The sequence below is a fragment of the Pleuronectes platessa genome, chromosome 1 (genome assembly GCF_947347685.1).
Source record: "Pleuronectes platessa chromosome 1, fPlePla1.1, whole genome shotgun sequence".
Taxonomy (NCBI): Eukaryota; Metazoa; Chordata; class Actinopteri; order Pleuronectiformes; family Pleuronectidae; genus Pleuronectes; species Pleuronectes platessa.
The window spans coordinates 2,054,403-2,198,581 of record NC_070626.1 but is presented as its reverse complement, the minus strand read 5'-3'; the positions used below and the strand labels follow the sequence as shown (position 1 = coordinate 2,198,581).

General features: G+C 39.7%; 8 protein-coding genes across 11 annotated transcripts in view; 4 read left to right on the top strand and 4 right to left on the bottom strand.

Annotated features, from left to right (window-relative positions):
* Nucleotides 1–3,793, top strand: part of pop4 (POP4 homolog, ribonuclease P/MRP subunit) — a 5,764-nt gene extending 1,971 nt beyond the window's left edge. The window contains exons 2-7 of the mRNA XM_053411304.1: nucleotides 1–54; nucleotides 338–567; nucleotides 1,494–1,571; nucleotides 1,661–1,722; nucleotides 2,273–2,374; nucleotides 3,163–3,793. The exon at nucleotides 1–54 is cut by the window's left edge and continues 2 nt beyond it. Of these exons, the coding sequence (XP_053267279.1) occupies nucleotides 1–54; nucleotides 338–567; nucleotides 1,494–1,571; nucleotides 1,661–1,722; nucleotides 2,273–2,374; nucleotides 3,163–3,299 (663 nt within the window). The 3' untranslated portion in view covers nucleotides 3,300–3,793. The remainder of the gene's footprint in view (nucleotides 55–337; nucleotides 568–1,493; nucleotides 1,572–1,660; nucleotides 1,723–2,272; nucleotides 2,375–3,162) is intronic.
* Nucleotides 3,794–11,341: 7,548 nt separating this feature from the next.
* LOC128438773 (pleckstrin homology domain-containing family F member 1-like) lies at nucleotides 11,342–12,589 on the top strand. The gene is given in 4 exon segments (XM_053421472.1): nucleotides 11,342–11,499; nucleotides 11,501–11,586; nucleotides 12,082–12,105; nucleotides 12,108–12,589. Coding segments are annotated over 4 exon segments (750 nt in total).
* A 13,533-nt stretch (nucleotides 12,590–26,122) lies between these two features.
* On the bottom strand, nucleotides 26,123–31,686 carry rwdd3 (RWD domain containing 3). Its single transcript, XM_053411187.1, has 5 exons — nucleotides 31,504–31,686; nucleotides 30,841–31,070; nucleotides 29,129–29,338; nucleotides 27,733–27,851; nucleotides 26,123–27,602 (listed from the first exon to the last, which is right to left on the bottom strand). Exons 1-5 carry the CDS (start codon nucleotides 31,586–31,588, stop codon nucleotides 27,464–27,466), a joined length of 783 nt encoding a protein of 260 aa, XP_053267162.1. The 5' UTR covers nucleotides 31,589–31,686; the 3' UTR covers nucleotides 26,123–27,463.
* Nucleotides 31,687–34,827: 3,141 nt separating this feature from the next.
* zgc:153993 (uncharacterized protein LOC767645 homolog) lies at nucleotides 34,828–42,217 on the bottom strand. Its single transcript, XM_053411419.1, has 6 exons — nucleotides 41,981–42,217; nucleotides 41,210–41,258; nucleotides 39,361–39,522; nucleotides 38,755–38,887; nucleotides 37,728–37,832; nucleotides 34,828–37,598 (listed from the first exon to the last, which is right to left on the bottom strand). Exons 1-6 carry the CDS (start codon nucleotides 42,048–42,050, stop codon nucleotides 37,500–37,502), a joined length of 618 nt encoding a protein of 205 aa, XP_053267394.1. The 5' UTR covers nucleotides 42,051–42,217; the 3' UTR covers nucleotides 34,828–37,499.
* A 14,748-nt stretch (nucleotides 42,218–56,965) lies between these two features.
* ano1a (anoctamin 1, calcium activated chloride channel a) lies at nucleotides 56,966–119,422 on the top strand. 3 transcript variants are annotated; one of them, XM_053420398.1, is made up of 26 exons: nucleotides 56,966–57,102; nucleotides 62,199–62,353; nucleotides 69,916–70,263; nucleotides 72,452–72,550; nucleotides 73,218–73,369; nucleotides 76,830–76,884; nucleotides 77,772–77,823; nucleotides 78,952–79,007; nucleotides 79,664–79,705; nucleotides 83,607–83,671; nucleotides 84,180–84,314; nucleotides 87,282–87,442; nucleotides 88,278–88,363; nucleotides 89,423–89,434; nucleotides 90,922–90,993; nucleotides 92,784–92,858; nucleotides 93,737–93,938; nucleotides 94,809–94,920; nucleotides 95,091–95,148; nucleotides 95,761–95,861; nucleotides 96,726–96,862; nucleotides 107,020–107,172; nucleotides 107,980–108,032; nucleotides 109,033–109,217; nucleotides 109,516–109,621; nucleotides 115,942–119,422. In XM_053420398.1, exons 2-26 carry the CDS (start codon nucleotides 62,255–62,257, stop codon nucleotides 116,182–116,184), a joined length of 2,859 nt encoding a protein of 952 aa, XP_053276373.1. In that variant the 5' UTR covers nucleotides 56,966–57,102; nucleotides 62,199–62,254; the 3' UTR covers nucleotides 116,185–119,422. The 3 variants fall into 3 exon arrangements, with proteins under 3 accessions (XP_053276373.1, XP_053276355.1, XP_053276364.1); XM_053420380.1 differs by lacking the exon at nucleotides 56,966–57,102 and adding an exon at nucleotides 58,519–58,981; XM_053420389.1 differs by lacking the exons at nucleotides 56,966–57,102; nucleotides 89,423–89,434 and adding an exon at nucleotides 58,519–58,981.
* A 1,853-nt stretch (nucleotides 119,423–121,275) lies between these two features.
* On the top strand, nucleotides 121,276–124,992 carry fadd (Fas (tnfrsf6)-associated via death domain). The gene is made up of 2 exons (XM_053438826.1): nucleotides 121,276–121,643; nucleotides 123,580–124,992. Exons 1-2 carry the CDS (start codon nucleotides 121,322–121,324, stop codon nucleotides 123,855–123,857), a joined length of 600 nt encoding a protein of 199 aa, XP_053294801.1. The 5' UTR covers nucleotides 121,276–121,321; the 3' UTR covers nucleotides 123,858–124,992.
* Nucleotides 124,568–129,905, bottom strand: LOC128455039 (hatching enzyme 1.2). Its single transcript, XM_053438703.1, has 7 exons — nucleotides 129,745–129,905; nucleotides 129,245–129,400; nucleotides 128,308–128,428; nucleotides 127,598–127,776; nucleotides 125,716–125,797; nucleotides 125,357–125,481; nucleotides 124,568–124,692 (listed from the first exon to the last, which is right to left on the bottom strand). Coding segments are annotated over exons 1-7 (789 nt in total). The 5' UTR covers nucleotides 129,869–129,905; the 3' UTR covers nucleotides 124,568–124,690.
* A 14,155-nt stretch (nucleotides 129,906–144,060) lies between these two features.
* LOC128454843 (low choriolytic enzyme-like) overlaps nucleotides 144,061–144,179 on the bottom strand; it is a 4,478-nt gene continuing 4,359 nt past the window's right edge. For both annotated transcript variants that reach the window (XM_053438448.1, XM_053438521.1), the window contains one exon: nucleotides 144,061–144,179. This exon is cut by the window's right edge and continues 220 nt beyond it. The gene's annotated coding sequence lies outside the window, so the exon portion shown is untranslated.

The following is a 144,179-nucleotide window of genomic DNA, read 5'->3' as shown; positions in this document are numbered from 1 at the left end:
GCACTTGTTCGAATCAGGATTCCTCAAGACCTGGTGAAGCTACTTGGTGTTGAGGTGAGCATATTCATCTCATTCGATACTGTGTGACATCCTGTGGAATCCAGACTTCTTGTGCAGATGAACCTAGGATAGAAGAGTGACAGCAGATTTACAGCAAAAAAAAATTATAATTGCCAATTATGATAATTGATCTATCAAGCAGGATATACTGACTGAATTTTCTATCAAAGTTTAAAACAAACTGTACAGCCTGGACATTACTCTGAGTGTTTTCCAGAAAAAATTTCAATTTATGTAAGCTCTGTAAATGTACTTGGTGCTGTTGTCTCATTTCCAGTCTCAGACCAGCTCTAAAGCGGAGGCCTTCACCCAATCGTTCCTAAAACACAGCATTCAGCAAAATGAACGACATGATTTGAAGAACATGTTGAGCCACAAAGCTGTGGTCCTGGGCTACTCCAGGCCCAAGAAAGACCAGTCAAAGAGGAGTAGTAAAAAAGCCAAAGGATTGAATGCTCGTCAGAAGAGGGCGATGAAGATCTTCCAGATCAAGCCTCAGAACCAGAGGTTGGTGAAGTAGCTGAAGCATTTGACACCTGTTGTGTCTCATGTGGAAAAGTGTTGGATGATGTCCACTGTGGCCATCTACCCAGTTCTCTCCCTCCTCCTTTACCCCCACCTTCACCATTTATATAGAGTAGGACCCTGAGTAGGTTGCGGACTATCTTGGACAATTAGCACCACCCACTACACAAAGCTGTCATCGGACATAGGAGCTTATTCAGTGGCAGACTCCTGTCACTGTCATGCTCATCCGACAGGCTGAGGAGGTCCTTTGTCCCCAGGGCCGTTCAGCTAGATAATGCCTCGCAGAAGAGGAGGGGGGGGGGGGAAAGGAGTGATCTTCCCCGCATGAGTCTACCTCAGTCTGCCCTCCCCTTCTCTACTCATCTCTTCTCATCTCATCGCATTATTATATACCAACCCACTGTCCATCCCTTTACTGGCTATACTAGCCCCATGCACAGACTTTACCACTATATATTCTTATATATTTAGATATTTTTATATATATATGTTTTTCTGCTGTTTTTATATAAATACATTTTATATTTTATTGTACTATCCAATCCCTTTACTGGCTATACTAGCCCCATGCACAGACTTTACCACTACATATTCTTATATATTTATATATTTATATATATATTTTTTTTTTTTCTGCTGTTTTTTTTATATGTATACATTTTTATTTTATTGTACTATCCACTCCAGCAGCACAAGAACACTTTCCTACTGGACACTGACACAATCACATCATTGCATTCCATTCCTGTATCTGTAAATTTGTTCTCCGTATGTGATTTATGTATGTATGTCAGTGATGTGTTAAGTGTACAAGCTACTGGATGATCTGAATTTCACACGGGATTAATAAAGTATCCATCTATCTATCTATCTATCTATCTATCTATCTATATCACCATCATCAGATACGAGCTCTTCCTGCCCCTGCATGAGCTCTGGAGACAGTACATTATTGACCTGTGCTGTGGATTGAAACCAACAAGGTAAATCAGTTATGCACACTAACATTACTTTGTAACATCTCATCTGAAGCTGTTTTTCTTGAGTCTCTGAAACCTCTGTAATTTTACAGCAGTCCTCAGTTGGTGCAGCAGAAGCTTCTGAAGGCTGACTTCCATGGTGCCATCTTCACAGGTGGATTTTTTCTTTTCTCTAAAGTTCACATCAAAGTGAATTAGATTCAATCACTTTTTTTGTATATCACCAAATCCCAGGAAAGTGTTCACTTAAATGGTGGAGTAAATATACTGTACTGGTAAAAACATCTTGCTAGAAATGGCTCAGGTCTAGTTCTGTTTAGTTCTGTACCATAGTGTACAGCTGTTATACCTGCAGCAGCAGTTGTCAGATAGACAGTCAAACTTGTCAAGAACAACTGATCAAACACAGTTTTGACCAATCACGTTCAAAAGTGAGACACAAGACCACTTTTTTAAAAACAATATTATTTTCACTGCCCTTTGTCCTGAAGACATTTTGATCATTTCCATTGCTAGAAAACATCCTGAATTAATGGGAAATGTGTACATTTTACTGATATATCATTTTAGCTCACCTAGAGGGGAGAAAATGTAAAAAATGTCTCACATTACTCACTCTCCCCTAACATCTGTTACATCTGTTATGGTATAGACCCTGATCTGGATGCACCATATAACCGTGTCTTTTCTTTTCAATTTCACAGTGGTCCGGTCTAAATGTCCATCATATGTGGGGACAACAGGGATTTTAGTCCAGGAATTCAAACATGTCTTCAAAATGATCACTAAGGAGAACAGACTGAAAGGTTTGACAGCTCTGTCTCACTCACTGACTGACACCCCCCCCCCCCCCCCCCCCCCCTCCCTTTAGCTGACTTCCAACAAGTGGTTGTTTTCATTTCACATTCTGCTGAATGATTTGAATGATTCTGACCATGTTGTTATTTTGGTTGATGTAGTTGTTTGCATTTGTCAGGAGATTGTTGTATGAAATGCAAGTAGGGGAAAAGTCCCATTTATATCTGTTTTCCATTTATTAAAAAGCAGTTCCTCGGGTCATGGTTTATAGACTTAACTTGACAGAGCTGGGTCATCATTAAGATAATCTAAATGTTTGTTATGACAAAGATCTTTTTGAAGAGATTCATTATTTTATCATTTTATATTATTTTAAATTCCCTCACCTTGCCTTGTATTATATAAAGTACAACATTATACAATACTGCACAAAACGGCAGTATTTAATTATGAAAGAGACATCTGTTGAATAGATTAGATTTCCACACACAGAAACTAGCCTTTCAGTTATGTGGGAAGAAAATATTTATAATGGTCTACAGGTTAGAAGAGGGCTATCTGGATTCCTTTAAACAAATCTTCCACTTCCTGTTAGACTGCATATCATGGTAAAAAGTGAAACCATTTTGGTAAAATTCAGCTCATTCATTTAGACATGTGTTCGAACCACCATGTAACACTTCTCATTACACAATATGATGATCAAATCTGTCTGTGATGGCACATTCATACATTTATCTCAGTAGGGTAACACATGTGTTCCTTTGTTTGTCTCTCTCCACTTGTCATGTGCCAGTGATCCCTAAGAGGAACAGTGTTTTTGCTGTGGAGATCAACGGCTTCATCTCTCACATCTATGGAAGTAGGTTTGAGCAGCGAGCCAGCGAGCGCTCCGCCAAGAAGTTTAAAGTGAGAGGAACTCTTGACTTGTGATGGCACTGAGAGCCAGACGTGCTGTGCTGCAGAGACGACTCTCACTTGGACTGCATTCTATTGGCCATCAAAAGACCCTGAAGAAACAATAACTATCCCCCTGTTTAAAGAGAAATTCTGAAAATGGTGCACTCTCAAGATCACTTTAGAAAAGGACCTTACAAACTGGATGTATTGAGGTAAAATACCTGGGCTTTTACTTGCCAGGTAGTTTGCTCCAAAAAAATGTCAATTTGCATTATCAAAAAAGTGGGATACATTTTTTTTTTTAAGACTAAACGTCAGGATAGCTCTGCCTCTACTGCTTTGATCGTTATTGTTTGAAAAGTAGTGTTTTGCAAGCCTTTATATCAGACAACAGGAAGTTATGTAGGTAATGGAAAAACACAGAGAGGTTTGGGCTGCCGGTTTGTTGTTCGTCAGGTTCTTATTTAAAAGCAAGGGACTTGTCTGACGGCTGCTTTATTAAAATGAAACCTGATCTAGTTCTATAACTTCTGCAAGAATTATTTTCTTCTGTTTTCCGTTCAGTCTCTTAGAAGCGCATAACACCAGAGTGTGATGAAGCGACAAACTGACTGTGTTCTTGTGACTACAGACATTACAATTTTTGTGTTTATAATAATGTTTTTGTTTTACAATGTTAATTGTGCAGCAGAAGAGAAGGCAGAACGTTCTGTTACCTGACAGCCTGACTGCACCCTGTCCTCTTCTCTGATGGGAAACATGCAAAACTTCCTTCTTCCTTTTTAACCCTTGTGTTGTCCCTGCTTCCCCATGCTGTTGGCTGTGAGCGTTTGGGTAGTGATTTTCCTAATGCTTGTTTGCGATACCCTGCTTCAAACACACAGACGCACGCGTCACGGGGATCGGGGTCCCCGTGACCCTGAGACTCGCGACGCTGGACTGACACGCTCCATCCGTTTGTGTAATCGAAACCTGCTCCTGCTCGGTGATGAGAAGGAGAAGAAGAAGAAGAAGAAGAAGAAGAAGAAGACTCTTGCTGAGTAATAATAAAAAAGAAATTACTTTTTATTTGTTTATTTCTTATAGTGTGCATGTTGGGAGTGAGTGTGGTGAGTGAGCTGGAGAAAGTTTGCTGCAGGTGGAGGCTCCGGCCTCCACCTGCTTACACGCCGACACGGCATCAAACTGTGTCCAGCTGTGGACTGCTCGGTGGAGGAGGTCAGTCTGGCTGTGGGTGAAGTTGTTGGGTATGACAGTGTGAAGTCTGCCTCACGTATGAACAGTGCTGTGGTGGTGTTTGTAGATAGCATAGAAAAAGTTAACCAGCTACTTGAGAGGGGAGTGGTGATTCAGGGCTCCTTCACACCTGTGTTGTCCCTGGCTGATCCGGTCAAGAAGGTGCTCATATGAAAAATGAGGGAACATCCCCCGCCTGCCTTGGGGGATGCTGGGGCCTCTGTCCCGATGGAGCCGCGGAGCGACACACCAGGTGCCTCTGGTAACAATGTATTATTTATGAGTTCTGTAAAAAAAGATATCAGCTGTTATTCGGTAATTTTTTGGTTTGAATATTGTATTATTGTTTTTTTCTTTTTGTTCAATTTTTTACTGCGGTCAAGTGAGCCGTCGTTCATCTTTTCGTGGTCAAGTGAGCAGACGTTCGTCTTTTCCTGATTTCAAGTGCGCCCGTATTACAGAATGTATGGTAAATGCAGGTAGTCCATGATACGGAGCGAGCCAATCTTTTATGCTACTGTAAAATCTCTTTGATCCATAATTTCTGACAAAGGCTGATACAGTTGTCCTCAGGACCATCCTGACTGTTCACTCACTCAGTATCAAGCATATTTACTGTATCATTTGGAGAAATTCAGCCTCAAAGTTCCTTTTTTGTTGTTGAAAAAGGCAATATGTGAAATAGTTACTCTACTTAAAATCTCTTTGATCCATAATTTCAGACAAAGGCTGATACAGTTGTCCTCAGGACCATCCTAACTGTTCACTCACTCAGTATCATGCATATTTACTGTATCATTTTGGAGCAATTCAGCCTCAAAGTTCCTTTTTTGTTGTTGAAAAAGGCATTATGCGCAATAGTTACTCTACTTAAAATCTCTTTGATCCATAATTTCTGACAAAGGTTGATACAATTTAACTCAGGACCATCCTGACTGTTCACTCACTCAGTATCAACGATATTTACTGGATCATTTTGGAGCAATTCAGCCTCAAAGTTCCTTTTTTGTTGTTGAAAAAGGCATTATGCGCAATAGTTACTCTACTTAAAATCTCTTTGATCCATAATTTCAGACAAAGGCTGATAGAGTTGTCCTCAGGACCATCCTAACTGTTCACTCACTCAGTATCAAGCATATTTACTGTATCATTTTGGAGAAATTCAGCCTCAAAGTTACTTTTTTTTTGTTGAAAAAGGCATGCGCAATAGCTACTCTACTTAAAATCTCTTTGATCCATAATTTCTGACAAAGGTTGATACAATTTAACTCAGGACCATCCTGACTGTTCACTCACTCAGTATCAAGCATATTTACTGTATCATTTTGGAGCAATTCAGCCTCAAAGTTCCTTTTTTTTGTTGAAAAAGGCATTATAGGCAATATTTACTCTACTTAAAATCTCTTTGATCCATAATTTCTGACAAAGGCTGATACAGTTGTCCTCAGGACCATCCTGACTGTTCACTCACTCAGTATCAAGCATATTTACTGTATCATTTTGGAGAAATTCAGCCTCAAAGTTCCTTTTTTTTTGTTGAAAAAGGCATGCGCAATAGCTACTCTACTTAAAATCTCTTTGATCCATAATTTCTGACAAAGGTTGATACAATTTAACTCAGGACCATCCTGACTGTTCACTCACTCAGTATCAAGCATATTTACTGTATCATTTTGGAGCAATTCAGCCTCAAAGTTCCTTTTTTTTGTTGAAAAAGGCATTATAGGCAATATTTACTCTACTTAAAATCTCTTTGATCCATAATTTCTGACAAAGGCTGATACAGTTGTCCTCAGGACCATCCTGACTGTTCACTCACTCAGTATCAAGCATATTTACTGTATCATTTTGGAGAAATTCAGCCTCAAAGTTCCTTTTTTTTTGTTGAAAAAGGCAATATGTGAAATAGTTACTCTACTGTAAAATCTCTTTGATCCATAATTTCTGACAAAGGTTGATACACTTTGGCTAATCCTCACTCCATTCACCCATATGTAACTTACATGCAATATTGTGTGTATTTCTTTCGTTCATTTTTGAGTAAATAAAAATTCCCATTTCCCTTGCTAATTTCCGTGTGCTCTCTCTCTCCTTGAACATCAGCAAGGTTTGCAAAGGGGTGGAGGTGGGAGATTTTTTTTTTTATATACTTCTGTATGTATGATGTTTCATTTTCAATTGTGAAAACCAAGAAATAAAGTGAAAAAAAATTAGTAGTATACCCTTTATTTATTTATTTATTCATTTAATATTTATGTATTTATTCATTTATATATTGTAGCGTCCTCGCTTACAGAGGACAGGGAACTTCTCCTTCGTTTAACAACATGTGCACTTCTCCTTTCACTCCATCACTCGAACGGATCATCTTATCATCTTACGGATATCATATTATATCATACTCTTTGTATATTCTTTCTATATATAAGTCTATGTACACATATTTATACATGTGTACATGTTATTATTATTATATTCACTATTATATATACTGTTGCTGCCATTATTACTATATACTGCTATTATATTGGTATAATTACTATCATATATAAATATATATTATGTTATATTATATATACTGTACTATTTTTATATACTGTCTAACAATAACATTACCATCATATCATCAGTACTATTACCATCATCTTGCCACTGCACCTTATCTACCTATTTATCTTGTGTTTCTGTTTTTATTCTTTCTACCTCAATTTTTTTTTTTTTTTTTTTCTATTGTATTGTATTTTATTGTATTCAAATATACCGACTGCTTTTACGACTTAATCTCCCTTCGGGGATGAATAAAGTAATCTATCTATCTATCTAACAACAACTTCATTTCGTCATTGACTACTGATCCCCCCCCCAAAACCAGCCAATAAGAGACTGTCTTCCCCAAACAGCCCCATCCTATTTGTCTAAACAATCACATGTCCCACCCCCGACCCCTTCAGTGACACTGAGGATCTCAGAACACTCCTTAAAACACAGTGTTTTACTGAATAACGTCAAACCCACATATAAACATAAAACCCAGTCCGTTACAATATATTTAATTATGCATTGTTATTATTTTCTGAGTTGGTAACTTTACACTGAATAAGCGCATGCGCGGTATTATAACACCAGATCTGCTCTTCCAACAACTTCTTATCGTCAAATGTGGAGGAATGGCGCCAACACGAGGGTAAGTTGCCCTTGCAAATATTTCTTATGGCTCCTTGGGCTCAAGTGACATGGGATGTTGACAGTATTAGTAGCTAAATAGCGCCATCCTATCCTTTTCTATGAATAAATATAACATTTGTTATAAATATTTGTGGCATCTACACCGCACATGGTTAGTCTAATTGTTCAGCCAATAAGCACATGCTCATGTTAACATGTAACATATGCAAAGTAGGCACAATAGGCTATGTTGTATACATTTTTATCAGTGCAAATGATATTGTACTATTTTCCAGTTGTTACATAACTCATCCGCAGCTTGTTGCGGAGCCTATAGCACGCAGAAACGCAGAAACTCAGACGCTACCTGCAGGCCAGTGATTGACAGAGACATATGGGGGTGACAGGCAGACCCCGCTAGTTTATAACTATTACACTGTGGTTATTATTAGGGAATTTATTTATTTTCTGAATTTCTAAGTTTATAGGCTACAGCACGCGCAGCCAACTATGCGCAGCCGGGCCTACAGAAACACTTCAAGAAATGCAGCAGCATAACACACTATCTTTTTCTTTTGTTCACTTTAGAGTCTTTGTGTTCTCTACGTTTGGAAAGGTAAGCAACCCCACTCCAGCCAAATGTAGGCCTACTTTTAAATAATAAATCTAATTGTTTTCCCCTGGATTATATTTTGTTCATTTCATCCAAAGCCCAACAAACGGGTGTTTGGAGCAGGCACGACGGCAGGATCTAAATTTCGGGTGAACCAGAGTAATTTTGGATGAGCCTATTAATTACAGATGTTAAGTCAATGGCGCAGTATTTCACTGGGCGCATTATCAAGATAGTAATCTGTGTCTCTTTGGGCGGGTGCACAACGCACACACACTGCTTAATCTATAATATAATAATATAATAAATCTCACAACCGGTAAAAAGGTAAATGATCCTCGAGCAGCAGCTGGCGACCAGTTGACAGCATCTCAACAGAAAAAAACCTGATGAGGAACTAGCTGGAGGACCCCCGTGTAACAGCGCTGCTTCGGCCTGAGGATCTGATTGAAGGAATTCCAGGCCTTGAGTGTCTGGCCCAGATGGAGTGAGCTCTGGTGCGGGGGTAGTACGAGCCTGTACTTCCATCTGCAGGAGTTGGAACTGATGCTGTAGTACCTTAAAATGCTGCTCCTGGCGTGCATTCTCCTCCATTAGACGAGCATCACGGACCTCTTGCCGGTCCATGTGGGCACGAAAAATGTCTGTCAGGTCTGCCAGCGTTGGTCCTCTGACATCTCCATTTTGAGTGTCTGGGACCCCTCCAGAATCTCTGTCGTCTATTCCATAGACCTCCTCATCTTGACTAGGCTGTGGTTCATCAAGCTCCACACCATTTCCTCTTGCTCTTCCTCGTCCTATCCGTCCTCCACGTTGCATGGTTCAAAAGGTGAAGCTGGGGGTAACCAGATATGAAGGGGAAAAAAATAATAAAAAAAATCTTTCTGTGCTCTCTACCGGCTAATCCCACCACTGCCACCATATATGCGGGACCGAGCAGGAAGACCAGAGAGCCACAGAGTTTCTTTGAACGAAAAGTTGTTTTTAATTCCGTTTCCATTAACAAAAAGTAAAAAGAAAATCTCACAACCGGTAAAAAGGTAAATGATCCTCGAGCAGCAGCTGGCGACCAGTTGACAGCATCTCAACAGAAAACCCCCTCACTTCATGACCATACAAAAGCTCAAATGGGGAAAACCCCGTGGAAGCCTGGGGTACTTCCCTGTATGCAAAAAGGAGGTAGGGTAGCCATTGATCCCAGTCCGAGCCTGTGTCGTTGACAAACTTACGGAGCATTTGCTTAAGGGTCTGGTTGAACCGCTCCGTCAATCCATCCGTCTGTGGATGGTAAGGGGTTGTTCTCACACTCTTGATACCCAGCAGTCGGTAGACCTGTTTCAACAGCGTGGACATGAAGTTTGTGCCCTGGTCAGTTAGAATCTCACGGGGGAAACCTCTGTATGCTTCTCCGAGTCCGTTGCGGACTGACGGACGGACGGCGCGGACGGACCCTTTTTGATTTATGCTTCTGCGGTGCCTGGGTACTGAAATAAATTCACCGCCAGACCACCAGGTGGCGCAACGGAAGACAAGCTTAGAGAAGCCTACCTCGTAACGTAGTTATAAGTAGAAGAAGTCCACGTTTGTTTATTTACCTGCTACCGGCTTCCCTGACACACATTGAACCATGGCAACTGGAACAAGGCTGTTGATGGAGCTGGACCTGGAGCTGATTAAAAGGACAGAGGACGCGATTGTTACACATTTTTTGAGACGCAAGCAACAGAAGAGGAGACGGAGGTGGTCTGTACGTCCACTAAATCAGTCGAGGCAGAGGACGGGAGAATACGCGTCTTTTGTTCGACCTCTGAGGGATGTTGACGAAGAAATGCACTTTGTGTATTTCCGCATGTCAGCTGGGAGATTCGACGACCTTCTTCGTCGTTAGGAGCCACACATACGGCACCAGAACACACACATGATGCCGGTTGATGCCGCCCAGAGACTAGCTGTGGCGCTACGACTGTTAGCCTCTGGTGGAAACCAACAGGCTGTAGCGGCGAGCTACAAACTGGCATCCTGCACGGTGTCCCGCATTGTGTCCGAGGTCTGCAAGGCGTTGTGGAAAGCTCTGCAGCCAGATTACCTGCCCTGTCCTTCAACCAGCCAGTGGACATCGGTAGCAGCGGACTTTTGGCGGCTCTGGAACTTCCCGAACTGCGTTGGCAGCCTCAACGGGAAGCATGTCACGATCAAGGCACTACCTCATGCCGGTGTTCCAGTTTAACTGGCGGGCATGGCTTCTGGCGACATTCCAGATGTTGAGGCTGTTTTTCAGAGCCGGTGGCAGATTCGTCATTTTCACAAAGCGCCTGTGTGTGAAGTGCGGTGATCTACTGAAGGTCTTGCTGAAATAAAAATCCTACAAAAACCCTTCACGAGTTCACGAGTTCATGTGTCACATCAACAAGGCGGAAGCTCGAGCGGTGTTTTCATGAGTTAAGTTGGTGAACGTGCTTCTAATGGACGTGTGGAGCTTCACGTGTCCTCCTGTGGCTGCTGGTTAAAGTCAGCGGACGGGATTTTAAAAGATGTTCTCGTTGTTGTCGATGATAAGGTTCTGCCATCGGAGAATGAAAACAACCCAACCGCTCATCACAGAACGGGTGTGTTGGTTTTTCGTAGTTTCTGTAATGCAAGTTGCCCTTATTTGTGTTGACATTAATATATGTAAGTAATGTCCCGGCTCCTTATAAAACCCTATACAACCCCAATAATTACTGAACAATAAATGAATAAACATTCATGACCTGGTAGTAGTGGGAGCAGCATGTACCTTTTAGTGCAGCCAGTCAGGATGTATTGAACTGACATTCCCGTCTACTGATTCGCTTGCATCACTTCTCTTAATTAAATGTAGCTCCCGCCCCCTCAATGTTGATGTTGACGCTGAACTTACTTTGGAAAGCCTGTTTGCGTCATCAAGAACGTTTAAGGCTTTTGCCAACCTGGTTGTTTCATTAGAGGGACAAGACGAGCACATGACAGCATCTCACACCCACAGAGGCGGGGAGCTAGAAAGACTCAGAGTACTGCACTTAAGACAAGATGCAAGGACAACATGATGTACCAGCTAACATTTGATAAGGAAAATCAGAAGCGGATCCATGCTATTGAGATTTCATTTGGGCCATCAGGGAAGCCCCTCTCCCAGCCTGGTTGGGTTCTGGTTGGACAGGGCCAGTTGATGAAGCAGAGCCGTCGGGGGCCCCAGCCTAAAGTTCTTCCTCTTCAATGATGTGCTTTTGTATGGCAACATCATCCTGAAGGGACGCTGGTGCAAAAACCAGCAGATCATCCTTCTAGGTGAGCACCTCATCCTCCTCTGCTCATCACAACTCTTCATTCAACAAGATGAAAACTAACAGAGTTAGATTATTTCATGATGGTTTTGGGCTTGAAATGCCTTCAAAGTTAAAAGTAAACCTCAATGCAGTAGAAAAAAGGCTAAACAAATATATTAAACAAGGACAAAGCTGTCTCACAAAACTCACATGCAGTTTACACTGTTGTTGTTTTGTTATTGTGGAGCTACAGACAGTAACAGTTACATTGTTTAGATGAATTGACAAAGTAATCTTGCACTACTCTAAACTCATACGAGAAAATACGTTTACAAGAACAAACTGTCACCTTCAGTGGTGGATGCATGTGCTTCTAATCAGACATGCTGAAATAAAAGATGTCGTCTTTACGTAACAAGCTGTTTATAAGAAGTCCCGCCTGTGTGCTTGTTGACGCCCTAATAATGGTCCACACCTTTGGTACCTTATATGAATGAATATGCTTTCATAATTTCAGAAGACATTCAGCTGGAAGACTTGGTGTGACAATGAAGAACCAGTGGTTGATTCGTACACCACGCAAGTTATTCTTCGTGGCAGCTGCCTCATATGAGGAGAAGCAAACTTGGATAGAGCATATGGAGGACTGTCGGTTCAGACTGCTGCAGGGTGGGAACCGCAGACCTGGTTCTACTTTCGCTGTCACCTGGATCCCCGACCAAGCTGCTACCATCTGCATGCGCTGTTACAACAAGTTCACTGTGACCCAACGTAGACACCACTGCAGAAAATGGTGCTTTGTGGTCTGCAGCTCATGCTCTAAGTATCGAGCAGTAGTTAGACATATTCACACAACTAAGCGGTTAAGGGTCTGCTGCATGTGTCACTTGAGTCTTCTGAGCATTGGGGAGACAGGCTTGGATGAAGATGGGGTAGAAGGGTCCATTGAAGAAGAAGAGGCAGAGGACCAAGTGGAAGACCATGACATAAGCGAGTGGATGGACTCCCAGATGGACTCCTTGTAAATCTATATCTACCTCAAACCAGAGCATGTGAGGCCCTCACGAATACAGCACTCAGACTTGGGCTAATATTTTTTTATTATTATTATTTTTATTATTATTATTATTGCTTTTGTTCATATACTGCATTTATTGATGTAAAAAGTTTGTAACCACTACTGTTTTCACATTTTGCTTTGAGTGGAACTATGACTGTTAATATTATCTCTGATTATGCTTCCTGTTCCCTGTCAGAGGCAGGCCTCAGTCTGTCTTGCTGTTTATTTATGCTTACTTTTAGTTAAATCTATAGTTTCATGGTTTATATTAGCAATAAAGCACTTACAAACCTGATAAAATATTTGTCTCTGATGAGTTGTGTGCTACTAATGCAGCTACACTACCGTTCAATAGTTTGGGGTCACCCAGACAATTTCGTGTGAGCATAAAACTTCGTGTGGTCTTAAACTTTTGATCAGCTGATGAACAGCCTACTTCAGTTAAATTGTTGTTTTCAATAAATTGCCTGCTCACAACTTTTGGGCTCTTGTTCCCATTTCTTCTTTTTGCATTTTGAAACTCTACTTAGAACCTTCCTAAGATTCAACAGTGCAAAATGCAAATTCATGCAATTTTTTAACTGGTCTTAAGATTTTGATCCGGAGTGTATGTTTTTTCACAAAAATGTGTTTTTTGCATGTAAAAGTACATTTTCTTGCTTTGAACTTAATCAACTGTTGTGTCAAAACAAATTGATTCAGGTAGAAAAAATTATATCATACATGTTGGTGAACTTCCAACATATAAAACCATGTGATTGATGCTAGCTGAAGATTAGCCTGATAAGAGAGAGATGTAGTTTTTCTAAAATTGTGGCTTCGGGGTAAAGTGGGACAAATGCTGTGGGGTAAAGTGGGACAGTGTCTCACTTTACCCCACCATGAAGCACAAGTTAAGTTTAGTCTTAAACATATTTTAGTGTTATATTACATTATATATGTTTTATTTTTAATGTCATAAACATTGTCGAAAAGCCATCATGCCAAGAAACTACACCAGGAAGACAACCTGGGGCCAAACACCCCTTGCAGAGATGGAGAGTGCAGCCGCTGAGGTCATGCAAGGAAAGTAGTCCTTAAGAAAAGCTGGAAGGGATAGAGATATTGACGAGACAACCCTCAAAAGATTCATAAAGAAGAAAGAGAAAGGGGAAGTAAAATCAGTAGCCTGGGGTGCAGTAGCTGAGGTAAAGAGAATATTCAGAGATGAGATGGAGGAGGAGCTTGCCAAACACTTGAAACAACTAGCTGACTAGTTCCATGGCCTTGCTCTAGTTAAGTGCTGTGAACTTGCATTTGAATACGCAGAGAAAAACAATATCCCTGTCCCTGCCAATTGGACAGAGAAACAATGTGCATGTAAGCTAAGGTGTGCAAGAGATCACATTAATCATAATAATCATAAATGTGCTTAATTAACCAATCTCCATGATTCTGTTACTAGTCCGATATTAGTGGTTGTCAATCTAGCTTTTCGGGATTTTAACTATGGTAGTATTAAAGTGGACCACTTTACCCCGTAGCTGGGGTAAAGTGGGACACAAGACCACTTTTTTAAAAACCATCATATTTTCACTGCCCTTTGTCCTGAAGACATTCTGATCATTTCCATTGCTAGAAAACATCCTGAATTAATGGGAAATGTGTAAATTTTACTGATATATCAGTGTAGCTCGCCTAGAGGGGAGCAAATGTAAAAAATCTCCCACATTACCCCGCTCTCCCCTACAAATCTCCCACTTTACCAGTACCGAAGCAGCCCCAGACCATCGCGTCTCACGAAAGTTCTGCTGTGTGATCCAAACACCTCAAACTTTGATTCGTCTGTCCATAACACTTTTTTCCAATCTTCCTCTGTCCAATGTCTGTGTTTTTTTGCCCATATCAATCTTTTATTTTTATTGGCCAGTCTCAGATATAGTTTTTTCTTTGCCACTCTTCCTAGAACTAGCTCAAAGGAAGGCCAGTTTCATAGCTCCTCTCACCAGCTAAACAGTTTTCAGCTGTGCTAACATAATTGCACAAGGGTTTTCAAGGGTTTTTCTAATCATCCATTAGTCTTCTAAGGCAATTAGCAAACACAATGTACCATTAGAACACTGGAGTGATAGTTGCTGGAAATGGGCCTCTATACACCTTTGTAGATATTTCATTAAAAAACAGACTTTTCCACCTAGAATAGTAATTTACCACATTAACAATGTATAGAGTGTATTTCTGATTCATTTAAGGTTATCTTCATTGAAAGAAACAGTGCTTTTCTTTGAAAAAAAAGGACATTTCGAAGTGACCCCAAACTTTTGAACGGTAGTGTATATGGTTATGTTAGAGATGAAGCTGCTGACAGGAAGTTTTAAGAACTACAAACTTCTATGTTCGGCATTGTTATACAGCACCTTGAGTGTTCACTGTCTGTCTGCTCGAGTTTGAATGTCTGCTGCGTCAGACTACTGGTGCTTCGGACCACTGGTGCTTCAGACCACTGGTGTCTCAGACTTCATCAGACAGAACTGACAAAAGTGACAGTTTCATGGGTTATTTCAGTGTTTCAGATCTCTCCAAATAAAAGAGAGATTTATACAGTTATACCAAATACCCAGTTATTTTAAGTGCACTGTGTGTTAAGCTTAGGGCAGTTCAGTACAACGCAGCTTGATTTGCTATGTGAAAAAGAATAAGATATTGGTATTGAATACCCAAACCTATGTCAACTGACAGAATTCTTAGTGCGGTAGCGCCTTCATTATTTCCTCTGTTCCTCATAAAAATCCCACCAATATTAGGAAATTATCTTTGTCTGTGAAGTTTTCAAACCACATTTGTGTTCGTTGGAGTGTGGAATGCAGAGCTGGCAGTGGTTGGTGATCACTGTGTACCTGCACTAACAAGAACAACAGGTGGTTTGGTATATAGAACAGAGATGTGAGGTTTTCATTAGAATAATTTTCAAATTATTTCAAACCGACTGGGGTTTTCCATGAGTGTTGTTACAACTGAAACGACTTTCATCCCAAAACTCCCTTATCTTTATTTAAACAGATACAGCTTTCAACCTACCTTTAGACTTTGCTCATGACTCCCGTCACTCCGCATGCAGCATTTTCTTTTTCCACATGGTTGAATGGGGTTTTACCACAGACACAAAAAGCAGTATCAATGAGCCAAGGCTTTGACACTGGTGTCAAACTTGTTTGGCCTACCTGCTTCCAGGAAGGTGGCTACATGGATTGAGGAATGTAGCCACCTACCTGACTCCACATAGGGGAAACTCTGGGTCAAACAGGTCAATTACAGTACAAATACAAGTAAAAAAAAAGAAAAGAAATGAACAAAGAAAGATTAGAAACAACAATTTGGTACTAAGTAGTGTGAATGCAATGTACTGTACAATCTATTATATAAAGTATATGGTACAAATTATAACATTGCAGAAAAACGTGGGAACAATGACAACTAGTGGAAGGCATAGTGTTTAAAGCACATGTGTCAAACTCAAGGCCCACGGGCCAGAGAAAAGATGAAGAAAGAAAACGTCACAAGTGAGTTGACAGCTTATCACTGCATCATACACCAGGAGTCGTTGTGTGGCAAAACCTTGAAAATGGAACATGTGATGAGCATCATAACATTAGCGGTTAACTTTATCAGAGCTTTGAGAGTAACTCCCCAGCTGCGGAGATCGAAGAGGCCCAGGAGGACGGCTGCCCCCCCGTCATATCCAGGTCAGACGTGTGGAAATCTCTCAACCGGATCAACACACGAAAGGCACCTGGACCTGATGGCATCCCTGGCCGAGCTCTCAAGGTGTGTGCAGATCAGCTGGCAGATGTGTTCACAGACATCTTCAACCTGTCACTGCTCCAGTCTGTTGTCCCCACATGCTTCAAGAAGACCATCATTGTCCCTGTTCCCAAAAAAAAAAAAAAATCCTCTGCCTGAACGACTACCGCCCAGTAGCACTCACTTCCATCATCATGAAGTGCTTTGAGCGGCTGGTCCAACAATTCATCAACTCCGCCCTCCCTGACTCTCTGGACCCTCCGTGAGTGGATCCTGAACTTTCTGACGGGCAGACCACAGGTGGTGCGGACTGCGTGGCCACCCACAGCTCCAACACCATCGTTAAGTTTGCTGATGACACCACCGTCATAGGCCTGATCACCGGCGACGATCAGAAGGCCTACAGAGAGGTCAGAGCCCTGACATCTTGGTGCCAGGACAACAACCTCCATCTCAACGTCAGCAAAACGAAGGAGCTGATCGAGGACTACAGGAAGAGACAAGGAGTGGAACACGCCCCCCTCTCCATCAATGGGACCACGGTGGAGCGTGTCAGCCGCTTCAAGTTCCTTGGGGTCCACATCACTGATGACCTGACCTGGACCCTTCACCCAGACTCCATCAGGAAGACGGCCAGACAGCGGCTCTTCTTCCTCCGCAGGCTGCGGAAGCTCCACATGGACTCCAGGATTCTCTGCAATTTCTACAGGTGCACAATAGAGAGCATCCTGACTGGCTGCATCACCGCGTGGTATGGCAGCTGCACCGCCCTGAACCGTAAGGCTTTACAGAGGGTGGTGAAAGTCCGCTGAGCACATCACCAGGACGGCGCTACCATCCATTGAGGACCTCTACACCCAGCGGTGTAGGAAGAAAAGCAGCCGGATTATTAAAGACCCCTTTCACCCCAGCCATAAACATTTTTGCCTGCTGCCGTCTGGCCGACGGTACCGCAGCATCAGGACCCGCACCACCAGGCTCAGAGACAGTTTCATCCCCCAGACCATAAGACTTTTAAACTCCTCTTTACTGCAATAATTCCACCAAACCAGCACTGTGACATATTTGCATATTGCACATAATTGCACTATAGTTGTTTTATTTTTTCTTCAGCTGTTTATATATATATATATATATATATATATACACACACTTTTTTTTCTATTTTAAATTTTGATATTCTATTTTATACTATTTATATTTTATATGTTGTAATTACTTGAGATTGAGATTAAGATTAAGATTAAGATTAGATCAAGATGCATTTATTAGTCCCAAACACAACCTCTGCTTTTAACCCATCTGGTGCAGGACACACAGAGCAGTGAGCGACCATGTACGGCACCCGGGGAGCAGATGTTGGGGGAGTAAGGTGCCTTGCTCAGGGGCACTAGTCAGGGTAGGGAGAATCCTCATGGATTTTTGGACAGATCAATCCAGGTTCCTCTTTTTGTTGTTTCTCCGTGGAGTCGAATCAGAGACGAACCAGAGACCTTTTCTGCCCATAGTCCAAGTTTCTGCCACTAGTCCACCGCTCATTGCTAGAAGAGAGCCTGTGACTCAAGCATTTCACTGCCAGCGACTGCTTAATGTTATTGTTGTGCATTTGATAATAAAAATCTTGAATCTTGAATCGAGCTGTACTATAGCCCTCAAAAAGTACACAAGAATATGCTTTAGAAAAGTAGATCTGGGAGCTTGTGTTCAACCGAAAATAATCAATTCAATTTTATTTGTATATTGCCAAATCCATACGTACATTATTTCTAGGTACTCTACATTAAAAATTAAAGAGAAACACAACAGTTCCCACATAAGCAGCACTGACAAATGTAAAGAGAAAAAACTAAATTTTACCTAGAAGAAACCTCTAGCACAACCAGACTTAGTGTGAGCAGCCCTCTGCCTCGACGGTTTGGGGTGAGCTTCTACAGACACTGAGGACCAAAGCAAACTACAAGATCAACAGCTAATGTCAGGTCCAGGACATCAAAGACTGATGATGTTTTCTAGAACAGTGGTTCTCAAAGTGGGGGGCACGAACACTCTCCTGGGGGGGCACGATGTCACAGACGGAGGGGGAAAAAACGACCGCCGACCTGTCACTGGTGAGTGAAAGTTCCCTCAGTGGCGAAATGCAAGGGGCTGGACTGACACAAACAAATCAAATACTGTTTCGTTCCTGATCAACCAATCAAAAGAGGAGTGTTATCATTTGAACGCGAGTTGCACGTACGCTTCCGAGTATAAAAGTAACCGCAGGCATGGTCAACGCTCACCCTCACTGAGTTTGCAGAGTTTGTATGATTGCTCTTGTTTCCTCTATTATACAGATATTCGTTGCTCTATAAACATTCTTTTTAAAGACTCACTTCTTCCTTAGTAATACCTTCCGATACTTGCAGTAGGCCTATTCGTAGCCTAATCTAAGGAGTCATTTGCTCCACAGTCTTTTTAGAAAGCTCGTAGCCCCAAGAGCTAGCCTTCTAGTTATCTAACTTCTTCCAACTGCAGCTAGCCCTTTTCTCCTTAACACCTAGCTTTACATCTTCAATCATCCACCGTGTTGAACCAAATAAAACACCAGCACTTGAATACTATTCTGTGCTGTCCCTGTCTACTTTGTGTACTGTTTGTTTTGTTAGGAACCATTGCCTAGAACAGCCTTAGTCATTATTCTTGTCCAAGTCGGTCACAGCCACACATACAACACAATCACAGCAACAAAAAACCACAATATCCAAGCATAGCACTGTCTCCAAGCAGTGTCTGGAGGCATCGTATGTAGTTGCTTATAGAATTACTAAGCTTGGCAAACCCCATACAAATGCCGAAAAACAGATTTTTCCGGCCGCGCAAGACATGTGTAGAATAATGGTAGGAGAGAGTGCAGCTGCTAAACTCAGCGCAATACCTATGTCAAATGACACTGTGTCACGCCGAATATCAGAAATGTCTAGTGATATCAAAGAGCAACTAATACACTACATTCAAATCAGTCCTTACTATGCACTGCAGCAGGACGAATCCACTGACATCGCTTGACAGGCCCAGCTTCTCACTTACATCAGGTACGTGCGGGAAAAGGAAATTGAGGAGGACATCCTGTTTTGCCGGCCTCTTCAGACCCGTACAAAAAGGGAGGCAATCTTTAATGTCCTTGACTCGTTCATCCAAGCCAGTGGATTGGCCTCTGCACAGATGGAGCACGGTCGATGACAGGGCGTGAGCGTGGCCTCGTAGCTCGCATCCAGCAAGTTGCTCCACTTGTGCAATGGTCACACTGCATGGTCCATCGCGAGGCACTTGCTGCCAGGATAATGCCACCGCTTTTCGAGTCAGTGCTTCACCAGGCCGTGAAAATAATTAACCATATTAAAGCTTGTCCACTTACCTCCTGTTTGTTTGGGGTCCCCTGCCAGGAGATGGGGTCAGGGCACGAACAGCTGTTGCTGCACACTGAAGTTCGCTGGCTCTCCAGGGGGCAGGTGTTACAACGGCTGTAGGAGCTGCGAGAGGAGGTAAAGTTTTTTTTTGACTGAAAGTCAAACAGATCTGGCAATGCACCTGGATGATGCCATGTGGCTTGCCTCTCTCTCCTATTTGGTGGATATTTTTGACCAGCTGAATGGCCTTAACCTGTCTTTGCAAGGCCGCGAATTTAACGTTCTGCTCCTCACTGATAGAGTGAATGCCTTCGCGCAAAAAATTGATCTCTGGAATGGTCGCATCAGTTCTGGAAACTGTGACATGTTTCCCCGCCTTGCAGACTTCATTGCCAATGCACGTGGCGCTGATTTCTCCTCTCTCCTCCAATCAGCTGCTGATCAACTTTTAGCGCTGAAGAATCATTTTGGGTCCTATTTCAAAGAGGACTACCGTTCATTCGCCTGGGTTCGGGATCCATTTCTCGGCTCAGCAGACGAGCTGTCAATAGACCTGCAAGAGCAGCTTATTGAGCTTAAGAGTGACAGTAGACTAAAGCATCTGTTTACCACCTCCCCTCTTTCGTCATTCTGGGTAGCATTGATGCCGGAATACCCTCAGCTTTGCGACATAGCCTTTAAAATGATCCTCCTTTTCGCATCGACTTATTTGTGCGAGGCAGGCTTTTCAAGACTGACTGCGCTCAAAACTAAATATCGCAACCGCGCACAGATCGAGGATGACCTGAGGATATGTTTGTCAAACATTGCCCCAAGATTTGAGGACCTTGCAAGGCAAAGCAGGCTCATGTCTCACATTGACAGACCTGCAAGCCCCCCCCCACCCTAACCAGCTTTTGGGGGGCCCAGCTTGCAAAAGTTTGAAAACCCCTGTTCTAGAATTCACATTTTCTTTGTACCTTTTTATATCATCACCTTTGGATTCGACCCAAATAGTTACGTTACCTCCCTGGACCTTATCAGATGTAAATATATTAAATGTAAAGTGCTTTGAGTGGTCATCAAGACTTAATTGCACTATAATATTTGTATTACACCACTGTCAGGTTACTTTGTCCTAGACATTTTCATAGTAATCTCCCCTTACACTTGGCATTGAATCAGATCTTGCTGTATCAATCAATCAAATTTTATTTGTATAGACCATTTTCACAAATTACAATTCGTCTCATAGGGCTTTAACAGGGTGTGACATCCTCTGTCCTTAACCCTCAGCAAGAGTAAGGAAAAACTACTAAAAACCCCTTTAACAGGGTAAAAATACGTAGAAACCTCAGAGAGAGCCACATGTGAGGGATCCCTCTCCCAGGACGGACAGAAGTGCAATAGATGCCACGTGTAGGAAAACATCATCAAGATTAAAGTCTTCAAGATTAAAGTCTCTAGCAGCATTTGATGAGGGTAAACATCCCGAAGGACAACCGCAACATGACATGCCAAGCAGTCCCGCTGCAATCACAGTACATGGTCAGCAACCAGCAGGACCACGATCCACCATCCAGACCAGACGCCACTCCAGTCCTCAGTCACTGTCCACCGCCACCCACCACGAGCCGCCGCCGCGGTCCTGGTCCAATGCCCGTACCCGATGCCAACGTGACACAGGGTCCGCCACCACCACCACGATCAGCCCACACGACACAGAATCCGCCACACTGGATCCACCACCGCGACCCCCGGTGCGCGATCCACAAACCGCAATCCATGGTGCGGTCACAGAGGCCCTGGATCTGCGGGTGATAAAGCAAAGGGATTCCGGGGAAGGGGGATAGGGATGGAGAAGAGGAAGGAGAAGCTGGAAAAAGAAGCTCTGTGTGTCATGTGTCATAAAATAGAACATGAAACGTTCTGCCGCACTAATTAGCTCTAACTATAAGCTTTATCAAAAAGGAAGGTTTTGAGCCTACTCTTAAACGAACAGATGGTGTCTGCCTCCCGAACTGAAAGTGGTAGTTTATTCCACAGCAGAGGAGCTTGATGGCTAAAAGCTCTGGCTCCTACTCTACTTTTAGAGACTTTAGGGACGACAAGTAGGCCTGAATTCTGGGAGCGGAGTGCTCTAGTGGGTTTATAAGTTAATAACAGCTCTTTAAGGTAAAAAGGCGCTATATTATTAAGGGCCTTGAAGGTGAGGAGGAGAATTTTAAATTCTATTCTAGATTTAACTGGAAGCCAGTGCAGCGATGCTAATACTGGAGAAATGTGCTCTCTTTTATAAATAAATTATAAAGTCATTGCAGTGAGAAAAACATGACAGATCAGTCAAAGTGCGCCCCCTTGTGGCTGGCTATAATGGCTACAGGTCATAAGTCCAACATACTTCATAAAAGTGACACTAAAAACTCAAAGTACTCTTCAAATAAAGTTTCTCCAAACGTGTTTGTTATTTTATGTAGTTAATATCACGATAATCAATGTCCAAGAGTCCATTTCCCCAGATAAGATTTATTTGTCATTTGCCGCTATAAACACACTCTGACCTCCTCGAGCTTTTATTTTGTTACTTCCTTTTACCGGCATTTGAATTTGCATATTAGTTAAATATTTAGTTTCACCCGAAACATTTAGATTTAACATTGAGATTTAGATTTAGATTTAACATTTAGATTTAGATTCAGATTTAACATTTAGATTTAGATTTAACATTTAGATTTAAATTTAAATTTAACATTTAGATTTAGATTTAACATTTAGATTTAGATTTAACGTTTAGATTTAACATTTAGATTTAGATTAAACATTTGGATTTCACATTTAGATTTAGATTTAAACTTAACATTTAGATTCAGATTTTGCATTTAGATTTAACATTTAACATTTCAGTGTAACATTTAACATTTGGATTTAAATATTTAAAATATCTCTAAGTTGACAAATATTGTAGTAAATGTGCAAAAAAGTGACTCTAAAAAATTCACACCAGTTTTTTAATCATGGTTTGAAGCTAAATGTGACAAAATGTTGCTGTTATTTTCAGCGTGAGATGCTTTACAAACGGCACCCCATAGAAGTGGAGTACAATGTTGCCTACGTCCTCTACAGACCTGTTGGCTCTGTAGTGGGTCGAGGAGGTGGTTTGTTATGACTTTGAGGTGGGTCAGCACGAGACGCCCAAAGGTCTTCTTTACTACAGAGGTCAGGTCTGTTGTCATTAAGGCCTGTGATCCTCTGCTTTTTGGGAACGGGGATGATGTGGTCTGAAGGAAAACACACAAAAGCTGCACACTGATGAGTTACCTGAGGTTTACATTATTGAGATTATGTATTTTATGACATAATTTGAGTATAAATTTAAACGTGCTCATCTAAAACCGAGCTTTCTGTCATCTCTGTGTTTTTTTCTAGTAATGAGAGTCTTTTTGTTGAACAGATAAGTTCGTTATGTTTTATATCAGACCCTCCTGTCAGTGTCAGCTGCTTAGCTGGTGGCAGGACACCAGTTGGTTTTAAAACATTCATTCAGGGCAATACATTCAATAAGTAAACATTAACTAAAGATTAAAGATGTACTTTGTCCTGTCAGTGTACTGTACTTTGGCACAATGTTAGATGCAGGTACTTCAGTTGCTCCAAAATATTTCCCAGTGTCTTTATATTAAATATTTGCTCCATATGTATACATAATACTTTCTCTATTTGCAAGAGACTGTGATTTCCGCTTGACAACAAGTTGGACTGCTTAAGGACTATCTGATCACAGAAGAAATAATGATATGAGTTTTTATGAAAATGTGTACGAGACAATAACTTTATAAGGATGTTCATTCTTAGGTTTAATTGTTTAATTAAGCCACAGTAACATCAATGATTGTAGTTGATTTGATCAATTATCTTCACTGTGATCATTGTTGCAGAAGATAAAGGAATGAAATTACATCAGAGTCATCCGACCAACAAGGAAATACCTTCATATAAACCATTATCAATGAATTCAATGCACACACACAAGAATAAAATATATTATATAAAAAACTAACGTAGTATAACATGTAAAAGATAGCTAACTTGCACTTTACATGTGAGCCATGGGTTACTTGTGGCTGCTGTCATATATTTTTTCAACAGTAACTTATTCCACTTTCTGGGACCAGATGTTGGAGATGATATACAGTTGCAATCAGAAATATTCAACCCCCTCACCTCAATAGACATTATAGGGATGTGGATGACAGATAATGACAATAAATGACAAAAAAACCTCATCAAACAACAAAGGATATTTATTGATGCGTATTTTAGTTATTTTGACAACAGAAGTTGAGTTAACTTTGAAGTTCAAATGAAAAATGTAACTCTTTCAACACATGTGCATGTGCAGTATTATTCAAACCCCCAGCTTCAGTACTTTGTGGCGCATCCTCTAGCTTTTATAACTTCTAAAAAACGTTTTCAGTAAGTGCGGACAAGCTTCTTACACCTCTCGATTGGAATCTTTGCCCATTTTTCAAGTGCAAAAGCCTCTAGATCAGTGATGTTTGATGGCTTCCATGCTGCAACTGCCTTCTTTAAATCCCACCAAAGATTTTCAATCAAATTTGAATCTGGTGACTGTGAATGCCACTCCAGGACGTTCCAGGATCTTTTTCTCAACCAAGCTTTGGTGGACTTGGAGGTTTTGCTCTGGATCATTGTCTTGCTGGAAAGTCCAATGATCACCAAGGTTTAATTTGTCAACAGAAGGCATCACATTCCTCTTTAAAATGGCCTTTGAGCAAGATTCTGTCAACTTGAATTGATAAATCCTTAAAATCTTTGGGGGGTTGAATATTTCTGATTGCAACTGTAGGTGTTTTTGGTCTCTGAGTCAAACCCTTCAAAGAACACTACTGCCCTCTGAAGGCACACTTTCTAAGTCTAATAGTCTAATTACACTATGTATGTACAGTAATTTTATATATATAGGTGTGTGTGTGTGTGTGTGTGTGTGTGTAGACCAAAATGGCGTAGGCTGATTATAATATATAATGTCGGGTTTATAGATATAATTAATTTGATTGGCAACTGATGGAGGAATATCTCCCGAACAGTTGTCTGATGATGATGGCTGAATCAAAACTATATGAGCCGCACATGCCGCCACCTTCTTGAAACAAACCTTTACTTAGGGGGCCCTTGTGACCTTAGGTCAGCCAGTTGTAAGACAGATTTATGATCACGCATGGAGAAAGTCATAGTATAGCATTCTATGGACCATTAAGATGTACAACAGCAACTGTATAAGTTCTGAAGAATATAACCACTTCTCAGTTTATGACAATTAAGAACTTGTAATGGGTTTACACTGCAGCACAAATCTATGGGGAGTAGTCTGGGCTGTATGCTGTAGCTTTGGGTTGTTTTACAGTTTAAACATTACGTGTAGTTGTGTATAGTTTATAACATTCCCTCACAATCAGAATCTTCGATTGTTGCCATATACAAGGAATTTGCTGAGGTGTTAGTGCAAGTATGAATATCAGAAATAAAATAAAAAATGTTTATTATTAGTCTCACAATGGGGAAATTTGTTGTATTACAGCAGCAAAAATACATCAGCAGTATAACTAGAAATATAAAAGAAATAAAGTAAATATGAATGGAATTAATTTAACTAATAGATATAGTGTAAAGAAATATATTATGTGAGAGAATATTTACAGTGAATAGATTGCACATGAACTGTTTATATTGGACAGACTGAATATGGCACAGTTGAGAAATGTTAAGTGCAGTCCATAATGGTTGTGCATGTAGTTTTACTGGTAGCAGAGCTGCTTCTACAGTCTTACTGCTGGAAGGAACGACCTGCGTTACCTCTCCTTTTAACTGTGGATGGATTAGTCTGTCGCTGAAGGAGCTGCCCAGTGCTGTGATGGTGTCCTACTGGGAGAGGGACTGGTTGACTATTAGAGAAGACGGCTTCGCCATCATCCACCGTCACTGGGTCAAGTGGGTATCGCAGGACCGAGCTGGCTCTCCTAACTGATTAGGAGTCCTAATCAGTCTATCCAGTCTCTTCAGTCAGCTGTTGAGATGCTGCAATTTCCTCCAAAGAAGACAGCAGTGGCCACCACGGAGTAATAAAAGGTCTGAAGGAGCCCATGTACTTTGAAAGAACTCAGTCTCCAGAGGCGATACAGTCTGCTCTGGCCCTTCTTATTAATGTTTTAATCATTAATGTTTAATGTTTCCCTGAGCCCCAAAAAATGTTAACTAACATTTAATATGCTTGTATTTTAAGCAAAAGCAGACATTTGTTCAGTTAACTTTAAGCAATGACATAAAAGCACATATATTTTTGTAACTTTATTTTTAATTTGATTTTCATAGATAGTTGCAATCCTCAACAAACTAGAAAACCTACATAGTCAGGGGAAATACAGGCACAGGGGCATTGTCCTTTACAGTCATTCGTATATTGTTGGCATCACTCTTCATGTAGATGGTCCATTTCCTCCATTTCTTGTCAAAGAAATGTATTTACATTTTCAGTTAATCTTTCGATTGCATAAATCTCCTGGATAACTTCAAACCAGTGTTCCTTCCGGGGTTTCAGTTTTGTGCCAGTTTCTAGTTACTGCTTTTTTGCTAGCCATAAGTAAACTTTTAATCAGATACTTCTCTTTTATTTGAACAGCATCTTCAATGTTCCTTTAGTACAGGACAAAAGAGTTATTCGGAATGTCAGAACCCATCATGTCATTTATAATTGTATTTACAGTATTCCAGAAAGGTGGTGGCTTCGAGTAGGTCTGTGGTTAGCCGCTTGGCTACCACAGAGCCTTCAGCATGGTTGTCTACTCTTGATTTGAGGGGTTATAAAGAATCTAATGAGATTCTTCCAGCCGAATTCTCTCCACGTCTGTGAGCAAGTGGTAGTGCATTGTGTCATACACATTCTATACCAATAATCTTCTTAGATTTCTATATTTAACTCCAATTCCCATTTGTTTTTGATATATAGTGTTGAACTTTCTCTATTCTCCCCCCGTGCTTTGTACATAAAGCACATATAATCCACTTCACTATGAATTCTTACAACATATGTCCATGTTAATTCATGTCTGAGCTTTCTGTTTCATTAGAAGACATGGTTACATGCAGCAGAAGGTCATTCTGCAGACAAAGTGTTTTACTTTCAATTTTTAAATAGAATATATTCAGATCATGGGAACCATTTTGACATCGTTGTGGTAAGTTGTTGATAGCAGAGTGATTGTTGGCTTTAGTTACTCCAGTTTTTGGAGTCCTGCTGATGTTCATGTTCAATCACTGCCACCGTCATCTGGCACAACTTCATAGAACAGAGCCATCGCTGATTTTGTTACCAACACCTGAGCTCTGACAAGTCATAATGTCTGCTCTAAAAACGATTTGTCATGGCATCAGTAACAATCGTCTAATTATTTACCCATGATTGATGTTTGGCACAGAAAATGAACTTGACGTCCATTTTGTGCACTGCAGCAATAGTGAAACCTTCCCTGTTTTTCACATCAAGTACCTTTGTGTCAGCTGTGATGATACAGCACAGCTAGTGTTGTGCTGTAATTGTATATTGGGAAAAAGGGGGTGAGGCCTTCCTGTCTTTGCCTGATCCCTCATTCAGGCTTTGCTTGTCGATTCTGGATTTGTCACTGTGGTGAACTGTGTGCTGTCAAGTCACCTAACGAAGGCAGTATCTGGTCGTAAAGCTCGGCCATGTGGAGTTCCTGAAAGGCTGCGCTCAGCTCTGGTAACATCTTGTAGTCCTTCACCTCAAATCTCTGGAGACTGGAAGAAACACATGGAGAGACAGAGATCTTAAGTGCTGTAATAATATCCCTATGTGATGATCCAACACGGATTATAATTTCTGCCCTTATTCCATCTCTCTGCTACATCAGTGTCATGTTAACCATACCTATGTTCATAGGAGCAAGACAAAGGGGTTTCAATGAGAACCTTCATCATCCTCTCCTTGCATTTTTTCCCTGAAGAATCCACATCCACCTTAACTGTCTTCAACAGGTGATAAAACTCCTAAGGAGACAAATGATTGGCCATAACAGTCAGTGAACAGAGGAGAGAGAGTCCCTCTGATCACAAAAACATCCAATCTAACAGTAGTTAGATATTATTTTTGGCATATTAAGTTAAGTAGGAACTATAGTCTAAAGTTACACATAACAACACACATTATCTCAAATCACTTGACATGGTAAGGTTGGGTGTAGCAGGAAGTTCTCAAAAGTAAAAATAGACAAATGTACCCATGTAAAGTGCCAAATTACCTTTTCTATTGAGTAAAAGTAAGTACTTGTTTTACATTATACTTCAAGTAGTTGTATTAAAAGTAAAATCACTTGCCCAAATTAAACGAATCACTAATGCTGCGGTCACATACATCATTAACTGCTCTGCTACATGTGAGATCTATTGCACTTCTGTCAGTCCTGGGAGAAGGATCCCTCTCTGAGGTTTCTTCATTCTTTTTTTTCACTGTTAAAGCTTTTCTTTTGTAGTATTTCCTTACTCTTGTTGAGCGTTAAGGGCAGAGGATGTCGTACCTTGTTAAGCCCTATGAGAAGTTGTGATCTGTGAATATGGACTAGACAAATAACCTTTGATTGATAGATGTAGTAATGTGTGAGAAAACGAGAAACCATTTGTTCAAAGACACAATTATGTCCATTCGAAGCCACAAAAATAAATGAAGAGCCAGTTTGAACGAATACAAGTATGATGTTGGACTCCTTTGCATTTTCTTGGCCCCTGACAAATCTGGTCAGTGACTACATATACAGCTGAATGTCATTATTCAGGAGTGCTGACAGGAACAAGGAGCTTCTCTGCGTTGGCTCTCTGTAAAATTCAGAATAGAATTCAAGATACTGCTCCTCACATACAAAGCCCTTAACAATCAAGTCCCTTCATATATCAAAGAGATCATAAAACCGTATTATCCAAATACATCACTTCCAAAATACAGGCTCTCTTGTGTTTCCAAGAGTCTATAAGAGCAGAATGGGAGATGATGTATATTATGATTTGGCACTATACAAATATAATTGAATCATTCAACCACTGGCTGTCGATACAGTGTCCAGAAATGTTTAATGATGCACAATTCGATTGCCCTTAGACATATGAAAGGTTACTTCACCAGTGAGGATATCCATTTGACTTTTATTCTCACTAATGCTTACTGTGTGTTTTGCAGTACATAAATTATCTCTATAAATTGTTAAGAAAGCTATAAGGTAATAGAAATACTATCTTAGACTTTGTGCGATGAAGTATTAAATGTGGGTTCTTGCCTTGATGCAGGGTTTGGTTCCCTGCAGAATAACCAGTATATGCCGTCCCACTAATACAATCACAGTCAGCTGTAGCTGCTGGCTCCAGCGCTCCAGGAGCCCCATGTAACGACTTCTAGACCGGATGTGGTCCAACGACAGCACTGCAGTCCATCTCTCTTTCACCCCATCTTCACCTGTACTCTGCTCCTCTTTCACCTCCTCACACTGCTATTGTTACAACGCACATATAGGGTACATCATTTATCATGAATGTAAGGTCTGCTTTATTTTTAAATGTATTATTTTGTGAATGCTGATGACTTTTTTATCATTTTCTCCAAGTCAATGTTATTATTTGGTACAATATTCCCTCAGTGTGAACATTTTCTTCAATACATTTTGCCAGCTTAAAGTTCAAAGCTCAGCCAAAGACTTTCAGACAGCACCCCCTCTCACCTTAATGCTCTGAATGGAAAATCTACTGTTGCATAGTTAATGTGTGAAAGGCAATTCAAGGAGAAGGTCCAGACCCAATTGTTCTGACGCTCTCTGAAGTCAATGTCTGAAAATGTAAGGAAGTTTACTGCGGTCAACCCAGTCTCTACTCCGAAACATATGGTGAAGTTGCCCCCACTAATTTCTTGGTGTGCATTTCTCCAAATATTATAATATGGGAGTATGAAAGGGATAGTTCACTCATTATCTACTCAGCACTATGCCAATGGAGTGGTGGGTGACGTGTTGGAGGCCACAAAACACTTTTAGAGATTCAGGTGTAAACGCGTTGCAGCCAAATCCAATACAATGAAATGAGATAAACTCTACAGATGTAAAAAACAACTGTAATGCCACCATAATGCTCCTGTGGTTTCATCCAAGCCCTGACATTCATATTCGACTCGAAAATAGGTTATTTACAGCACGTTTTTTTGCCTAATTGTCAAGTATTTTTTTGCCACCTACTATTTCAGCTTTTTATGCTATTGCTTATTACTTGTTGTTTATTAATAATTAGTATTTGTTTAGTTTATTTAACCTTTTAAGTATGCATTCAATGTTAAGAATTTTGTATCACATGTTTGAAAAGGCGTTATGGATAAAAGTTGATTTCTAGTGATAGGTCTTACTCAGGTCACTATTATATCACATTCATATATCCCCCTCCCATCTTTGTTTGTACAGTAACAGAGAGATTGTAAATATAAATATGTCCCTTGTGTAAAAACATTATGCAAATGCCAATGCCACTATGGAATTTAGATGTTTTACTTTGAAATTCTAAAATTAGAATCAGAATGTCCTGCTATTGTAAGGGAGAGGCTCTGAGGTGGTGACCCATCATTGTGAACAGGAATTGGTCTGTGGAAACAGGTAGCTTCTCAATGACAGTCTTTTTCTTCATATTAAAGTTTGATTAGTCTTTCACACAGTTGAAATGACAATTCATTAATTTTGTAAGTCTCAGTTTTCTCATGAGTTTCATGGGAAGTCGTAAATTCATTGATTGTAATTACTACTTATCATTACTTTGTGTAGTTCAATTCATATCTGTATTTCCATAAATTAGATATTAACTCTTTATTTCCTTCCTGCATCACAGACTGTAAAAATGTGATGTCCCATTTACAGGAAGGTCACTTTTATTTTGAAATTACTCTTAACGAAATGCTCGTAACTTAATTCGTAGAGAAAACACGCACCGCTAAATGAGTGGAGACTGGGCTGTTTACCTGTAACCACTCTACGAGCTTGTGAACCATTGGCTCTGCTGGTAAAGTTGCAGCTTGGTCCAGTAGCTTCTGTCTTATGTCATGACACTGGGTCCTGGAGAGAGCGGTGGAGGAGACAGAGATGTAGGGGGGACAGGAGGGGTAACGTGGGTGCAGATGGAACAACAGACTCGTGTCCCTGTCAGCTCCCAACACGGTGCTGTTAATTTTGACAAGGAGTCCATCCTGAGCTACGAGGAAACAGGATCGTTTTGTAGGAGTGAGACAGAGCGAACACACACAGTTGAGTTTAATGTCCCTTATTAGTGTTATTTTGCTTCTCAAGTTTCCGGTTGTATCTATAATATGCAAGTTAACACAGGGTCAACAGTACAATGAAATGTGTTGGACAAGGAGAAGCTCAGCAGTGCAATAGTTAAATTAAAGTGAAAGCAGTGCTTACTTTAAAAAAGTCAAATACAATACAAAACTAAAACTACATACATTCAGTGTAGTGTGATATTCGTTGCAAATGATGTAACAACCTGAACTGCATGGAATGTGTGTGAATATTTATTGCACGTCTGTAACTGTTTTGTCAAAATAAAGTGCTAACAGGCAGGAAAAGGGTGTGCAGAGGCAGTCAGTGTGACAAAGCCTGGTGTGTAACCTGTGCTCACGTACCAGACTGCCCCAAGAGCTGGAACTCTCCTTCTCCGCAGTAAATCGACGACAAGACTGAGACCTCCTCTAAGGCAACTTCACACATGATTCAGGAGTCAACACCATCAACACCGTCTCTGTAATTTCACTCCCGTCCACTTTGTAGATACGCCGGAAGTTATTGTGCTGGACTTGTGTGCTTCTCCGTCGTCCGGGTACTGCCGCATTTGACGATAATCTGTTCCGCAGCGCTGCAATATTGTTTCCTCCTCTGTCTGTGTTATAAAATATTATAATTGGTCAACATAAGTATTCAATTGTAATTTTAAATCAAATTTTAAGCGAATAAAATGCATAGCTTACCAAAAAAACACACTCAGGCAGTTTAGTTAATCAGACCTAATGTTGAATAGTTAATTTCAAAGTGTATTGTTTTGTTACTGGTTTTTAGATCTGGTAGTAGTAAGAAGATATACCTTATTGAATCTGTATTGGATATAACTTATTTAAAGCACCCGCTGTTCTTAACCTTCAACAAGAGTTCGGAAATGTACAACAGTTAGAAGGCCTTAATTTTAGGATGATTTCAGTTTAAGAAAGCACAATGAAATGGCTTTGATATTTGTTGCAGTCATCAGGGGAAAAAAGGCCAAAAGAAGACAGTAGGGGTCCCTCCTACACAGGAGTAAATGGTTTTGTATTTATATAGCGCTTTTCTAGTATTGACCACTCAAAGCGCTTTACAGTAGTTTTACATTCATCCATACATTCAGAGAGTGCATCTATTAGCAGCACTTTTGTTTTTCTATGAGGGCCAAATCAGGGTTCAGCATCTTGCCCGAGGACACTTCGGCATGCAGATGGGAAAGACTGGGGATCGAACTACCGACCTTCAGGTTGGAGGACGACCGCTCTACCCCTCAGCCACTTACAGTGCCTTGCATAAGTATTCACCCCCCTTGGACTTTTTCCCATTATGTACTGTTACTAACTGGAATTCAAATAGACTTAAATAAACTTTTTCCCGTTTGATCAACAAAACATGCATAGTACTTTGGAGGTGCAAAATAAATTTTATTGTGACACAAACAATAATGAGAACAAAAAAGTTGACATCTGTTGGGTGCATAAGTATTCACCCCCCTGTGTCAATACTTGGTAGAACCCCCTTTCGCTGCAATTACAGCTGCAAGTCTTTTGGGGTATGTCTCTACCAGCTTTGCACATCTAGAGATGGAAAGGTTTGTCCATTCTTCTTGGCAAAAAAGATGAAGCTCAGTCAGATTGGATGGAGACCGTCTGTGAACCGCAATCTTCAAGTCTTGCCATAGATTCTCTATTGGATTGAGGTCTGGGCTTTGACTGGGCCATTTTAAGACATTAACATTCTTTAATCCAAACCATTCCTTTGTAGCTCTGGCTGTATGTTTAGGGTCATTGTCCTGCTGGAAGATGAACCTCCGCCCCAGTCTCAAGTCTTTTGCAGACTGCATCAGATTTTCTTCAAGGATTTCCCTGTATTTGGCTCCATCCATCTTTCCCTCTATTCTGACCAGTTTCCCTGTACCTGCTGAAGAGAAGCATCCCCACAGCATGATGCTACCACCACCATGTTTCACTGTTGGGATGGTGCGCTCAGGGTGATGGGCAGTGTTGGGTTTTCGCCACACATAGCGTTTTGCATTGAGGCCAAAAAGTTCAATTTTGGTCTCATCTGACTAGAGCACCTTCTTCCACATGTTTGCTGTGTCTCCCACATGGCTTCTGGCAAACTCCAAACGGGATTTTTTATGGATCCCTTTCAACAATGGCTTTCTTCTTGCCACTCTTCCATAAAGGCCAGATTTGTGGAGTAGACGACTAATAGTTGTCCTGTGGACAGATTCTCCCACCTCAGCTGTGGATCTCTGCAACTCCTCCAGAGTAACCATGGGCCTCCTGGTTGCTTCTCTGATTAATTTTCTCCTTGTCCGACTCTTCAGTTTGGGTGGACGGCCTCCTCTTGGTAGGTTTGCGGTTGTGCCATATTCTTTCCATTTTCTTATGATGGATTTTATGGTGCTCAGAGAGATGTTCAAAGCTCTGGATATTTTTTTATAACCTAACCCTGCTTCATATTTCTCCACAACTTTATCCCTGACCTGTTTGGTGAGCTCCTTGGTCTTCATGATGCTGTTTGTTCACTAATGATCTCCAACAAACTCTGAGTCCGTCACAGAACAGGTGTATTTATACTGAGATTAAATTGCAGACAGGTGGAGCCTATTTACTAATTATGTGACTTGCAAATGTGACTTGTGAATGCAATTGGTCGCACCAGATCTTTGTTAGGGGTTTCACAGTAAAGGGGGTGAATACATATGCACTCAACACTTTTCAGATTTTTATTTGTAAATAATTGTGAAATCCATGTAATATTTCCCCCCACTTCCAAATGATGCACTATTTTGTGTTGGTCCATTACATAAACTCACGATGAAATAAATTTTAATCTGTGGTTATACCATGACAAAATGTAGAAAAGTCCAAAGGGGGTGAATACTTATGCAAGGCACTGTATATACTGTCCCATACAGAGGAAAAATAGAGAGCAATCCATCATGGTGGCTGATAATGGATGAGACCATTTACATGTCTCAGCCAGAGAGAGTTTTGGGTACATGTTGGTCACTGGTCTTGAATTGCTCTCTACATCTATGATTAGGTTGCTTCCACTGCTATGTCGTCAACTATTTGGTTAACTCACAGCAAACAGGAAACTAACACATGCAAACAAATATGGGGCATTATCATTTCTTAACAACTGACTCACTCACTGGCAGCACCAGGAAGCTCTGTGTGTTGTATATTCCCTTCACATTACCATGTTCTTGTAACAATCCCATCCCGATTTTTTTGGCAGTTTTCAGTTTTCAGCAATGTTTTTTTATTTCATCCTGTGAGTAATGATGTTTAATGTAGCCCATCGAAAAAAATAATTATTAGGAGGTGGGGATACATTTTTGACAGAAAACTTTATTTGCATTGTAGCCATACGTCTATTTCATTACAAATAGTGCCGTCAGTGCTTTTAACTTGAAGACAAATTGCCAAACAGGAAGTGATTCTATGAATGTTGTCACGACAGAGATTAGCATCTTAGTCCAATATGGTGAAATAGAAATAATCGAATTATCTAAATGATCTGGCTGCGATTAGGATCTGCGGTTTGACCTCGTTATCAACCCCTGCAGTAGTTTATCCAAGAAAATAGAAAAGGACATCTTCAACTCGGTTCACAGACTAAAGGCTCACTGTCGTGAACCCTGGGAACAGTCAGCAAAATCAACACACGTCAGGCCAGTATTTAATGACAAAAATTTCAGATTTTATTTAAACATACACCTACATCAAGATCGACAGCTCCATGACTTCCACATACAGCTTCTTATGACTTACCACATTCCCATACCCTGAGTGGCATAATTCATTTAAAATATATTTACAAAAATATCCATTCAAAAGGGTTTCTCATAAAGTTATCACCAGTTTAAAGTTTAATCAAAATTATCACCAGCTATATCGAAAAGCACCATAGGATAGCAGATAAATTATGTCATACCCTTGTGAGATTGCACAACTTGGTATCACAAATATTTGACATCAGCTTACATAACGGCAACTTGGTCTGCTCTCATATAAAGCTATTCTAACCCTCACACACTGCAGTACGTCTGAAGCAAAGCTTTCAATAATCAGCTTTACCAACAAATTAGTTCTTCCACTGATACTGTCTCTTACGTAAAAATTGGCTGTGATGCTGGAGGAGTACTGACCTGCAATATTGTAATACAACTTTTACAATGAGCCACAATTAACCATCCCAGCTCAGGGCTCAATAATGAGACATCTGAAAATACTGCTCACATGTGACAAAAGAAGAAACTGGATCCACATGAGCATTTTCAGATTGTTTGCCAGAGTTTAAACATTCACAGTGGGAGAGACTGGGGGAAAAAAACATTGACTCTTAATTTTGACAAATGAAGTAGAGAACTATTAGATGTCAATCAACAAAGGAGTGTTATTGCACATCAGACATTTTAACAGTTATTCAACAGTTATTGTGGTTTCTCTGTTTTCTATCAGTAGGTTAAAGTTTGTTCTTTATCATATGGCTCTTGTTTTTTTATATTTCAATTTGTGGCATCACTGACTTCTTTGTTTCGGTGGTAAGGCAACTGCATGACGGTGGGATACACATCCTCTAACCCCTGTACACAGCACTTTCTAGTTCATCAGTCAGATTACTATGTTATACTGATGCATGCGTCTCACAACTGACCTATTTGTGTGGAGTGATCAACATTAACATGCAAATTTGAAATGGCCCTAGAAAGACAAAAGTAACAGAGATTAGCGACTTAAGACTTCATACCTACTGACAGAATAACTTTTTTTGCAGAAAACATGACTCAACAGTCTTAGAGAGTCACCCTTGATAATTCAGATGTATTCACAATACAGTGACAGTCAGTCACCTGACCACAGACAATAGATAACCAAGGGACTCATAATCAACCACAGGAATAAAGTGAAAATGTCTGTCAGAAACAGGGCAAACTTCATCACATCCTGCATCCACAGTTTTGGACATAGATAAGATAAATTAGACTGTTAAATGAAGCACAGAAATTACTTGTTTAAAGCTCCCTTCTTTTTTTAAATAAAGATTCAGGACAGTGTACATAAAAGCTTGAGGTGGAAAATCAAGAGACATACTTCAGTGAAACATCCCACAACTGAGCTTAAATGAGATGATCTCACTCTGCAGAAACACCAAATGCATTTGAAATTGTGTCACTACAGATGCTTCCATGCCACTATGATTAGATTCTTCCAGCAACTATGACAGTGTGCTTTGTTGGAAATTGCCTTTTTTTTCTTCAGAAATTTGACTCATAATGAGAAGTCCAATGCCCAACTAACAAAATCAATAATGGCAATGTTCCATTGATGAGGCAAGGGGCCTTGATTTGGTCAATTTTTTTTTTAAAATCCATCATAGTTGTTTTTTATGCTACGACATTCCAATATGTCTGCTGTGAATAAGGTCTACTGCAACAATGAGGCGCTGAGAATCATTCATCAAGTTCAAGAAATACATGGAAGATCTCCAAACTCATGGCCATAATATGAATTTAAGGAATAATTGCATGAGCCCCTCTTTTTATATCAAGGAAATGCAAACAATGATTATTATCAAGGATATTATATTAAAAAAACTAAAAAACATTAGTGTGAACTATAATCTAAGTAATTTAGCAAATCCTTTCTATTTTGAGGGGTTGTCCCAAGCCGTTGCTGTACTGACTATCCACCTGAGCTTGACAAGGCCTATTTACTCAAGTGAAAAGAAGCCTGTAATACATCATTAAAATTGCAGTCATTAACATGAAGGGCCTACAGTACAATCAATTCAGTCTTGGTGGACTTTAGTTTGGCTTGATTACGAGGCAATATATTTAGCTTTTTCAGGTCTTCAGGACCAATCCAAATTTTCCTCAGAACCCAAGACTCGCAGAAACTCAAGGTGGATTCCACCCAAAACTAACCATAACGAATGTACCTGAGACCTTTTCTAGGTAGAGTCAGGTCAGATTAATGATATTTACTCTTATGTCCAATGTTAATAACACCATCATCCGCTGACAGCCACTGATGCAAAAGAGATGAGAACCTCCTACATAGCTGCTGCTGTTCTTGTAATTTCATGGAAGATACTGTGTAGTTGCTATTGAAGATGATGGAGATGTCCCATAGAAATCAGGTTGTAAATGCACTTGTTGTGCTTGGAAATTTGAGAAAAGTGAAGCTTTTCCCACCTCTAGTTACAGCACTTGACCTCCTCTGCTGAATGAATCGGAGGTTAAGGAGTGGTTGTTATTCATGTTTAGAAAGTGTTTTTGTTAACACCCTGCATCCATCCAAGAGATGGGACTGCAGCCCAGGGTGGAAGATTTTGAGGTCTGATAGTCTCAGCGTGTCTTCCTGTAGTAAACAATAGTTGCCACCAGAACAACCGAGGCTACTATTGCTACTGTTCTCCACCGAGAAAAGCCACTGATCACCCCCTCCTAGAAAAAATAAAGAAAGCTGTATTAAATGCCCTGCATGCTACTAAGCAATTTATACAGTGGATCATAAAGCCTTACACCAACATTTTTAACAAATTAAGCACTTTACTGAGATGATGCATCACTCACCCAGCCTCCTTGTTGTACTAGCCAGGAGTAAAGCTTCTCTCTGATGACCTCGAGAACCCAACTGATGACCATTCTGATGTTCTCTAAATGGTTGGTGGTCAGTGCCTTTGAAGCAAAAACCAAAAAAGGACAGGACAACCCTCAAGTAAAACAAATTAATTTGTCAAGTCAAAATTTTCTTTGCACAATAAATAAGATATTTACATCATGGTTAAATGTAAATTGTAAATAACACAGGTGATTGCTCTTTGCTGTTTCGAGTCACAACACTTTGTAAACTGTGATGACATTTTCCACTACATGTGCCCCTGCCACAGCCTCCAGCACTGAGTTGACTTCAAGTAGCAGCTGTTCTGGTTGTCTCAGAGACTCCATTTACACCTTGCATTAAAATCTGCTTCATATCTATATTGTATCCTGATACGCTTTAAACTCAATTACTTTTACACCCAGTATTATTTTATATTTCCTGCTCCTGTGACATCCTCCTCTTGTCCCATGTTTCTAAGTTTATGTCATTGCTTGAAAAATCTACTTTTGTTTTGTTCCAATGACAAGCTGTAGAGAATTTGGTACATAAGTCGAGGAACTGCAGGATTTGATTCCCAATGATCCTTTGAGGTGAGGGAAATACACAACTGCTTAACAAAAGTGGCGGTACTTAGCAGGGTCGGATACACCGATACATAACGTCCCACAGATGCTCAATTGGATTTAGGTCAGGGGAACGTGAGGGCTAGTCAATGGCATCGATGCCTTCATCATCCAGGAACCGCCGAGACACTCTGGGCGCATGAGGCCAGCGTAAGACGATTAATTGTTCCCTTAATTTTTTGAGCAGTTTACTTTCTGTCTTGAGGCATAAGGTATAAATGGCTGAAATATGCAAAGCAGATCCCCAATCCAACCCCACCGTGCATTCATCCGTAACTCTAACAAAGCAACTTAACGCGAAATGGAAACTGACATTAGTGCTTTAGAACCTTCTCATCCCTGCCAAGAAGGGTTTTCTGTTTCAGTACATTACCTTGTATATGAGTCTGTAGGCCAGATGGAAGAGAGCCACAACTCTTCCCCAGTTGATTCCATCAGCAAAGATACTCCTGGCCACCTTCATGAAGATGTCTCGAGCACAGTTACCTTGAACCTGGTTGATCAATCTGACAGGAGGAGATAGAATGATTGAAATTATTTCATTCGATTCCACATCACTGTAAGATTAACTACGTCTTGCATCAGTGTTCATAAGTCCTGGTAAACTATTTTTATAGTATGTCGTATGGCACATGGTTTGTGGTATCTGTAGTTCAGTTTAAACGGTAATATTAGTAGGGCTGGTATACTTTGTGTCATTGTGATATTATAGTTTACCATACAATTTATTGACACAATAACTGCAGCATGAAATGTTGACACTGGCCCATCCTTAGTAGTCCAAATGCAAATCAGCCTGCGATTCCATCGACTGAAGTTGTATGGGCTGATTGGTTGGTGGAAACTAGGACTGTGAGTTCCACACAACTACTTTTACACCTCACACAACAAACTCTCTTTCCCAATATTTTTACTGTTGTTTTCTTTTGGGAATTTCAAGTGTTTAACTGTAAATTGACAATGCACATATACAGCTTACAGTTGAAGTTCAGCATTCCTGTTCATATCATCTGCAATCTTGAGAAGCTGTTCCACCACTTCTTTGATTTGTGGATCCTGTTGTTCATTGGGCCGTCCTCCCAGATCCTCAGAGCGGACTTGTCGACCAGGATCCTGTGTGTTTATGCGCTCGATCACGTATCTGTGACAGAGAAAAACAGTTTGACCTAGTGAAAATTACAGATATTTATTTTGTGCACTGCTACAATATCGTAACCCTCAAAGATTAAGTTTACCTGCCGTTTAATGCTATTTTATAAAATGTGGTCAGTGAGAGCTGGGTGTAACGACCACCCTGCTTAGTATGAAAACTCCAGGGTTGTGTTTTAGTCTTGACACGCAAGGTAAGTTGCATAAAAGCAATGTGCAAAAGTCAGAGATCACCTGACCTGACCGTGACATGTACCTTCACTCCTGCACTATTAGAATTTTCTACATAATTAGCCTGTTTGAAATCTAGTAGGAGTCTGCAACAGGTCGACAAGCCCTTCCTATCGCCTCTTTGAACAGTTCACCCAAAGCAACTGCTGACCACGGATCAAATTGGCCTAAAAAGTGTGAACTAGGTCCCCAGCAATGAATGCAAAGTATTACTAAAAACTGCTTTCAGACATGCACTGAACTCCAGATAATCCTCCACAGAGATGTATATTTAACGCAAATGTACGAGTGAGAACCTCTGGACTTTCTGCGATGCGAAAACACAGCATGGGATTCACCGCAAGTGGGTGGGGAGGTTGATGCTGTATCTGTTTGTGTTATTAGATTCAGCACATCATATTATTCAATACCTGTAATGTAGATGAAGATCAAATTTCAATTGTATGGTGTAGAAATAATGGTAAATCCCAAACTATTCATATCCTCATATATACTTTTTCAAGTACTGGCATAGCACTTGTACTGGATAAATACATTCCTCTTAAAAATGAAGATCACAGCCACAGAAGGCGAACAGCAAATTTCTACAAAGCAGAGTGTATGCTACCTATATAACATGTGGTGTTGGGTGTTATGGAAAATGTTATTATTATAAAAAATGTTAAGCCTTAAACATCCCAAAAGTATTTTAAGACGTTATAAAATATTTCAAGAACTCGTGGGGACCCTAGATTAGGAGAAACAAGACTTTAAAGGGATAGTTCATCAGATAATGAAAATGTAATCCTTATCTACTCACCCCTATTCCGATGGAGGGGTGGTTGAGTCCACAAAACACAGCCTAAATTTCAGCTACCAGAAATAGGAATGCTAGTGGAAGTCAGAGGACATGTAGGCTAAATACAAGGTGTAAATGAAGCTGTTGCCATTGGAATATTAATTTCATTTATTTCGGTGAAACATCCCTTTAACTTTCAATACTAAAACTTGTAGTGTCAGCTATAGACCCATAATGTTACCAGATATAATTTATTTTCATGTTTTACGAGAAGTACATTTTAGTGTTGTTCTTCTTATTAAAACGTTTTACTTTTACATTTTCAAATCGCTTTAACATTCTGTGAAACTAAGCTTGATTAACAACTAATTAATTAACTTGGCCTCATACATTTCTGGTACTCCTTTTTGAGGTTTTTCCTTACTCTTGTTGAGGATTAAGGACAGAGGATGTAGCATCTTGTTAAGCCCTATGAGACTAATTGTGATCTGTGAACATGGGCTATACAAATACAATTTGATTGATTGATTAAGCTATACAAAAACACAAACCTGAAAAGTCTAAAAAAACATTGGGTATTTTAGAGGGTATGTAGCAGTTTGTAGTAAACTAATTAAACCATGACCAAAACTGGTATGGTCTTTTAAGAAGTTGTTATGGTGAGACTTACCCTCTGAGGACCACTGCCCCTTGCTCCAGGATGGCATCATCAATGACATCTGGATCAATTAGAAGACTGATTAAGTACACGTCAAATAAATGTTTCCCAAAGATTGTTTTGTAGATTGTTTTAGGCAGATCTTATTTGTTCTTGTTTGTTTACATGTGTACCAATAGTTGTTCGTTTGAGATTTGGCCGTTGAAGTCGTTGTTTCTCTGGGATGGAAGGACAAACATGTTTTGTACATTTGAAGGAGGCTTCCAAATAGGATAACATAGGCTCACAGCTCTGACGCAATTGAAAGATTGAAAGACGTTTTTCTAAATCATCGGAATAGCTTGTCATCAGTTGACATAGTGATATGTTGAATGCACTTATTATAAGTCGCTTTGGATAAAAGTGTCAGTAAAATGATATGTAATGTAATGACATTTACCCAGTATTAAAGACAATCATAGGACAAGGGACATGATCCATCTTACACACGGACGTCGTACCTGCTCCTTGTCTTGAGCGACACCGTCAGGGCTCAGGGTTAAAGGCAAGTCAAGATTATGTGTAGCACAGATAATATGTGGGTGACAGGGGAGAGATGAGGTCAGGTTGAGCTACGGAAAAACGGATGGCTGGTGTAAACCTCCAGATCAATGAGGGGAGAGAGACTTTAACCCACCATAGTGAAATAGAGAGAGGTGAACGCTGTCTGAGCCTAAAATTGGTGCAAGTTAGTTAGAAAAGAGCTTCTTCGCCTGAGCGTGAAACAGACATGGCTTCACATACCTTCCCCACCCCCGGCGCCCTTAAGCTCCTGGTCTCCTTCTTTTCTTTCCTTTTCCCGGCTGTCAGCCATAGCTGCAAACCGTCCGTCAGCTCTGAGCGTTGCTTGAGGAACTACTTGTCTGGCGCCGACATTTAACGTTGGCACGGCTCGTTGGCGGAGTAAAGTTGCTGTTCGGACTTGTTGCTTCCGTGAAAGTTTTTCACAGGAGAACAAGGAAGTGACATGATATGCGCAGTGCCAGCCACCGACACGCCCCCCCCCCCCCCCGACCGGAATGAGTACTGCCTCTCATTCGAGCTGTAGCTGACTGAGGTGAGTCGGGGCGGTGCTAATTGTGTCCTTCCTAACGAAGACTGGACCGTGTCGCCTGTCCTGCACAGACCACCTAGAATGGAAGTACAGTGCCTTGCATAAGTATTCACCCCCCTTGGACTTTTTCCCATTATGTACTGTTACTAACTGGAATTCAAATAGACTTAAATAAACTTTTTCCCGTTTGATCAACAAAACATGCATAGTACTTTGGAGGTGCAAAATAAATTTTATTGTGACACAAACAATAATGAGAACAAAAAAGTTGACATCTGTTGGGTGCATAAGTATTCACCCCCCTGTGTCAATACTTGGTAGAACCCCCTTTCGCTGCAATTACAGCTGCAAGTCTTTTGGGGTATGTCTCTACCAGCTTTGCACATCTAGAGATGGAAAGGTTTGTCCATTCTTCTGGGCAAAAAAGATGAAGCTCAGTCAGATTGGATGGAGACCGTCTGTGAACCGCAATCTTCAAGTCTTGCCATAGATTCTCTATTGGATTGAGGTCTGGGCTTTGACTGGGCCATTTTAAGACATTAACATTCTTTAATCCAAACCATTCCTTTGTAGCTCTGGCTGTATGTTTAGGGTCATTGTCCTGCTGGAAGATGAACCTCCGCCCCAGTCTCAAGTCTTTTGCAGACTGCATCAGATTTTCTTCAAGGATTTCCCTGTATTTGGCTCCATCCATCTTTCCCTCTATTCTGACCAGTTTCCCTGTACCTGCTGAAGAGAAGCATCCCCACAGCATGATGCTATCACCACCATGTTTCACTGTTGGGATGGTGTGCTCAGGGTGATGGGCAGTGTTGGGTTTTCGCCACACATAGCGTTTTGCATTGAGGCCAAAAAGTTAAATTTTGGTCTCATCTGACCAGAGCACCTTCTTCCACATGTTTGCTGTGTCTCCCACATGGCTTCTGGCAAACTCCAAACGGGATTTTTTATGGATCCCTTTCAATGGGATCCATATGGCTTTCTTCTTGCCACTCTTCCATAAAGGCCAGATTGGTGGAGTAGACGACTAATAGTTGTCCTGTGGACAGATTCTCCAACCTCAGCTGTGGATCTCTGCAACTCCTCCAGAGTAACCATGGGCCTCCTGGTTGCTTCTCTGATTAATTTTCTCCTTGTCCGACTCTTCAGTTTGGGTGGACGGCCTCCTCTTGGTAGGTTTGCGGTTGTACCATATTCTTTCCATTTTCTTATGATGGATTTTATGGTGCTCAGAGAGATGTTCAAAGCTCTGGATATTTTTTTATAACCTAACCCTGCTTCATATTTCTCCACAACTTTATCCCTGACCTGTTTGGTGAGCTCCTTGGTCTTCATGATGCTGTTTGTTCAGTAATGATCTCCAACAAACTCTGAGTCCGTCACAGAACAGGTGTATTTATACTGAGATTAAATTGCAGACAGGTGGACCCTATTTACTAATTATGTGATTTGCAAATGTGACTTGTGAATGCAATTGGTCGCACCAGATCTTTGTGAGGGGTTTCACAGTAAAGGGGGTGAATACATATGCACTCAACACTTTTCAGATTTTTATTTGTAAATAATTGTGAAATCCATGTAATATTTCCCCCAACTTCCAAATGATGCACTATTTTGTGTTGGTCCATTACATAAACCCACGATGAAATAAATTTTAATCTGTGGTTATACCATGACAAAATGTAGAAAAGTCCAAAAGGGGGTGAATACTTATGCAAGGCACTGTAGGTGGCACTGACATTAGGAATAATGTATGTAATAGTCACATTAGACCTATAGACCCAGTAATACGTTTAAATATGGAGGGGAAACTTGTTTAATCTATACGTATGCTTTTTATTGATTTAATGCATATTTGTTACCTTATTGGCATGTTTCTGTTACTTTATATTTACTTAACTATGTGTGTGTATTCTGCCAGATCCTAAACAGCTGTCTGAAAGTTGACACCTCCGGCGGTGTCTAATAAAGTTAGTGTTGGCAAAACCGGTTGTCATTTTTATGTTGAGCCGTGGGTGTTGTCGGCAGCTGCTGAATGTAACTAATAAAGTAACTTGTAATCTAACTTAGTTACTTTTAAAATCAAGTAACTTGTAATCTAACTTAGTTACCTTTAAAATCAAGTAACTTGTAAAGTAACTAAGTTACTTTTTCAAAGTAACTATGGCAACACTGCTTATTTTACAATAATTGATGGTCAAACTACAGCCATGTCACGGCTACTTGGTTTCCACCATCTTCATTAAATCCCATGCAATACCTGCCAGTATTTTTCTTTAAAGATTCATCCATCTGTTGTTGCTTGATCTATATATCTGGCAACGGTGGGAAGTTACGAAGTAAAAATACTTCGTTACTGTACTTTCACATATCTGTAATTTACTCGAGTATTTATTTTCCTGAAACTTTGTTAAGAGTTTTACTTCCTCTAGATCAGAGGTCTTCAACAGGGGGTCCGAGGAGGTACTGCAGGGGGGTCACGAAATGGTCGATTAGACAATTATTAATATTATCTTTTTTTCAACCAATTTTTTTCTGTCTTTAAATCCACATAAACATGAATCCAACAAATTGTCGTGAACGGATAAATGGAGGCAGGAAACATTATCTTCCAGTCAGCAATACACACACTGCAGCTCCTATACCTTGCACATGTTTAAAATAAAAACATGAATATATGATCCTGTGAATTAATCGAATAGCTTAGTATTGAATGCACAATAACAAAGTAGCTATGTTTATAAATGGCACTAGGCCCCGTTTATTATTTTTACAATATATAAAATGTGCTCCATCTTTCAATCAGTTTTGGGGTCCTTTGCCTGACAAAACGTTGAAGACCACTGCTCTAGATAGTCAAGTTTGATCGTCTTCTCAGCGTTCCGCCAGGGCATTGACCGACACTGGCGGGGCCGATCCGAGGACCTCAATAAACCATCCAATGTGTAGCAGCGATGTGTGTACAACAGGCAGGGACTTAATCAACGCGAGCACATTCCCCATCCATTTATTCCTTTTAGAATTATCCAGGTGCTCATGCAGGAGATTGGTTCAATTCAGTCTTTACTATTCTGTCTGAAATTTTCTTCTCTGCACTAGCACTGTCCGTGTTGTCAACAAAAGAGGAAACCTGTCCAAATTTGTGTGCCTAGAACTTGTTTCCTTTTCCTGAGTTATCATGAGGGGCATTGTGTATCATTCCTGCTACTGATTAGAAAGTGGAAGGTAAATGTTCAGTGATATTTACAGAATTTTTTAGTGGTTATACTGTGGTCTATTAGGCAGACACAAGAGACACTTGTTTAGTCTGTTGAGTTGGTTCTCTGTTGTCCCTAAAAGTTCCGATGAACTAGGCCATTACTATTTCAACCTGAGCATCTGGGGTTCAAAATTTGTAAAATTATACAGTATATCTATATTTTTGTCAGTTGAAATAAATCCTGAAGAGAAAAATGTTGGGTTATTTTGCGTCTGTATAGGCCTATTATAAAAAGCACTTTATATTTTTAAGTTTGGTACTTGTACTTTTACTTGTGATACTAAAGTACATTTCAACACCAGATACTTTTGATACTTAAGTACAAAAATACTTAAAAACTTTGACTCAATTAATTTTCTTACGGGTGAATTTTACCGAATTCACTTTCAGGTAAGATATCTGGACTTTTACTCAAGTATAGCTTTCAAGTATTTTATACACCACTGATTTCTGGACCAATAAAGTACTCAGGTCTTGTTGTCCTTTGTCAGGAAAATGCAACAAGTCTGCAGTGGATTCTCCGCTCTACCCCTCAGCCACAGTCGCCCGAACAAATACGGCTATACATCCGACGACTTTAAAGTCGGTTTGCCAGTTGTATGTCAAGATATGTCAGTTCATATTGTGACGGCCCTAGCCGTATGTGTTCCCCTGACGGCTTTCTCTATTGCAGGTGGTTTGCTGTTTTGACCTGACGTCCTAGTTACTTCGATGCTCCGCATACTCTTCATGAGGAAACACTGCACCTGCACAGCCGAGTATAAAGGAGAGATTGCATTCAACTGATCTCACTCTCTCCCTGGAAGCTCCTGCTCTTTGTTTGTATTTTTGCTCTCCGCCATACAACACCTGCTACATACACATGGCTTCCACTCCATTCAACACCGACCTGACATCATACATTTTGGTTATTCTGTTGATAATATTAAAACATGTTGCTTTGATTTAAACTCTGCATAGACCTCACTTAATTGTTTTGGCCTAAAATGAGCTGGCCATAACAATATTTGAACACACAACATTATCATCAATCAATCAATCAAATTTTATTTGTATAGCCCATATTCTCAAATCACAATTTGTCTTATAGGGCTTTAACATGGTGTGACATCCTCTGTCCTTAACCCTCAACCAGAGTAAGGAAAAACTACTAAAAAAATATTTTTACAGGGTAAAAAAGACTGAGAAACCTCAGAGAGAGCCACATGTGAGGGATCCCTCACCCAGTACAGACAGAAGTGCAATAGATGTCAAGTGTAAAGGAGAACATCAGCAAGATAAAGGGTTTAGCAGCAATGATAAGGGCAAACATTTTGAACCATAAATGAAGGTCAATGAATTGATGGTTTATTGTCAGTAATGGTCAAGTATCTGAGGAGAAATACACTGTATCAAGCAGTCCTTCTGCAATCATAGTCTATGGTCAGCAGCCAGCAAGATCATGATCCACCATCAAGATCAGATGCCACTATAGTCCACAGTCTTTGTCCACTGCCCCCATTAGGATCCACCATCAGCTGCACCTCGAACGTGGTACACCACCATTATCAGATGCCAGCATGATACAGAATCCGCCATACTGGATCCACTATTACGATCTCTGATACGCAATACACAGATTGTAATCCATGATGTGGCCACAGCTGCTGACCTGGAACTGCGGATGATAAGGCAAAGGACCTCGGGAAGAGGTCCAGTCAGGAACATGTATTGATGAGATATGAATTTCTTTGATGTAATAACGATTGATACACGATTGATCGAAGAGGAAGGAGAAGCTGGAAAGAGAAGTGTCATGTGTCCCCTGACATTCTAAACCTATAGCAGCATAACTAAGAGCAGGTCTAAGACAAGCCTGGACCGGCTCTAACTATAAGCTTTATCAAACAGGAAGGTTTTAAGCCTACTCTTAAACGTACAAATGGTGTCTGCCTCCTGAACTGATAGTGGGAGATGATTCCATAGGAGAGGGGCTTGATGGCTGAAAGCTTTGGCTCCTACTCTACTTTTAGAGATTTGAGGGACGACAAGTAAGCCTGAATTCTGGGAGCGCAGTGCTCTAGTGGGTTTATAAGGTACTAACAGCTCTTTAAGGTAAAAAGGGAATTGAAGTAAATTTGTATTATTGGGTCTCTTCAAACTTCTGTAATAGAGATTGAAATACCACATTCTGGGGTAATAGATGCTTCATTATTTTTACTGCAAATTATGGACAAGCTGATACCTAAAAGGTTGATTTTCAGTTCGGTCTGTCCCTCTATAAAGCAGCTGGTATTCTTTATAGGGCGCCTTACATTTTTTATTTGAATTTATTTGAATTCAGCTAACAGTACAACTTTTCTTTCAACCTTATTTCCTTAAACTCAGGCAATGATTATTTCCAAAAATACTGGTGTCACATGTCTATTTAGGAAGCAGTGTTCACCATATGTTCATGCAGTATGGATGTTATACTAACGTGCTGAATGACTTCCGCCACTAGGTGGTGACTTTGAGTAAATAGAATTCAGTTTAGTTGCACATGTATACCATTTCCATGTAGCACTTTGTAGTTTGGCTTTTTTTTCAAAGCAAATTGTACTTACATGATTCTGGTGGTCCTGGGTTTGTACCCTCATGGTTGAAGGCACTTATTATAAGTTGCTTTGGATAAAAGCGTTGGCTTTCTTTGTAGATTTTATTATAACTTTTATTTCATCGTAATATTATACTGTTGGACAGACAAATCAGAGAACTCTGTTTTCTCTTTCTGGATAAGAATTACAATATCATTTACATTTCAGTCACATTTAAATATTCCTCACCCTACACAATGTATTATTCATTGTTATTTTGTGTAATCATGTCGTGATCATGAAATATATTTTCTCAAACGTCACAATGGGCTCCAGAGATTTTTTTATAACCAACTGTTCTTCCTGTATTAAGCAGCTGTAACTGTATTTCCCTTAGCCCCGATAATGAGTTTGTTCTCCTAAAATGTTTTTAACATAACAGTTTGATCCTTGCTGCCAGTTCACTTGTCCATGTGTGTGATTGGTCATATACAGTAAACACCTACCCTTTTATGTGCAAAAGCTCAGATCTTGGTGAGGAAAACCTGGGTTGACTTATCAAGTTGTTAACCATCTTCGTGTGACCCCTTATAGCCTGACTGCTATTGTTAGGTTAAGTTCGGCTGTATCTGGGTATGTTAAAACTCGCTTCGTAGTACAGACCTCTGGTGCTATTAACGTCTGTCTGAAGAGTTCCAATCACAAGTGGCAGCTCTAAGTACATGTGTAAACACACCCAAGATGCATCGTGGACATATTTGAGATCAGATTCCCCCCTGTGCGACAACCCCGACACGCAGCCAGTATTTCCAGGGTGTGACAGTTCACCTTCTGTTCTGCTTGTAGACTGAACCATGCAGTGAACAGAGAGAGGGGTGAAATATAATCGGATATCTTGATCATTTTGCCCTGTCTGTGCTGGGCCCAAGGAATGGTGCTTACTTACCCCTGCCTTACGGCGCCCCTGTGCAGGGTAGAGGCAGGTATGAACCATAGACTGTTGAACACAACCTTTGTTATGATAGACTGAATACTATGGATTTGTGTTATTGGTGTAGCATTACCCACCACAACCACCACGCCTGTCCACATGCATCACAAAAAACCTGCCTGTCAGGCTTCTGTTAAGCCGTTTCTGTTGAATGAGTTGAGGAAAGAAGAATGTATGGCCCTGACTCATACCTAAGCAAGCTGTCAATGTCACAATAAAAAGCTACATATAACATCTTACTTTAGCATATAACACATTTTAATTCATGGTGAATTCTTAATGAGGTGAAAGTAATTTGTAAAGGCTTCTTTTCGCAATTATCCCTGCTAATAATAATCTAAGGTCCAGTGTTAACTAACCTCATTCTGTAAACCTGAATCACGTAGATTTAGTCATTATTTATTACTTGTATTAAACACTTCAGAACATAAAAATAGCGATCAGGTTGGATACACCAGATATGTGTTTACTGTTATCGATAGTCAGTATATAAGTTATATGTGTAATTGCAAAATTATGAACTATTCCTTTAACCACAGATAGGGCCAGAACCTGTCTTTGAGCAGGTCCCTGTTTCCTCACTCGACTTGATTTGGTCACTTTTGTCATGCAAACTCCTTCATTCACAGCACAGTGCATTTGATGAATGATCAATGCAAATGCACCTTGTTGTCAACCTACCCCTTGAGTAAATTTGGAACGGCTGTTGCTCAGGAGGTAAAAGGGTGGTATTCTGCATCAGAGGGTCAGTGGTTCGATCCCTCTAGTATACATTTAAAAAAGTGTCCTTGGGCAAGACACTGAACCACAGGTTGCCCATGATGGCTGTGCTGACAGTGTGTGATAGTAAAAGCTCTGCGTATAGAAGTGCTGTATTAATGTGTTAAGGTGACTCGTTCCTTAAAGCGCATAGAGTGGTGGGCTAGGCAGAACAGTAACATTTACCTATCATACTCTTACATTGAAGTCAGCTTTACTTAATCAAACCAAACTTGTTACCCACATACCTGTAAGAGAGCAGGTAGGAACACCAAGACAACAAAAACTTGTGTAATTTGAGGATTCACTCATTATCTAGTCACCACTGTGACGATGGAGGTGTGGGTGAAGTGTTTGAGTCCCCAAAACACTTCTGGACTCTCAGGGGTAGACAGCGTTGCAATTGAGGGAACTGGTGAACTATCACTTTAAGCCCGTTTGTTGCCATTTGGGTGTTCTATTTTATAACATTTGCATATTATGACCTTTTAATTATACATATATATATATATATATATATATATATTTTATACATCCAGCCAGCAGACACAGGACAATAGTTAGCTCTGTTTCTTCAATATACAGTAGGTCCCATGTTCACTCTCAATGGTTTAGTCTCCACTAAATCAACAGGGAAAATATTTGGCTCTTAGCTGCTAAAAGCTTTGGTATGTTGAGAAGCTGAGACCTATGCAACTAGTTGCTAATATACAAAAGGGTTTTCAGAGGTTTAAATCAAGGCTGATGAGAGCTGTTTTGGGCCAAGACAAAGCTAAAATTTGTGGGGACCTGGGGAAGGCGAGTGTTACAACAAGCACCTTTTCTCACAGTGTAAAGTCAAACAAATATTTGTACAGCTTTAAATCCTTAATTCAAAGATGAGATGAAAGTAAAATGGAATCAGTTGTTAACTAGTATACCATCATGCAGTCAGGTGAACTACTGACCGGAACTCATGTGAACCCCCCCATTGTTTATGTTTATCTGCTACAAGAGTTGACTTTAAAGTTATTATTTCTTGATCCGTGTAATTTTTTTTTTCAAGTAGCATTTTATCCTTTCTGACCACCATTCTCTGAAAATGCCCCTAATCTCACTGACGGCTGTGGAGGGGTCCAAACTAACAGCCTGTTTTAATTTCAGTCATGTCATGGCAGGAAGTCTGTGTGTATATGTGTGTGCGTGAGAGAGACAGAAAGATAGACAGAGTATGTGTTTGGAGGAGTGGGGGGGACAACAGGAAGCAGAGCAAATGGTGCATGGGAAACAGTTAATCGAGTTATTTTTGCAGGGGACACTGGTGTGAGGAGGGCTGCTTGACCTTGGTCCTGTTCACACTGATGCTAAATATGGCAAAGTGTACTAATATTAGTATTAACAGTCATCTGGCACTGGGTGCTTGTAGTTCAGCTGAAGCAATACATAAAGATAAATGCAAGATTAGGTCACAACGGACCTGGAAAAAAGCAAATTATGTAAGGGGAAGAGACAAATGTTATTTTGCTTTCAGAAGTCACATTAAAACATAAACTTAAGTGACTGACTTGTTTACAATATCAGATCATTTAATATATGTAATTAAATAAGATCACAAGAACTGAAATCAATTACAAATAACACTGCTGAACTAGTCATTAATAATAATAATTAATTATTATTAAATGGTTAATGGTCTGTATTTATATAGTGCTTTTCTAATCTTGATGACTTTACACTACCATTTTTTGCAACTCACCCATTCACAAACATATCCGCACAATGCATCTACAGGCAGCACAGGCCTCACAGTACTTCTGCTTAATTCTCCATGATTTACAAAAAGCCACAGAGGAAATTGTGCAGGTCTAATAATTGTTTTTGCAAAGTCATTGTGGTATCACTGTCAAAAATAAAGAAGAATGGAGTCATGTATTCATGTGTATTTAAATGGCCTGAACAGAACGTTTATTACCTTTTTTAAAAGAGTTTCTCTTCATCTTCTTGTTTATGGAAATATGCCCTATGACTTTTAATTATATAAAATAGACAAAGCATTCCTACCATTTTTTCCCCTTACAAAAACACCTAATTTAAATTTATTATATCTTGAGTTTGATCAATGAAAAATGGTTTGCCAGCAGATTTCTGTCTGAGAAGGCGTTGAATAATTCTCTATAATGTTTAGGTATGTTTACTTGAGTTGTGTTTTTTAATGTCAGTACACAGTACACTACTCTGCTCTAGTTAATGAACTTATAGGACTCCAGAGTTCCAAACAGACTGTTTATGTCGGAGAGGTTTCTATATTGCAGCTTTAAGAACATTTGTTCTTTGGAGTCCCAACAGGATGTGGTGAGATCATCAGAAGCCAAGATGAGACTCTCTTGTCTTTGCCGTCCCTGTCCTCTGCCTCTCTCCCTGTGTGTCATTTGGTACCTGCTTCTTCCAAGCTCTTGTAAAGACCTCATGAACACAGCTGCACATCATTTGCTTTCACATCTATTTCACATGTAATGATTAGAATATAACAAATTCTGTGTGTCCTCACAGATACTGTATAGTGTCTAAAGATGTTGAGAGCCGTTTTATTCAGGAACACAGACATTTCCTGAAGCAAGTGTCTTCCTCGAACTTTCCAATAAAATCTGAGAAGGATTGTGATAAATTAAACAAACAGAGCACTACCAATGCAGATAAAGGAAACAAATGAAAGAAGAATAGGGTGAGATGCTGCCAAACTAGAGCGTAGAGTGCTTTGTATGTATTCTTTTTTGTTTATTTTTTTCATTTGGTATCCTTTGTGTGTTAGAGATGACATATAATAATGTTTTCCTTTCTTGAAGAAAATTGTACTTTCTTGATTCTTGTTGTTCGGGGTTTGTACCCTCATGGTTGAATGCACTTATTGTAAGTCACTTTGGATAAGAGCGTCAGCTAAATTAAATGTAATAATTTTCATGAATTATTATAAAAAAAGAATTTTTTTTATTTTTTTTTATTCAGAGCCCCCCAGAAATTTCAGGGGGTCTCAAATGTCAATCAAGGGGTCTCATACCCCTCAAGACCCCTCTGCTTCATAACCAGGCCACCAAGCTTTTGGGGAGGGGTGCCATAAAACGCTATAATTAGCCAGGTATTCAGATACCAGACCAGTGCACTTACAACTTCCCTCAGGTCTGTATCATTCTCATATGGGATGGATTGTCATTGTGGAAGGTAACTTAAGTTTGACAGCAGGGATCAGTCACACTTTCAAAAACAAGATCCAGCCAGAGGGGTTTTTGGACACGGCACACCACAATGCATTCTCCAAGTCTGTATTGACTGGGACATGAACTAAGGTTCTCTACCTGGCACAATGTCTGAAGAAACAGATTAATTTGGGGAAAAAACATGATAATGAAGGAGTTCATCAGTCTCTCCTGGCAGAGAGAAGCTTAGGAGAAGCCACAAAAGCAAGGAAAAGTGATCACACATGGCAAGACTATGTGTATGGTATGACCTTGTGAGGAGGGCAAACCAGTCACAAAACTGTGCAACGGGTGACTAGGCACACCAAATATTGAGACTGAGAGGATGGACAAGATAGAAAAGGACAGGACAGATAAAAACTATCTAGGTGGATGCTACCAGATGTGATGAAATTACTCCCAAAAAAATTGCAGGGGTTGATATAGCTTCAGTGTCATAAAGAGCACCCAACATTGTGCAGCAACAGGTATTCAAGGAGAAGTGGCCAACCATGGAGAGGAGCAGGGGTATGGAAGGGAAGAAGCTGATGAGACTCTGTTACGTGCCGTGTTTTGTTTCTCTCTTTCTCTCTCTCTCTCTCTCTCTCTCTCTCTCTCTCTCTCTCTCTCTCTCTCTCTCTCTCTCTCTCTCTCTCCTCTAGGTGGGTACTCTTGAAGCACCTCCACTGGCACAGCTGAGGCCACTGTGGAACCAGGGTGTGGCCCATAAAAACCTAAGCAGAGCATCAGTTGTCCCCAGTTGGCCAAGTGCCAGTTTGGAGAAGCTTCATGCAGACGTACTGTATGCAGTATTGGTGTTCCGGTTGTTTCCAAACAGCTCCTTTCGAAGTCGTTGATATTGTGCATAGTTAGGGGTTCTTTTGTGTTTCGTTTTCCCCTTCCGTTTTGGGAAGCGCGATTTGTGTTCATCCGAGTTGGTTAATACGGCGGCTGTAGAGCGGTTGTCCTCCAACCTAAAGGTCGGCAGTTCGATCCCCATTCTGACCCATCTGCATGCCGAAGTGTCCTTTGGCCAGAGGCTGAACCCCGAATTGACCCTAATAGAACAACAAAGTACTGCTAATAGATGCACTGTATGAATGTGTGTGTGAATGGGTGAATGTAAAACTGTACTGTAAAGACCTTTGAGTCGTCATCAAGACTAGAAAAGTGCTATATAAATACAAAACCAACCATTTAATAAAATACTTGTTTCATTTAAAAGCATCCTACTGGTTTTTCTTGTTTTTGGCCCGGTTTATTTTCTAATTGTTTGTCCCTCTTGCCCTTGAGGTCTTAGGGACATAACAGTAACGATGACAGTGTCGAGGGACAGAGTGTGGAGGAGATGAAGGAGAGTGTAGTAGAATTGTTAAGGAGTCGAGGAATGGACTTGCAAGGAATGGGTAACTGCTATTGTATCTGCTATTTAACTTACTTGCATTTTAGTTTGTCACTTTTTTTCCACTCACTCTGCTCATGAACTCCAGCTCCCACTGTTGTTGGTGTGTGGGTGTGTATGACGTGGCAGCACTCGACAGTGGCTGTACGAGGCCAGTACAGCCACCGGTGAGTCCTGGTATTTGTCCATACTGACCATCAAGTAAATAAAAACCAGTGAATGCACTCAACAAAACTCATACAGTGTAATCTCTAAGCAGTTAACAACTAACCATACTAGTTTTGTCACTTGTCAAATGGAAACAATAATTCATTAGAATACTAATATAATACAGCTAAAACCCATTTCTGGTACAGTATCTGTTTTTTAAGTATTTGTGTGCTAAATACTTAACATAATCTATCTTTAAAAAGTTGGGCTACCTGGAAAGATGAAACCTGTGGAAATGTTGTTACCACACATGGTCTCTCTCCTGATTTACTTCCGTCTACTGCAAGGTTTGGGTGTGGCATGTAAACCAACACCCAGGGCTATAGTCTTTGCATTATTGAGAAACACAATGGGAGGACAAAGCTCATGCAAATCTATTGCATTCTCTGTAACATGCCCTACTCTGGCCCACACCTGAAGCATGAGGGCTTGAATTTTATTCAGCATGTCCACACTGACCCCTATTTGGGAATGCTGTTTAGCAAACAGCACTCCCTGTTTGATTTGCCACTGCATGTGAAAAGCCAAGGAGGAACTTTTTTTTTTAATTGACCTGTTGACTGTTGATTTTTAATCATGCTGAGAATGTCAATCAGGTTAAATAACTTTCATAATTTCTTTTTCTATAACTTACACTGACAGACAGTGTTTGGGTGACTCTGCATGTCTGCACAAGTTTGCCCAGAATGCAGTATGACACATTCACACCCCCACAGGTAAACCCTTGCAAATGTGAAATACTTACACACTCCTGATACCTGCACCGAAGATCCAGATAAGAGCTTCTTGATATCTTTCACACAGGGCTCTTCACTAGCTTTTCAACCACACACTTTACATCCTTGTTTCATGTCTGTTAAGTATATGCTGGCATTGATGGACTGTACTTGTACAGTGGTTCTCTGCTACTAACAGCAAGGGACAAAGAAGTTAAAAAAGTGCCTGTTATTCACCCACACACACGTTTGTAGGGGAAATCATTGCTGACGAGGTGAGGACCAATCACAATCGATCTCCAGCTTTTCCATTCAACATGTCAAACTTGGGCAAGACACTGAACCTTAAATCACTCTTGATGGTTGTTGCCTTAGTGTGTGAATGGAATATGATAGAAGAGGCTCGCTATTACATTAAATGGTAAATGGTTTTGTATTTATATAGCGCTTTTCTAGTCTTGATGACCACTCAAAGCGCTTTACAGTACAGTTTTACATTCACCCATTCACACACACATTCATACAGTGCATCTAATCGCAGCACTTTGTTATTCTATGGGGGGCCATTCAGGGTTCAGCATCTTGCCCAAGGACACTTCGGCATGCAGATGGGTCAGACTGGGGATCGTACCGCCGACCTTTAGGTTGGAGGACGACCACTCTACCCCTCAGCCACAGCCGCCCGCACAGTGTAAAGCGGTTTGAGTGGCCATTGACTAGAAAGACCCAACAAAAATGCAGTTACGTTACTATTAGTACATCTCCTGAACTGCTGGTGCTGTTAATTTGACACTAATAAAAGCAATAATATGATCTATATAGCTACACTTCTGCTGCCACTACCGCTTGTTCTAAATGACAAAATAATAATCATCATTGTCCTAAATCTGTCCCAAATTCTTTAGTTTGAAACACGCATTCAATAGCACTGTAGTAATTCCTCTGGCAGATCAGTGTTCCAAAAACCGCACGGCTCAGCATGTCTCACAAGGAGTTAATTTTTCATTGTGCAATACACTTAAGGAAAACACATGGGTACTCAAGACACAACAGGTAGATAGCCCAAACCTAGTTCTTAGATGAGACAAGCAGACAATATTTTAATATGTAAATGCAAACGTTGATAAAACATTTGAATGGATCAGACAGATTATACTGTCATGTGCTGTTTGTGTGATATAAATGAACATAAAATATAAATCTACACAAAAGTGGTATCTCACTCCTTTTCATTGAATAGTGTCACTCTGCAAGACCTAAGAGTAAAGTTCAGAGGTGGGGTCTTGTTTCAGATCTTGAGAGCCTACTGACAAGTCCACACATGCTGGTCTAGAAATGCCTTTCTCACCTGAGGAGACTCCCTTTCTACCATTTAATAAAGGTAAGAAATAAATGTAGATCTCAGATCACCTTCCATAAATAAAAGGTTGGTTTACAGTTCTTAATCATGCGCTTTCATTTAAACTGTGTTGTCTCAGAGCTCAATCCCCACTTCAAGTCTTTGTGGTCACGTTGCATAAACCCCCAATGACGACATGTAGTCCCAGTGCTGCTATGTGAGTGGGAGGAGAGACTTTACCTGAGGAGGCCAGAAGCACTTCCTCTTCTGCTCCGTCTCACTCAGGTGAGCGGGAATGCTACCTTGCCAGTACCAGCAATTGTTTCTCTTTACCTTCTACCCAAACGGCTTCTCTGTAATTCTGGAGGAAAGGTAAATATTCATTTCCTATTATATGGCTTTATATTAGTCAGAAACCTGCTCTCATTTATTCTCTTTTCATCCATTGAACTAACATTGAATAGCGGCTGTATCTGTAATGTAAATGCGATTTGTCACCTTTATTATTATTTGTGCTGCTATTTAAAGAACTGCCACAGTGACGGTTGAGCAGGTTGGGCTAGAACATAGTTGCAGCCATCGGGCGCACCGGGACAAATAGTGGCCCGCTTCTGGCAGCAGAAAGGCTGCCTAGAAATTGGTAGAGTAGGGTAAGGGACCCGCTTTCTCGTGTTGGTCATTTAGATCATGTGAAGGGTTAAGATTATGTTGTGTGGTTGCCCTTCTCTCTGCTGTTCGCTCAGAGGTGATCTCTCTTTGTGCGACAATACACCACCTACTCGTGCGCTTTGATCACCTCGCGCATACTGGAAGACCCGGGCGCGAGTGGGCGTCACCAGCTGGCTCACTGATGCTGGAGCCAGAGAACAATGCTGCATTCATGCTTTATAGGAAATAACAGAACTATGTTAGGTTCCCCTAATTCGTATTTGTCCCCGCTGCTGAATGGAATGTATGCATACATAATAAGGGGTAGATGTATTGTGTGCCAAAAAAATGTCTCTATAGCCGCAGTTATGCTCATGTGTCCCCATGACATTCAAGACACAGAGCTGAGTAAATACCAGGTAATCTTTGAAAAATCTTGGGGAATGTCTTGGGGAATCTTTAACAAGCTTCCTATCTTCCTGGATTATAAAGAATCCAACTTGAAAATGAAAACATTTTTTGAAATGTTCTAACAATTCATCCTGGTAGCCAGAAATGACATGCTTTTGAAACACAAGGAAAAATATGTGGGTATTGATAACAAATGTGTGTTAGATATGAATAGACAATATATATTCATATTTTATTGTTCAGCAGATGGATATTTTTCTCCACAAATATGGCGAGAACAGAAGGGAACCCTTCAGGAAATGTTTTAAAACAGATTCTTTTTTTTTTTTTAAATACTGCCAGATAGTTACAATTTGGAAAATGCTAATCTATGTTACAGCTATGTACAACCTGGACAGACAATGAATCTACCCATCAACAGGTTACTTTAGATGTTTAAGGATTTTTACAGGACAATGTTAACATTTATAAGAGGGTACCAAACCCAGCACTTTCCCTTTGTGTTGGGACAGTTTGTTTTATATTAGGTAATTTGCACTGCTGTAACATCTGAACAATAAAGCTAAGATGAAGCAGGCCATACACCCTATACATTGAACTGTGTAAGAACAAATACGTTAACGGTACCATCTTGTTTGCATAATCAGCCCTCGTTCACTCTTTTCCTGGGGCATTTGAATACAACATCAGTCTAGAGCGTTTTCGCACAATTTCTGCTGCGCGTCCCTGCGCGTTATCTCTGCTCTTAGAGAGTGGATCATCTCATTCAAACAGAGCACGTACCCGCACAGATGTGTTCTAAGATTGAAGAGTGTCACGCTGACACATAGTGTCACGGAGGCAGATTAATTCAGACCTGAAGTAGCTTGTGTATTCATTTACATAAATTCTATGCTGGGGGTCCATTCGCTTCATTTGGACCCACTAGCCAGGACAGACTTTGTCAGTGGTCTATCAGGTCTCTGCAAGAATGAACAAGTGGTAGCTTTCTGTCCAGCGTTTCCACGCAACAGCGGCTGTGAAGTGACGAAGCTCACGGAGGGATACATGCTGTTACAGAGTCCGACAGCACAGTAGATGTGGTGTGGGTTTCAGTAGGACCCTTTGCGCCTTTTAAACCCAATGGAGCGAAAGGATGATGGAGGTGAGGCGATGGGGCGCTTGATTCACCACGATGGTGCTCCGGAGCCCGGTAAGAGTCCGTTATTCCGGCAGACATTTCTTTCAACATTTGGTAAGAAATGCGGGAATATGATGATCTGTTAGCGCGCGCACTGAGACGTCGCGTAGCAGGAGAGAAAAAAAGCCTCGCATGTGTTTACTTCAGTTTACATCTGTCACAGCAGCCTCTTACATTCCCTCTGGTTGATTTCTGTGAACTGCAGCTGTTAATTTACGGCACATGGGTGCTGAAACATATCTGGTGTTCAAGATGCCTGCTCTCACACCAGTGCTACCTGGAGTTCATCAAATTATTTAACATTAGGATGCTGTTGAGTCGGGAAATAAAAAAAATTGTCATTTTAAAGCACTGTATAGGTAAATGGTTTTGTATTTATATTGCACTTTTCTAGTCTTGATGACCGATCAAAGCTCTTTATAGTACAGTTTTACATGCACCCATTCACACACACATTCATACCGTGCATCTATTACCACGGTACTATTCCAAAAAAGATTGTTCAGATTTCAAGCCTATCATAGGCCTCATGGGATATGTAAAGAATATAGGCACAATCCTCGACCAAAAACTTACCTTAAGTAAAAGGGTTTCCCCTTAACTTAAGAGGTTAACCTTTTTTTTTACTTAAGGAAGAATGGGTTAGTCACTGTCTACCAAGAGTTAAATAATGAAATAACAGTCTGGCTCTCTGCAGTCAGTGGACAGATTGATCTGATTCTTGAGGACCTGGAGATGAGACGAGCTGCTTCCAAATGAGAATGCAACTTTGGAAATTGTATTTATATAGCCCATATCAACTATCAAATTTAGGCTCAGCTTAACAAGGTTTCACATTCTCTGACCTTAATCCTCAAAAAGAGTAAGGAAAATCTACAAAAACAAACCTGTTTAACAGGGGGATAAGGTAACAGAAATTTATGATACCAAATAAAAAACACAAAAAGGGAGAAAACAAACCATAGAACCACAAAGAGAGAGTTACAAGCGCGGGATCCTTCACCTAGATGATGCGTGGAGCTGAGCATATCAACAACATATCAATACTCAAGTTCTTATTAAATAATGAGTGAACTTACATTTTTGGGTGAACTATCCCTTTAATGCTTTGATAATTAATCCATTAGTTGTGCTTATGGCTGTCCCTGTACTGTACTATCCTGACAGATCGCTAACATGTCAGACTTTTTTGTAAACAAGGTAATATAGTATTTCCAGAAACTCTAGCTGAATTGATGGCTGTCTAAATACACTATCAGTTCACACCACTCTCAGTGTTAACACATTATACACTTTATTTCTCTTTGATCAATACAATGTGAACCAGTACTCTGTAACAATGTGGCATATAAATTCAACTTATCATCTGAATATGTTGCAGGCGTTAGGATTTCTGGCTTTTTAATCATTATCGTGCCTACTAGTTCTCAAGGCAACAAACTAATTATTATTCCAGTTTTTTACATGGGGGTGTTATCTTCACTGGCTGTCTGTTTAATCTTTGCTCTTATTATCTAGCTCATTAGAAACCCATGATTATTCCATGGTCTGTGGGAAAACCTGTTACCATACTCAGAAACTCATTTTGGATTTTTAAGATGTTATAAATAGCAAAAGTGTACATTAGCCAGATTCAAATTTCAGACAGGTGAACTAACCTGTTTTTGATTTACACTGAAAACATCTCGTGTTCTGAAGGTAAATACAAGATACATGCTTGGGGCCGCCTGTCTATACTCTGTGCCAAGATATTTGGCAGATGATCTCCCCAGGTCTTTGGCAGGGTAAATATTTTTGTGAAAAGCAAGAGGATTTCCTGTGATAGTGCCAAATTGCCAACCAACTAATGTCAATGATCTAGTTGCGCCAAATAAACTAATGAAATAAACCGTTCATAAAATCTACTTAAATCTACAGAATACTGTATAACCACAAAATCGTACAAAAAGGTAAACAGTACAGAAGAAGGCTGATGTACTGTACAAAGTCAAACTTGCTATGTCATAATAGACATGTTACATCAAGTTTCTGACCTGCAGAATCTAAACAAAGCCTATCTGTTCCCTCAGGGCTCACTCTAGATCAGCAATGCAAAAACAGTATCCAAACTACAGCTCTGCCAAGGCTGTATCTCACAGCCAAAAAAAAGGCAGGCTGGCAGGGAGACAGGCAGGCAGATGGAAATTCAAGTATAAGCGCAATAGTAAGGCAATAAGGTTCCAAACAAGAAAGTGACACAAAGGTTATAATACATTTAAGATTGTTAAATGTTAGGGTTTTCACATCTTTCCTGCATGGACCACATTAACTAATTTCCTTCATCACTGTACCCAATATATTTACCAATCATTTCCACCAGGTCCTCAATGTTACGTCTGTTTATATGATATGTTCTAGACTTTTCCTCAGTGTTCCTGTCTGCCTCTTATTTACCTTGTGGATGTCATTGAACTATAGCTGTACAATCTAACAGAGACTCATCTCTGTCAGATATTTATTTGGAGTTGAAAGCTCGCATGGACATGTAACCTACTAGAGTAAGGTCACCACTCATGAACAATTAAGAGGTAAAGAATATTTTTGTACTTCTAAAATCTGCTAGAAACTATAATAAAAAAGACTTTAAATGGATAATAGGAGTTTAAGTCTACATGGCATGTTCGTCGGCTTAACTTCAACATGCAACTCCTGTCCCATGGTCCTGTTTGTTTGGGTCATACATCTTTACTGAGATAATACTCAGGTAGCCTCCACTTATTTATTGATGACACTGAATACATGGCAACTGCATCACTGCAAAAAACAGCACTCTTTTTGAGGACTTTTTGTATTGAATATCTTACAGTTTGGAGTCTGTTGATGTGCATCCAGGAGTTGAAATCTATCATGGTAATTGCTAGATCCCTTTTCCAGGTACAAGATTGAAAACTTCCTTATTAGGAATCCTGTGTGGTGGATTAATGTAAATATTGCTGTTTTTAGTCTGTTGCCTAATGCCTAAATTATTATTAAGACACAGTTTGAGACAACAGCAGCTCCTGAAAGTTTGGCTTCACCTGCCCAATAACACAAGACGATACAAGATGTTCTAGAATGGTGGAGGATCAGGGGCCTACTTTATCATAATGCATCCTTTCACATATGAAGATTTGGAGAAATGTTATTTCCCATATACAAAAACTTCAAAAATAACACACCCTAATGGCAGTTTTCGCCGTTCCTCTCCCAGGTTCTCCTCCCCTTGTTAGTAATCACTCAGGCAGCCCATCGCAGGAGGAGCCCACCATGATGAGGAGGAGCGACAACTACTCGCCGGTCCCTAGCGAGGAGAAGAACCCAGATGTGGACTTTGTTAACACAAATCCCAGGAGCAGCGAGTCTATAGTAAGATACTACTTCTACATAAATCCCCATTTCTCCCTTTTTGCTACCAATACAGAGTGTGCATCCAACCATTGATTTAGTGGTTGTGGGTAATGGTGTGTGGAGCATAGATCTGAAAACAGCATCTCCTTAGAATTTGCTTCAAAAGGTTTTCTTAAAGAGCAAGTAAGTAAGTATTTAAAAACACACACCCTGCTGTAAATCCAGTATATCTTAATATCTGAGGCAGTGCCTCTATCCAGGGGGTCATGGAAACAAGGGTGATCCTGAATAAGTGTAATTTTATTAATAAGTGCTTGAAAGTTGCTTTGACATTTTGTGGTACCTGTGTTATGTGTTCTAGTGTCTTGCATCAAGCAGCTGTTTAGTGGTGGTTAAATTATAGCAAATACAAAATAGGAGTGATTACTCCTATAAGCATATCCAGAGATGTAGTTCTTTTAAGATGAACTTTTATTTAAATTCAGGGTGGAAAAGAAAAGGATTCATTCAAATACCAATTGATTGTGCTGATACAACACAAACACAGCAATTTGTGAAGCTGCTTACAATGATGTGGTAAAGATAGCTTCTATTGTCTGTTATTGTTGATGTTAATGAGAAGTAATATAAGGTCAGAAGCACAACATAAGGTCAACATACAGCCTGATTTTGCGACATCTTATTGTGGTAAAGGTATTGATCTATTGTGCTCACTTCACATTCACATGTCAGGTGGCTGGTTTATGAAAATGAACTGTGGCCACTGGGCATTATCGAAGAAACTCACAGATAAGTCAACAGACCACTACACTTAGTTCAGTGTCAACAGTATTCTTCTGCTTTGTCAGTTGTTCAGCATTCATAAGATATACATTATTTATAATTAAAAAGTCGTGATCACTACATGTTTTGAATTTGTTGTCATAATCACCCAGTGTCAGGTGAATAGGAAGTTATCTGTTTCACATGTTAAGTGACAAAAATGCATCAGCGTGCTTCAAGTTGAGAAGTGGTCTTTTTCGGTTAATTTAGTTATTTTACTTAGTTTTAGTCACAAGTTACTTTGTTTTACCATTTGCTTTAAGAACCTTTAAACTGGTAAGGTGGTGGTCACAAGTAACGGGAATGATGCCCCTCAGCAGGCTTCTGAATGTCTGGCCAGTCAGAAGAAAGTGGGCTATTAAGGTGGTCTCTAAAGGAGGCCTGAGCTAATAATACCTGTTTCAGATGCTCAACTGAGCGGCTGAGAATCAGGTAGTCTGAGAGAATTAAGGACTTTTTTAACTCTGAATCATGCAGAGCTTCACTAGTGGAGTCCTTGAATATAAAGCTGGAAATGAGCATAACAGGGCCACTTAAAATACAACTTGAGCTGAAGGATATTCTCCAGTTCCCCATGATCATGACAACCAACAAAAGAAAAAAGCACTGAAGAACAGTGAGCTAAATGAAAAATTACTTTTGTAGTTGCAATGTTTATTACATCTCACAGTACAAAAGTTCTATGAGAGAGAATAAACCATACAATGGTAGATGATAGAGTTTTGCAGCATTTTCAGCATTCCAAAAATATAAGTTTATGAGGCACGTAATAGAGAAAAGTTAATTACACATCATTCAAATCAAAAGTATTTGTCTTCATGGACGAATAGATCTCGAATAGATCTCTTCTGGTGATGCCTGTTAAATTTGAGATATTTTAGCTGACATTTTGTCCTGAGTGTGGTGCTAGAGGAGAGATAATGACATGATCAAAATTGGGAGAGCTCATACTGCTGCACAGATTAATATGTTTTATAGAATCAATGGTTTTTGTGACTACTTCTCGTGTTAAATGGGTTGCTCATAGTAACAAATACACAAAGAATTAGTGGATTTGGCAGCGCAGCTAAAAGATTGACTGTTGCACTTCATCATTAGGTGAACCCAGAATGTAGAATGCAGAATGTGAACTCTTTACAAATATGTTCGCCATATCATACGCCTGGCATTGCTAGAACTCACATTTGCTAATGTTTCTTGGATCTTTTCGTTGATTTTGAATTTCCAGAGGGAGTTATCAACAAACACAGAGCAGAACAAGGGCAAAGAAACATGTGACACATTAGTTACAGGAACAGTGAAAACAGCTTATATTGTGCAGCTATTCTTTTGTCTTAGAAAAACGTTTGTCAAGTTTGTTTAATAAAGATTCGATAGAGGACTAAACCGACCTGTCAACATCAATCACAGCCATCTTGGTTTGAAAAAAGAATATTTCAGCAATGCTCCCATTGGGTGCTCTTAAGTCAGTCATTGTGACATTTTAGTTAAAAGTGTCGTGAGTGGCTGGCCAGTTTCAGGGCTGATGGGAATCTGTCTGAGTGGAAGAGGACCATACTTACCTGTTTTGAGAACAAATAAACATCAGCTGGTTTGGCCAGGCTACCATCTCATAAATTTATAAACTGATAATATATGATTAGCGTTTTTTTGTCAGGGTTGAATGTTATATATCTTGACATAATGAAGCGATGATTATTTTTAATATATTTTAGAATGTCAATATTAGCACAACAATGATCGTTTGCTGTCTTGAAAAATAAGGACAATGAAACAAATTACTTCCTTCTGAATATCTAAAATAAGAAATATAGACAAGATAAAAAAATAGCAACATCATGTCTTGGTATGTATAATCAATATTATTTTATAATACAGGACGAAATGTTTAATATTCCTTGAACGTTTGAAGGTCTTCTGCACAATTGATGTTACCAACTGAATTATAGTTTAGCTCAGGCTAAAGGTAACTCTGACTGGCTACTGGCTTGTACTGTATGGGAGTGCTATGAAAGCCATGTGGCCTGTTCAGTAGATCAGACATCATTACCAGAGTATCAGGTCAGGACTTAGTCTGGTAGTAACAATATGTACATAAATGTATACTTACAGTAGGCTATTTTCAGTAGTTTTCAGAGTTTATTTGCATAGCTGAATATTATTATTTATTTGTTCAGTTATGTGAGGTACTTACTAGGTTTGGAGATTAGGAACTGCTGATCCCTGTTGGATCAGAGTTATTTTTGGTCCCAATGTGTACTTCTGGTTTGGAGCGAAACGAAAGCTGCAGTCTTTTTTCTTTTGGTTTAAATGAATTATTTATCCAAATTAACAAGGATATTTAGCTGTATATGTTGAGCACCATAAATAGTGTAAAAGCCAGACATGTAGAAGCTTAATTGTCTGCATGTGTAAAACCCACCAGAGGTACGGAAGAAGCTCTGTTATTTTGAGTATTTTGTCTATTTGGACCAAAGTCAATATTGGCTTGGCTTTTGCTGGTTAAGGAAGTCAGATTTCTGCAGTTGCTTGTGTTGTGAGATAAACCGTCAGTATGCAAAAACTCACTGTTCCAGCTGTCACACGTAGCTCACTGCTTCTATGAAAAACATTATTGACTGGAAAACTGCAGGGTTGTATCAGCCTAGTGCTTATTATGGCTCAGAAATATGTTTGTCTGTGTGTGTGTGTGTGTGTGTGTGTGTTTGTGTGTATGTGTGTGTGTGTGTGTGTGTGTGTGTGTGTATGTGTGTGTTTGTGGGTGGGTGGGTGGGTGGATGGTTGTGTTGGGAAGCCCAGAAGAGAGAACCTCCTTTCCCAGTATCTTGGTGAGAAAAGAGTTCTTATTGGTGGATGATGCATACACCACCACATCCTCATGCGCCCTCTGAGAAGCGAACTCTGATCTTTCCAGCTATGACTACTTCCTGTTGAGAGAGGGCTAAATATCAAAGTCTGTGTGTGTGTGTGTGTGTTGTGTGTGTGTGTGTGTGTGTGTGTGTGTGTGTGTGTGTGTGTGTGTGTGTGTGTGTATGTGTGTGTGTGTGTGTGTGTGTGTGTGTGATGGGGTTGAGACTGTGGGCCATATACTGTACACACACAGAAACACAAATTGCTGCATAACAGTGTGGTGGTTGCTGTACTGAGGAAAAGCTTTTCATTTCATTGCAGTGTTACTTTTTCAATAATAGTTGCTGACCTATGTCCCAACGGCAATTCCCCTCCATTCTGCTTGAGATTATGATGGCCATCTTCTCAACATGCATTTCCATGTGATTGTGCCTTGATCACCATATAAACATCAGCCTTTGGATATCAGCTGTGTTTAAAGCTGTTTTGAACTCATGTACAGCTTGTGCCTTCTTCAGTCTTTTGAGTGATCATTTTACTAGGAACACCTTAGAGACTGTTTCTCACTGGATCCTGAACTATGTCTCGAGAGATCCTCTGTTCATATGTGGCCCTAAGCTTTCATGTAACATACTGAAGCTCCATCCTCTGTAGATCCAAAAGAAACTGACTTTCGCAGACATACAGCAACTCTTCTTCTGTTTCTATTGGTGCACATTTTCCTCAGCGGCACCACCAATTATCCTCAGTACGAGGCAGCTTTGCTATCCTCAAGGCCTGGTGCCGTAGTTACAGTGTATTGGGCCTTAAACAAGTAGCACTGCTAATCAAAGTATCACTATCCAGCTGTGTCCTTTTAGTGTGATAGTAGAATATAAACTTATGATAAGTTGGGAGCCTGTTAGTTGAAGGATCCACCTCCTTTTCTACTATTACAGCAAAGTGATCTAATGGTAAAATACCGTGCTATGAGTTCTTAAATGTATAATGGGGGTTGATCATTAAATGCTCTGTATGTGAGGAACAAGATCTTGAATTCTATTTGGAATTTTAAAGGGAGCCAATGCAGAGAGGCTAAAACAGGAGTAATATGATATCCTATTCTAGTTCCTACCAGCACTCCAGCTGCAGTATTTTGTACCAACTAGAGCAGGGGTGGGCAAACTTTTTGACTCGCGGGCCACAATGGGTTCTAAAATTTGACAGAGGGGCCGGGCCAGGACCAGATGGATGGAGTATTTTTGTGAACTAATATAAATGACATGGAAAAATCATAACATGAATGGATTTGGCCTTTAACAAGTAGCAAAGCATTTATTTGCAAGGCACTTTAACAAAAACTCGCCTTCGGAAAAAGGCTTGCTAGCCTTTGCTATTTCGAATGCCACCAAAAAACTTGCCTCGCTAGTTGACACTTGAAACGCAGTGTGTCGGTGAAAAAAATGTTGCTGAGTCTGTAAATTAGCCTCCAACCTCTGAGCCGTAGCCGCCCGTTCTTGCGTTGACTGCCTGCCTGCGTAGTTAGCATGCTTCATAGCAAAGTGATGGCTGATGTTGTACTCCTTGAAAACTGCTGCAGTTTCTCGGCATATCAGGCATACAGCCTTCGATTGGATTTCAGTGACAAAGTATTTTGTTGTCCATTCCGTGTCAGACAATCGGCACTCATTTTCCACTTTTCGTTTCCTTGATCCATACATTTTACAGAAGGGCTCACAGGGCAAAGAGAAAAAGTGAAGAGAGATCATGTACCCTTTCGAGCCCTATAAACCAAACTCCCGGTCAAATTTAATTTAGCTGACGCTTTTATCCTAGGGCGACTTGCAATAAGTGCATTCAACCCTGAGGGTACAAACCCAGAACAACAAGAACCAAGAAAGTACAATTTCTTGCTTCTGTGCAAGAAATTGTACTTTGTAGTGCGGCGGGCCGGATTAAAAAGGGACTTTTTTTAAAGAAAGAAAACAAGCGTTTAATTGATATACAGACATTTCATATCCAACCTTGCTATTATCATTGGAATGTTAACTTAAAGTGAAAAATACAAAACAGCAGGTTTATTTTCCTGTGTTGCAAGGTAACACTTCAGGTCCAGATACTGGTAGGAGTCCCGGTATGGTGATGATGATGAGAGTTCATTCAGTGATAGGATTTTTACAACTATTGCCTCCCTTGCATTTGCAGTACTTGCAACAACGGACATCAGCTACCTGACAGGGACATCCATCCAGCAGGGATCTAATAAACTGCCCTTTGTTACAAAACCATAAGCATCTGCATTTAAGATTGAGGTGGCGTCTGTAAATGGTGCTTGGACCCAAAACTGCTGTTGGTAATAGGCTCTTTGTATATGTATTCTTGCATTAATTGAGGTGCAAGCGGTCCTCTAAAAGTCCATCTTGAGGACTTTACTATCGAATGCAGCAATGCGCAGGTCGTCAAATGTCTCTATGTCTGTTGATGGTTTGAGATATTTGACCAAGAATGTTTCCGCCATTTGTATTGCACTCTCTGTAAGCTGTGGACAGTTGAAATTGAGAATCAGAGAAGACTTGTCTGGTTTGCGGACAGTGTTCAGAGCTGCAAGTTTTGCTGGTTGTATCACACCCAGTCAGCGCATGTAGTGCTGGGAGGGGGAGGCACTGTGTGAGCTCGTCTCCCAGCACTTTGCAGATATCATGAAGTGGTAATATTGATCTTTTCATTCCTGAGTTGCTGATAAGCCAGAGCTCTTGGAGGCCAAGACTTCTCCAATTGACTGTTATGTGGTATAATAGGCACACAAAGACATCTGTGTCACCCGACGACAGTGTTAGTGATGTAGATCCTGTACAGTGACTTAAAATGTCCTGCACATGGAACATCATCCTGTCATCAGCTTCCTCGTGTGTAACGTTAAGCCAAGAGAATGGAGTAGCACTCGCCGCTGACACAATCCATGCCAGTGGTGATATACCAAGGTATAGTGGTTTGGTGCCTTTGTAATTGGTGGTCAGCCACTCAACATAGAATGCCATAGATTCCCTTACTTTTCTTGATCTCACAAGTCATCTTGCTTCACAGCCATGTGCTCTGCTATGACCTCAGGTTACTCTGGCTGCCAAGTAAACTTTTGTTGAAAAAAAAGTTGGAGGTGATGACGTGATGACAGCAATATTTAGAACAGCTAGGAAATGTAAGCTTTTAAAGTTTAGGTTAATAAATAACTGGCAATTCCTGTATGTTGCTAGTTGTATGTAATAGGTAATAGTTGTAACTTTTTTTTTGCCATTTTATTTATATCAAATCAGAATGATTACACTCTTCTATGACCTTATAATCATGGTCATTGTGAACATTGTGATAACCTCAGAAAATCGGTAGCTTCAAGGGTTTATGTACGCATATGGTAATGGTAAATCCTTTTTATTTATATAGCGCTTTTCTAATCTTGATGACCACTCAAAGCGCTTTACAGTTTTTACATTCACCCATTCACACACACACGTCAAACTTTTCATAAACTTCAGATTTGCCAAAACATAATCATCATGTTTAATTTGCCATAAAAACTTTACTACAATCAGCAGGGGAAACTCATGAAGGACATGTAGAAGGTCAGTGCCATTAAAAACTACAAAAAATTACTGAAAATTATAGGTGTTTAGATGCTCCAAATAAATTTGCCATTTATAATGCTAATGCTAATAATAAGAATAAGAATAAGAATAATATTTTCCTTAGAAGGTGACTGCTCATTTAGTGATCACTCAAAATGAGTGAATTAAACTGACCCATCTCCCCTCATACAAGAAACTCTACTGAGACTCTTGAACTTAATAGTATTTTGTCAACCTATTCTTTATTGATAAGAAATAGGAAATGTTTATAAATTAATCTATGATACTTTGTTTCTGTCTTGCTTCTAGCCAATGAAAATTCTTTATGCGGACCCCTTCTCCCCACTATACCCTGGGCTAGGCCCATACTTTTCTGATGGGTGTCGCCGGGTGGACTATGTGTTGGCATACCACATCCTGAAGCCCAGCAGCGTCCCGCGCAGGTCATCCAAATTTGGCGACAACAACTTCATCCGAAGGCTTCGCCGCAGCCTGAGTATGAGAAGCAGCCGAGCCCCACTGCAGCCAAAGGAGGACCCGGAAATTGCCGCCCAGGAGCAACGGATGGACTATCATGAGGATGACAAGCGCTTCAGACGAGAGGAGTTTGAGGAGAACCTCTTGGAGACAGGACTGGAGTTAGAAAAGGATGAAGGGGTGAGAAAGGGGGGAAAGTTTACAGAGCTGAATGTGATTTGGTATGGTGAAAACACAAAGGAATTGGAAAGAGGTATAACATGTATGTCCTCTTGACTGAAAGGAATAGTTCACCCAAAAATGATAATTCACTCATTATCTACTCACCCGTATACTGGTGGAGGGGTGGGTGAAGTGTATTTAGTGTTATTAAAAAAAGAAAATTATACATTTTCAATTCAATTTTTGTGTAGCGCAAAAATCATAATATACATTATCTCCAGGCACTTTGCCTAGACATTTAGATTGTGAGTATGATTTAAGTGCACAGCAAATTAGTCTATTTTGGCATTTTTATAGTTTAATTAAACAAATGTTGCAAAATAGTATTGCCTAAGGAGCTGTTGAAATGCACAATTTAGACAAATTAGTTTGCTCAGCAACTTCCTGGATAGATGTTATGTTTATATTATCATAATATAATAAAATCTGTTTTTGTTTTGTTAACACAAGCTAACTGACTGAGCTAAGTTGGTCTGCTGCCTAACAGCCATTAAATTGATTTTAATTCATGTCTTTGAACAGACTCCGGAGAGTTACTTTACATTATTAGGTTTATTTTTATCTCATCAGTGAGTGAATGTTTGTTAGACCATATTCCTGGTAGTTTCGGTGTCACTACTGTGTAATTGCTCTGTGAGTGAACCCATGGATACATTTGTTTTCTTTAATGGAGAACCAATGCTTCCGCTGGTCATTTCTTTGCCACTTTTTAGTGGAAAAGACAAATGGAGATTTCATTGACTTCTCACACACTGCATCACCCATTAAGAGCTGTATGAGCCAACCTATATACTGAAAAAGGCTCTTAGAAAGACTAATAGGCTTGACAATGAGTTGGCAAATGTTTGAGAAAGGGTCCTACAGATGTGTAGGCCGGTGTGTTATTATAATATACTTTTTCAGTGGGTGATTATGTATGGGTTGAATGGGTTTTAGTAGCTTGATATACAGAAGAAATGGCTATAATTACATTTCCAGTATATTATTTTCTTTTTCAATACAGCCTGGTGTATTTGATCATAAATACCATGACTGCCAACCCAAGGAAACCAAGCTGGAACCTGTAACATTCTACATGTTTCTGGAATGGATGCAAACATTATTTATATACGCCATTGCTGTTTGTTTGTTTTATTTGTGTAGACTGCATATTGGCTACTAACAGGACATGCAGCTGTGGACTTGAAAGCTGACCACATATGCACACACACTATGCAAACTACGATCGGGAGTACCCAGACACATTCCCCACATGCACTCTAGACCTAGCACGATGGTGACCTCCATCCAAGAAGAACTTCTGTGTTTGTTAGGTCTAGATGAACAAAATGAACAAGTAGGAAAAATAAAAGAGTGTCTGTGACTGCCTAACATCAATCAGACCTATGTTGAGGAATACATATAGTGCATGAGTTTAATAATAATTCTGTACTATTTCATTAAATAAAATATGTATTTGTAAGAGACAGTTAAAAAGCACTTTATGAATCAGTCCCTAATCTGTTTGTGTCTATTAAATAACTAATCAATTACAAAATCCTTGGAAACACCATCCTCAAATGAAACTACGTAACTGGGTTTCATCCCCCCCTCCCCCCCTTTACAGTATATGTAATTTGGAATTTAATATAAACCCTTATTTGCCAAAATCCTTTCAACAATATTGTATTTTAGCTGTATCAAGTCATTTAGCAGAAACTGCATTTTACATTTTTGGGGCTTTGCTTATGATCAGCAGCAGAACACAAACCATTTGAGCATTTTACATTGAAATCCATGGTATATCTATCTATCTGTGTGATATATTCAGTACTCTCATTTAGCTACTCTGAATTGGTTATATTTCTGCATCAAGATGTGTCAGTGTGCTGACCTGAATGGTGTGAAGTGAGTCTGGCAGTGTAGGAGTGATTTATGTAAGTGTAGAGGCTGCAGACATAATCTCATATGCAGCAGTAGAGGCATCAGTTTGTGCTGAAGTGTATCTACCAGCTTAGCTTTAAATCGAACAGAAATGCAACATCTACCTTTTTCTAAATATGTACTGTTCATAGTAAACGTTCATATATTTTGCCAAACCATGATCTGTAATTCTGATGCATGTTCATAGATAATAGTTTCTGACTATTCAATGCTATTATTTCAGTGTAAGATACCTGGAATTGGGTTTTTGAAGATCCATGCTCCTTGGAATGTTCTGTGTCGAGAAGCTGAGTTCATGAAGCTCAAGATGCCAACAAAGAAGGTACTCTGCCCATCAGCATGTTGTCCATTTATCAAATGTTCATTCTCTGTAACTGAGGCAGAGGGGCCTGGCTCTCAGTGCTGCAGAGCTACATGGGAGGGAGTGTGAAGTTGAATGTTTTCTGTTGCTCCCTCCTTTCCATTCTTCAGTGTTATAAAACCCTTATGGGGTCATTTTGTGGTGACAGCTTTTATAAGCCAGATAATGATAATTTGATCGAAATCCAATGCAAATGCAGAATGCAGATTGTAATCAAACAGTTTAATAATCAAACATTTGTGCCGTAATTCACAGTCCATTGTTAATATACAAGGAAAGAGTGCAATACAAAAATCATTAGAATCTACTTTGCACTCATTGTCAGAGTCAGACATATTGGATATTAATTAAAAACACTATAACATCAGCAGGCTCAGTCCCAAACTACCAACTACATTATTTAAAGCCTAAACTTAAGTCCCAAGTAAGCTTTTTGCATTTCTGGAAGCAAGTATTTATGCAACCTCAGAATTTAGACCATACTATATCACACACTTTGTTAACGACCAGATGACAAATAAATTAAATAGTTTGAAGAAGTTTCGGTAGAAATTAAGCAGTTTACAGCGATTTCATGTAAAATGCAGTTCTCATTTCCAGGTAAACAATTATTTTGCCTAATCTACAGATGTACGATGTGAAACAAGGAAGTAATCTGGTGGAGAAGATCAGACTCTTCATTCACAAAGTCACAGCTCCACTGCATCCAAAAGTAGATGCCAACAGACCACAAACACGCAAATCCCTCTCTCACCCTTTCTCAAGGGAGAAGCAGCATCTGTGAGTAAAACCTCTGCAGACTATTTGCTTTTACTTTTTTTTTTTACTTGTAAAAAAGAGATTGTGTGTATTTCAGCAACTGTGTTCATCCATGTACAGAGCAGTAGACTTGGCATGAAAATGTTCAGCCAACCCTGCAGGGCTTTTAGTCTCTTTTAACTCGCTCTTTTGCTCTATGGGATCATACCTTTCTGGTTAACTACACTGCCTATGCACTAAACACCCAAAGTTAGAAAGTTGGTGGCGAATATGATGGAGTATTTATCAGTAAGACATTTCCGTATCAAGTTCAGCTTAAATACAGCGATGAGAAGGAATATTGGACTTTGGAATGATAGGTACATTTTTTGTTAAGAGGAGCCACCCAGTGGCTTCAATTATTGACAAAGCTCAGAGAAGTGAAAACAATTGAGCTGTAAATTAGTATCAAATAGTGTCAAGCTTTCTGATTAGAGTCTGACTGGAAAGTTAAAGCATGTCATTCAACTGCTGCCCTCCTTATCCCACAGCTTTCTCACATCCTACGGGAACAAATGTAGCTACTGGATTTAGAAAATAAATGTGTTGAAATATCTAAATAAAGCATTTACACTGACTATTGGATTAACTACATACAGCAGTCACAACTTCAGTGAGGCTTCCTTTCCTATCAAGTAAAATCCCTTTCAAAGGCAGCGATTAAAGAAGAAAAATATCTTGGTATAAAAGCCAGCCTCCCGGGATGTGTAGAGGAGAGAGTGGGCAGTGGGCAGCTATATTTACAGCTCTGACTAACAGCCAGCTGGAAATCTCCCTCCTAATATTTTCCATCACTTGATATTCATCTTTTCAAGAACACTCAAAGTCAGCTCTGAGATTAAAGTTGGTATAAAGGATTATAATCCAACACAAATTTTGTCCAATTCAGCAAATATATCAAGAAATAAATGGGGAGAAAAGCTGGACAGACCCACAAAACACTATTCATGACAGTCTGCAAAATGTGTAATTTGTGCTTAAGCACGGGAAAAAGGAAGGAGGCAGTAGGAGTAAGAGATGGTAAATCTAGCAAATGCTAACAGAAAATGTCAATTGAAGTATTACTAGAGGAAGGAAAAGAAGCAGACTATAGTTTGTCTCAACCAGATCGTGTGGTGTTTTGACTGGGATTTATTAGGACTGCAGATGACAGCAACAACATTAAAGTGAGTGCATGGAAGGAACACTGACTGACATTGGCCCTAAGAGTGATGTCTCCAACAAATTCACATTGTGGAAAACCTTTTAAAAGTGCTATGAACAGACAAGGTTTATGAGGTGTGTCAACAGTGGTTAGGCTTTCAAGTGGTGAAGAATGCACATTCAGACTGGGAAAGCAATTCAGACTTGGACGTTAACCACATATGACAGGCAAACAGAAAGCAGTAAAGAGACTGGTCAAAACTTTATTGATTTGTTAGCAATCACCAAACAGCTCCTGGGCTCAGTCTGAATCAAGTCTACAGGTGTAACATTGCTGTGACCATACCAAATTTGTTTAGCATTGATTGGCTAGTTGAGTTGATTGTTGCTAACTTGTCATGCCTCATACACTACGCTGATAGTGCGGGCTAAATGCTGTTAGCTATTTCCACATATTGGTAGGCTTATGTGTTGTAGAGTGTTATATGGTTGGTGATTTAAAATGATTACTTCCTTTACATTTGGCATGTAACTCTACTAAAGGACTGGAACCACAGATAAAATCTCACTGTGCCACAAATCATTTGGGTCATTAATTTAAGACAGGGGCCTTTATCAGATATACATAGTCTTTAGCATGAACACTAAACTCGCTTAGGCATCTCTGGCTGAATCTCAGTCATGTCCCCACTCCACTTCTATGCCGGAAAAGATCTTGGAAAGGAGAAGGAAGCAAAGACTTGTAGAGTCATGACCCCTGCCTGTTGGAAGACACCTCTAGGTGGAAATGACAAATACTGATTGCGAGACATGCCTCCATTCTTTGAGAAGCATCTCCAAGGCAAACCAGACAGTTAGGGAACAGAGTAGGCTATTTCCGAGTAGGGTCTGGAACTATGCTTGTCTACACAATGCAGGCTACACAGAGAATAGATACAAATATTAACTCAAGTAATGAAAGAGGCATTGATTTTATATTTGTATCCAGGAATGCTCTTAATGGATTTCCCTTTCCATATTGTGAATAATAATAATAATTTAAAAAGAATGTCTGTCAGTTTATTTAAAATGAATCCAAATATATTCTAATGATAATTTAACTCTTGTCTTGCATACCACACATTGCATGTTGGCTATATTAGCAATACATTCGAAAGTTAAGGTTTTGCTACCCCAGTTTGTGTCCTAAAAAATAAAACCATCATCATACAGTCCCCGCAATCGGATGATTGATGATCGAAGCAGCCTATCTATTTCAAAGGTAATTTTGATATTTTCAGGAACTGACAAAAATAAGTAATGATAAAGTCACATATTTTGGACCTCCTTTTGGTTGTGTCAGAATGACCCACCACTGATCTATCACAGCAAACTGACTGATAGAGCAACGTTTTTAGTCACAGTTTAAAAAGTTTTCAGTGGCACAAAGTGAAAGATTTAAGTCTTCAGATAACTTTGTTTATTTTGAGTTTTAGTCAGACATTGGATGGAATAATTTTTTCTTTTGAGGATGCATCACTTTGTGTAATGATCTTTCCTTTTATCCAGTTGCTCTACACTGAGATGATTTTCTATTGATTATTCTCTCATTATCTCATACATGGTAAATGTCAATTTTACTGTCATGGTTTTGCTCTGAGGTTTATAAGCAAGGAGACATAGGTCTGTTTCTACTTATATCCACTTCTTAGACCTCCACAGCTTGCGTGTCCCTACATACAGTACCTGCTGAATGTCAGTGAATGTTGCCACTGATGTAAATAGCCAATGCAGATGAAGTAATTATGAGAATAAATAGCAGGGTTGAGTGATTGAGCCAACAAGGATTTATAGAGGTTTCTTTCTTGCAGCCATTCTTCTTTTGTTAATCATCAGCTGGTTGTGAAATTGCGGCCTGCTCTTACTGTAGATTAACTTAACGCCTTAGACTCCATTCTGTTGTACTTGTTAACATACATTGTGTAACTTATTTGTTTTGCTTTTGGTCTTACTTGTGCATGTCATTTTGGGAACATAAAACAGATTTGGGCTTTAAGTCAGTGTAAGCATGATGTAAGCTAATAAGTATATTTTACATCCAATCTTGTCTGATATTTCTCTAATCTTGATTTGTTGTGTACATTGACAGCAAAAACCATGTTCGCATTATATAGACCTAAACTCAGTAGCAGTTGAATTTCATTCATCTTTCTCAAATTTTGTCTCTCCTAAATGGTCTGCAGGACAATGCTGCTATCAGCCTGCACTCTTTCTCTACATTTACCATTAAAACTAGATTCTGTTTGCTTTTTCTTGCCAGATTCGATCTGTCTGACAGGGACAAGTTCTTCGACAGCAAGACCAGGAGCTCAATTGTAAGTACTGGTTTGAATAGATACGGGACTGGAGGCTGGTGTCTCGATTCGCGAATCATGCTTGTCATCTCACAACAAAGACTTTTAATCGTGGGCTACCAGCGGGGACTTTTGGGGCTTCTATGTGACTATTTAATGGAAGGGCTGCCATGAAAACTGAAAAGAAGTTGCAAATTTCTGTCATACATATGCTGCTACAATGACATACACACAAGCACATTGTAGCCATGTTTATAAATTAACTTTTGATCCTATTACAGACGTAGCACAAAACTGGTGACTGTCTTGTCTGAGATATGTTTCCACCTACTGGATATGCTGTGCTTGGTTCGGGCGAGGGGTGGCACCCAGGAGAAATAATAGAACACAATTAACACACCCACTCACTCCCAGTGAATTTTCTGAAGAGTCTCTATTCACACATGGGCTCAATATTACACACTTTATTCTAGGGAGCCGGCAGGGAACTCTGCGTTTAATTTCCGGTTTCAGCGATTCGGACATAAGTGTTCACAGCTCCTTTGGGTAAAGGGTAGAAAAGATCTGCATGAAAACAGCTGCACACCCACTCAGCACGAGACTAATGACTTGGATATGTGATTGACTTCTCATTATGGATGGAGCTCCTCATCACAGCAGTTATTGGCTCCCAGGCTCATCTCTTAACTCTCTGTGTATAATACATATGTTTTACACTGAGCTGATCAGCAGCCTCTTTGAGGACAGACATACAAATGTTTTACCTGCTTAATATTCCTTTTAACAATCTCACCTGGGCTATGGTATAAGTATATAAATACAACTCATCCTCCTCTGTATATCTAAATCTTCATATTTTTAGGGTTGAAGCTTCTCAGTGAAACATGAGATTTTTTTTGTAACATTAGGTCTACGAGGTACTGAAGAGGATAAGATGCACCAGAGCCAAATACTCCATGGGTAAGTCCTCTGAATATATCTCTAACACCCAGCATAAATCTATATGCAGTTAATCCGGTCCCCCTTTTTCATTGGTGTATAGCAGAGGTCTTCAACAGGGGGTCCGCGGAGGTACTGCAGGGGGGTCACGAAATGTTTGGTTGATTAGAGAATTTGTTATATTTTTTGATTTATTTTCGAACCAATTTTTTTTCCACAAATTTAAATGTCTTTAAATAACACATTAACATGCATCCAACATATTGAGAGGCTGATTTGACCCTCTGCCTGACAACCTCCATCTGTCCAAGGTCAGATAAGTTGTTTGAAACCCATCAGGGTCCGACATTTCACTAATGTGAGAGTATGTGTGCCATCCACAAATGGCTTGAGGATTCACTGTCTCTTCTACATGTATGTTTAAAATAAAAACATGAATATATGAACCCGTGTTATATTTGAATAGCTTAGTATTTAATGCACAATAACAGGGTAGCTATGTTTATATATGGCACTAGGCCAAGTTTAATATAAAACACAATTTTATACAATATTTATAGTAGGGGGTCCCTGCTCCATCTCTCCACCAGTTTGGGGGTCCTTGGCCTGAAAAACGTTGAAGACCCCTGGTGTATAGTGTAATTACTACCACAGAGTAGAGGAGGGTTTGGAATACTCTCTGCCTGTGTATTTAATATGAAGTCTCATCTCTTTTGTGACCTTTTATTTATTTATTAGGTAAAAAATATAACACTTAGTTAAAAAGAAGATTCAATTCTGCTCTCTATTTGTTCTGCCTTTGGAAAGACATCCAACATCCAATGATTGTGCAGCATTTTCTGTCTTGTAGTTGCTAGCTCAGCAAAGGAATGACAGCTTTGTGTTGTGTTGTAAATAACAGTAAAGCAACAAAAAAATTGGATTGTGGGATTAAGTAGGCATGCTGAGGACTGTGCCTATGTAGCTGTGACATCCCAAAATGAAGGAAGAGTCCTTGTGGCTCTTTTTAAGATACTTTTTCGGAATAGAGGCAGTGTTCATTTTTCTGTGAATAGATACGTTCACAGTATATATAAGTAACATATACCTGCTTTATAATCGTATGTGTGTGCCTGTATTGTAATACACACTGAATATATCGTCCTACAGGGATCACCAGTCTGCTAGCCAATGGTGTCTACACGTCAGCTTACCCTCTGCATGATGTGAGTATGTCATTATCACACCTCCAAAGGCCTGAGATTAGTTGATAATCTGCACTTCATTTCCAGAGAGAAATATTCCTTAAACTCAGAGATTTCTAAAAAACATGTATGTGCGAATACATACAATTATAAGTCTTTTCTATTAATGTTTGTAGAATGTATTATATTTATAACATGTAATTTATATACCTATACATTATGAATAAAGATTAAAAATATTGTAATGAAAAATATGACCATATGTACACTTGTTAAATTTAAATTACAGGTTAAATTTGGTGCAGATCCGTATAAGGAACCAGATTTTGTCAATTAAAATATACAGTTCCTGGGTACATATCTTTTTACAGTTATTGTGGGATAACCAACATTCATTCCCTATATCAGAAAATGCCTGTGTTTAAGGTAAGCAGTTGGCAAAAAAGGTCTGTGTACATGGTAAATGTATCTGATGTCAATACATGCATATGCAATATGAGGATATTGGTGAAGGTATTTCCTCTCTAAATGCTCCTATAGTTTATGGAGAATAAATCTATTTGCGGTTCACGTTTAGGTTTCTAAATTAAATGCATTATTCATGCTTGTTGACCAAAGTATATTTACTGAAACTGAAACTGGGTGGGGGGTTGTGCTTGTACATTTATGTGTTATAGGGAGACATCGAGGAGGTGAATGCGGAACCTAATGACAGGAAGGTAAGTAAAGGCGATAAATTGGATCTAAGGTTACCACACCGACACTGTCAGCCCATTTAACAATACTGAATCATCAATCAGCCCAAAGAAACTACTTGCTGAAACTGGGGCGTTCTATTTTTATTTTCAATTAACAGTCCACATTCACAGACATTATTCAGATGTGGCTCGAAAGCAGAGCAATGGTGTCACTTGACTTGTGCATTTTAACAACCCGATTATATATATAGAGAGAGAAGCCCAGCGATTCTGATGTTTGTCTGATTTCTGAAAAATGACATGGGGCAGAATATGGAAAAGACAATAAAAATACTTTTTATTAAGAAACCTTTTATCTTTAACTTGTAGATTCATTAATACTGGCAGCCTTGGACTATTTTACAACAATACCTATCCCCCATACAGTCCAACAACAAAATGTACTTTGTTTTGTTTTGACACTGGTGTCATTAGGGTAAATTAAGTAATCACAGTCACCCCAAACAAACTCTGTCCAGTTAGTTGAGTTAATTTTAAGAAGTTCTGCAATGTAGTTGCAAATTTAGAATTATCTTAGATCAGAGCTGTGACAATAAGACCCACATTAAGAAGTAGACATTTCCTTTGAAGGGAGGGCTTTATATTAAAACCAAGACAGAGTATCATGGTAACTGTCCAGGTACAGGTCTATCAATATTAAAAGGAAAAGAATAGGCATTTTCTGTTTCTAAACTTTACTTGTTTAAGGATCACCTGTAACAAATTCATAATTACAAATCACAAATACATCCTTTCTGTTGCAGGAAATTTAATACATGCTGTATTGACATGTGATATGTCATAGACAAAAGTAAAATATTCTTGAATTGTATTACCACAAATGTATCTCATTAAATATTCATTTCTGAGTAGGATTTATTTGGAAAGTAACAGATGTGTCAGTGTCAGATTGGTTACATGATCAAGCCTATGTCTGCTACTATAGAAAAATAAAAGTAAGTCAGCAATATGAAGTGCTGAGTCTCCTCTCTCCTCCATAATTATACTTTAGGCCGTGTGTGTCACTAAGGCTACCGGCTTGTGTGTCTGTGTGTGTTTGTGTGTGCGTGTGTGTGGTTCTTTCACGAGCTCAATGTTCTGTGAAGCTGCCTGAACAATCCTCTGAACCTGCCTCTTGTGTTTAAGAGCCCTCATTTGACACCTTGCAGTGTGCTGCTCTGCCTGTGGATGGAGTGTAGATTGCATTTGAAAATGTTCCACCATTTCACAGTGATGTCTATATCATCAGCAGTAGTTGGAATAGAGCATTTTTGCAGTCAAATGTTTGGCGATAACTGTATCACATAGCATTGACTATGAATACGTTTGACCCCACCCCTATTAACCTAAACATTCTTGCAGTATGAATTATAGTACATTAAAAAACTATGTGTCTAGAATTAATACCAAAGTAAATCTAAATTCTTTCTACATTCCCTCTACTTTAAAATTCATCATTCACTAAAGAATGGCAACAGCAAGATGTACAACAATGATACATAATAATAATGATGATCTATGATAATATAAGTCATAGTTTATATTCTCCTTTAAAAAATGCTCGAGATGAATTTCAGTCTTAACTAAAGGTGCAAATTAAATTTATAAATATTTAAACTACAGTAATGAAGAAGTCATTCAAAATGTACATTCAATTGTCAAATTGTCACAGCTCTAATATTATAAATATTGAATATTAAGATAAATGCAGTGTATTATAACCTTTATTAAAATAATAGGACCACCACTGTTAGAACAAATTAAACATGACTCAAATACAAACAGCTTTTGAAAGTGCCAGCTATTTCCACTGATCATTAAAATAATAAAGTTTTAAATTGTATAAAAAGACTGAATATAATTTCTGGTCATGTAATAGCAGAGTTCTGCTAAATGACCAAAACTCTTTGCAATTATAGAACATTTTATCTCCAAAGGAACTGATCTGCCAACACAAATGAATGTGACTGCAACACTTGTTCATTTAAATGTTGCCTAGGGTGAATTGATCCACTGCAATCTCAATCTGAATAACCTGCTTGCAATATGTACAAATGTATTCTTAAATTTGTATCATTATTGTAACTTTAGGGATTGCAGTAGCATCATTGTAGTAAGATGTTCTTCTATATACTCAAGATGATATTTATAATTCAGACTCAGGGTCTCAGATTGCTTTCATTGTCACCATTGGTTAATCTGTTGCTCCGTCAATCTTGTGTGACCTGTGAAACACTTTATGCCTCCTGCAGCACAAACACAGGGACAAATTACACAATGTCTCAGGTAAATGCTGAATACTTACTTAATAATATATTCCATTTGATCTACCCTTCTGTTTCCATACTGGTTGACCTACTGTAAATGATTTAATGAAATGCTTCAATACGTTAAACTTAAATTAGCTATTGTCAAAAAGGCTTATACAGGATCAGTGGGAATAGGGCAGAATATATTTAATGCCTTCTAAATTATGATTGTTTTCGTATAACAATGGGTTCTCAGTGATGACCTGACAGAAATCCCTGCTGGACTAGAATCTGCTTTGAAGCTCTTTTAAGATAAATGTGGATATTCTGTTCAGCCTGTAGGTCAGTTTTTCATTACATTGATTTCCTGTCGACCAGTAACTCGTTTGGAAGCGTGACCATTGAACGATTGTGGTCTTACTGTACACCACTTACTTAGCACTCAATGAAAAAATATGTTACTGTGAATATGCTTCATCAGTGGATTTATAATGCAAATATGAGTGAAGGTGAATATTTTTCTTTAATGTATTAGACATGTGCTTTATAGTGATGCATAACAGCATAAATCCTCAAATAAAAACATGTAGTTAAATAATATCTGGTGGCCAGCACAAGCAAATATTGGCTAGTCATTCAAAAACTGTGGCTCAGTTAGCTGAACAGTAAAATTCAGTATAATGTATATAACGACTGCACTTATACATGTAGCACTTCTCTATCACCCTTGAGTTAATGGGAAAGCCATCGGGGGCACTTAGAGGTTCAGTGTTTTGCCTGAAGACTATTCCATATGTAGACTGGTGGAGCCACTGATCGAACCACCAACCTTCAGACCAGTAAATGACCTGCTCTACCTCATGGACCACAGCTGTCCTTTCATCAGTCAACAAGCCATTTCCCCAAGAGCTGTGAATTGTCAAGCCTCTCTTTATCAAAAATGAATGGCTTAGAGATATTTTTTTCTGATAGCAGCTTCTTCTGTTATGTCCAGCATATTGAGACGCATTCAGGTGATGGTGGGAGCAGCAGGCATAGGCAGAATGTAACGTATTTAGTCTGCTGCGAAGATCATGACTTTGTGTACAGCTCTTTGACACCAGCTTCAGCACTGATGTGCAAATGGGTGAATATCTCATATTTGAAACACTTTGAGTGGTCATCACGACTACAAAACAGTACATAAATGCCGTCCATTCATCATTTTTGAGTTTTTTCCAATTTTATGCAAATCAACTTGATCATCAGTCTTCTGATGTCGTTCTTTACAAGGCATGTTTCATGTCAGCAGATGAAAAACAACATCAAAATGTCTTTATTGTTTTATGAATCAAAGTCACTGTAACTCACACCTTCACTCTGATTTCACTAAACTCCAGGTTTGACAACTTATGACTCCAGTAGGCGTCTGCTGATATCATTAGCCTTGGGCTTCACATGCTTTTTTTGTACCTTTACTGTGAACATTTGAACAATGTGTTTAGTGACAAAAAAACACGATGATTGATTGATGACAGATTGTGTTTGTTTCTAGCTTGAACAAAGATCTCACCAGACTTATTTATACATTTATACATAAATGCAGGTGATTCCAATGGGTTCACTTACTTTTTGTATCAACCTTTTCTTTACAGCTGCTTTACCAGGAGTGGGCCAGCTACAGTGTCTTTTACAAGTACCAGCCCATTGGACTCATCAGGTCAGATCAACAACGGTGCTATTGTCACAATCATCAGGTCATTTAGACACATTTCCCTGCTTCACACATGTAACATGGCTGGTGCTCTTAGAGCAGCAAATACTACCTTGACCAGCCTGCAGGCAAGAAAGACAGATGAGAACTCTCACAAGCAGAATGATGCTCCAATGATGCTCTTACGTGGAAGCAATAGTCCTGTGGTAGGCTGAAGGAAAGATACTTTGAGTGTGAACTGTATCTGAGTATCTAATCTCTTACCAAGCACACTGAGGGAGTGTCAGGTAACACAACGCTGATGAAAATGGTTACATACAATGAGCTAGACTATTCTCCATCATCTGCAACAGTTGTGTGATAAATCTGTTTTTCTACACTATCAAGAATACTTCGATTTTAACATTTAGAGTCTTTAATGGAACATACTGGCAGGTATTCATTCCATGGGTCATGCAGTAATAGTGCTTAATTTGTAAATTAAAACCTTAAACCTTTGTATCTCTTTCCACAGGAAATATTTTGGGGAGAAGGTTGGACTGTATTTTGCTTGGCTAGGAGTCTACACACAGATGCTGATCCCTGCAGCCATCGTTGGAGTTATTGTATTCCTCTACGGCTGTGCCACTGTAGACAATAACATCCCTAGGTACTAAACGCACAAACACACATAAAATATCCCTACTGTTATCGAGCATTGCTTTTAGGATGTGGCACATTTTGATAGACACCAAAGAGTACTCACTCAGTGAACAACTGTTGTTGTTTTCCAAAACAAAATCTATTCAAGAGTTTTTGAATTTTGATAGCTCTTTGTGTTTGATATTGAATCTGAGATATTACATCTTTCCAAAATATGTAAGCTTGTTTCACAACAAGAATTTTCGATAATCAATTGGTAATTTTTTATATTTCTGGCATATTAATATTCTTAAATAGTTAAGATGACAGCTACGCTATAATAATAATTCCAAATCAAAACTAATAATCTTGTTTCTTTTATCAGAAACAGGATGAGTTGCCAGTCTTGTGTGTGTGACAGTTGGGTGCTATGTAAGAAAATACCCCCCAACAAATTTGACTCTTTACTTGTTTTCTGGAATTATACTAGCATTATCCTTAGCTATCTTCATTATAATTTTTTCATTGATGAGTTGGGTTGATCACCTTATATCGAAGCTGGCAAAACAACATGGTCACCTGTGCTGACATATTCACACTAGCTGGAAGAAGAAAGGGATTGACAACTTTACACCGGTTGCCTTTACTCAGGCACAGACTTCTTTGAACATGCAGTTGTCTGCTTCTGCTATCTAGGTGGTCTGACTTCCCTCTTGAGTATTGTTACAAGCCTTCTTGGATTCTGCTGCCTCCCTTCAGTGGCCACTATCGGTCAGTGCAGGTACAGGAACTGATACTGGGGCAAAGCTAAACATGAATCTACATGGGTTGATACAAGGGCCAAATCCAAGGTCATTGTTTACATCTCTCCATATAATTGTAACAACCTCTGGACTCAGCTGCCCTGTCCAGATGTAGTTTGTGGAAACATATTTTTTTATTAACAGGAAGAAGTGATAAAACAATGGTCGATGTTTACTTGGTCTAGGAAGTTACATTTGAAGCATTCGGAAGCAGCAGATGACTTGATAGATGTAGACATGTTGAAGTATGGTTTGACTCTCCATGGTAAATACTGGGCTCAGAAAACACCCTCAGAATAAGGATCTTTTCACATAATCCCATGCTAAAGCTTTATTTGAAATACATCGACAAGTCAGTATCAACGTGTACATGCAGAGAGCATCACCCTTGTTTGGCAATATGATGATTCACATATTTGACTAGGCATTCGATTTTGCCAGCCATTAGAGTTTACCTGAAATTTATAAATCATAGATTGAACTAGGGCTACGTTGTACCACTGGCGGGCCCGAGCACCCGCACGTTGAAGCCTGTTGCGGTCGGTGGAGAGAGCGATCGATGACCAAGCGCACATCATCGATCGTGCATACACTTCTCCACGTTGCATGCGTTTTGCGCTCTGCGGCAGTAGGTTTGCCAGTAGGTGGTGCCATCACTATTATTACGCACAGACATATAGATCTGTTCATGTAGGCGCTCTGATGTAGCGTGAGCAATTTTGTGTCAATTGGACAATGTTAACACAACTTAATTTTCACACCGATCAGTAGGTGGCGCTATGACCCTGAACTAATATTTATATGTGGAGCTGTTCAGATCAGTATTGTAATTATAGGTCAGTAGTTTGGAGCCGGTTGGATAATGCAGAGTGGATTAACAAAGTACTTCCTGTTTCCTGGAGAATCAGTAGGTGGCGCTATGACACTGAGGAAATATTGACACATAGAGCTGTTCAGGCTTGTACTCTTATCATGTGACAGAAGTTTGGTAGTGATAGGACAATGCACAGTGGACTTATGAAAACATCGTGTCCTTTGGCGAAGGATGATCCTTCGCCGCACCTCAATGTTTAAATGGTTTGAGGAAATGTCACAATTCTGACCTTGATTCAATGACTTGACTGAGCTCATTTGAGCTGTATATCGTAAAGCAGCCAGGAGCAGTTCATCAAAGTATAAAACATGTCACTTCATGTTGCCACCAGGGGGCGCTGTGATTTCAAGTCATAATTTCTGTGTAGATGTCATCAGGCCGGAACTCTTGTCTTACATGTCTAGTTTGGACTTGATTGGACCATGTATGTTCGAGATACAGATGCTCGTGTTTTGATGGCGTGTAACCAAACTTTAACGCCATGCCACGGTCACACGGTGTGCAGGGAAAAAAAATCCCTAAATCTCTTTTTATCTCAATCTTCTTGTGATGACACTCATCTGAATTTGAAGTTGATCTGATGAAAGCTCTACGACAAGTAAATCAAAGTAAAAATGTGGAATATGGCTAAAATGGCCACTAAATCCAAAATGGCGGGCTTCCTGTTGCGTTTTTCATAATGCTCCAAGAGGCTTTTTTCTATGATTAGTCACGATACACCTGTGTCTCGATTTTGGTGAAAATCGCTTATGTGGAAACTTAGGGGCTGGTTCCAGGGGGCGCTGTTGAGCCATTTTGCCACGCCCAATTCAAATTACTCCAGAATACTAAAATATCCGCAGACCTTGAATTTCCTGCAAAGTTTCACAACTTTTTGAGTATGTTTAGAACCTGAAAAAGCCCCCCAAAGGGATATAATAATAATAATAATAATAATAAAAATCCTTACAGATTCAATAGGGCCTCTCACCATTCGGTGCTCGGGCCCTAATAAGTTTGAGTCATTAGCCACATGTTCTACATTCTATCCAAAAGATCTTTCTCAATTGTTTCTCTGTAGAAAGTTTTTGCAAAAATGAATGCTGTACACTGTGAAATTATCCAGATGGTGCAAACAGTCTAAAGCTAATTCCTGACTTTCATACCCTCCTTAACGCACTGGTCATATGTTTCTGAAACAGGAAGGGATACAACCTTGACACTTGTAATCACAACAAGCCTGTTGTAAACATATAATGTGAAATTCAGCCCTCCATCATCCTTTTACTGTCTCCCCCCTCGAATAACTAATATCTTCCACCCAACTCTTTGTTGTCAGTATGGAGATTTGTGATCCAAGGAACAATATCACCATGTGCCCGCTGTGTGACCACGCCTGCAGCTACTGGAAGTTGGTGACTGCTTGTGGCACAGCCCGTGCCAGCCACCTGTTCGACAATCCAGCCACTGTCTTCTTCTCCATCTTCATGGCCCTCTGGGGTAAGGGCATATTATTATCTAATCACACCAACAGCAACGAAGGGGTCCAATAAACCTGATTAGATGAGCAGGATCTTACTAATACAGGTTGTGTATCTTAGCATTGCTAGAGAACAAATCCAATTCATAAATCATAAAATTTTATCCAGAACTACAAAACATTTATCCGCTTATGAACATGGAATTTACTGTAGGAATTTAGAAATGTAAACACACAGGCAGACTTCTCCTGGTGTCCTATCAGGCCACACTGCCATCTGTTAGCAACAGCAGGGAGGTGTTATGTGTTTTAGACAAAGATACTCTCTTACAGAGTCACAGCAAGATGGCCAACTGTATTCACCTAATGTAGAGCTGATGAGGGCTAATACCTTCTATGTTGGTTCCAGTTGGTTTGACTCCAGCTCTGACCTCAATCCCAGTATAGATAAAGGATGGATGGAGTCTATGTATGTATTCTTATTGGGAAACTGGTTGCTATAGTAAACTGTGTAGATTGAAAGCTGTTCATCATTATAATTTTTTTTAACAAACTATGAAAGTCTGATCTTATTAATCTGTTTCTATGCCGCAGAGCTCCACTCTTGTCCTGAAACTATTTAACTAATATGTCAACTAAAATAACTATGCCTTCATATGGGAAGCATGGCCGTGAGTAAAATGAGCATTGTTGAAATCTACAAGGGATCAACATTAAAAAAATCAGTTCAGATACAGCATCATTTATTTAGACAGATGAAAATATAATTGAGTGCATGTTCACACATTGGTAGCATAGAAAACATGATTGTGTTTGAGTCTGTGCTTAGTTTTCTGTGTGTGCTTGGTTATGTAGCGGTGCTTTTCATGGAGCACTGGAAGAGACGACAGATGCGTCTCAACTACATTTGGGACCTGACAGGCTTCGGCGAGGAGGAGGAGGTGAGAGAGAGAGCACCACAAATACCTTCCAACGTGTGTTTATAGATTGCACATTCTGGCTTTCTAGCTTAGAGTTAGATGTTAAGATTTATTCTTATAGACATTTGTTATTAATGTTGTCACAATAGTGACTCTTAATGTGTATGTGCGCAATAATTCTACCATGGTAATTTTAAGTTAAAACTTAAAAAATACGATCAGAAAATTTTATAAAAAAATATTGTTTTTGTATTTGTGAATATACTGTATATTCTATACAGTTAAAAATGGGTGGTTCGTCAATCAAATCCTGTTTCCAGCTTAAATCAGTTCACGTATATATTTTAGGTAAATTTTGGATGAATATACAAAACTTTGTTGAGATCTAAACGTAATGAGTTCTGCTATCCCTCTGATTGGAGCCTCAATCTGGCCTCTTTTTCATTGCGAAGGCAGCTGAGGGACATGGATATTGTAGTTGTAGTAATCTGAGCCATATGCCAAGCCAAAATTACAAAAAACATGAAATGTCAGTTACAAAGCTGCAATATTACAACCTGGTGGTCATAATTTATACAGGTTAGTTCTTTCTTTCTGTGTTACCTGGTTTAGTTTAATTAGTATAAGTTAACACAGAACTAGAAGAAACACCTGGAACCTGCTGCCCCTCCCTCTATTATTTTCTAGCATCTCAAATTTCATGCCTCAACAAACAGATTCTAGACATCTTTTCGTAAAGACTATTTAAAATTCCCAGTAAAGAATACAGATGTCTAGCAGTCAATAAGACTGACATAAATGGTAGATGTCAGGATATTGAGAGGAACATGCCTTCTCTTTCTTTTGTGAGGTGAGTCAATCCTCATCCAAAATAATCCAGCATTTATATCCCTGTCTCAGATGTCAGTGTTTGTCCTTTGTTTAAATCATAATCATGGAACAGTGCATTGTCATTTGGATGAAATCATCTTGTTTGTCACTTTTCTGTGTTGCTCTAAATATAATACTTGTTCAGAGACAGGCCCTTCTGACTGACATCGTGTCCATGTGTTTTTGTGTGTGTGTGTTGGCATATTACAGGAGGAACATAAGGTTTGGATCCGACTTGCTTACCTCTTTTTCTTCCTTCTCTTTAGACTCACTGTTTCAGATCACTTCTGCAGATGGCTGTTACTTAACTTGTCCTCTTCCAAGTGTCTAACAATCAGTCGTTTTTCAGCTGACATCTTCTCCATCTTTTGCTTCTGTAAATGTTATTTTTCGGTATCTGCTAAATTTCTCTAAAAGGTTTATCCTGATGCTGGCCCTTCCTGTGGCTTCTCAAAACAATCCTATTATTTGTGACCACTAATGGCAGTGTACCTAACAGGACAGCTGACTCATATCTGCTCCTCTTTTTTCCTTGACTATTCATTTAAAAAATTGTCCCTGTTAAAGAGAGTCAACTCTACACCAATTAAATAGGCAGAATATCTTTCTTTATCCGAATATCTTTCTATATCCGAAATGAACATTTACATTCAGAGTCACAGAAGTTATATAAAAAATTTATGCACCTAAACATTGAAAAAACAATTCAACAGTGGATTAGGGAGCACATTTTTTATTCAAAAGAAATAAACAAATTTGATTTCAGAGTTTGTGGTGCCAGTACAATTCTTCAGGCAAGAAAAGAGACATAAACCAAGTCATAGGGTGTTATTCAAGCTTCATTTCCTGCTGGATGAAAGTTATAACAAAATGTTTTGCACTGACACTACAAAGACATAGGCTCTTGATTCTAATTTTGATGAACTTGAGGATCAGTTAATTTTGAGCATGTTCTGGTACCAGGTAATGCAAATGTCAAAATATTATAACGGGTATAACTTGTTGTGCCAGAGGTGATTGAACATTCACATTCTCTCCTCATTAACACACACGTAGTACCATGTAGTACATGTGGTTTTTGGCCCAAGCTTTAAACGTGTTTCCTCAGCTCACTTTTAGCCTTGCAAATAGACATGTAGGCTATGAAGACAGTGGTGGGTCAAAACCCTATATTTCACAAAAGCCCACACAAAAGTAAACTGTATGGTGTATAGAAATTTCTGTCTGGTCTTAGGAAAGTGTCAGACCCTGTGAGTCTACAGATGCATATATAGATACTATAATACAAATATATTGTAGCTTTAAATTGTGTAATAGAGATTACATGGATGTGTAAAAATGCTGGTTTCTTTAAGTTAGAGTTAGTGTTAATGCTTGATAATAAACCATCAGTTAAACCCTTGAGCATAAAGCTGACTGGGCATCATGATACAACCTCAAACTACAGGTTGTTTTCAGTTTTATGTTGACTGCATAATCTTTGCATGGTGGGTCAATGCATTTCTCTCTTTTTCTTTCACAGAGCACCGTATTCCCGCTTCATCCTACCACACTCATGCTACCAAACTTAATGCAGACAAGCTGCTAATTCCATTTCTGTCTCCGTTCTCAAATGTCAAAGGGATCTTCGCCACAGCTAACTGTCACTAGCTTCTTAATGCCCACAGTGGTATCAGTTACTGTAACATCCAAACTGTTTTCTCTTCCAGGACCACAACCGAGCAGAGTATGAGTTCCGGGTCATGCAAAAAACAATGAGACTGGAACATACAACTCCAAAGGTAAAAATGATTTAGTATTATTTGTTACAATCTTATTCACCTAACTTAAACTATGTTTCTCTCAAATTAACTTACTTATGCAGTTTTATGTCAAACCTAGATATTTAGGCTAAATACTAAAAATATCATATCAGGGTAAATGTGTAATTAGTACTGTAACTAGTACTGCAATTAATGTAAATAGCTTTTTAACAGCATTTTCACCTGTAATTTAAATGACTACCAATAATTATCTCAATATTGTCATAACTTTCGCAAAAATACATATTCATTTAAGATGACAAACCAACAAACAATACTGCTGGATTACAATAGGTCAACAAGTCCACAGTAAGGAACAGTCTCTGGCATTACGTCCACATTCAAATGTTTTCATGTAGTTTTACATGACCATGGTAAAGTGTTTGCTAGTGTAAACAGGAAGCAGAGTGTTTCTTCTGCAGCTTGTTTCTTAGTAACAGAATTACTACAAACGAGGAACAGCAATGGTGAAAATAAAGACAAGGAATTTCTTTACTTGGCACAATGACAAGGTGGAATTCTTTCTGACAATAACTGAGCAATGCTTTGCATTCACTGCTAGTATTTGAGTTGTGAACTAAAATAACCAATCAGGAAGGAAAAAGACAAAGTCCAAATGATTTTTCTAGTTTAGGGGCTTGATAATTCCAGGGTAATATGATATCATGTATATTAAGCAAAAAAATAAACAAATGAATATTATTAGTGTGGAAGTAACCTCTGACATCGCATATGTAGGAGTGTAATTTACACCCAAACAACTGCACTATGCAGCAATAATGTGAGTGTAAGACACAATGGATTATTGCTATGCAGTATTTTCAAATGTGTGCATGTTATTTTTCTGTACATATTTAAATGAACTGAAAGAAATAGTTACCTGGATATAAATCACAGATATGATACGCTTCTTAGCTTCAAACTAAACTTGGAACTTTATTCAGTTGCACCTGCTTTACTGTGTTTTAACTTAAATAAAATACTGTTGAGTAGGGACATTGACAATTAGAGAGAGAACGCCATAACCAACTTTTTAAATAAAAGTATTCTTACACGCTGTACCAGTCAAGAAACAAACACTGTCCATCAGCAGGAAACTCTCAATGAGCACCGACTGGAGGGATAACATGTAATGGCTGTGTCACCAGCATTTTTTAATGCTGATGAAACACTGATACATGTTTATATGTGGTAAAAACAAACAATCAAACAAACAAACAAACACAGAATGAACATAACATATTTGTGATAACATGTTCTGGGGAACAATGTTCAGAGAGGAGCATATCCATTAGCAGCCTTTTGTCCTTTGTCTTGTGCTAAGGTCAAATCTTCCATTTCATCAAATACACAAAGGGTGCATGCAAACACACACACGGGCTTGGGGAATCTGACCCAATTTTCAGTAGGCTTGAATATGACATGATAGCTCGGAGCAGAATTAGCTGTGCTCTACTGGAGCCACATAGTGTGTGTGTGTCTATGTTTATGGTGTGTGGGCTGTGTGCATCAGAAGGCTTGCAGCATAAAGAGGTGCTACTGACAGTACCTTCATAAGGCTATGGCAGAAGAAACACACACAGTTTCAATATACAGCTAGATTGAATTAATGATACTATATGCTGTGTGCTTTCTGTCCCTCACATTGTTGTCTCTATCTCTATTTATCCCTCTGTCTGTCTGTCTGTCTGTGTGTGTGTTTGTGTGTGTGTGTGTGTGTGTGTGTGTGTGTGTTTGTGTGTGTGTGTGTGTGTGTGTGTGTGCTTTAGGGGGAGAAGGTGAAGCTGACATGTACAGACAGACTGCCAGCTTACCTAACCACTTTGGTCACAATGGGCTTCCTAGTGAGTCTCAATACTGTCCTTCCAGTGTTGCATCAACACACTTTGAATTTCCAGCACATGATATATGAAACAGTCCTTTTTAATCAACCTGGCAAATACATTTAATCCTCGTGCCATAATGTCATTTCATCTGTGTTTAGGTTGAGGCACTTGCATATTGAAAGCTAACCTGTAAAAAAACGTTGTTTAAAGAAGAAAGAGACTTAGATTTAATGCCTTTAAACTGCACAAGCCCATGCATGTCTGCATAATTGTAGACATCTGTGTCTGCAGGAAACTGATGTTAACTATACCCTACCAATATCTTAAAAACTTGAACTCAAGTTATAGTTTATTTCTACTTCAAAGGCTTTCTTGGTGGTTCATAACATGAACCACCTGGCAGAATTCATGTTATGTATTTTTTAAATCATATTTTAAAAAGTAACCAAAAGCAAATCTATACCAAGCCAGACTTTTATGAAATGGTCCAAAACCACTAAACTGACTAAAGATGAGTTGGTGGGCTTGGTTCAGATAGTAGAGAGATACTTTGTGGCAACTTTTATTAACTGCAGTCTAAGGTGATGCTGATGATGCATCTGAGCTGTAGTCCGTTGTTTTCGTTGAATAAACATGTGGCATGACTTTTTGTCTCTTTCTACAGGACTTCAAATTTGTTATATATTTTGATTACACTACAGTTCTGTTTGACTTGTATTTTTTCCTTCTAATTGTTTAGATTAAATGTATGTAATTGAGATTGATGTTTTAATTAGGGAAACATAACACAAAATAATACCTGTCTCAAAATTGGGCATTCAACATGTGCTGCTCTACTCTTCCTTTTGTCAGCTGATTTTTAGATTTGGTGTCCCCGCCCTTCTCACTACTTTTAGATTGCTGTGACGTTTGCCATAGTCTTCGGAGTCATCCTGTACCGGATTAGCATTAAGGCAGCGCTGCACGTGAGCAACTCCCCTGCAGCACGGTCCAACATCAGAGCCACTGTCAAAACCACCGCCGCCATCATCAACCTCATAATCATCATCATCTTAGATGAAATCTATGGCGCCATCGCCCGCTGGCTCACCACACTGGGTGAGGCGTTCTTATTAAAAGAAAACATCTTTACTGGATAAGACAAATAATTTAAACATGAAGCTCATGTCTTTGTTTGCTGTTTGCTACAAAAATTTTCAAGTTAATTTCTGCTTACACTTGATGTGTTTTGCTGTGTTGTGTTTGTGTCTCCTTTTCTGTGACATTTGAGTGTGTATTCAGTTTGAGCTTTTTAAACTAGAAACAAACATATTATACTTCACCAGGAGTCAAGGTTTTTGTTGTGGTACTTCACCACAAACTGGCTTCAGCCCCACAGTCAGAGAAAAATTATTTGGGCAGACAAGAATTTTACAGTCGGGCTTTTAAATTTTAGATTCAAATCATTAAGCACAACCTGGGAAATGATGTAAATGCTGTCAATGTTTTGAATCAATTCAAGAATATTAGAATTCACAATTGAAGAATTCAGGGATAGCCTGATGATCTTTGTTTGCAGCGTCCTCATATACTCTCTGCTTTCATCATAACTCCCATTGGCTTTTTTAACATGTTGCACACTCAAATGTAATAACGTCATTATCTACTCACTACTATGCTGATGGAGGGGTGGATGAAGTGTTTGATTCCACAAAACACTTCTGGAGTCTCAGGGGAAGAGCACAGTCTACACCAAGGCTCCAATTGTCTTCCCTTTCTAAATATGCTTCATTAAAAATGTTATAAAAGTTAAATATGACAATACCAAAACAAAATAAAAGACCATGAAGTTCACCTCTTTAATTTAGTGAAAGTGTTGAAATTTCTACTACAACAAACAGTCGGCCTTAACAGTAAGACTGTTAAGTAAGTAATTACTGGATGATTTAGTATGTGTGGGGGATAATAACACATGTTTCTCTTTTTCAGAGGTTCCAAAGACAGACAAGAGTTTTGAGGAGCGCCTCATCTTCAAAACTTTTATCTTGAAGTTTGTCAATGCCTTCACACCTATTGTCTATTTGGCCTTTTTCCGGGGCAGGTAAGAGGGGACCTCTCTCTGCTTGTTTTTTGTACAATGTTATATTAAATCATTTGAATCAAACTAATTCTATGGGCCACTTGTAATGTAAAAACTCATCTGCTGCTGCTCTCACGTACCATTTGGCAAACCTTTACTTTGATACCATATACCATATGTTTGGTCAACAGGCTTGTTGGGCGGCCTGGGAACTACTTGTATGTTGTTGGATCATACAGAATGGAAGAGGTAATTCTATACTATATACGATTCCACTTGACTTAGGTTAACATTGTTTATTTTATGCTGTGTATGTTATAATAAATTTACTTGATGTCAAGAGGTCCCAAGAAAAGACTTAACTTTGTCTCAGTAGTTTCCCACTGTCATTTCCTTTGAGGTGATTGGTTCTTAGTGTCACAGTGTGGCTCACTGGTTTGGGTAATAGTTGTTGAATCTCTATGGCACAGAGAAATAGTTATAACAATAAAGCTTGTTATCAGAGCAGAATTGTTCTATAAAGCCTTTATAGAAAAGGAAGTATTTTTCTTACTTGACTGCAACTGCATAAAATGTAATGTACCCCTCTCTGCCAATCAGTATGACACCTAGTGCATGTATCCACCGTCAAATACCATGATAACAGCATGCTGGATTTTCTTAAGGTCACTTAGTTCTAACAGCAGTACTGACATCAATAGCCAGAAAATACTTTTTCCATAATGGAAAGACTTACTACAAGTTACCATAGTGACCTGCTGTCAATCCTGAAGATTACATTTATCAACATACTGTAATTAATTTCAACTGACTATCAGGCAATTAATGTCACACTTTGTTCACATCTTCTTCTCTCCCCAGTGTGCTCATGCGGGCTGCCTCATGGAGTTGTGCATCCAGTTGTGCATCACCATGCTGGGCAAGCAGCTCATCCAGAATAACTTGTTTGAGATCGGCATACCGTGAGTGCAAAGCATTCCCTGTGCAACATTCACAAACGCACACACTAACACCAACACTCACACACAGATGACAAGCAAAACAACAGATCACAATACGTGGGCTCAGCAAGTCACAGAACAAATTGTGCACACCTACTCACTTGTACTTACATGTAAGAGGATTCATTTAAATGCCTGTCTGGCTTACAGACCCACACATACCTGGAAGCCAGACACACATTGCTGAAATCTGGTAGCCTGCAATTTTCTCTGTCTGTCTTCATCCTCACAGAAAACTGAGGTGTAGAGAGTGCATCATGTGTTTGGTTTCTTTTCTTTATCATACAGTCCACCAACAGCAAACATCTGAGCTGTGTAACATTTATAATTCATAGATCTTATTGAACTCCAACAATAAGAAACAACCAAATGGATGTGTCACAAACTATCCGCCAATAAATGAAATACTTTGGTAATTCAGACCAGGTTGTTGTTGGTCATAGCACACACATGATATCCACATCCATTACATCTTGTTTTCCTCTCCTGCTTTTTTCTGAGGCTTGCTGCATTTATTGGCACATTACTGGCACCACCCCTTAGTAATTGCAATAAACTGAATTAGACTAATGTCATACATGTATAATAATAAATTTGCTGAGCCACATTTCCAACCACTATTGGTCAGAAGCTCTGCAAGGTACCTGAAGGATAATCCTATATTCATATTGCATGTAAATTAACATTAATACAATTTTTAGTTAACGAACATACATGAACCTGTGTTCATGTATGTTCTGATTTTAACTTAAAGGTCCAGCATATGTCAGGCTCTATTAACAAAGGTGAATGTTTTATTTTATCACTGTTTTTTGTTTTTTACAGGAAGCTGAAAAAACTGTTGCGGAAGAGGAAGTCAGACTCAAAGCAGGAGGAAGAGCTGACCAACAGCCTGCATCGTCACGAGAAAGACCAACTATTGGGTCCATTTGTTGGCCTCAGCCCTGAGTACATGGAGATGAGTAAGTTTAAACATGAAGGTTATTTAATTTAATATGTGAACTCCGGGGCTATATCTCCGTCTGAAGGGGCTGAAACAAAGCTATTTTGGAAACAAGAATGCATCACCTATATCTTTTTTCTAATTGTGTCTTACCAGTTAAGACTGACTACCAGTGTCTGTTAATGCTCAAGGTACAATTTTGTTGAGCTCAACAAAATTGTAAGAAAGAAAGATTGTAACAGCAGCTTCCCTCCATTTGAGGACTGAATATGTTTGGGATGAACAACAGTGCTGTTTTTTCCTGTAAAGCAGTGGTTCCCAAACTTTTTATCTCGTACATTGAATATGGTTGCAGAAAGCCCATGTAATCCGAGATTAAGTTCATTCAGACGAGAACAAATATCACCCAGATAAGCTAGTCGTGTAAGAAACTCGTCATTATGCAAATGCTCAGACAGGTGAAACTTGTGGTCAATAAAGAACTTTTTAACGTCATCTTTCAATTCAAAGAAACGTGTCAATACTTTGCCCCTTGACAACCAGCGCACATCCGTGTGCAGTAAGAGCGTCATATGGTCGCTGCCCATTTCACTACATAATGCAGTAAATATGCGTGAGTTCAGGGGCCTGGCTTTAACAAAGTTCACCAATTTGACTGTAGTGTCCAACACATCCTTCAAGCTGACAGGCATTCCCTTGGCAGCCAGAGCCTATCTGTGGATGCTGCAGTGTATCCAAGTGGCGTCGGGAGCAACTGCTTGCAGGCGCGTTATCACTCAACTATGTCATGATTATCACTCAATAATCATGAAATATGATTATTAAAATAAAAATTATTTATTAAAAATAATTAAAAATTATAATGCTATTAATTAAGAATAGTAAAATAATTAATTAGAAATTATACGGTTATCAATTATTAATAGTTAAATAATTAATGAAAACAATAAAATTATCAATTAAGAATGAAACAATCTGTAATTATTACTTATCATCACGGGGCACCACCCTGGTTACAGGGACCAACAATTCAATCTTTAAATATCAGTCTCAAATGATATAAGTTATATAATTAATCTCAATATTTTATATTTTATAATAAACAATGAAGGGTTTTAAGTTCGAGCACAGGCTATAGTAATCCAGCTGTATTCATATACATATGCACAAGTAATCACAGAAAACAAATACTTTAATTACAAAAGGATTTATTAAAAGGGGAAATAAAGTTAATGTTATTCAATGATTCTTCATTTAACAAACTCCAATATTTCAAAGATAACAGCAGCAGCAGCACATATCACAATTTAGAGACACAAGTAATACTGATGGTATCAATGTGTGTGTGTTGTCGTGTGTGTCTGCCTGTCTGTGTGTGTGTGTGTGTGTGTGTAACAAAGGAAAGGGGGAGTGGCTTATGGCGTAATGACGAGGTCACGTGGTGACAAGATGGCGGTTACCTAAGTGAGGCCACGTTGCGAGAGGCAAAATGGCGGCCGGTCACGGACTTTAAACAAAGGGGATCTTTAGACAAAGAGATTTCTTATCTCGTGGTTTTGGCGCCAAAAGTCTCTTTTAGTCTAGATTTCTCCATGTTACATGAAATATGAGAGTGTAGGTCGGGACGGGTGTAAAAGCAGGTTTAGGAGGGAAAAGAGAGAGAGAGAGGAAGATAAAGAGAGGGATCACAAAAGCTCTCAAAAACATCGTCAGAGACAAGGTTACAGAAACGTTACCACTCGGTACTCAAATTGGAGTTGTGTACCGAAACTTTTATCGGCAAAGTCTCTGCAAACCCAGTCGGACGATAACGGTGCTGCCGTAGATTCTCCATAACGGCGCGAAGCACTTTAAAACGTTACAACACGGTACAAAGGAACCGGAAGTGACGTATCGTTTCGCCGCGTTTAAACACGGACTGAAAAATAGATTCGGCGATCTTCAAACAAACATACAATCCAATAAATGACACGCTAAGTATTTAAACTAGTTCTCTGCCCAGACAATTAATAAGCCTCTTACTGTGACCTTCACGGTGTTGCATGCGCGTGTCGCGCGGATATTCCGGAAGTCCAGTGAATAATCGTGGCCGCTCAAGCTCAGTGGCGCTGGTTCCTCTGTTGCAGCGGCGTTGGCTGGGCCGAATAGGAGCGGGTTCTTCTTGCTCCTCAACGGGATGACGTCGTTCTTCTGCAGTGAAGAAACAGCGGTGGCGCAGTTGTTTTGGAGATCGTGGAAAAGAAAAGTCTCTGTTTTCACTCCTGCGAATGGACTTCCTGTGCGCGGCCTTTTCAAGTTAAAAACAAAAATAGTCTTTCAAACTAAGCTGCGACTTAAGATAAAAGAATTTGAAATTAGGACAAACAAACGTTTGTGGGTTTTTGCCCCCTTTAGCAACTAAATCATCTGGGAGACCCGGAGGGTCTGTTGTCGTCTTCAGAGCAGGGTAAATGACGGATAAAACTAAAAGTTAAAGTTGCCCCCTTTAGAGCTGGAACATCTGGGAGACCCGGAGGGACCCTGGTCGAAGTCCTTAGCAGGGAGAATGGCCGATGAAAGGAATACAAATTAAAGTTGCCCTCTATCAGAGCTAAGACATCTGGAAGACCCTGAGGGGTCCTGGCGAAGTCTGTAGCAGGGAAAAAAAATGACGAAGATTTTTGCGGTGTCAGGGCTTTTAAATTACCTGAGAGGTCCTCCTCCTTGAGGAGTTGGTCATAGGACATCGGCCAATTGAATTGTCAGGAATCGATCTGAGTGGGCGGGGCTTGGAACTCAGCGGGGTCCCAAGGGATCCCCAGGACATTTTCCACCACCAGGGCGAGACTCCTAGGCCTGCCGAGGTGTCTGCTTCCCCACTCAGAGGAGCCCTTTATGGCCCATTGGAATGTGGAAACTGGTAGAACTGGTTTCAGGCTGGCCCCCACGCCTCACTTTTACAACCCATTGTGCGGACCCCACCACATGGTTAATTCAGTAGGGACTCTTGCCCAACATGGCCTTTGCGCCATCTGTACAGATGCCAACACATTTTGACCAAATAAGTCCAATTGATCTTACGAAGGTGTCCAGAATTCTGAAAATGTCCTCCTCAGTTGACCTTGTTTCCAGAGGTTTACAGAAGAGCATGTCCTCCTTAATTGACCCTTCTTGAATGTACGGGATATATACCAGGAGCTGTGCCAGGCCGGCTACGGCTGTTGATTCATCCAGCTGTAGAGCATAAAATCCACTGGCTCGTGTGTGAAGTAGTAGCTGTTTTAAAATGTCCTCTGCCATGTCACTGATACACCGTGAAACTAGCCTGACGTTGGTCATACTCACAATTCTAGTCAGAATGTGAGTCTGAGACCGCTCCATTGGGCTGTGATTATGGGGGGTGTTTCAACCGAACCAGGAAATAAAATGCCTCTTCGCTCTATTGGATAAACCTACAACCAATCAGAGTAACGTAGTATGTGACGTATGTTAAGCTACGCATTGTGAGTTATTTACTAACCCCGGGTTCACACCGGACGCTGAAGCGACGCCGAAGCGACGATTAAGCGCAGTGCCAAGCCTTAAATAACAGCTGGCTCCCATCCACTCCCATGTTATACCTTTGTGCTGGTCACACCGGAGGCTGAAGCGCCGCGCTGCACCAAGGCTGCCTGGCGCCGTGCAGCGATCGTTTCGGGGTCGAGTCTATTTTTTGCACTTGACGCAAGCGTATCGCGCCAGGAAACACACTGAAAAACGATTTTAAATGATATTGATGACATATTTTATATGATATAAATTATCAATATGCATCCCATACTTTGAAGTCCCCTTCTGTTGTCCTGGAGTTTTAATTTTACCAATGACATTATTAAATGTCCCCCTCTGCCCATCCACTACAGCCACACAAGCAGTGATAAAGATAAAAAGAGAGAGAGGGGGGGCTACGTATTCTCCACATAGGCTTGAGTGGAGAATACGTAATTTACCCTCGTCACCCGACGTTTAACGGAGCAAACAGCGGAGAAGTTCTTCAAAATGGAGGACATTAAATTAATAATTGAAGTGGAGAGTACAGTGAGTTGTATGATCCTCGGCACATGTTGTATAAAGACAACACCAAAAAAGACAAATGTCGGGACGCTGTTGCTTAATGTTGGAGCAACAAGTAAGTATATGCTTGAATACTACTGGATCAACAGGTGATATTATTAGCGCTGCCCGGCGGTTCAGCGTCGCTTCAGCGTCCGGTGTGAACAGCCAAGCGCCGGCGCGATAGGGATTAGCGCGGCGCTTTGGCGCTTTGGCGTCGCCTCCGCGTTCTATGCTCCGGACAGACCAAACTTCCCGACAGAAAATGTTGTGGGCGGGGCTAAGTTCGTCTGGCATCCAGGCTACCGTGAAACAGTGTTGTTGTTAAGGTTGAGTGAAGGTTTGGACCCCAAAGCAGACACGAACGAGTTGTTGGTGGGTAAATGAACAGAGTTTATTTGCAGGAGAGGTAGATGAAGTCTTGAGCGGCAGGGTGCTGGCTGGCTTGGAGATCCTGGTTGAGAAGAGGATGAGGAGCCGAGCGGAGAGGCACACGAAGGTTCTGGGTTGAAGGAAAGCACAAAGGTTAGAAGACATACAAAGGACACGAGGGTCGAGAGTTTATGCAGCGCAACAGCTACCATAGAAGATGGAATAATCTGGCACTGAAGTGGTGAGTAGACCAGGCTTTTGTATTGGTAGCCTCGACCACGCCGACGTACGTCCAACACCCTATTTACAGTATACGCCGGGTTGTCATCTATGCTAAGGGTGGGTGGGGGGAGCTCCGCAGGAGGGCTTAGGGGACTGGTGGACACTGGCTTGAGGAGAGAGACGTGAAATGTGGGGTGAATCTTTAACGACAGGGGAAGTTTAAGTCTCACCGCACAGGGATTAATTATCCGGTCGACCTCGAACGGACCAATATACCTCTGCGTCAATTTTCGAGATTCGGTCTGGAGAGGTAGATCCCGGATAGTCAGGAGCAGGGTGACGGTCAGCCACTCACTGATTGCGAGCAGCTGTGCGGACGAGGGCTGCCCGGGCCTCGCTCCAGACCAGACGAGCACGCTGGAGATGCTCCTCCACGGATGGCACTGCCACGTCAGTCTCCTGGAATGGGAAAAGAGGAGGTTGGAAACCATTAGCTGCCACCAAAGCAATGTAGTTCTCATCATATTTGCGTCTTTTTGACGTGTGCTTTCTCATGTCAGGGGGTCGAAGATCTGCATCAGACTCACTGTCACTGTCAGTGGCCAAGCTAGTAACGTTAGCTTGGCTAGCAACAAATGTAATGCTGCTTTCACCCTGATCCAAGGACTGAGAGGTTGAGAACCGTCAAATCCAGCTAGTTCTCAGCGGCTAGCTGCTGCTCTCTCAGCGGGCTTAAGAGTATAGTTCCAGGCTGCTTCCTTGAGCTGCTAACATTCTCACTGTGCTGCGTTCCAGGCAACTCAGATATTCTGACCTACTACTTGTAGAAGAGCAGTGGACTCCTCAGGCGCTCATGGAGACATATAGCCTAGCAGTGTTGGAATTACATATACGACAAACTAATGTCATCGACGAAATTCTTAATGATCAATTAATCGATCGTCGATTAATTATGCCCATCCCTAGTTTTGACCAACGGTCACTAACTTACCTGTAACTATTTTTGACAGTGTAATTATTTCGCTGAATATGGGTATACATGAGTATTTTTGGCAATTGCGAATTGGCTATTGAGACTATTTAATATTGCATGATTATTTATAGCTCAGTTTGAAAATGTAATGGGCTTTTTCACTTTGAAAACGCAAATAAAAGGTTCTCCCCGCATACCCCCTGAACCACTTTGCGTACCCCTGGGGGTACATGTACCCCAGTTTGGGAACCGATGCTGTAAAGCTATCTGAGGATTTGTTGCTCATGTGTTGTGCATGTGTGAAAAGCAAACTGCGGGTAAAGTCCCAATTCTCCTCAGCAAACTCAACACCACATCCACAAAAATATATTATCCATGAGTAATATAACTGTTAATGACAATATCCAGGTTGTGTAAACAGATATAAAAGGAATTTGCTCTGAAATGGATCATTAACAACTATAGTAGCTGTGGATATCATTTCCTCTTCAGGTGTAACAAACTCTTGTTCTATGAAAGTGAAGGGCAAATAATGAGTTTGAAGTATAAAGCCTTTTCGATAAGAGAACTATTTTCTTTCATTGTTTGTCAGATATGTCTATCACATTTCCTCTGACCTCATGTACATTCACTAGTGAAGCCTACAAGTTGTGCATCAGTGAATGTCTAGCCGATTGTTAAACAGCAACAGTGCAGAGCATCTGTGATATAACATGTATATTTTTGGTCATTCTTCATTATTTTGTGTTGTTTCCACAAAAGTAAGTGTAATTTCATCAGTTTTTTTCTCTTCGTACTCTATCACAATTCTGTGGCATACATAGGTCACGTCAGTGGTTTCCAAAAACGCTTTTATTATGGAAAAAGCTGTGTATTTCTAGCCTGGATGCCAGACGCACTTAGCCCCGCCCACAACATTTGAGGTTGGGAAGTTCGGTCCTTTGGGGAGAAATTGTGCCCGAACAGAAACTGTTCAGACCAATCAGATTGTCAGGGCGGGCTTTATACGATGATGGACAGATGATCAACAGTAACGTAATCAACCACGTCATCAAAGAGCGCTTGGGTTGAATTTGTTTTCAACAAACATGCCTGCCGCTGGAGAGCTGAGATGTGTAGATGCTGCCATTGCATCTGTTTTAGAAGACATCGACAGCGCATTCATTTTAAAAGAGGAACAGAGAACGCGGAGGCGACGCCAAAGCGCTGCGCTAATCCCTATCGTGCCGGCGCTTGGCTGTTCACACCGGATGCTGAAGCGACGCTGAACCGCCGGGCAGCGCTAATAATATCACCCGTTGATCCAGTAGTATTCAAGCATATACTTACTTGTTGCTCCAACATAAGCAACAGCGTCCTAACATTTGTCCTTTTTAGTGTTGTCTTTATACAACATGTTCCGAGGATCATACAACTCATTGTACTTCTCCACTTCAGTTATTAATTTAATGTCATCCATGTTGAAGAACTTCTCCGCTGTTTGCTCCGTTCAACGTCGGGTGTCGAGGGTAAATTACGTATTCTCCACTCAAGCCTATGTGGAGAATACGTAGCCCCCATCTCTCTCTTTTTATCTTTATCACTGCTTGTGTGGCTGTAGTGGATGGGCAGAGGGGGACATTTAATAATGTCATTGGTCAAATTAAAACTCCAGGACAACAGAAGGGGACTTCAAAGTATGGGATGCATATTTGATAATTTATATCATATAAAATATGTCATCAATATTGTTTAAAATCATTTTTCAGTGTGTTTCCTGTCGCGATACGCTCGCGTCAAGCGCAAAAATTAGACTCGACGCCGAAACGATCGCTTCACGGCGCTAGGCAGCCTTTGCGCAGCGCGGCGCTTCAGCCTCCGGTGTGACCCGCACAAAGGTTTAACATGGGAGTGGATGGGAGCCAGCTGTTATTTAAGGCTTGGCGCTGCGCTTAACAGGCAATTCATGAATACAAAACAAGCAACTCGGGTGTACAAACGATACAGCAATAAATGTTCTGCAACAAATATAAATAATAAGTACAGGATCATCATGCCCCCTGTGTCTGCATGTATGCCGGTTCACAGTGAAGGATAAACAAACTTTATATTTTATCCCCATTGAGCATCATTGCGACCATGAAGAAAAGATGTGGAATGACACACTTTCCAAGACATTTTTGGTGTTTAAGTAAAGACAGTGTGTCTAGCCTTTGGGGATGTGAAAAGAATCTATCTCAGCATTATTACAGCTGGAATTATGCCTGTATGATCTACAAGAACTAATGTACTTGGATAAAGATCACTGCCAAATGTAAGCGGGAGTAATTATTGTCTTTGTTATCCATGCATGGTCCTACCATAAGTAAAGGCGCTTATTTGTTTTGTATAAAAACAGCTGTGAATAGTTTCATACTCATCATCATTGCAATAGAGAAGTTATAGTGTGATACGTGTGTTCAGTAAAACAGAACGGGCTGTGAAGTACAGAACAGTACCTAATCCATTAAACTAAACATTGTACAGGAAGCACACTATAAATAATTTGGTAAGCAATAACAGAGATTAATATATCTCTTGTTATATATAAGTATAGGTTCGGTAAGTAAAATCAATTTTCCTTTGAAAGCGGAATAATTCAGATTTTACAACTGCAAGTCAGCAATATGGCACTGCTGTTCTGAACAGTATACGGTAGAGACGAATTTGAATAAATAACAAATAAATGTCTTTAAATGAATGGTTCAAATGGGTATATATAATTCAAAATCAAATGTACTTGTATTGTCCTAATGGGCAATCAAAAAAAGTACACAATGTCATTTCACGCAAGATCCAATACAAAAATGCAGAATAAAAGTGAATTGAATATTGCACTTGTCCTAAGACACTTAAAATGATTAAATACTAAATACTAAAAGCATATAGCCAGATGAGAAACAGAAACTGGCATAAAAACTTAAAAACCGAAGTGTGATATGTGCTAGTCAAGTGAGAGGGTTATGTCACTGCCAATTTCTACAATCTAACTCTACCAACGAGGAACGAGACACAAATCTTTTACAGTATTGTCGCACTTTAATGCTCAGAGCATAGTGCATACAACAAAGGTTAGTTTGTAATATGCACCCCGATGGAAAACAGTTCTTTGTCTTTATAAATTTGGCTCACCCCTCCCACTCTGTTTGGGGTTGTTACAAAGTCAAAGGTTGGGATCTTCTGACCACATGAAAACAACAATGCCTAGTTAAAGCAATCAGGCCAAGGTTCATTCAGTTGTACAGGATACAGCATGATCAAGGTTGCATTGTATGAGATTCAATAATAATCAATCAAAGGGGAAATAAACATGATCATATTGTGGTAAAATGCTACATTTCCCTTACAGTTATTAGATGCATGACTGAATCAACCCGTCTCGTTGTACAGTAGTAAAATGGATGTTGATATGAACAAGAGTTTGAGGCATTTGGTCTTACACTTAAAGGCTCTGTAATGTCTGCCTGATTGTAACAGGTCGAGTTTGGGGAACAGAATGTGTGACAGTCATTAAGGATCTTGTGTGCTATTCTGACCACATAACTTTTGTGGATGGTTCTGAAGGGAAGGATAGTTCTTTCTGCCCATCATCTTCAAAGCTGGTTTTACCATATTCTCAATTATTGACATCTGCTGGACTGTGAGGGTGCCGAAACCATGCTGCCATTCAGTATCTAATTATGCTTTCAAGCACAGCAGAATCTAAATTGGACGTGACGTAGGTGATCACACTGAAAAATCTAAGTCTACATACTGTAGTTATTTGAAGAGTGTCACTCATCGTGACATATCCACTGGAGGGTGATGGGATAGAGTGGATTGGATTGTAACCTCTCGTCGGAGCCTACAGTTGGGGCAGACAATCTCAGACAGGAAGTGAAGAACACACACGAGGAGCAGGGCCTACAAAATAAAACAGGAAACAGAAAACACAGAGTGTGAAAACATGAAACAACTCAAACATACACAACAGAGATTTACTAAATAAACAGAAAACACTTCAAACAGAGGGAGAACCTAAACATAGAAAATACCAAAACCGTGACACACTGTGGGTAAAGTTATTGTGTATTGAGGTAATGGTGCAGTTTAGCAGCTTTTTGGCAGCACACTAATAACTGAAGGCAAAGGAAAATTGAAAGATTAAAGGTAAAATGTAGATTGCATCTTGTTGTGTATGTTTGAGCTGTTTAGAAGTTAACATATTGTTTAGTGCAGTCTAGGATTAGACCCTGGCTTCATTTTGGTCTAATAGATATTGAAATATAGAAGTACAGTTATCACACCATGTACTGGTTTATTAATTGCAAAATGTCACCTGTCTCTGCTATTTAAGTCTGCATGAGTTGTTCCCCATTACTGTAAGTGTAATGACCTGTATTATATATATATGAAATCATGGCTTAGCTCAGGAACTGAGGAGAATATGAGTCTTTTTGTATTCCATTTCTAAATTGTGTCTGTCCTGATGCATTCATCCAGGAACTTGAGCAAATTTTTCCTATTGTCTGTTTCTGCAGTAATCCAGTTTGGAATGGTTACTCTTTTCGTGGCCTCCTTCCCTCTGGCTCCACTCTTCGCTCTTCTGAATAACATCATTGAGATTCGCCTGGATGCCAAGAAATTTGTTATGCAGCTGCGCAGGCCAATTGCAGCTAAAGCCAAAGACATTGGTAGGTGTTCACTGCCCAACTACAATAAATGAAGCAGATCATACAAGTTATTCCTGGTTTTCTATGTTAAATCCTAATCCTAGATGCTTTCAGCTAGAATGCCTTCATTAGGTTGAAACTAATGGTCAAAGTCATCTTTACCTCACTTTGTTTTGGCTCTAAACACAAATTCCACTACATCAGAAAAAACATGCCTTATGGTCAAACTTTTACCAACATAAAGATGCTCTAAAGGATATGTTCCTGCATTCCCCACTGGCTGTGAAAAGATAACTTTCCCAAAGATTTCAGTTAAACAGTTTCCATTTTATGTCAAATGCATTTTAAAGTTGACCTGAAGAAAATATGCATCAATTAAATTGAAAATGTTTTTGAACAATTGTCACTTTGGTCATGAAGGCCTTGATTCTTTCTCAGAGCTTCCTGAAATGCACCAGACATACAGTTTCATTACCAAACAAGAAACCAACACAGTAAAGGATTACACATTTCAAGTTTAAAATGTACACTATGGTTTTCAAAAAGTCTAGTGATGTTTTGACATCAGTCTCAGAACCTGTGGTCCTAGTGTGCAGTAATCAGAATCAGAATCAGATAGTATATACATCAAAAATAATATATCATTAAATAATATAATTGTTAGCATTCACCTAACATTCCTAACAACTTATTTGTAACACTCCTTTAACACAGCAAAGTGGTCTTACCACCTTTCAGGCTGCGATGTGCTGACCTTGTACAACAGTTGTATGTTGAAATGGCTGTTTCCTCTGTTCTTACTTTATTGACAGTTCTGTCTTTCTGCAGGTATCTGGTACAACCTTTTGAGAGGCCTCAGCAAGGTAGCAGTCATTGTTAATGTAAGTCTATATCTTTACAATCACGATAGACCTAAAATCCCAAAGGGCTGGACTAACAGTGCTATGTCACAGCTGTGTCAGACCTTTCTTACCAGGAGCCACATGTAAACAAAAGTGGACCTTAAAGGGATAGTTCACTGACAAATGAAGATGGACGCGAACACTTCACCCACCCCTCCAGCAGCATAGTGGCGAGTAGATGATGTGTGCATTCTAATTTTCAGTGAACTATCCCTTTAATTCCTTACTCTGTAAAGCAGACTTGGGAATCTTAAAAGGCCCTATATAAAGTTAGTAGTTGGTAAGGGTGGCACAGTGGTTGGCTCTGTCACTTAAGTCTTTTTCGAGTTTGCATGTTCTCACTGTGTTTGAATGGGTTTTCTCGGGTTATGCTGGCCTCCTCCCACAGCCAAAAGATATGTCAGTTGGGGTTAGGTTAATTGGTGTGAATACCTATTGGTCTGCATACTGGCCCTACTCAACACTGGTGACCTGTCAAGGGTATACCCCACCTCTCGTCCAATGTCAACAGGGATTGGATCCAGCAGATAATGGATTGATGGAGTTATACTGTAGGTAACCTGCTTTGCACTGTGGATGTGAATCTGCAGTAAAATTATGTGTTTTACTCATCAATATAGCCTTTCTAATGGCAATATTATTCAGGGGGGAAAACTGGCTTGATTTTGACTGAGGGGATTGCCAACAATCAGACTACTGATTGTGGAAGACTCTCACCCCTGGTGTAGAGCAAGCAACAATAACATATTTAGAACTGCATTTAATATAGTTTTAATTACTTATCATATGGTGTCATGCCACAGATGTCATAGTTTGACCACCCTTAGACTTTTACATAGGTGAACAATTACAGTATTCTTTTGTCCTGGAAATCAAGAAATCCAGGAAAAGTCATTGTTTATTAGATTGCATCAAGATTAATCAATCAATCAAATGGAAAGGGAGACAGAAGATTATAAAAATGTTTTATCTCCCTCAGGCCTTTGTCATCTCCTTCACCTCTGACTTCATCCCTCGCCTGGTCTATCAGTACATGTACAGCCCTGATGGCACCATGCATGGCTTCGTCAATCACACTCTGTCTTACTTCAATGTCAGTGACTTCCAGCCAGGCACAGAACCCATGCAACCAATGCACCTGGGGCATAATGTAGAACTATGCAGGTAAGCTTTCACTTTAAAGGTACATGCTCTTGATTTTTGGATAACAGCTCATGTATGGTTCAATATTTGATACATTTAACAATGGTAATTGTTCTTTCTTATGGTGTCGATATCTCTTATTTGCATTGATTGTTGATTATCATAAATTGAAATTTAAAAGGGAGCATTGGGGGAGCAGGTGAAAATATAGACATCTTTCAAATTGTAAAGTGAAATGAATTTTCAAATAACACCCTTTTAAATATGTTTCTAAATAAGTTTACTGTTACATTTTCTCCTGTTTTGTTTCTGTTTCTAGATATAAGGACTACAGAGAGCCTCCCTGGTCCAGCACACCTTATGAACTCTCCAAGGAGTTCTGGGCCATTCTGGCAGCCCGCCTTGCCTTTGTTATCGTCTTTCAGGTTCAGTACAAAACACAGATATCAATATCAAAGCACCTATGCCTCTCCATGATTTCATGCATGACAGCACCACTACTAAATAGGGAGAAGCGCAATTAACTCTGTATGGTGCAAGGTGTAGTCCAGTCGGCACTCAGGGGTATTAAGAGGCTAGGACAATCCTCTGCACCTGTATGCCTCTAATGATCCACCTGGAAAGTCTATATTTAGACAGAATCTCTTTCAGGGGAGCGATAGCACAATAAGAGGCTGTCACAGGGGTGTTTCCTGATCCTGTAGTTACGAGAAAATATAGAATTTCAGCTCATCTAGCTGATTAAAGTGGGCAGAAGAAAATATATTTGGAAAGACTAATAGGTTAAGTATCATCCCAGTTTCCTCCACATTCCTGCAGATGTATACTTCATCAACTGACAGGGCATGAAACTCATTCATGCCCTTTTCGGATGCCATTGCCAGAATAAAAGTAAACTCTGGAGGAACCACTTCATTCCCCACTGCTCTAGAGGCTAACATGGTGTGAAATTAAAGGCCTCCAGAAGCAGCTCCCATTAGGGAACCATAGCAGGCTGTGGGGGAGAATGCCCCTGGGCTCCATGTCACCTTAGCGTAAAACCCCAAGGTTTAAGGACAGTGTTATCGGCAATAAAGAAATCCCAGTAACCTCTTTATGAGCTTTACACCACACCTAAACTCTTGGTTGCAAGCTTTACGGTGTAGGTCAGGGTATTCATTGGTTATATCCATAGGTGCAGGCATTCCAGAATTGGATGTGGCCCCCTCTGCTGTCAGAGCAGGTCTTGCCTCTTGTTCAGTCTTCATGGAACTTCGACGAAAAGCCCGTTCATCGCATGGAACTTGAGCCTCCCTTGCCAGTTTGTGGCAAGGGAGGTAATCAAGATAATCAATGATGATGATGTGAAGGGTAGAAGAGGCAACCTGGTCAAGGGTGTGTCCTCTCCGAATGGGTTTCTTATCTTCATATGGGAGAACCAAAGTGGGCAGTGGGTTGAGGACCTCACCATCCCATATTTGCATCTTATATCCTTTACCACCCCTTTGTGGAATCTCAACTCCTATGAAGGAGGTTTCACTTCCAATGCATAATTGTGGGGACATATCAGGTACAAAGGCCTGAGGCTGGCAAAATAAACTAATGCCCATACAAGGAGACACTGATCCATCTGCAGCTAATGGGTTCATCCTGTGCCTCCTTAACTATTTTCAAGGTAGGTAGCCAATTTTCCTGGCCATACAAGGACATGACTGTCACACAAAAACGTCAGGAACTTGTGGTGTGCCAATAATATATCACAGAGCTCAAGCCAATCTCATGCTGTGGCGAACCAACTCACCACTCTATATTGCCATACTGTGCACCACCCAGAGGGTGAAGTTTCAGTGATTACCCACTTGTGACATGAGGGGATCAGATGCACCCTGATCATGACATTCTGTTTCTCCATGACCGCAAAATTTAGCCCATTGGGAAGGGCTGTGATCACGGGATGATCAGTGGCTTGTAAGGATCAGTCGGAATTAGAAACTTGGGTTTCCCTTGAGTAGGCGGATTGCCTACCACTGAGCTACAAGGGGTGATGACTCAGATGCAGAGACAGAGAAAGATGTGTTGTTTATAGGGAATCAAAAAAGGTTTCTTTACTTGGGTCAGGCAGAGGATTCCACACGGTTTGTGCAGCGACTCAAAATACCTCCAGACAACTAAAAACACAGTCTGGCCAATTTAACAGAGTAAACTAAGGATGTCCAAAAACAGGTAACAAAAAGATCTCAAGAACAAAAAAGGTTCAACAAAAGGTATAGTATCTGATTCAAGGTGTAAGTATTGCCTGTTATATGGTGGTATTAGAGTAAGAATATATGCATCCTTTAGATTGATGGATATGAACCAACTATATAGTGTTAGAACAAGGCATTTTTCAAGAATTTGTTCAGAAATGTTATCAAGCCTGGTAAGTTTGTTGATAACATTTGCCCTATACTGAATGTATAGGGCAAATACCTCCCTGTTTGTGTTGAATCAGCAAATAAAACTAAGCCTTCCTTGGGTTTTCTTATGCACAGCAAGGAGTTGCATAGACCATACTTCTGGTAGCCAGCAGGGTTAGTGGCAGAGTCGTCGCCAGGCACTAAACTTGACCTCGCCTCCGGCGATTGGACAAACGTGTTTGTTGATCCAGGATTTGAGAAGGAATAATTAGACACTTATACATGAATCTCTGGAAATTGAACATTTATTGTAAAACAATGAAATACTTACAGAGAGTCTCTGGGGTTCTGCCGGACACGTCACCAGGTTCACTGGATCATGTCGAGAAGAAGCGCACACTCATCCTAAGTCCACAGTATATATAATCAGACACAGGGTGGGCACAGAGGCGGTTCTTTTTCTTTGAGGGAATTCAGTTATTGGCCAGATGTATACTGTTTCCTCTAAGTGCAGTTTTTTGCAAGCACATCACTTTCAACTGACCAGGTGTCCCACTACTGTGGCCTTGGCAAACAGGGAGCTTGCTACAGTGGAGAGACCCAGCAGATTAGACTTAGAGGAGGATTTCATATCTTTTTCTCACCATGTTTCATGAAGCACCTCATTGTATTAGTTCTGGCACGTCCTCTCTCTTTTCTGAGCATCCGTGCTTTCATTATTTCAAAACTCAAGATGAACTTCCACCACACACTTTTCTCCGAATTGTATTTTGCAGTCAGATTGACACTCAGATTGATACCTGCTTTCTGTGGTCGTGCTCTGGGCCTGACCCTGTCTCTGAGTCAAAAATATATACATCATTCCAAATAAAAGAAACAGTTGTAGCATTATTGATTATATAGATTATACAGCTAAAATTATTCACAGGATATAGGTAAAATATAATCACAAGATACAGAGAAACATAGATATCTCAACAGCAGCTAAGGGCGAATGGATTCACAAACTTGTGGAGGCCTTTATAACTAATTATGGTTGAAGGCTCACAAAGAGATCTCACATATAGTATACTTCTATATATAGCCTAGCACCTTTTTTTTTATCACATTTCCGATTAACACACGGCTGGCACAGCCATTTTAGCTGAGCTACCTATGTACGGTCACAGATATCCCGAGGATTCACACACTGGAGCGCTAATCTTTTGGATCAAAAAGGGACGGTGTATAAGTGGATTGAGCATCTTATCAGAATGCTTTATCTTTGCTTTCCGCTGGAGGTTTTCTATGGAGGACCATACATGACTTAAGTAAAAATAAATAAATGTATAAATAAATACAGAAATAAATAAATAAATGAATAAATAAAAATGGAAATAAATAAATAAATACAGAAATAAATAAATAAATATGTTAATACCAAGAGAAATGTCAGAATAAATGTCTTAAATATATTTGCACATTTATTTATTCCCTGATACATTTCCTTTTCATTTGCAGTATCCTTATTCTAATGAGAAAGGCGGGCCTAACCGCAGTCTCATGCAGGATTGGTCACAGGAGTGTAATGATCCAGCCCTACTACTTCTGCCTCTCAATGCTGGTGTCCAGTAGCTGTTTGCAGCGTTGAGCCAGTTCACACTTAAAATGAACTAGTTCAAGTTCAGAGGGTTAGTTAAGGTTATTTTTTATTGGGATGATTTAGCTGTCAGTAGTCCTGACTGTGAGCGTCACGTGTTCTACTGAGCACAAGGAGCGAGCCGAGAGGAGAAGGAAACAGAAACTCCAGCTCGTTACAAACCACCTGCAGCCTCTGCTCTGATCATGAAGCAGCTGATCTCTGAGCAGATGTGACCAGAGAAACTCTGTGTTTTCACTGTTTCCACTGTTCTACAAAGTCACTAACTGGCTGTTTCACGGTGAAGAGCTCAAGTCTCAGTCACTGCCCGTGTCTCTGAGCGAGTGTGTGACGGAGCGCAGGGGCTGTGTGTGTGTGTAGCTCAGTTGACCAATCCTGCTCGAGAATGAGGTTAGGCCCGCCTTTCTCATTAGCATAAGGACACTGAAATCGAAAAATAAAAGTTGGAATAAATGTGGAAATAAATAAATAAATGTGGAAATAAATGCAGAATTAAATAAATCAATGTCTTAAACTTATTTCCACATTTATTTATTTATTTCCACTTTTATTCCAACTTTTATTTATTTCCACATTTATTTATTTCCACATTTCAGTGTCCTTATGCTAATGAGAAAGGCGGGCCTAACCTCAGTCTCGAGCAGGATTGGTCAACTGAGCTACACACACACACAGCCCCTGCGCTCCGTCACACACTCGCTCAGAGACACGGGCAGTGACTGAGACTTGAGCTCTTCACCATGAAACAGCCAGTTAGTGACTCTGTGGAACAGTGGAAACACAGAGCTTCTCTGGTCACATCTGCTCAGAGATCAGCGGCTTCATGATCAGAGAATAAAGCTGCAGGTGGTTTGTACCGAGCTGGAGTTTCTGTTTCCTCCTTCTCCTCTCGGCTCGCTCCTTGTGCTCAGTACAACACGAGACGTGACGCTCACAGTCAGGACTACTGACAGCTAAATCATCCCAATAAAAAATAACCTTAACTAACCCTCTGAACTTGAACTAGTTCATTTTAAGTGTGAACTGGCTCAACGCTGCAAACAGCTACTGGACACCAGTCAGCATTGAGAGGCAGACGTAGGGCTGGATCATTACACTCTTGTGACCAATCCTGCTCGAGACTGCGGTTAGGCCCGCCTTTCTCATTAGCATAAGGACACTGCAAATGAAAAGGAAATGTATCAGGGAATAAATAAATGTGCAAATATATTTAAGACATTTATTTTGATATTTCTTTTGGTATTAACATATTTATTTATTTATTTCTGTATTAATTTATTTATTTCCTTTTTTATTTATTTCTGTATTTATTTATACATTTATTTATTTTTACTTATGTCATGTATGGTCCTCCATAGTTTTCTGGGTAAGTTCATTTGGGAGGAAACCCTGGGTAACCGCAAAACTGGAGCCCTACGCTTATGTTATGTCGTACATCATGCCAGGTCACATATGACTTTGTCAGCTAATATTTGAGATAGACGTCATTCAGTATTTAGAGCTGACTCTAGCAGTCAATTAGGTCAAATTTAATGCAACAATTTATTCTCTCCTTGAGAAATAATTTTTTTTATTCATAGGCATACACATTTGCTCGACCAGAGGTTTATGATTGCTACTAGAAGCAAACCTAAATATTTACTTAAGGGCCCATATAGTGAAAAATATATTTTCTGGGCTTTTACTATCCTTAATTACTTGAAGGGGGTCAGTAGGGACCCTCAAAGTCTGAAAAAAGTCACTCCGCGGACATTTTCACTCAGTACATTCTAAGAAATATGTTATCGAAACGTTTCTTTCAGTACTTCCTCCCAGTATGAGTCATATGGGTTCGCACTTGTCTCTCAGCCCCACCCAGCCGGTACCAGTCCAGCATCCAAACCTACCACCCCACCACCCTTCCACACTGAACGCGACACGAAGCAGACTTGTTGCTGAGCTAGCAGCTTGTTAGATACCACAGGCTAACCACAACAAACAACACTGAATAAACTAAGTAATGCACATTCCTCCTAAGAACGTTACTGTTCGAGACCAGCAGTTACACTTTATTTCTTTTGACGTGCTGTGTCGCTGTGCTCAGTACGGATTAACCTAGATGTTGCTCGTTACTCAGGACTGAAACTCCTTTGTGAAACTCCATAAACTCCAAAATTGCAATAGATGCCACGTGTCATTGAGAACATCAGAAAGATAAGAGTATTTGCAGCATTGATTAGAATAAATACTTCGTAGCAAAATTGAAGGTAAATTAAAATATATTCATATATACAAACATAGCATGACTTTCAGCTGTGTTTACATCCAGAGATCGTAAAATGTGTCAGAATGAGACTGGTGATAGGTCACGTTTCAATCAAAGTGTAGTGAGCAAATCAGAGGAGGGGCTCATGAGGCAGGCGAAAACAGCCTGTTCTGTCAGCAGCTCCAGAGAGAGGCAGTTGAGAGGACATGGAAATGCACACTGCAGCATTTTTAATGATACTGATATATCATCTTAGGGGGACCAATACCTCAAATTAAATCCCAGAAAGGTATAAAATATGGGGCCTTTAAAACAAGATTTAAACATACCTTTATGTTCAAATCTTGGCAGCATGTGACAGAGCTTTTGAGCTTTAATTTAATTGGCTTCCCTTAATGGTGCTATCCAAGTAACTCTGAGGTTTTTGAAGAGATGACCATTTTTAAGATGTTCCAATCAGCTCTTTGTCCACTCTATTCTGTGCAGAACGTGGTGATGCTTATGAGTGACTTTGTGGACTGGCTAATCCCAGACATCCCCAAGGACATCAGCCTCCAGATCCACAAGGAGAAGATCCTCATGGTGGAGCTTTTTATGAAGGAGGAGCAGGGCAAAAGACTTGCAGCGCGTGACAACCACAACCAGGAAAACTGCACCTCCACCTCATCGGCTAATCAAAGCCCACCACAGGCACGCTCACGGCCCATCTCACATGCCAACTGCTGTTAGACTGCTTGCTGTGGGATAGGAGAAAAGCCAACCACTCAACTTGTAAACAAACTGTAAATAAGTTGATCAGCTGCTTATAGCTAACTGGTAATGGGTAATGTGCATCCTTCAACATATCTTCATTTTGTAATACATATTTTAGCTTTTGTTACATTTAAATAGTTTGGGAATGTTTTCTGGAATGACATGACTTATTTTGAAGATTTCGCATTAGAATTACTTCAGCCAATAAACTGGCTGTTTGTGCTTGTTTGTTTTCAACACTTTTCCCTTGTTATTTTGATACATTTTTCAACAAGCCAGACATAACCTAATCAGGCATTACCAAAAACCCAGGAAGTAGCAGATTTGGTATTAGTAGACAATTACTCTTCCACAGGGTTTATGATCACAAAACATTATTTATTGGATGTAATTAAAAGGAACAAGCCATTATCTTCATAAGACTCGGGGGAATTCACTCGTTGATGAGAGCATTCAGGATGTCTGAGACATTACACTAAACTGCAACCTAATATGAATCATATTTTTGAGCATGGAGATACCTAGCAACTAAATGCAGCTTTTGTATTGGAAACTGCCTGTCAGTCCGTCAACATAGTCTTGATATCTTATGGTTGAGACACAAAACCAATGAATACTATCAATATAAACAGCTCAGACAGGCCTTTTTCTGTTTTGCACAATTCTACACAAATGCAGGAATTTATGGATGTTTTTCTTTAATATGCAACATGGTCAGGCACTTGTGCTTTGGTTGTTTGGACACAGGTTTTGAAGGACCAGAACCAGCCTGTTGATTTGTACTATTATCTTGTGTGAGCGCCACAGTGCTTATTGTTGAACAAACAGCCTAACAGTGCTCAGTGGCATTATTCCTAAAAGCACAAGTCATAATTATTCATTATAATGAACTGGAATTAAAGCTGAGATTGGTGGGTTCAGACTTACAATATAAATACAACGGGATGTCATGATGTCCACAGAGTCAGAAAATTTTAATAATTCCAGTAGTGTTTCCTGTGTTTCACCTGTATGAACTGTATTTTGTCTTCAGCGGAACTGCATAAAACAAGCATATAACACTGACATCTTATCATCTTATAAAATCTGATGAAAGTATTTGCAAAACCATTTTCATGACCAACACAAATAATCAATAACATTCATATGTATATATATAGTGTCTATCAGTCAAGTAATCACTTTAGGCCATTCAGTTTAGTTTACCTCTTATTAACTTGTAACTAGCAGAGTATTTACTACTATCTCTCTGCAGTCTGGTGATGAGCAGGAACAATTGTTTTCTCTCTTAGTGTTTTTGAAGCTTGCTGCTATTGGAAATTAGTTTTAAACTAAAATACTCTCAAATACTGTGTAGAGCTAAAAGGTCCAGTGTTTAAGACTAAGGTGAAGGGGATTTATTGGCAGGAAGTGTGTTTCATCTTAATTGTACAAATTGTTGTTTGCTTTACCCTAGACCCATCCCTTTTATATTTAAATACTTTGAGGAGCAGGTCCTGTCTACGGAGGCCACCATGTTTTCACAGGAGCCCAAACTAGACAATCTAAACAACTTTTGAGTTTTTTTAAGGACTGAAAGCTAACACAGGTTCTCTTTCATGTTTGGAAAGGGAGAGTGAGATTAGGGGTATTCAGCTGCAACATGCAACTTCACAACTAGATGTCACTAAATTGTTTACACTGAACCTTTAAGGTGAATTCAGGAGTTGATAATTATCTTTTGGTTGAACTTAATGGTTGAGCTGTAATAATCAAGATGACTGCAAATTAATGGTAAAGTTGCTCTGTCTCTGGTAGCTAAACAATCATATCATCGTGGTAACTAAAATGGTGATGTCAATGTCATAAAAACCATTGACATTTTTGTATATTATTAAGATGCCCAGCTTTCTATATTAGAGGGATTTGCTGTGTATATTTTTCATCCCCAGACTGCAATTCATAGGGAAATTCTGTTAATCAGTAGTAACTTTGTGTAGTGTTAGCAACTGTAAATGAAATGAAAATGTTTTTCAAATGTATGTTTAATCATTCATAGAACAGATTTAAGGCTAATCTTTTCAGTCACATATAGTAATGTAAACGGTGTATGCCATCGCACTAATATAATGTAAGATAGCTGCATCTTGGAACAATTGAGATTGAAGAATCTCACCTATAAATGTGACATTATAATTTAAATGGACATTGCATTTATTTTTTTTTAATTTTAGAATGTTTTCATGTCGTTGTGAAGCAGCAGCAGTGTTTTGCTTGAGGGGGCCAAAATGACCGTTGTTAGTAAGTAAGAAAACCGCATTACTGACTCTCTTACCCTGCCTTATTTCCTTCTAGCTGCTCTAGGAGTTAACACAGTCAATTTATACCTTCTCCAAACCACCACTGGCTCATTTTAGAGCTTAATTTAGCAGTTTTCACGTAAACTGCTTCACTATTATCTTGCCTTATATGAACCTTCAAAATAATTTGGTGTTCTCCTAAAGCTGCAATTCTTAAACAATTCAAGCACAATGACTGAATAATATATATAATTTTGTATTTTTCCTGCTGCAAAAAATATGAGTGTGGCTGGATATCACTTTGAGGAAAGTTACTATATTGTAGACGAAACTTGCAGTAACACTGCAGTCTTGTCAGTGTGTGTCAAATCCTGCCCCCTGCTGTAAATATGTTGAACTACCCAGACTGAGAGAATGTATTATTACATTTTCATTTTCAGTGATGTAAATTCACTTTTAGGTCAACATGTTGTATTTATGTTATTATAAGACAGGGCATTTCTAAGTGTATCTAATGTGTTGAAAGGTTTTCATCAGCCCACAGGGGACCACTTAAAGATCAACTGTCACAATGACAAGAATATACTTAATGTAATTGTCTTGAATTTCATTCATTATTTAATGTACAACAAACCATCAATATCGGCCTATTTCACTGTATCTGGACAGACATTACTTCTTTCTGTGTGCGTGTGTGTGTGTAGGTTAGGTTTAGATATTCAGAGTTAAATTACAAAGAATATTTTCCCTCACAATCTCTTATGACCTGACCCCTCAATACCATCCTTCCGTGTCCCTCATGAGATGTCCTTCTGTAACATGGTCAAATCTATTATAATCTATGTCAATGCTCATTTCACAACATGCATGAGTGTATTTGCACGTATAACAGATTTGTCTTTTCTTCATACTGCAAATAAATGAGTGAGGAACTACCTTGGGTGTGCACGTTAATTAATATATATTTGTATATGTGTAGTGGCTATTTGTCCAAATATGTTTCCGACTTAACAAAGAGCCACTGAGGCACCAGTTCGGTTGGGTTGTACTCAGGCAATTAAAGAAGTCCATTGTGCATGCACAATTCACAATTGGGTTGAATTATTTAACCGTTCAAAGCAATGATATATATCTTCTTCTCCTGCATCTTCTCTTCATGCACTGTCCCTTCCTGGTGCTTCCAGTCATAAACACATCTGCTACCTGTATTGTGAATCCTACCTGGTCTGGTGCTTAGTGCCCCCTAGTGTTTACAAATATAAATGCAAAAATCACATTTCGTAATATCATAATATGTAATATTAATGAAATAGCTCCTACAATATATACAAATAATGATGAATTTGGACATTGTGTTACCACTCATAGAACTGCAATTTTCTTGATGCAATATTTACTTGATTTTTCTAATAGGAGGTGGGAGTGTTTGTCTTGAGTCTGGTATTCAGGTAACCTTTCAGGCTTAAGACAGCCACTGTCTGCATATTACGTTTCCACTCATTTTCATCCCACAAAGAATTTTCACCTTTCTCTTGTTCACTGTGACCCACGCTGTTCGCAGGCAAAGTTGCAGGTGATTTTACTGTAGGTATTTAATGGAAAGTTGTGATGGAAGTTTGACCTGGTAAATGAGAACACAGGAAGCAGCTCATGTCTTATGCAGAAGGATTTATTGAAGGCTTGATGTATCTGTCAACTTTAACATAGTAAGATGAGCGATTGTCAACCCAAAGTCCAAAGAAATCTCACACTGCATCCTAACTTATCTTCTTCCCTCCCCAATTCGCATCACCCATTCCAACATCACATAACTGAAAGGCTATAATTGCTGTCACTCTCTATGTTAAATGTGGGTGTTTGTATCTCATTGGATAGTTAAACCTAAAACAAACATACCAAAATCACGTTGTGTGCTTATGTCTTGCTTCTGATATAATTAAGAAAAGAGTTGGAGTTGGTGTCTCTCTGTCTGGGGCATTTGAATAAGGAATGAAAGTCCCTGAGCGCAGACACTACAGTGTACTGCTAGCCCTTTATCTATAACCTGAACTTGAGTACTGCTCGAGAAGGGAGTATGTGTAGAATGTAGCAGACTCTGTTCTGTAAACAAATGCAATGTGTGAGGATGGTCAAAAATTCCTTCACTAAGGTCAGCTAAAAAAATGTATGGAATTCACAACTTGCTTGTATAGGATATTATTTTTAACAAATTCTTAAGAGTCCTTTTGTTCATGTATGTCAAGTTTCAGAAGTTTTTAAACAAACACATTTTATTCGAAATCTGACAGATAGTGGGGTCACCATGAACAAGAGGAGGTTGCAAAGTTGTTGTCAACTCTTGAGGATTCTTAATAATATTTAATAAGAGCAAGTTAGACTTTCTCAATATATGTCACAATTATGCCACAATTACCGTATATATATTAACTACGTTCCATTTCATTATAGTTGTTAATGTGTTGTGTGGAAAGCAAAATCGTTTTTACATATTTTATCAAACGTCTTTAATAATTTATATTCAACTTTCAAAGTTTGTTTGAGCCTTTTTCCCCCGCTCCAAGTCTTTTACCGTAACACCGGGAACTTACGCGCATCAATTTCCAAACCGCTGTAACCGTGGAAAACAGACGCAGTCACATACATATGCAAAAACCACGTTGACCCATATGCCACGGGTAGTTGTAACTCATCATACTGTCGCTAGTTACATTTATCGATCATCAATCGCACAGTGGCGAAATTATACGACAATTACCGTAAATCAGGAAAAGTAACAAACACACGGAAGTGAAAGTACAAATGAAGTGTTTCCTAGTTCAGAAAGAACAGGTCCGATGATCAGTATGTGTGAAAGAATGAGCGCTTTACAATTTAACGCTGTTTTACTTGAGATTTCAAACCAGCTTTCCAGTGACGAGCTGGAGAAAATGAAGTTTCTGTGTCGAGAGAAGATCGGGAAAAAAGATATGGAGAAGATCAACAGTGGAATAAAACTATTTCAGTTTCTGACAGAGAGAGGGCAGCTGGGAGCCGGTAAAACTGAGGCTTTGTCCGAGGTACTCCAACAAATTCACCGATCCGATCTCGCAGACAAATTAACCACGTTAGAAAGCCTGGGTGTAAACACTGAGAGTGAACCGGACCAGGAGGAGAAAGGTAAGGAAACTCAATCGCGTCCCAACTATAAACTCCCTCTCTTGCTCTAGATCTCTCTCTCGCTCTCAAGCTTGTCAAGCCAGCCTCCGCTTGATATTTTAACGGGAGTTTTTTAAGCTCTCATACGGTATATGTGATTGGAGTGTGCTTGAACAGCCCGGAACTTAACACTGGTAATTTCCAACTGTATATAACATGTACTTCATTGGACTGTGATACGCAGTGGTGGTTCTACATGGAATTGCGCCCCGGGCGAGACCCCTTGCTACGGCGAAAGAGAGATTTGTTTACTGCTCTGCCGTTAAAGAGATGCGGACGTTAAAACATTGGTTCGGCTATAATATTAATTTATGCCTCGTGGGGCGCGCCACACAGTTTCACAATCACTGCTCTTTACAGTTGATCCCCCCCACATGTCCGTTCCATTTGGGAGACCCAGACGTGAACTGTCCCCCGCGCCCCCTCCCCTTCCCCCTTCTCACACAGCATCAAGCAGGGGCGCCTGCAGTTGGAGGGGGCGCCAATTTGCCAATTCCCCACAAAGTGATATGATAGATTATAGAAAAGTGCTCGTGCCGCCCCCCACGTGACATGATAAGGTACCGCACCGGGCGGCTGCCCGGTTCGCCCGTGCCCAAAACCGCCACTGGTGATACGTCATTAGATTGGAGACTTTGTTGCTCTCAAGCCATAGTTTCGTGCTTTTGGGCCGTTCCTCCAGCGGAGACTTGCTTGACAGTTACAGCAAACGAAGGCTCACCGATCGCCGTGCAGTGATCTCGGGACACTTTTCAGCAAGTTTCGCAACATCAGTTGCTGCTGACAAAATTACTTCTTCTACTACTCTCCCCAGGCTCTCCACTTCTTGAGATTTGGGGGTTAGCTCTTACATAAACGTATTTTTTTCAAAGATATAATATACTTTGTATGAAGAGGTATTACTTTCGTTTGGTATTTGTCTATTTCCAACTTCAAACAATGCATTAAAAACTGTCAGGCCTACTTCACATTAAGTTAGTTAAATATAGGAAATGATGATGATGATTATTATAATGCAAGTGCAGGGGTGATTGTTCTGCAGTTTTGTGGATTAACACAAAAGCATTTATTTTGTACATGTTAGGCTACTTGAAGATATGAAGAATAGGCACAACTACACTTCACTATGAGGGCAGTGCAGAACCCCACAAGTTACAGAGGCCACATGGTAGGGTTTTAAGAAATGCAGAAGTCAACTCCTAAGACTCTCAATCTTTAGGAGTTTGAACTCTGCAAATTTTAGTCAGAAATTCTGAATCCTGGTGACAGGAGAACTTTCTGTGAATGAAACAACAGTGGTCTTTCTTAAATTAACAGTTCAGTGGGAATATCCCCTCAGTACAACTATACCTGAATAAATGTTGACTAAGTAATCTGAACCTAATAGTCAAAAAGAGACTAAAAAGAATTGGCAGCAGGTGTGGTGAAAGATAAAACATGATATCCAATCTGAAGTGTATATTAAAAATCAAACAATATATAATATGGACCAACTTTGTTCATCTGTGTTCAGACAACAGAGAATTACTGAGGTACACATTGACCAGCTGGACTGCAACATACACTTATTGACATTATTAATTAGTCAGACTTGTATTTTCTTGATTTAACAACTCTGGGGATACCACTTTTTTTATATCTCTCAATAAGCTCTAAACTAATTTACAGTGTTGTCTAGAACTAAAGGGATTTTATATAAACATGACATTGTATCTTAATGTTCTTAAATAAATAATTGATAGCTTCCTGATCTGCTTGGAACAGCTCACTCTCTAAAGACCTGCCTTTTTACTCCTCATTTTGCGAAAAGGAAGATGAAAATATGCGTTGAAGTTAATTGTTTCCAAAAAGTATAAAACCTTTTTCTCTAAACCCATTATATCTCCTCCTCCTTCAGCCAAACTGGACATTGCCACGGAGGTGATCGCAGAAAACCTAGGAAGGAATTGGCGTAAACTGGGCCGCAAACTGGGTTTGAATGATGTCAAGTTGGATTCCATAGGCAGGAGGTGTCCCACAGAACTGGAAGAGACAGTAGTTGAGCTGCTGAAGGAGTGGAGAAAAAGTCGAGGAGCCGAGGCCCGAACAAAGCAGCTGATAGAAGCCCTGAGGGCGTGTCAGTACAACCTGACTGCTGATAAAGTGGAGGACAAACTGGTAGCCCAAGGATATTAATGGAGATCAAAGATGAGATTGAGAAAAACTCTGTGAAAATGAAATGTGCTACTATAGCTATATATTAAATTTTGATTGTTGAGGTGAATCAATTGACTTTTTCTGAATGTCATAAAATGTATAACAATAGCTTTTTTAATGTCTGACAATTTCCTTTTATGTTATATCAAATTCAAATTGTATCTACATGTGGGATGACATTTTCAGATTTAATGTGATCAGTGCCATTATTAGAAGAGCAAGAATGATTTAAATTTCCTGCAAAAGAGGACTGAAATGGTGTTCTAAACTTTTCAAGAGGAAAAGCAGAAGGACAGTCCTATTTGAAGCAGACACCACTATAAAGAGGCTGTACTTGTATGTGCAGTAACATCACGTAAAGGTCCTGTTATAAAGCAGGGGTAGTGAGTATTATTAGTATCAAATCAGTGGATATAGATGTTATGTACTTGGGGAAATAAACATATTTGCTTTCAGTCAGAGGCTTGGATCATAAGATAAGTACGACTCACATCTGTCTGTCTGTTAATTAAAGAATACAGCAATGGTGAAGTGCTGTTTTTCCTGAATCATAGACGAGATGCAATTGTATGAAATGTGTGAGGTTTAGAAAGTCTGGCGGATTTTGTTATTGTTGGACAGAGCCAGGCTAACTGCCTTCACATCTCCAGAATCTTTAATGTTTAAATGCTTACACAAGTCAGTGAGAATTTATAATCTGAAGTTTGCAAGTTTATTGTGACAGGATCATTCAAACTTCCATCTGCCCAAAGCACTCATTCCTTCATCTGCTTTGATGTCATCAAGGCAGCAGGTCAAAGGTCGCATTCAGTTTCTGCAAAGTAGATTCATGTTATTAGGTGAACGTTTTGGAAGGGATCTGCAAAAGTGGGACTGATACATTTTTGTGTATATGAATATTCTAGTTATGTTGACTTTAACGGTTCAATTGATTATGTCTGATTTAAAATACTCAAGACTATCCTGTAATCATTGTTGCTATTCATTTACAGGCTTTGTAGATCCCTTCTTTATGTTTTCAGTTGAAGTAATGGGGGTGTAATCTTTCAAGCCTATGTAGAGCTCCAAATCGTTAGTTAGACAAATCAATAAATTCACTTGTAAAGTTATTGTACTTTTAGTCCAATCTTGCCTGTGTGTCCCTTTTAAACACAAAGCTGCCTGTATTCTACCTACTAGCTGCTACAGGGTTTTGTGACTTCATCAGAAACATAAAGTGTATCGATGCTGATGCTCTCTGTCTTGTCTGGCAAGGCCTTTCTAATATAAACGTCTGTGCCAAAAAGACTGTGACTTAAGAAGATTCCCACATAGTTTACATGAAATCCAGACTGCTTAAGCCTATCTAATAGATATGCCTACATTGTAGGTGCGTTTTTTCATATTGTAAGGGTGGACAAGTTATTACAACAAGCACAAACTTACTGTGGCATTACTGTGAATTTGAGTTTGATCCAACTAAACGACAGAACACTTACAACACTTATACAGCCTGTTCAGTCGGTCAATGTCATTGCTGCTCATCTGGGAGGCCTGGCCAAAGGATACATTGCTGTCGGGAATGGGAACCATAGTGGGACGGTTGTTCTTGGAGAAGGCGTACCTGGAGAATCATAGATAACACAATGTAAGTTAATTTATTTTGTAAAGAACAATCACTGATAAGTCTGGTGATATTTTATTATTTTGGGTGCAGATTTGCATTGTCACTGCTGTCACTGATTAATAGCTCCTTGTGCAGAAGAGTCTTTACAGACAGTGGAGGTTTACAGGGGAAATGAAAGAAAAAATTAAATAAACCAAATAAAGTTAATGATACAAACAAAACTATTCATACCTCTCATATTGCATGACAGAATTGTAGTCGTAAGAAGTTCCCTGGTTTAGAGTGTCAATCTTATCAAAGTTGTATGCCATGCCTGCAGGGATAATAGGAAATGTGTCAAATCACAAACATTTACGGCGATTTTGAGCAGCTCAATAGATACTCAGCAGTTTTTCAATGTGTGTAAAACATACTGTAAACTCAAAGTTACGAGGAAACTGCAGTTTAATGGTAAATGGTTTGTATTTATACAGCACATGTTTAGTCTTGATGATCACTCAAAATGCTGTACAATACATTTCTGCCATTCACACAAACACATTGTTGACAGTGTCTCTAAAAACCAGCCCAAAATAACCAAAGCTCCACCACTTTGTTTCCAGGCATTGAGTTATTTTGTTTATGTGGAAAAAAAGCTGTTTAAAGCCTAAAGTGTGTCCAGAGGGAGCTGCTTGAAGTCTGAAAAATGTCCTCAATTAATGTCAGTTTTTTCAGAGCTGGGTGGGGCTGAAGACTGAAAGTGCAAAGTAGATGCCTTTAGTTTCAAGATAGAAACAATTGGAGCGACCAGTCTCCTCATCTCTGCTGTAGGCTACAGACACCATGCTATATCAGCCACTACTTGCATAACACACCACAATCTCAGGCATTTGAAAAAGTCAGTAGATATATCCTTCATCTCTTAAAAGTTATAATTTTTTACTAGGGATGCACCGATATGGAAATTCTTGGCCGATACCGATACCGATATTTAAAATAACAATCTGGCCGATAGCCGATACCGATACCGATATTTGTTTATTTTCTGTTTGTTGTTATTCATTCACCCTTTTATGCCAGAAAATAATTAAATCATTATTTAAAAGCACTATTTAAAAAATGTTCAGCCCTTCATCACTCTTATCTTTTAATGAGCACAAACTGAATATGATTTATGAAACAATCTTTGATTTAACTAAACTTTATTTAACAGAGACATATTATGCCCATTTTACCGCAAGTTGAAATGGTTCCTTGGGATCTTAATGAAATGACTAACATATTTTGGTCAAAATAACACATAATGATAATTTAAAACAGCACCTTTTTACCCTGTCTAAAACAGCCCTGTTAAAGTAGCATTATAGAGAACGCTCTTCTCATTGATTTACGGTAGCAGTATTGCCCGTTTATTAGATGTGTTACGGCTTCTGTGTGTATGACGTATGATGTCAATTCCCTTGTTACCTGTGCATGAGACGGATGAATAGAGCCGATGCACATGAGAATAAAGTACTTAAACAGACGCCCACCCCCCCCGCGCGAACAGAGGGTTCCCCCAGCGGTCGCCTTAGCTGAGGTGATCCGCGAGAAGGGCCCGACACGCGTCCAGAGTCGCCGCCGCTGACCGCGTATCCGGTCCCCTCCAACCTTCCGCGCCGACGATGGCCACCGCCCCGCGGTCAAAGAGAAAGAAAGCCCCCGCACCAGCGACGCCGTTAGGCGGCACCGGATGAGGACCTCCCGGTGCGCACACTGAGCCTCCGGCGACGCGGAGAGGAGGGCGACGGAGCGACTGCTCCCCCAGCCGCGGCACATGCCCAGCGGTTTTACCACAAATATGAACATCGGCCAATGATATCGGTGAAAGTCAAGTTTATTACCGATAAGCCGATATCAGTAAACGAGGCGAATATCGGCCGCTACCGATGTTCGGCCGATAAATCGGTGCATCCCTATTTTTTACTGCTTGACATTCCAATAACAAAATGGTTGTCAGAATGTTTTCTCCAATTAGTCAAGTTTAACTAAAAAAAATGCTAATATATTTCTGTTTCTAGAACAGCTCTGCCTCTTGGACTACTTCTTAGTCTATACAAGTCAAAGCCTACAGTTTATAGTAAAATTGTCTTACCATCAACAATGTTTTCCCAGTGCACCTTAATGTAGCTGTCTCTGTCAGATCGAGTCTGTTCATGGTTGAAGCCGAGGGCGTGGAGCAGCTCATGCTGGACAGTGCTGTGGTACAGACATCCCTGACGACTCAGCGACACAGTCTGACCACCACCTTGACGACCTACATAAGAGTAGCAGCTGTGGAAACATAAACATAATCGTAAAAGATATTATAAAATAAAATCTCCTTATTGCACAGATGTAGCAAATATCAGTTAGTATATATTGCTGGTCCCAGGTTAAGTAGTCATGTAAAAGCCTGACCTTTCTAATTAATTAAAAGTTAGTAAAGGGAGGACTGGGATGAAAGACAGAAACTTCAAGACAGATCATATATCACACATCTTTTAAGGATGTGAATTGTTGAAGCAAATACAAAAACTCATTGAAATCCTGTATGAATGACTAATAGACTTGACGAAACAGTTGTCAGAGCTGTTTGATTCCTCACATTTACGTGTGTGAACAAAATACAAAGCAGTTGTGGATATTGATTGGCGTTTACAGTATCGCTGGATTTGAAAAGCAGAATGTTTAGGACCTTGAGAGAAGAATGAGTCATTAAACATTTGAAACCACTTACAGGAATAGAAAAAACAGATATAAGTAGAAATTATTAAGCAACTAACGGGACACGATTTTGGAAAATCAATTTTTTCAGAGCCTTACCCGTTCCTGGACTCAATGCTCAGCCACTCATGATCACCGTCCTGGTAGGGTCTGAAACGGATGCAGGAAATTGAAGAAAAGGACTCCAGTCCACGAATGATGATAGCCTGCTCACGGGAGGCTGGTGGGATGGCAGATTGAGAGGATCTGTAACAGTGTAGCTAGTCTCCCCCTTTCCACAGCAATGCATCAGTGACCCCTCATCAGCTCTAGTTTATACAATCAGCCTGGGTGGCACTAAACCCTGGATGCAAAATAGAATCTGAAGGGGGGCTTGATTTAGTGGAAAATTTGGAATATGGGAGGCGATCACTTTCATTAATCCACCTTGAAAATTTTGACTGTGTTTGTTTGCAACAGTGTTTCAATAGGCCGATCCTTACCCTGAGCACCACACTGCCTCTGCTGACTAAACCTCTTTCAATGGGGCACCTGCTGCCATCTTTTCCCCCTGTAAATCCTGCACATGCTCCCAGTCAACCACCAGAAACGTGATTCATCAGACCAGCCCATTCATTGCTCTATGGTTTACTGCCAAAGTTTATCAATAAGCCTTGGACGCCAGTCCCCCTGTCACTGGTTCAGTTACGTCCTTCCTTGGACCGGAGGACCTGTTGATCTGGAGACGCTCTGGAGCCACTGACCCAGCCAACTAACAGACATTATGGCCCTTGTCAGAGATTCAGATTGTTTTGTTTGCCTATTTTTCCTTCTTCTACCACATAAACCTCAAGAACTGACTTTTTGTTTGCTGCCAAATACATCCCACCACCTGACAGATGTAGTTGTTATGGGATAATCAGTTATCCACTTTAGCTGTCGATGGTTTTGATGTTGTAGCCAGTTGGTGTAAATGCTAATTATACATTTCACTCACTCAAATAAGTGAGTAAACAGTGTCTGTTCATATAAAAATAATAAAACTATTGATGCTTACAGAAGTGATTGGTAATGTAGAAAGGGATGTAGACCTTCCCATCAGTCCACTTTCTCCAAAGGCAGCCCCTAGCGGTGCAGGGGTCAGCGTTTCTGTCAGCCTCAGACTTGACAGCAATGTCTCCTCCGATCAGGGTGGGCTCATCAAAGTCAGGGGCTACAAAACGGATAAAGGGTTTGGAAGTGATTTGATGTACATACAGATTAACATATAGAATTCTTGTTTCACTGTTTTTTTCTGTTTTATTTTGTCAGTCTGAATGTCCTTTAAACTTTTACAGGTCAATTGTCTCTGCCTGTTTGTGGATCTTATTTGAAATTAATCAAAAGACGCAGTGAGATTTTTCATTACATTCTGTATAAGGTTTTGATCACACAATAAAATATGGTGATAGCATTGCTTTATGTGTTTGTCTTCAATATTACGACTATGGCATGGTGAAATGCTGACCAGGGGACTGAACAGAATCACAAGTTAAGTTTATGGAAAGCTGTGCTCACTGCGGTCTCTGTTGGCTCTCTCCAGCAGTTCACCAACAGACAACTCCCTGGACATATCCTCCTCCATGGTAGCAACTTCTGCACAACACATTTTATGGGATATTGTATGAACTGTACACATCATAATTCATGATGTATAAACAATGAAATATGAGCAACTTACCATCCTGTGTTTGCCCAGAAAGACATGGAAAAGAAGAGCAAAATGTTGCAGAAGTACATTCACAAAAGCAGAATTTAACATAAGCTATCCTCTCTATATTGTCCTGGAACGTCCAGCTTTGTTATATGTTAATCTGCATCTAAAGTGGTTGAAACATCTTTGAATTGCTTTGGTGACAATTAATGAAAATACAGCCATGTCATGTAGGAATGTGAAACAGTTTTGGCTAAACATATGTTTACATTATAGTAATCTTTCATAAATTGAACTTGATAAGAAAATACATTGATGTTATATATGTTATAATAGCATTTTCACAATAATGTCATGCCTTTTTGCCTGTGATGTACATAAAAAATGCTCCAGAGTTAGTGTGCAATCTTTGGTTCCTTCAGAGGAACAAGAGTTTTTGTAATAAGTTTGTAACAATTCGGGATCTTACAAAGTCAATGCTTATAATACTCAGAGTAATAACTATTTAACCCTAACATGAAAGCCAATATACTAACGTACACAATGGACATGCTGACAAATCAACAACAGTTTAATAACCATGGAAATTTGTTAGCAGAAATGCTACTCTGAATTCTCCAAATGTTCTAAAATATTCTAAATACAATGTCCAATGTCCTCACACTACTACATTTAGATTAACCAGTAATAGATACCCATTAATCATCCCATAACTTTACATCTTGTTTCTTGATTGCATATACATATTGGTACGTACTGTACTGATAAATTGTTGTGCATAATGTTACATCTCGACCCAAACTTTGATCTAAAGCATTACCACCTCTTTTCATTGTCATGATTTCACTTTTAAAGACACGATTTGTGTGTTTGTCTTTGTGTATTTAGTGTCTGAGTTACAATAATAGCAATTCATTAGAGAATCTATTCCTGGATGGATCCTGGAACTAACTATAACTATCAAATCAGAACAGCTTAGGCACAGTTCAGCAGTGCTATCATCAAGATTGCCAAGATCAGAAAATAAATGATAACAAACCAATGTCGAATGCAAATTATTGACTTTTGTCTTTGATCTAACTCCATCAAAAATGATTAATAGTTGAAATATTACTCATACAATTTTTAAATATTATATATATATACAATAATATGGTCTAAATATGTCTCCATTTACTGCATGAAAAAATGGAAATGAAGTGAAGTGACATGTCTCGCAGTGTAGAGCAGGTAAAAATAGATAAATGAAGATCTTAATACTGAGATAAATGCAAAGAAAACAAAATAATAGAATATTCAGGTTTGATGAGGACAGTTTGTTTGTGCTACAGTAACCAGATATTGCGATAATTACTTCAACCTACATGCTCTCATTTTGTTCGTGATTAGTTTGTTGTTCTATATACAAGCCTATATTTAATGCTATGTTCCTACAAGCTGTGGGTGTTAAAATCATTCTTCTTTAAAGCTAAACAAAATCCAGCAAAGGTGTTGGTGTGTAATGGGAAAAAAAATCATTATGGATTAAAAATAAATTAATCAAAGGAACATTTTTGAAATATAATAATATCTATACTGAAATAAGAAATGTATCTTATAATGATGATTTATTTATTGCTCTTGATATCAAAAAAATGTTTTGGCTCAATATATTTCAGCTTAATGGTGGCGGTTTGTAAAAAACATCAAAAAGCAATCAAAGCTACTTCTTAATAATGTAAGAGACTTTTTTTTTTTTTTTCTCTCTCTCTCTCTTTAGACAGTTAAAATAGTTTGAACTTTTGTCAACTTGGATTTCAGACAGTCTATGAAGATCAACTCCTGGCTTAATGTCTCCTAAGATAATGATTTTTGTCTCTGACAAATGTGATATGTTGGTGAGATGCAGTGATTTGTGATGTTTTGTACCTCAGCCGAGGAGGAGGACACTAGCAGCAAAGCCAAAAGAGACCAAGAGAAAACCAACATGGCTACAACAGACCTATGATAACCACACAGAAAAAGGAGGGAGAAGATAAAGAGGGAGATACAGTCAAATTATAATCAAATCTACAACAGATAAGTAAAATAAAAACAATTTTTTTTTTTAGGAAAAACATCAATCCAGTCTCTGTTACTCGATATTAAGCTTTACATTTCTCCTTAAATCACAGACACAGCTGTCAGGGGGCAGTGTCTTGCCCAAGGAGGTTTCTGCATGCGAAATGCAGGAGCCAGTTATCAAACCAGCTACTCTCCAATAACTGGACATCTTGCTTTACCTCCTGTGTCAAAGCAATCCATACACAGGTTCTCTTTATGCAAACTTCTTACAAAAAAAAATAAATAATCATATACTGAAATATTTTCTGGATATGTGTGGTCCAGTATTTCCATATAGTGTGTACTGGTAAAGGCGGTGTGTGAGTCTTACCTGAGAACCTGAACAGACAATCAGTGTCCTACTGTCACAATCTGACAGTTTTTATACAGTTCAGGTAGAAAAAATAAACATAATGTGCAAACACAGCAGCACCCCTTTATCACTGAAAATGGTTCTGTGTCCTTGTAACCAGTGTGAAACACCGCATCTGGTCTGCGAGCAGTGTGCACACATTACGACTTTTCTCAGTACTCAGTATGTAAAAGTAGTTCTAAATCCCCCCCCAAAAAGTATTATCTCTGCTGATTGCCATTCAGGGTGAATACGGGGCAACTTCGCATATCATAATGAATATTGCAAGTTGAAGAAGTTCAATGACAAATTCCAGACCTCCACACTGCTTGGAGCTGGCTGATAGCACAAGGTGCAACAGAGTCACAGAGCCAAGAGGAGATGCAAAGGTTTGCTTAATCAAAAGCAGAGGACAAAGTCACAATACGAAAATTTATCCAAACTAGGAACAGGGAGTCTGATATAAGAGCCTTAACAGCTCGAGAGTTGGTACACAGATCAATTTATTTGTTTAATCACAGAAAAATATAATACATAGAAAAATATATATACCCTGCAGTGGCCGGCAAAAACCCAGTGTTCTTATTATGAAGCCTCTACCTTAATATAGTAAAAAGTTCACAATATTAGACAAGTTGACATGCAGATATAACATTACAACAATTATAGTTTATATTTCACTAATGACTATTCCAGAGCAGTGTTTGTGTAGGCTACTTTATAAAAATCAATTATTTAATTGAGTAAAAGAGTAAAGTGAAAAATAAAAGACAAGGGTGCATGATTCTCATTAAACACATCTGAAATATTGAGGCAGATTTGAGACCTCACCACCATACCAAAATGTTACTGCAAAGCAAAACTGACACTGTTTGACATGGCTAGGTGAATGCTAATAGAGAGCGAATGAGTTATTGACCTATGCAGTGCAGTCAGGAGCAGATGTATTGAACAGATGCTTTAACAATTGCACAAGACAGACACCTTAGGCTGATGGCCTAACCTTTCCAGGATGCATATGCTTGGGTCAGTGTGTTTTGGCCTTGGTACTGTTGTGCAATAGTGCTTAAAAAGTGTTACCATAGAATGGTGTGCCTTTAGGCACTCAATAAATTTGGTTATCAAAATAAAATGTAAAACATTAATAATTAAAATATTAATATTAAATCATAACTTTAATTGGTTAAAGTTCTCGCGGGGCACCACCCTTCATAGAAGGGAAAAGATAGCCAATTTATTGATTAAGATCAGTCTCATTTAGATCTAGTTCAATTAGAAATATCAATATTTTACCATTAAAGATATTATAATGAACAATGAAGGTTTATGGAGTTGACAGAACATTTGTGAAAGAAGAACATTTATTATGAACATAATAAAGTATAAAAACACAAATTACTAAACAATCAAACTAACTAACAAGGAGGTGTGTGTGTGTGTGTGAATGTAAATTAGCATGCTTTAAAAATGGTCCCTAAGATAAGAGCCCCCCCCCCCCTTCTTCTGAGGTTGCTTTATGGCCGTTGCTTTACGGCTGAGGGGGAAGGTTTAACTTGGTGAGATGTTATGCGTGTCTGTGTGTATGTTAATCAGATAGTGATAGTCAGGGACAAAGCCTGTGGCGAGCCTAACTGCCATTAACCTTCATTTAACTCATACCTACAACATCACAGCATATATCAAACTTATAAACACACACCGATCAAATAAACAGTCTTGCTTAGCGTAGTATAATTATTAAGCCCAGATTATGTTACCAGTCCGAGGGAAAGGGGAAAATAAGTTGCAGTCCAGTTGCAGTTCTGTGACGTCTCCTGGGTTGGTGGTCGTAGAGTTCTGCATTCGCGATTCTGTCGAGCCGTGTGCTCAGATGCTGGTTGAAGTTCTCCTGCAGGACATCGCGTCGCTACGAGGAGTTTTGTAGAGCTTGAAGGGCGAGGAGATTTCCTTGAGAGGGGTGAGCTGGGAGCTGCACCTCTGACCTCCGGTTGTGGGTTGGATAGAGAAGGAAGCTGGATCAGCCAGGCCCCCCCCTTGGCGATGTAGGAGAGAGAGGCTGTAGCAGCCTTCCGTCCTTGGAGGGATGAGAGAACAGAGAGCAGCCTTCCGCCCTCGGCGGGATGGAAGAAGAGAGAGATTTTAGGCAGACCTCTCCTTATATTGCCCCGGTGACCTCACAGGTCTTGGACCAGAGTGACCAATAGGAGTGACCCCCCAGGTTCTTGACACCTTTGTGTGATATTGCCCAGATCCCAGGACATGCAGCATCCTGTTACATCCTCTGGGAGACTGAGTTCCTTGACTGTCTTAAGACAAAGGGAACATGTGGCACTCTGGGAGACTGAGTTCACTCCAGAACATGCGGCTCCCTTGTTTCAAGTTTGACTGAAGGGAGGCCTGTGGTTTGCACAAAAACCATGTCCCAACAGTACCATCTGATGTCCAGTCTACTCCATCATTTCGTGTTGGTTGCCGTCACAGCAGAAAACCCTGCTTCGCACAGATATGATGTCGGAAATGGCAACAGAGTTTTTAGTGCTGTTCCAGAACACCGGCAGAGTGGTTTTCTCGAACATACTTTTAAGGCCGCCGTCATCTGCGATCTCCAGCAGCTGATCGTCTTGCACAGACATGCTGGATTCACCTGGTTTGTTGACAAATGGGTCCGACAAATACCGTGTGGGTTTGTGTGTAGCGAAAAAGTCACGAGACCGAGACAAGCGTCTTGACATGCGTAAAGCATGAGTCATAACGGAGAGGATTCTGTCATTTTTAAAAATAAAACGCCGTTCAGAATCAGATAATAAATAAAACGGAAATAATGTAAGTTGTTTATTCTATCTGTGCTGCCCGGTACCAAATGACCAACGGCCAGGGGGTTGGGGACCACTGTGCTACAGGACAAGCTCTTCAAGCTGATTGTGCCTGACTCCACCTGCAGGTGGATCACAGACTTCCTGTCTGACAGGAGGCAACACGTGAGGCTGGGGAAGCATGTCTCTGACTCCAGGACCATTAGCACCGGTTCCCCTCAAGGCTGTGTTCTTTCCCCTCTACTCTTCTCTCTGTATACCAACAGCTGCACCTACAGTAACCAGTCCGTCCAACTCCTTAAGTTCGCGGACGACACCACCCTCATTGGCCTCATCTCTGGTGGGGATGAGTTCGCCTACAGGGGGGAGATTGACCATCCGGTGACCTGGTGTGATCTGAACAACCTGGAACTCAATGCTTTGAAAACAGTGGAGATGGTTGTAGACTTTAGAAGGAATTCAGCCCCACCCACCTCCATCACCCTGAGAGACTCCCCAGTGTCGTTGCGTGGTCGTTTATCCTAAATATGAGAAGATGAGCCGAACTGGGTTTGTTCAATCAAGTATTTATTTAGAAAGCAATGAAAGGTATCCATCAGCAAAGACAATGGGCATCCAACACACTGCCCGGAACTTTAGCAGCCCCGGACAGTCTCGAGTCGTATCAGAACACACCAAACAGCCGGCGCCTGTCTATTTTATAATAGTAGATCTTGGTTCTTCCTCCTGGAAAGTGCGCAAGCGTAGTCCCTCCCTCTTGGCATTGGAATCCAGGAAGTGACAAGGAGCAAAGTCTCAAAATGTGCATCTCTTTACCAGCCTTGACACAGTTGATGGCATGTGGGCCAATGGTGTTGACAATAGGAGAAAGATTATTGTGTACTTGCTATATCAAAACAATGTTCTGTTTGTACAGACATTCAAAACAACTTAACCAAATAAACTAAACAGCATTGTGACACTCACACATTCTAATTTCAAGAAGAAACACTAGGAAGGAAAAGGTTATTATTAAATCATTTGTGTGAAGGCCTTATATCTGGCCCAAACTGCTTCTATCTTTATTGTTAAGAGTACAGCTATAATTTGAAATGCTTCTATCTTTATTGTTAATAGTTCAGTCAGACACAGACTTTAGCTAAAATATTGAAATCCTGACACCAGTCATCACTGCGGAGTCCTTCCGCTTCCTGGGCACCATCATCTCCCAGGACCTCAACAGGGAGCTGAACATCAGCTCCCTCACCAAAAAAGCTCAACAGAGGATGTACTTCCTGCGTCAGCTGAAGAAGTTCAACCTGCCAAAGACAATGATGGTGCACTTCTACACCTGCATCATAGAGTCCATCCTTACCTCCTCCATCTCCATCTGGTTAGCTGTCACCACTGCCAATGACAAAGGCAGACTGCAGCGTATCATCTGTTCTGCTGAGAAAGTGATTGGCTGCAATCTGCTATCTCTACAGGACCTGTTTGCCTCTAGGACCCAGAGGCGTGCAGGCAAGATTGTGGCCGATCCTTCCAACCCGGGTCACAAACTCTTTGAGGTTCTTCCCTCCGGCAGGAGGCTGCGGTCCATCAGGATAAAAACATCACACCACAAGACCAGCTTCTTCCCGGCTGCAGTTGGCCTTATCCACAAGGCCCAGGACCCCCACCTGACTTGGACTTTTATTCCGCCCCCACACCTCAAGGATGTGTTACATTTACACATATTATATAATATTGTATTACATTGCATATTGCAAATTGACATTGCTCTCCTGTTTTGCATTTTGCATTTCACTTTTTACTTTACTTTTATATCTTTTATATCTTTTTATTTTATATATTTTTTTTCTTATGTGTATTGTATTTATTGTGTTTTTATGTTCATTGTATGCACCAACAACCAGAGCAATTTCCAGGTAGGTGTAAACCTACTTGGCAATAAATACCTTCTGATTCTGATTCTGATGACATCAGTGTGCATGGATACAATCAAATTGTAGGGGTTCAAGAAGAGCAGAGATGTGTATTCAGTTCACAATTAAATCTTTATTTAATAATGGAAGGACTAGAATGGGGGACCTGAGAAAGGAGAAAAATATCAACAAATTATGAATAAAAACAAATAGCTTTTTATTTCTGAATGTTTTTAAAACGCAAAACAAATACTCTGACCGCAGAGATACAACACACTTTAACCTTAATAGCAGGGACCATTGTGTAGGCAGCATACTCACTACGGGGAGATTCTATCTAAAACCCCATAAGACACCATCACCTGAGCACACTAATCACTACCACTGCAACTCACACTGCAAGGACAAAACCACAACACCCTGTTCAAGTGACCACCACCCTTTCGGCCTACACGAAAAGTGGTGTGAATCCAACAACTATTCCCCGTAGGTCATCCAGCTGCCTAAAACAAGGAAAAGATTGAGAGTGAGTTGGTTCAGGGTCACAATAAAATATTTAAAAACAACAATCATTACGATTAAAGGTTGAACAATCTATCAGGAATGTGATACATGAGATGTCGCACCAATAGGATAAAACCAACGCAGGAACCAGTGGTCAGACAACACTGGAATTAGGCAAAACAGCAGTCTGGCACTTAATCTGCAGTGAGGGAGAGACAAGGTCATTCATCAAATTGCAACCAAATACATCAGAGGGGATCACCCTTTACGTTGCTATTAAATATAACCTTGCTTAATATGGGGCCCTACTTTACAGGGACCATGGATGGCTGACTCTGTACTGTGGCTCAAACAGGGGAGATGCGAACCCTGAATCTTCAATCAACCATGGGGCCACAGAAATCTGGGTCGAGACACAGCCATTCAACTGAATATATAAATGTTTTTGTATTTATGTGGTTTTGTATTTATATAGCGCTTTTATATAAGACACCTCATTAGATTTCAAGCAGGTAAATAAAACATATTTCTCCCAGTCTCCCTTACCTGAAAAAACACAGCAGTCACCATCTTCCTGGCATCAGTAGAGAGGCAGTAATGTCCTGCATCTCTTGTATAAAGGCAGGGAGCTCTCCAATCCCACCTACCAGGGTGGGACTCTAACTCCTAGCTGTCAACCCTCACATATGCCTGAGGTGAGCAGCCCAGCACAGAAAAGTGAGGCCAATCATGAGCCTACAAGATATCATTCTAGAGCAAGAAGGAAACCAGCTAATTTTAATGAATATATCCTAGGTTCTGACTGACAGATTCTTTTTACAGATTAATGTGAAATGCCCCACAACAATACCGGTAAGCTGTAAACTAATTTAATTCAGAGGAATGGGTTAAGGAAATGCAATCACTGAGAGAATAACAAAAATCAACCCGTCTAAGGATAAGAAGGCAGTGGGGGTAGATGAGTGTTTGCAATTAAGAACAATGCTAATGGCTCTGGCAAATAACAAATTTTCTAAAAACTTTTTTCATGGGGCGGCTGTGGCTGAGGGTAGAGTGGTCGTCCTCCAACCTGAAGATCGGCGGTTCGATCCCCAGTCTGACCCATCTGCATGCCGAAGTGTCCTTGGGCAAGATGCTGAACCCTGAATGGCCCCCCATAGAATAGCAAAGTGCTGCGATTAGAGGCACTGTATGAATGTGTGTGTGTGAATGGGTGAATGTTAAACTGTACTGTAAAGAGCTTTGAGTGGTCATCAAGATTAGAAAAGCGCTATATAAATACAAAACCATTTACCAAAACCATTTTTTTGTAAACACTAGGATGTAAAACCTAAAGATGGATGACAATTTTTGTAATATTAAATTTTTTTTATATTCTTCTCTTGAATATGTCATCTGAACATCTTTTAAAATATTTTAAAAGTGTTATCTTTTGCAGTATAGACCAAATATTCTGTGTGTTTTTCTCCTCAACATCTCCAGGCGTTTAAAAAAAACATCATATGTCTTTTTTTTTAGATACAAATGATAAAATATGGTATTAATTTAAATCTTACTATACAACTGTGGAAAGTAAATAACACAATAACAGAGTTTTGTACATAAAAATGTCAGTTGTCAAGTGTGCATTAGAGTACTCTTCAGGGTGGATAGGTCCTGTTCTTACATAAGAACCAATTATAGATAAGAAAACATTGGTGAAGGTCAGAATCTTCGTAATAACTGCATAATTGGTTTTTTTGGGGGGGTTTTTTTTGTTCAATATGTTTATTAGGGTTTTTTCAGGTAGTGAAGTACAAACATACAAATACTAGGAATAAGTAATAAATTATGCCAAAATGAAAGGAACAGAGAAAGAAAGAAAAAAAAAGTGAATTCAAATAAAATAAAATAAAGGCATAAAAACAGAACAGAACTAACAAACAAACAAAACCAACCAACAGGGCGTACAACTCAAGACAATGAAATGTATTGATGCATCACTAGTACACTAAAAACATTAAAAAAAACAAAAGAGGTGATGGCCTATTGTGAGTCTCATAGCTGCCCTAGATCTCCATCAAATTGAGCAAGATGGTCCAGAAATGGCTGCCAGATCTTGTAGAATTGTTTAAGATTGTTTGTCAAACTATATCGGATCTTCTCCATATGTAATAGAGAAAAAAGTTCCGATAGCCACGTCTTGAAGAGTGGCACTGCTTCTGACTTCCACAGCCTTAGAATCAGTCTCCTTGCAATTAACATTCCATACATGATGGTGTGCTGTACTGGAATACTTCGAGGCAAAAGAGACAGGGAGAAGCCAAACAGTGCCACCTCTGGCTCAGGTTTGAACACAAAGTTGTACATTTCAGAAAACCACTTAAATATTGCACACCAGAAGTCGTACAGTTTTGAACATGTCCAGAAAAGGTGGGTTAAGGATCCGTCAGCAGATTTACATCGATCACACAAAGGAGAGACAGTAGGATATATTCTATGTAGTTTGGTTTTCGAATAATGGAGTCTATGCATAACCTTAAACTGGATTAAGTGATGTCTGGCATTAATAGAACAGTATTGGATTCTGCTGAGACCCTCCTGCCAAACAATGTCATCAATCTGGAGACCCAGTTCCTCCTCCCAAGCCTTTTTCAAAGAGTGGGTGGCATAATTCACTTGTTCCATAAGTGGGTTTTAAGAAGATATTCCATCTTAAGAACAGTTGGCGAATGAGACCCAATCACCTTGAGACCAATTATTATCCTTTGAAGTTATCCCTCGAAAATGTGGCAGTCCCCATCCAACCGTATTTGCTGTCACTTATCACACTCAAAAACCTTCCGGCACCTCGTAATTACAAGTCCATGGATTTTTATATTTTCTTATTTCAAATCATGACAGGATTTTTCTCAGTTATTAATCAAAATATCTATCCTGCACACTACTTATAGATTACTACATCTTTTAAGCAGAATGTGTGTAGATCATCACATTACTGTGGACATACATCGGACCTTGTACCTTGTAAAAATATCCACTGTGGATTTACTGAACATGCCTGTATCAGAAATTATTGCTATTATCTGTGAATCACTATCTCTCAATACTGTTCCTTCTCTCTCAATGTGCACTTGGATCCTTAAAAGCCAAAGTGTCTCCAAATTCTGAACAATGTTTAAGAGAAAAATGTATTGGTTGCTTGATAGAACCAACTGTTAAAAAACAGGGCTAGACCCCTCCCTCATTCTAAATCAATCAATCAATCAATCAATAAATCAATCCAATTTGTCACATAGGGCTTAACCAATTGTGACATCCTCTGCCCATGTCAACAAAATAACAATATTTACAACATTCATGAGAAAAGATGCAGTACATTTGTCTTTAAGTGGTTGTGCACAGGGCAGACTAAATGTAATTCACATTCTGGTGTTAACACAATGCATGCAGTTGTATAGCTTTTTTAGCACTGGAGAATGTCATCATGTCACTTGACTACTGTAATGGTTTGTTTAGATCAAAAAGCTGCAGCTAATTAAAAATGCTGCTGCTCGAGTCCTCACTAACACAAAGAAGGTGAATCTTAACACTGGATCCTCCTCAGGTCGTCTGGAACAGGTCTGCTTTCTGTCCCCACAGACAAAACTAGACATGGAGAAGCAGCATTCAGTTTCTATGTATCAATGTTCAAAGTATCAATACAAAAGACGGTCTGACAGAGATGAAGGGAGCAAAAACTATGCACCTATCTCCAATATACAGTTGCAATCAGAAATATTCAACCCCCAAAAGATTTTAAGGATTTATCAATTCAAGTTTTTTCAAAGAGCAAGATTCTGCTTCAGATGACTTCTCTATGAGTTGAGTAATAGATAAAATCAACACAAAAAATGCATGATATAGTATTTGCGTTTAACAGTATATTTTGTTAAGATACAATTATTCATTGTTTTTAAAGCTGTCTGACAGTTTTTATGGCCTAAAGTGGAGTTGAAACATTATTAAGCCTTTAGGAACTCTATAATGATCCTTCATTTGCTTCAGCTGTGATGCAAATAAACCCCACCCATGAATGTATTCCAGGTGAGTTGCATCATGGGAAAGACAAATGAGCTTCCACAAAAGCTGAGAGAAGAGATTATTTCATCACAGCTGAAGGGCCTTGGGTACAAGAAGATTTCCCAAAAATATAATATTCCAAGAGACACCATGGGGAGCATTATAAGGAATTTTAAAACGTATGGAGCAGCTGCAAACCTGCCTGGCCGTGGAAGAAAGCCCAACATTTCATCAAGGGCCCTGAGCAACTTAGTCAGAACAACTCAGAGAAACCCCTGTGTGACTGCAAGACACCTACAGGATGACCTGATGAAGGCTGGTACAAGTGCTTCAGTGGCAACTATAAGACGTGCACTGAATAAACAAGGACTTGATGGCCGGACTCCAAGACTCACTCAGCTCTTGACCAGAAGGAACATCAAAAGTCGACTAGAATATGCCAGGAGGAATTTGGATAAGACGACTGAGTTTAGGGTGACAGTTCTATGGACTGATGAAACCAAATTCGAAACTGTTTGGACATATGGACCAGCGGTATGTCTGGCGTGCGAAAGGCCAGGCTTATGACCAGAAGAATACCATCCCCACAGTCCAGCATGGAGGTTGGTCATTGATGATGTGGAGCTGTTTTTCTGCTGCAGGGACTGGCAATCTTGATCATGTACCATCATGGATTCTCAGAAGTGCCAGGCTATTTTAATGAGGAATGTGATGCCTTCTGTTGATAGATTAATCCTTTGTGATCATTAGACTTTCTAGCAAGACAATGATCCAAAGCCCACCTCCAAGTCAACCAAAGCTTGGTTGAGAAAAAGATCCCGGAACGTCCTGGAGTGGCATTCACAGTCACCAGATTCAAATCAGAGTGAAAACCTTTGGTGGGATTTAAAAAAGGCAGTTGCAGCAAAGACGCAATCAAACATCACTGAGCTAGAGGCTTTTGCACGTGAAGAATGGGCAAAGATTCTGATCAAGAGGTGTGAGAAGCTTGTCCGCACTTACCGAAAACGTTTGTTAGAAGTTATAAAAGCTAAAGGATGCGCACAAAGTACTGAAGCTGGGGGTTGAATAATACTGCTCATGCACATGTGTTAAAAGAGGTACATTTTTCATTTGAACTTCAATGTTACATATATATCAATAATTTATCTTTTGTTGTTTTTTTGTCATTTTATTGTCATTATCTTTCATCCACATAACTCTATATTGTCTTTTGAGGTGAGGGGGTTGAATATTTCTGATTACAACTGTATGTTTAGTATAAAAAAAATGATCATTATTTTTTCAGATTCCATCTGGGTTCTGGAAGTACCATAGCAATGAGACTACCCTGCTGAAGGTTACTATTGACCTTTCGATAGCTGGTGACGCGGATGTGATAAAAATATCAGCTTAACTCAGGCAAAACAGAACTACATAGTATTACAGCAAACGGCAAAACAAATGATACCACATGGTTCCCTAGTAAAACACATAAAGGCAGCTCCAAGGAATCTTTGCTTCTTGTTTGACAGTAAGGCTCTTCAATGCCTGTCTCCATTTTATACATCTTTTAGTATCCTACTCACCAGTTCATATCTTGACATTCTCAAGCAGAAGACTTTATCTGTCCCAATCTTAAGCTAAAAAAATTAACTATAGGGGACGGAATGTTTACTATCAGGGTTTCAGGGCTCTTTAACAATCTGGTAGAGGAAATTAAGTCGGCTGACTCATTAATTTCAATCATGCTTGAATTTAAGTTTCTTTTAATTTAATTGTATTTTAAATCTGATGACTTTATGACTTAAATACTGCCTTTTGAATCACTGATGTGGATATTCAAAATGTCTTTATGGTAAAGATTATCTATTTGCCACCATCAACAGAAGTATGTTTCCAGTGTATCCTCCATGTTTTCTCTATTGAATTCTGTAAAAAATTATGATATTATTTCTTATGTAATCCCTCAAATTTTTTTCACAGACCCTAACCCTTGTGTCTTATGTCACTCTGGGATGAAAATACATGACAAACGATATTAATAATGACAATGTGACTTATATCCCCATTTCCTTTAAAATGTCGTACGTTTTGTGCCTGTAAAGTCCTGACAAGTTATCATTATTATTAAGTATCAAGATCACCAATATACAAAGTTTGGCTCAACTTTGTGCAGTGTTAAAGTGTCAATATTAAATGTGACATCATGCTAGAAAATCCCGCGGTGTTATGAATGAATAGAAGATTTTGAAAAAAAAAATTTTCATTAAAGCAGACAAAAAATAATTAAAAAGTGACTTGTTCTAACAGGTGTATTTGTTTATGGGGACAAACTCTGTTTGCTGAATCTGGCATCCAGCAAGGCCAAAAAAAGACTTATCAGTAAACGTTCCATGTTTAATCACCTGTGTTTGTGTACCAAACAGCTACGCTTTGCCCGGTTCATGAAGGGCAACAATGTGAAAATAACAGAAAATGTAAATAACTCAACCAACTTCAAGATAAATGTTTATCCTTTTCTGTGGAGTCAAATACTGGAACATCCCCTTTATTTTTCCAGGTTAACATGTAGTGACACACAGCAATAGGCTGAGATGATTAAGATATGTGAATATGACTCT

Bases quoted from the DNA above. Each gene is read 5' to 3' on its own strand.
- rwdd3 (XM_053411187.1), bottom strand. From the start codon at position 31,588: ATGTGTGAAGTTGCCTTAGAGGAGGTCTCAGTCTTGTCGTCGATTTAC. The intron at 31,071-31,503 runs GTACGTGAGCAC...GTTTCCTCGTAG, and splicing joins CCAGCTCTTGGGGCAGTCTG to CTCAGGATGGACTCCTTGTC. The intron at 27,852-29,128 runs GCAAGAACCCAC...TTGTCTCCTTAG, and splicing joins GAACCAAACCCTGCATCAAG to GAGTTTTATCACCTGTTGAA.
- zgc:153993 (XM_053411419.1), bottom strand. From the start codon at position 42,050: ATGGCTGACAGCCGGGAAAAGGAAAGAAAAGAAGGAGACCAGGAGCTT. The intron at 38,888-39,360 runs GTAAGCTGTATA...TCCTCCTGTCAG, and splicing joins AGGAATGCTGAACTTCAACT to ATTGATCAACCAGGTTCAAG. The intron at 37,833-38,754 runs GTAATGTACTGA...TTTGCTTCAAAG, and splicing joins CCTACAGACTCATATACAAG to GCACTGACCACCAACCATTT.
- ano1a (XM_053420380.1), top strand. From the start codon at position 58,912: ATGGAGCGAAAGGATGATGGAGGTGAGGCGATGGGGCGCTTGATTCAC. The intron at 83,672-84,179 runs GTCAGATCAACA...CTCTTTCCACAG, and splicing joins CAGCCCATTGGACTCATCAG to GAAATATTTTGGGGAGAAGG. The intron at 90,994-92,783 runs GTAAAAATGATT...TGTGTGCTTTAG, and splicing joins TGGAACATACAACTCCAAAG to GGGGAGAAGGTGAAGCTGAC.
- fadd (XM_053438826.1), top strand. From the start codon at position 121,322: ATGATCAGTATGTGTGAAAGAATGAGCGCTTTACAATTTAACGCTGTT. The intron at 121,644-123,579 runs GTAAGGAAACTC...CTCCTCCTTCAG, and splicing joins ACCGGACCAGGAGGAGAAAG to CCAAACTGGACATTGCCACG.
- LOC128455039 (XM_053438703.1), bottom strand. From the start codon at position 129,868: ATGATGTGTACAGTTCATACAATATCCCATAAAATGTGTTGTGCAGAA. The intron at 128,429-129,244 runs GTAAGCATCAAT...CCATCCCACCAG, and splicing joins CTACATTACCAATCACTTCT to CCTCCCGTGAGCAGGCTATC. The intron at 127,777-128,307 runs GTAAGGCTCTGA...ATGTTTCCACAG, and splicing joins AGCATTGAGTCCAGGAACGG to CTGCTACTCTTATGTAGGTC.